The sequence below is a fragment of the Xiphophorus couchianus genome, chromosome 14 (assembly GCF_001444195.1).
Source record: "Xiphophorus couchianus chromosome 14, X_couchianus-1.0, whole genome shotgun sequence".
Taxonomy (NCBI): Eukaryota; Metazoa; Chordata; class Actinopteri; order Cyprinodontiformes; family Poeciliidae; genus Xiphophorus; species Xiphophorus couchianus.
The window spans coordinates 18,914,961-19,036,856 of NC_040241.1; the positions used below are offsets into that span (position 1 = coordinate 18,914,961).

The 121,896-nt window shown below is 41.6% G+C and overlaps 1 protein-coding gene across 1 annotated transcript; it reads right to left on the reverse strand.

Moving 5' to 3' along the window:
- Window positions 1-1,116: 1,116 nt before the first annotated feature.
- efnb3b (ephrin-B3b) lies at window positions 1,117-121,159 on the reverse strand. Its single transcript, XM_028038250.1, has 5 exons — window positions 119,716-121,159; window positions 69,477-69,766; window positions 17,324-17,416; window positions 13,818-13,880; window positions 1,117-6,940 (listed from the first exon to the last, which is right to left on the reverse strand). Exons 1-5 carry the CDS (start codon window positions 119,862-119,864, stop codon window positions 6,519-6,521), a joined length of 1,017 nt encoding a protein of 338 aa, XP_027894051.1. The 5' UTR covers window positions 119,865-121,159; the 3' UTR covers window positions 1,117-6,518.
- Window positions 121,160-121,896: the final 737 nt, after the last annotated feature.

The following is a 121,896-nucleotide window of genomic DNA, read 5'->3' on the forward strand; positions in this document are numbered from 1 at the left end:
TAAATTGGTTCTCAAGAGTGTTTTGAAGCAGATATAGTTCGATTTGAAGTTAGCTCTTTAGCATTAGCTTCTACCGTGTGCCTAGAGCTTGGGCATTAGTGAAACTAATGTTTATGATGAGTGCTCTATCTCAAATATATAAATTAAAGGATAATCTCAGTTTATAGCCTTGAAATTCTGTTTTTATTTTTTCCTAAGCTATAAGCAGACCAAAACAAACAGACCCCTTGAAGATCTCAACATGGCACTTGAAACATTTCGGTTGCCTGTTGGTCTGCTTGAGCCCGCCGCCCACAGCAGCTGATGAAAGTCGGTTTTAGCTCTGGCCCAGGAGGAAGTTTAGTTTGATTTTCTCAGTGCCAGGGGTGGAAACGGAAAACAACTGGTTTAGGAGTGGAACCAGTTTGGCAGAAAAAAAAAAAAAAGAGTGATTGGTTGTCATGGCGGAGGCAACGACGAGCATCCTCTGGGACCAACGGCAACGGTGGGGTATTCCAGAAGATTGTGTCGACACATGTGGTTGTGTTTGTGTGGGTGGGACCACCGTATGAGAGTGTGTATGTCAGCTAGTAATCTACTCTCATGCATCATAGATCAAAGGGTCAAGGCAGCTGCCTGGTCATTTTACCCTCGGCCACCCTGATGGCACGGCATGCTTCCAAAGGCACCCCAAAAAACACACACCAACATATAGCTCTACAACCGGATGGAGCGCATTTTGGAATGGACGCCAATAGTTGCCATGGAAATGTGCCACAAAGCTGAAGGGGGAAACGGAGGAAGAAAAGGGGCGTCGCGACGGCGCTCTGACAATATGTCGCCAGGCAACGCTCAACACTAACGAAGCTGGGTTTGATAACTTGTTGATAACACTGGTGGGAGAGTTTGAAAGGGCGTGTGCATGCATGTGTGTGTGTGTGTGTGTGTGTGTCTGACATGGACTTGTTATTAGCAGAGGCAGTGAAAGAGCCCCTGCTGAGACCAACCCAAAGGAGAGATAAGGGCAGAGACCTGCTATTACAGGCAGGGTTAGTGGGCCTCAGCAACCTTCTCTCTGCATCTACAGGCAGAACAAAAGAGCTGGCTTCATAATGAATCACACAGAAGAACCCAAAGTGTGGTGCTTAAACATTTTTGTTTGTTTTTTTATTCAATCGGTTTTTTTCTCTTTTTTTTTTCCAAACCAGGAATGTACTAATTTTTCCTCTCGTTAGAGGTGTGTTGGAAGGGGAAAGGGCGGGCAGAGGAGTAAAGAAAGGGAGATGGGGAAGGGGATGTGGTGATGAGTAGGGAAGGAGAGGAAGGAAGAGAGGAGAGGACAAACAGAGGAAGAAAAAAAAAACAACCCTTTTCACACAGAGATGTCCCCAAAATACAAAGTCGCAACACGTCACATAGGAGCGCCGCGTCGACCGGCGGCCTCCGCTCGCCGGCTATTGGCACAAAGAAGCTCACGCACGTTTTATGCACATACACACAGTTTTTACCAACGGGGAGGTGAGGCAGCGGTTTTCTTTTTGTCCGTCTCTCTCTCTCTGTCTCCTCTGTACCACAGAAACAGCACTTTCTTAATGTTTTTCAAAAAAAAACAAAAAAAACGTGGGCTGGGTCCGAGGTTTTTCTTCTTTTTTTTTTTCTTCTTTTCTTAGAAAACTTGAGAAACAGTGAGAGCCAGAGACACAACTTTGAAATATAACATCTTCATGAAGATAAAGGAAAAGAAGAACCGAGTACAAAAGGTGCAGCTCTGCTCAAAAGTTTACATGAAGTTGTCATTGGGGTTCAATTTAAGCAAATTGTCTACTTTTAATGATGCAGTTGAACCTTCCTTTTTTCAACTTGGAATGATTATTCAGCCTATGTTTTTTTTTTTAAACAAGGAATGGGTGCCAAAATCTGGATTTGTTGTGGTTGTTCAGGCTTTAATATATACATTCAAATCCACTAATATTTGGTTAAATCTCCCTTAGCAAATTCTACCTCAATCACAGCCTTTTGTAAGAGCCGGAAAGCATCTTGCATAATCTTTGCTGGATATTTGAGTTCCTTTTATAGAGTTAATTTAAAAGGTGTGTCCTCCAGCCACATAGTGCCATTTTATAGCATAATCAAGTGACTATTTTACCTTCAGTTTTTATAACGTTGTCAGATGTGACTTTTGGCTTCATAATAATGCCTGGAAATTGCGTTGTTAAAACCAACACCTCTAAGTTCAACTTAAATTTACAGCTGCTCATGAGGGACACACCAAAGTCCTTATTGAGAAATATTATTTGTCACAAAGGACAAAGATTGACAAGTGGATGATGTGAAGGTGAAGATTTCAAACCAGTGCATGTAAATAACCTTTGTATCAATTGTTTGAAGTTGCATGTCACATCATCATTCCAGTCCAAAGAGGAATGGTTCAAACCACTGAAATCACTGATCATCACATGAAAACCGATGAAAGATGAATGTATACTTTTGATTAGACTGCAGCTGACATTCTGCTGAGAGGAAAAAAGGAGGAAAATAGACCAGAAAGTGAACTTTTAGTTTCATTTGAGTTCAGAAATTTTAACCGTTCCCCCTTTCTTAGTCAAATTTCGGACTTCCAGAGAATAACAGACACTTCATTTGGCTTGAAGGATTTTTTTAAAGTACTTAAATAAACATTATACATTAAAAAAGGAAACACAAATTATTGGTAATTGTACAAAAAAATGAGAATTTGAGGTGCTTTTCCCCCCTCTCTCTGTCTTTTGTTTTTTCAAAATCAATTTTAATACAGTCAAAATACAATCCAAACTCCTCCGTGGTATTAAAAAAAAAGAAAAAGAAACATCGTCATGTGTGGAACAAAGTCATTTTAGACGAATGCGACACTTAGGTATGAAAGATTATATGATACCGATACAGAAACACGGCTGAGAAATGTGGAAAGGTTCAGATTCTTAACACTGGCTTCACACAGGAAACATGGCAATAACACTGGAGTCTTCGTGTGTCTGCACAAAGTTGAAAAGAAAAAAGAAAAAGCATAAGCTCTCCGCGGTTTTACACATAAGCCAAAAAACATGTCTGAGCAACACAGAAACAGCTTTATTAGTATGCACAAGGTGAACATAAAGCACCTCCCCACAGAGCGACGGGCCGCTGCTCTCTGAGGTTGAGGTGCAGGGCACTGGTGTGTGTTTATGTATGTATTTGTGTGTGTGAAGGAGGCCGGAAAACACAGCACAATCAATCTTATTTTTTTTTTTTTCCTTAAATCCCTTCCCCGTCCGTCAGGTGATTCACAGGAACACAGATCAGACGAAAGCAACATTTTTTATGTTGAGTGTGGGTGAGCATGTTTGCAGGATGTTGCTCGGCAGTCGTTAAAAAACTGTGTGAGATCTGAGAGAGGGCGTGTGTGTGTGTGTGTGGGTGTGTGTGCGCGTTTCAACACAAGATTTTGGCGGGAGAAAGAGAGGAACGCATCCGAAACTGCCGGAGTCACAGTGGATGTGTGTGTGCGTGTGGATGTTTTGCGTGCGCGTAGAGTTCAACTCCTCTGAAAATCCGTTTTTTTGCGGGATTTTTCTCTTTTTTTTTTGGCTGACAGTCCAGCACCTCAGAGGTTTCTCCTCTTCGCCAGCCACTTTTTCATGTGCTCTGTGTCCGTCCGTCCTTCCATCCTTCCTTCCTTCCTTATATCCACTGGATCCTTCATCTACTACTTCTGCTGCTCCTATTTTTTCCTGTTTCCTTCACAGTCTCGTCTTCCCTCATCTTCCTCCCGCTCGTTTTTTTCTTTTCCTTAAAGTTCTGCATTCAAACGCCGCTTTATTCCTCCTCCCGAGACAGCGCTCTTTCTCTCTTCTTTGTTCTTCTTTTTTTCATTTTGTCCTCTCTCTCTCTTTACCTTTCCCCTTCCCCATCCTCCATCGCCACCACCCCCACCCCAGCTTCTTTTACGTCTGCCTTTTAAAATGAAGGAAAAAAATAACAGAAAAACTTTCATTGATGGTTCTACCTCAACACTTCCACAAAAATGAGGTCTAGACCTCAAAACTACAGCATAGTACGATGAGCTATAAAAATATACACAGAGTTGACCTCGGGCGGGAGGAGGAGGGAGAGAATGAAAACAGAGAAACAACTTCCAAAAACAAGGGATTTAGTTAATGTACAGCATCCTGCAAACGTTTCCATACCACTTGGAACGTTTTCACATTTTGTCACAACACGACCCCAAACTTCAACACATTTTATTGGGATTTCAGTTGACCAGTACAAAGTACTGCATGCTTGTGAACCCAATCACCTTCAAAGTCAAGCTGCGTAGCTTTCTCTTTAACTCTTTTACAGAATCGACAAGACAGCTATTAGCCACGCACTCCTCAATTTGCTTTCCAGCGATATAATGCTGATCGATAACATAATCATTTTTTCCCATTAAGTTTGGCCAATAACTTGCCGGTAGTGTATTGCAGTTTTTGAGCCATCAATATAATATTTTGCCAATAAAGTTGTTACAGCCAAACACTGCTGCCCGCGAACAGCTAAAATTTCTGAAACCTCCTTCTGAAGGTGCTTATAACTGCCTATTTTAATAAGTTTATGTGTGTGAACTTCTTTGTGCACCAAATATACAGTAATGTGTGAATACTGAACAACAAACGGACAGTTGTCCTCTCTATACAGTTTATTTACATAGATTTAAGAATTGCAAACTGTAATACCTGCAGCTGGTACATGCAATGATACGCGTATAGGTGTGCCTTTCTTGGAAATTTTTTGCAGTTTTTTTGTGCAGCTGTCTGGTTTTGCAGTTTTTGTGCAGCTTGATAGTCAGAAATGGAAGTAGGCAATGGTACAGTCATATTTATTGTTTGCCTAGATATGTGAATACAATTTAATTAAATTGGTGCTTTTGGTGGATAGATCACATAATGGAACGTGCTTAAATTTAGAAAGAGAACATTGGTTATGTGACTAACGTTAGTGGCAAAAGGTTTATATTAATGGCTACAAAACTTTACTGCACTATTGATCCTTATTAAGTTACTGGTTTCTATGGAGGAGTGAAAACATAAGACATCCCATTTGCACACTGGGATGGGGATGCATTTTGTGGGAAGATGGATGGTGATGAACACGGAGCAACACTGGAGGAAAATCTGTTTGGGGCTTAAAACGGGTTGTTCTGCATTTTATTTAATATGAGTAATTGAGGCTGAATACAGACAAATGCCAGAATCTTCACATTGCTTCCTTTTCCTTCCCCTTCTCAATTATGCAGCCCTTTGTGTTTGTCTATTTTCATAAAAACATAACAAAAACGTTGAAGTCTTTGGTTGTAACGTGACAAAACGTGAAACCATTTGGGAGGTATGAATACTTTTGCAAGGCACTGTAAAATATAAAGGCAAAAGGGCAGGAAATAAGCAAAAAATAAAAAGCAAATGAAAACATTTAGAAACAGAAGTGTAGTTTAACAGAGTGGGTAAAAATAATAAACCAATAAAAAACATCTAGAAATTATTTACTGGATATTCATATATATAATCTATAAGTGTTGATAGCCATAAAAAATCTCACTTTTTTGATATTCGCTCACTATTTTGTGTTTTGGTATTTAAGACAAGTCTAAAGAACACACACACTCACGCACGCCCACACACAGAAAAGCACACACACACTCACATGTATGCAAACTTGCTGAAGCACACTAACTGCACTCTAATGTGGAGCAGCAGCAGCATCGCCATAATTATTACCCAACTGTTTTGCACGCTCGCGCACAGTCACACAAACACACGCTTTATTAAAATATACACGATTCTGAGAGTCACCGATTAGTCAGACCTCGTCCGGGGATCCGGTGTCGGCTCAGGGTGTGAGTCCGAGCCCCTCCAAGCCTGTTTTCTCGATTGAAACAAACACGAACAAACTAGGAGGCTATTGTCGAGTTAGCGGCAAGGGGCTCGTCTCTGATTGGATGATAGAGATCTAAAATGGGGGTGGGGTGGTGGGCAAGGCGGGTGTGGCTCTCTGAGAATCAGAGTTCGTTGGTGCCAAGTGGGTCCAGGAGCGTAGTCCTCTTTTCAAAGTCCTTTCAGTCTTTTTTTTTCTTTTAAAACATCCCAACACCATGTTCACACTCTTAAAAAAAAGTGTGTGGCACGTTAAAGGGTGGGGGGCTCATTTAGCTCTGAGATAACAAGACGAGGGAATTCAGAGCCTCTTGCCCAATCATGAGGGCCTTGTTAGGAAGGGTTATGTGCGGTTACAACATAACCCCTTACTCACACTTCATGGCCCAGTTGTGTGAAATAGGGTTATGGAAGGAAGGGGGGTTTATTCAGCTAGAAACACAACAGTGGCCAGGGAAAGTAGGGGGGGGGGGGGTTCCGACAGACAATACTGGTACTACTGAGGCGATCCAGTTTGGAGCTATGATGGCAGATTCTGTAGTGGCTTCATTTGGGAGATGTTGGGTGTGATTGGCTGGTCGTGGTTGAAGGAAGGCGAGTGTCCAGACGGCTGTCTCATACTTTGTAGTAAATGTTGGCCGGGCTCTGAGGCGGCATCTCCTGGACGATGTAGACGGGGTGCCCGTAGTCCCCGCTCACCTTCTCGTAGTGCGGGCAGTAGGCCGAGTCCGACGTCCGCAGGGGGATGATGATGTCGCTGGGCTCTGAGCCGTTGTTGTTGGAGCTGGTGATGCCGCCGCCACCACCGCGCTTGGGGCTGGTGAGGGACGAGAGCGACAGAGGAGGGTGGTGCGTGTCGGAGTGCTTGGCATGCCTCCGGCGGTAGCACACGACACAGATCACGGCAGTGACCAGCAGGAGGAAGGCGGAGCCTCCTGCGACACCAGCGATGAAGGCGATGTTGGTTGACTCGAGCGGTCCGTTTTCACCGTTGCCTCCATCTCCAAAGGGCCCTCGAGGCTGGGTGGAGTTTCCACCTGAAAAAAGTAAGACAACGTCATTTATTTGAGATTTTTAGCCCCTAAACAGACTTCAGCTGTATTTCTACAATAGCAGCATCATCTCTTTCATCAAGCTGCTCACAACGCAAAGAAAAGAGAATATTTTAGAGGCAGATAGGGAATCGTTTTTTACCACTCATATGCTGTAAAACTCATAGAGCTCCTCTAAGAAATTTTCCAAATGTTCTTTTATGGTTTTCAATCTCGACTAAAACAGATCAACGTGTATACTTCTACTCCACAACTAAAAATATATTCTAACCTGGCTAAAGAAAGATTGAATAAAGAAGAATAATTTGTATTTTGTGGCAATTACCATTCTGATATTGTAACAAGTTGAAATTAGCTGGATAGCTAGGCTAACTGCTAAAGCACTTGCCTTAACAGCAGCAGTTTCTAAGCAATGTAATCTTAAAAGAGAGTGATGGGAAGCAGTGCATTCATTTCGGCTTAATATTTTTCCAACTTGATCTTTCTTGTGAGCAAGGAAAATGTGTTGGAGTATCCAGCAGTGTGCAGAAACAGGGATTCAAACTCAAACTTTCTTGCTGCAAAGCAACAATGCTAACAACTGCAGCGCCATGCAAGCCACATTTCTGAATTCTTGGCAAAATTGCAAAATTCTTGAAGAGAAATGTAAAATTGATAACAGGCAGATCAAAGCTTGAAATCAAAATTGGTCACAGATGACATATGGATGAATCTCTAGTTCTAGTTTTTGTTGCACCGTCCAAAGACTCAGTAAACACCCTATCTGCCCAGCCCTTTGAAAACTTTCTGAAGGCACCACTGAAACCCAGAGAAGCTTCTCAGTGCTTCTACATTAAACCCACCAAAACAATAACACTGCATGCTTTCACAACTCCTGCTTTCATGATGCTTTGGAGAAAACATGCAGTTCTTTATGGCCTTGCACCACAATACCATGAGTAATGGTGATGGTTTAGCTCAGTAAGCGGAGACTGCGTCGGCTCCAACCCAGCGGAATGCAGCAAGTATGCAGCAGATCTCACAGAAGCTTATTTGTGGTCTCTTTATTGATGTGATGAAGTGGACAGCAGCGCATATAAAACAGCGAGGAATGTCCGCAGTGAGCGAGAGGCGCTCCACACAGTATATGCTCTTGTGGAGAGCCAGGCTCAGCCGCAGTGTATATCAAGGTAAGAAGCTGTATTTCCCTAACCCTAAAGATGGTATTTGCTTAGTATTACAGGCGGCCACATGAAGAAAGCCTCCTGGGTCTGCTCCCACCAACGGACCACACACTGGCCCGCTCGCCTTTCTTCCTGAACGTCTTTCTCTTTATCTGTCCTCACTCTGTCTTTCTGTTTTGTGAGTCTTCGTTTGCCTGAAAGTTGAGATTTTTACAGCCTCCGAGTTGGCGGCTGTCCCCGCAGGAGGTCGGGTCAGAACTCAGCAGGTGAATGATGTTCTTAGGGTGGGTTTGTGCTGTTTCTATTTGTGTGTGTGTGTGTGTACAGAGCCAGGGAGCGTGTGAGCAGGAGTTTCAAACTGGTTAAGGCTGAAATAGAGTCGCTTGGATTGGTCCATCATTATTCTTGGCACACATCCCTTTCTGCCTCGCTCCTGCGTCTCCCTCTGTTTCCTCCTCCCCTTCCTCCTCGCTCCGTGGTCCTCGCTGTCTTTGGGTTATTGTAGCCGTAATGACCTACCTTGCTCTGAGCTCAGTGCCTGGCAACAAAGACACACTGGTACACTCAGATACTGACACGCACATACACACAATCATATGTGCGGAGACACGCCGGCTCGCCTCACCGACCCCCCTCCCCTCCGCTCTCGGCGTCCCGTCGCGCTGGACCGACCGGGAGCAAAACCCTAATGCCGGACGTCGATTATGCTCCCTACTCCCGCTCTCTTCCTCCCTCCATTAACCCAACATCCCTCACTATCCGTCTCCATTATGGCCGCCGCTTTTCACCAACTCTCTTTATTATATCCTCTTCTCTTTTATCATTTTTCTCTCCCTCCCCCCCTCCATTTTCCAACTCCTTCCTGTTTTTATCACCAGAGTTTGGACTCTGAGGCTTTATTCTCCATTTACTTCCATTAACCATTTTATATCAATAATGAATTCACCTTAGAGACAAACACACAACAAGCAAGAAATAAAAAAAATAAGCAGCAGCACCAGCTGTCCATACTCTTCCACTTCACATTTACAACCGCGCCAAATTACTGGGAATGTTTCAAGAGTTTCTGAAGGTTTCCTCGGAATATTTACTTTTTAAGACTTTTATTAATTCAATTGAAAACCTAAGCTCAATAAAGTGGTAAGGAGAGTAAGCTCCTCTAAGCCTATGTTATGATTTTCAATGCTCCTGCTAGCAGAGGAGTTGAAGTATCTTTGGTGCAGGATGGAGCCAGAGACTGATGGACGGGCTGAGGCTGCGGTGGCTCAGAAAAATCTGAGCTATAAAATAAATCTCTCCATTTATCATTTAGTCTACAACAAGAGTGTCCAACTCCTGTCCTGGAGAGCTACTGTCCTGCATCCCTTCTCTAACACACCAAAATCAAATTATTCCCTCAATACCAGGCCTCTGCAGAGCTGAAAGACATGGACTCATTGGATTCAGATGTGTTGGAGAAAAGAAGTTGTAAGATAGTAGCTCTTCAGAACTCTGATCTACAATCTGACCCGCAGCCAGGATTAATCAGACATGGACCATGACAGAGCGCGATGCCGGAAACACCTTTGTCAACTCAGAAGTGTTTTTAAAGGTGTTTTTCTCAATTCTGCCATTTCACATAAGAATCTTTATACCTAGACTACTTTACTTCAACGCTTTAAAAACGTATCTCAATGCCACATTTTAGCCAGCTATTAAAATGATAGGGTATAAGACACCAAGAACGCTTACATTTGAACTGCTTAAACCGGTGGATCGTCTTGCTTCAGGTTTTAGCTGTTTCTATGCTCCAACACCTGATTCAAATTACCTCCCAAGCATGTCATTAAACACTGCAGCTTTGTTAATCATTTAAGTTTGGTGTCTGGTAGCAGGAAAACACCTAAAACCTGCAGAACAGTAGAATCTGAGAACCAGGACGGTGAACTATTGGTCAAAACGTTCAATTATCTAAAGACGTTTTTTTTTTGATTTGCAGGGAATGCTGATTGAATTCCTTATTAACAGCATTCCTACTTTAGGAAATAACTAATTATAGTTTGAGACCTGGGTGTATTTAAGACATCTTAAGAACTAAGATGTCTATGTCATAACTGCTGCAACAAGGTGAACGTTTAAAAGTGTCTGTGTTATAGCATGTAGCTAAAAGAATTACAGCTCGGCCTTATTAATGAGTCTCCAGGTCACGTTTTCACTGGTTCCACTGGTGCAACTGCTATAAAAAGGTTGCACTTAAACATTTCCCAGCTATTTCTACTTCCACAAAAGCACATTCTTAAAGGTCACATTTTTATCATTTCCCTGACAGAATGACAGCTATGCGCATTAAATGTTCACACACAGACACTAGCAAGTCTGTGCTGGTTATTAATATAAAAGAATGATAGGAAATGTAGAGAAAAAGTATTGCAGTACGAGTTGAAGTGATACTCCTTTGTGCTGCACTCTTGGCTTTAATGTGGAACTACACATAAAAGCTAAAACAACCATTTATAGCATGATCTAGTTTGTTTTATTTAAGAACAGAAAAGCAACAATTACAGCTCCTGCTGCCAAAATAATTGAACATATTGGCCATTACAGTCATAATAATGTTTAAGAACAGTTTTCAAGAGCCTATTGTGTAGATTATTATACATTTTATCACTGTGCCTTTTATAGAGTAACACCACAAATATTACAATGTAATATTATTTGGTTAATTAGAAAGGCAATCTGCTCATCAAACAGTTGGCTGCTTAATAGGCAACTTTGGTTGTAAAACTTCAATAGTTTCCACAACAAAAGTATATTTGGAAATAATTTCTAGACAGTCTAATTACTTTTTCTTGTAAAAATGCTAGGTAGTATCCATTTTTTAGGCAGCTGTCCTGCAGTGCACAGTAATAGGTGGGGAAGTGGTGTGGTGTTACGTCATACAAGCAGATTCTCCAGCCACTTTTTGTTTTAACTCGAAAACCTTGGAATATTTTGATTCTTAAACCCAGGATAGTAGAATATGAACAGACTGTGGTGATACTATTAAAGAAAATTGAGAAATAAATAGATATACGGTTTGCTTATGTCTCACTCAATGACCGTTGGAGTTGGGTACCAGCTCCCCCGCAACCCTACAAACACAAGCAGCCATAAACAGATCCCACTATTAAAACCCTAAGCCGAACATGTGAGCTCTTGCGGCACACCATGTTCAACCAAAGAAAAACACATGAGGCATTTAAGTTCAGCCTGTTTAAATTTTGCAGCGTTGGTGCATATGTGTGCGTAGGTATGGGATTTCGGATCAGTTCTTTTTTATATGAGGCAGCCTGGTTTGGTGGTAATCAAAGAGTGTGCACTGCAGCATCAGGTGCGCATAAAAGCTTTGTTGAAGGATTATTTAATTAAAGCTGATTGTGACAAAGCTATAACAATAACTCTAAAAACAAAAACAAAAAAAAACAGTTTGCATATTAAATCTAAAACAGTCCAAAGCTTTGTGGTTAACGTCCATGACTCCATCTGCATAATGAAAGGCGGCGCTGCCGTTTCAGCTCTTCCTCATACACAAGAGACAACAATCATCAGGAGCGCCTGATTCTCTGATATGAAGCAAACCCACGGATGTTCACTCTCAGTGGACTGTAAAGAGTGGGTTAGTGCCGAGTGAATAATTATCAGCGTGTTCTAATCCGGATGAGTGGAGGTTGGTATAAATTAGATGACACAGAAAGTAAATTCCTGAAATAAAAAGCAAACCCCCACGACCCTCTGTCTATTTAGATATTGCACTGGGATTCGATGGATGGAAATTATTTTAATCTGAGAATCAAAAATGATAAGGAGCTAAAAATAACTACAAAAAAATGTATGTGTGGTTAAGAGTAAATCAAATCATCCTCATTTAAGCATCCAAAAGGTGTGAGGTCTGTTGTTAAATGTGTGTGAGTCAGTGACGTGCGGTGATGTTCACAGTTGGTGAGGCACTGATTTAATCATAGTCAGATTTACAAATATGGACCCCCTGCATGTTATTGTTTACATAAGAAAATTTCGCGCATGCGGACAACGCAGGAGGGCAAAAAGACTTTTCTTTTAACATGTCATGTATAGCCGCGGTGCCGCCGGAGAATAATTCTGTTAACTCAATCAAACTTGGTCATGTAGATATTATTATTTTTTGTGCTGTGCTCCACAGCAAAGGGAAAAACCGTTAAAGTACAACTCAAAACCACTTCTTTCTCGCTCTCTGGATCAGCGCAGCAACGCTCAGATTCATTGCCAGCAACTGATAACAATGCCACAAAAAAAATTAAAAAACACTTAAATATTTCCCACACAAAGAGCAGAACATTCAGTCTGTTGCAGTAACATGGTTTTAGGCTTAATGTTTATTTTGCGATTATTGATATGTGATTGCTGTGGTACGAGGAGAAAACCATAAATATATCACTGCACTTTACTGCTCGCTGTTACTGTCTCTTACTCTGCAGTTGTGGAGTCACAATGTCTGGGATCATGAGCGCCCCCTGCCATGAGGCAGGAGAACTGCCTGCCTCACCCCGAGTCTGTTCTTTGCCGTTTCTGATCGCTCTTCAGCACATGAGACACGTTACACACACAGTTTGTGACAAAAAGCACTGTACATTATATACATAACCCAAATTATGGAAAATCAGTTTATATATTAAGTGTTTTTAGCTATTTCATTGGCGACGTACACACAGGAGGAGCATGCTCCCATAGAATGGCAGCCAGTGCAGTTAGCGAGAGGTTGCTCAATCCCAGGTGAGGCTCAGCTTCCTCCTGCCTCACCGGCTTCGCTTCCGAGCATTTGAATGGGAAAATGCAAAAATTCAGCAATTTTGAAGAAAAAATAATTAAAATTTGTTAAGCTAAACAAGAGATAAATACTTTGTTGCACGAACTACAGGGTGAAAATAGCAATATAAATTATTTTATCATTAGATATTATTTTTCCATGATGTCAGGTGAGGCTCTGCCTCCCCTGATCGCAGGTCACTGGTGTGAGTGTGTGATTAAGTCATTCATGCAGGCAGAGATACAAACTATTGTTGCTTCTTTCACGCCTCACATTTAATATTTATGCACAAGTGATGTGAGAAAGCGTGAACGCATCAATTTACACATTCTCTACGGAAAAGAAATTTACAGTCAAAAAAAAGAAAAGAAAAATGGGAGCGGACGCAGCTGAGTGTGAATCATGTCTTTTCCCCTTCAATGAATGACTTTGACTTAGAGCGAGAATCTGCTTGTTGCTGCGTTTCCCCTCTCCTCTCACTCTGTCCCATCACTCCCTCCATGCATCTTCTCCTCTCATCTTTCCATCTTTTATTTCAATCGTTTATGTCCCCCGACAGAACTACAGAATCCAGGCCACAATGACTCCTTGCCCTTTTCTTTCTTTCTCCTCCTGTTTCTTTCTGCCCTCCCTCTATTTTTCTTGTCCTTCTCCCAGGGTAGCTATTAGCCATCCCTCTCTCGCCGGCAGCACTTAGCTAGAAGGAGGAGAGGGATAGAAATATGGAATTAAACAGAGAGATCTGCAGATGTCACCACTGCACATTCTCCATCTGTCGCCTCCCTCCCTTCCTCCGATCCTCCCTCCCTCTCCCCTCTGTTGCTTTTCTTTATTTCTTTTCTCCTTCCATCTATCCATTTTGTGGACGGGTCTGCTAGTGGGATTATCTTCTGCATACCTGGGATTCTGCTGGTCGTGCGTCCCGCTGGCTGGTCCTTCTTTGGGGGCAGTCCGTACTGGCCTGCATAAAGAGAAATGAAGGGGTGGATAAGAGGTGGAATATTCTTCTAAAAAAAATTTTCATTTTCTTTTCCAAAAAATCCAAACTTTTCCAAACTGAAATTTCCAAAGTTATAAGCTTGTTTCAGACCATGACTCTAGCCTTATATTTATAAAGTAAATCGTTTATTGGTTTCTTCTTTCTGTCTTTTTAGACACATGGGTTAGTGGATGGATGGATGGATGGATGGATGGACGGACGGACGGACGGACGGATGGATGGACGGACGGACAGATGGGTCTGGAGATACAAACATTCTTCTGTCTTCGTTTATTTCTCTAATCCTTTTCATGCTGCATCCAGACTCTGTTCTCATCTATCAGAACCGACACCGGGCCCCTTCTAGCGTAGAAAACAATCTCTGTAGAGCTTTAATAAACACCTCCCTCCCTTCACCTCTTCTTATATCCGAGCACATATTGACAGAGCTCCGTGTGTTTGTTCAAATGGGAAACCAGAAAGAGGCCATTGGGTTGTTTTTGGAGCGAGTGATTTTTCACAAGACCATAACGGCTTGTAATCTGTAGACTCTAAATCAGGCCATCTGTCTAGCAAGCCCTGTGTGATGCTGGTGGCATTAAAGAGCATTTACATGTCAAACACACACACACACACACACACTTATGTTGTGTTAAGGGCTTCTTATCAAAAGCTGAATTAGATGGTAAAGAAAATACTCATTTTTGTTCCCTTTCTTAGCCATTTGGCCAACAGTAAGACGGCTGTTATTCTACACTTCTTTCACTGCATTTCATGCAATGTTTTACGTTAAAAAAAAGTTGGTTACAGGTTATAACAAGAGAGGCTGAAATCCTGATAATGATGAAGTACAAAAGCAGAGTGAATTCATCTGGCATTCAGACTTTCTTGAAGTGGTCGTACTCAACAATTGTCAAGGGTTCCTGAAAATCTTTCATGGGTTTGGTAGCTTTGAACTGTGAGGCAGCAGACGTGTTTCAGCTGGCATGGTGAAGCATGTTTATCAGTTCCAATGTGTGATACTGAGTAATGTGTTAGCAGGTATGAAAGAATAAAACAGACACTTTCAGCAGCTAAACTGATTTATAATCTATATTTTTTAGATACATAATAATGTGGCACCATGCTGGCCACCTGAAAACTAACTGCCTATTGAAGCCCCTTGAACTTTTCCATATTTTATCATGTTAACTCGAGTTGGTCCAGCATTTTGTTATGATTTAATGTGATATACTGTATATAGTTGCCCCTCACCTATTAGTGGTTCAGTAGTCACAGATTTTTCCGTGGAACATGATTCCTAATTATTTGTGGGATTTTTTTAGTAGAGAAAATATAAAATACTTTTAAAAAAATGCAGTTTGGGAGGCTGAAATACCTAGGTGCAATGTTACATGACACCCTACCTGCTGACAGCAGCCAATCCAGGAGTACCATTAACATCTCTTGGTGCTGATTGGCTAAACCAATGGAGATAAGGAATGATGTAGATATTAGCTTCTGTGTTAGAGCTAAGACAGTTTCCACTGTTCTTATTAATACATATTAATGTATATTTAGTGTTTGAAGTATTAAAATAGGTAGTTATATGCGTTTTTAGAGGAGCTGTTGTCTCTGATTATTTTCTTGCCCAACCTATCCTGACAGGTTTATGTCTACAAAACACATTAACATTTGTATTCATAGCAAAGTGTGAAAAGTTCAGGGGCTCTGCATACTTTTACAAGAAACGTTGCATTGGATCGTAAGATTCCTTGCAAATCCACAAAACACTCATCTAAAAGAAATAGGCAAAAAGTCGCCAAAGACCAAAGAAGTAAAAAAAAAAAAAAGACATTAGAAAAAGCTTTGGGAATGGTTAGCCAAGACTACTTTAAAGGTCTGGCTGCGTGGAGGTAAATTATAAAGAAACAAGGGGTGAGTTAAGGTTTCTGTGTGTGTGTTCTGTGCACAGTGGTCCAAGTATATGTACTGACATTTAGAAAAGTGTAGGCCTATTGGCCAGCGGCTCCCTTTTGACAGTAAACCAAGCAGAAGTTGGAGGCGGTGATCAATAGGAACTGCTGTGTGGTCAGCAGGGGCAAGTGGAGGATGTGGGGGCGGGGGGTGCAGGAGAAAGTGCGTGCATGTATGTGGCAGATCCAGAGAGAGAGAGAGAAAAAATGAGAGCAGACAGGTCGATGTATGTGTGTCTGTGTGTGCAGTCCGCGCTACGCATCGGAGATCAGCGCGAGGCGGCATGCGGCTTATTTAGACGACAAACAACACAGACGTGACCTTTCAGCCACATGACAGATAAGATGGAGAGACAGAGGGTGAAAAAAGTGACAACAAAAAGAGGTGTGAGGAGAGGCGGACGCCATGCAAGGCGAAACGGGAGGGTGGGGGAGAAAAAAAGGGGATCGGAGAGGGAAGAGAGCAACTTAGATGAAGAAGAAAAGGAGAGGATGAAGAAAAAGTGAGAGAAGGTTGCTTTTTCCATTGCCTATGTGAGCCAGGGGAAATAAAGTGTGTGGTATTTCTATTGAGCTGAGCTGACTGTGCTGATGTTACAGGCTGATAGAGCCATAACAGCGCCACTTGGCTCTTTGCTGAAGAGAACCTCCAATACACTGGGTCCGATAACACAGCACAGATCAAAGAAATAGAAATAGGCAGCTTGTATTTGTGTACTGGTGAGTGTGTGTATGGGCGGTCATGTGAAGGACAGGTGCCTATTATGTGCCGGAACGTGCGGGTCAGTGAAACTGCTTAAATTGGCAGTTTTTTCCACCCCCCCCCCCCCTCCACCTACTTTTCCTTTCTTTATGTGCTGCTTTCTTGAAAAACCAGCATGCGAGGGATCATTACCCGCGAATATTTTCCAAACAAATTAGAGGTGTGCACTGCCACGAGTCATTAAAAATCACTGACTGCGCGCTTTAACACCAAATGGAATCATTTTGTTATCGCGCTCTCGGCTGCGGGGGGAGACGTGTGTGTTCGGACGCCTGCCTGGACACCTCCGCGTCTGTGCGCGAGCGGGTCCAGAGTGAGTCAGTAGCAGTTAAAAGGCAGAGTGAGAAGGGAGTCAACTGGGCTCATTAGAGCTGACTGATCCTACACTTCTGCGCTGTTCCCACCACTTAACGAGGCCTAATATGCTCGGCGAGGGCACACATGTAGCACAGGGAGACAGAAAGACGGGTCGGCGCGCGCCGGGTTGTGCGTGCGGGTCACCGACACCGCAAGATTAGAGGAATGGTTTAAAAAGTAGGAGAGATGAGGTGCACTAATGAACGCTGCTCTGATCCGTGACATTGTGTGCTGATCACGCTGAGTTGTTAAGTGATTTGATTATGTGCAGTGGACAAAAAATAAATAAATAAATAAACAATGAGTATTCAGCCAGTTCATTGGACGTGATTCATGTGAGAAAGACTTACTCTGTCCCACTTTCAGGACCACCTTCATGCCTTTCGTAGCACACACGCCTCCTCTCATGCTGTCCAGGCCTTGACGCGTCCCATCCGACGTGGCTGCAGCGAGAGAAACAAAAAGTTGGACAATTAGCATGGAGGGAAAAGAAAAAAACAAAAAAAACACACACTCACACGCACACAAGCCCTTTTTTCATATAAACCCGCACTGTGGATCCACAGAAGAAGTAAACAACAGATTCCTTCTCATAGAGTCAGCACCACCAGAGTGACATTTGCACAGGAAGTGATTTAAAACTCCACCAGACGCTCTGAAAATGCCAAACTACAAGGCAGCAGCACTTTAATAAGTCCTCATTTACCAGACTGCTGGAATTAATTTGCACCCCGCCCCATACCCTCCGCACTGTATGGACTCACCAGCTTGCAATCAACTACAATTGCTGCCTGGGCTGCAGGAATGGCTGGAGCAGGGCTGAGGAGGTTTTAATCCAGAGAAGCAACGACCGGCTGATAGAGGGAGATAAAATGGAACGCTTAAGATGTAAATCACTGTTTGATTTGAGAGAAAAACCGGGCTTGATCTATTCGACTTTAGACTCTGATGGATGAGTGAAAGCAGCAATAGGTAACACCCCTTTACCTCCACTGCTCATGCTTTAATTAAGAGAATTGAAGGCTAATATTTTAAATTAAAGGTATTGTGGATTCTAAAAGACTCATTTTGTATTGAAACTTTTGGAACAAATTAAAATAAGGTTGTAGTTCATAGACAGCTTCACAAGGAGATAATGCGACAGTCCACATTATCGTCAGGATAAAAACAGAAAATCATGTTTAATACTCCATGAAGAGCAGTCCGAGAACTGATCCCTGGACGACACCTTTGGGCCTCACGCCTCAAACAAATCATGACATCCTTTTATGGTTTCTGTAGTTACTTTTTATACTCAAAAAAATAACACTAAAACGTTACTCCACCACTTTTCAATTTATATTGAAAAGACAACAAAGATAAGGAGGCGTAGTTGCAATCAAATTAGTTAAACAAAGATAATCTACCCGGCGACCATGTTGGAAAACCTTGTTTTCTTTTGGGGCTTTTTGTTCCTTTTCCATTAAGTTTGTAGCATAGTTAAAGTTTGGTTAGAAAATGGAATATACATTATTATTGGGCTTAGAATCTTAATCACAACATTTTGTGGTGATAACGATAAAGATGACAATTAAAAAAACTCTTTGTTTCTTCTTTTTTAAGTAGCAGTTCAACTGTAACTGCATGACGGTAATTATAGCCCCAAAAACACAAACACAGCTCTTGAAAAACATTCATATAAAAAACAGGACACCACTTAACCAAAGTAGTGTAATTTAAATCACTAAACTGCACACATTTAACCGCATTTAATCATATTTTCTAATTCACTCGTATTAATTGTTGCCCTCATGGAATGAACAGTGGAATAGTAAAAATAACACTGTCCAATAGTGCAGTCAGTTTTGGCAGTTTTTGAACATTGTTAACTGGAATTTATCGAGACAACGACAAATCAAAATTCCTATTGTGACAACAATTTTTTTTATGATCAACAATATGACAAATACATCCTCTCTTAGTTCTAATCAGTGGTTGCATGGATGGATTTTAATATTTAATGCTGGGGTCTGGTGTGCTGTAACTTTTAGACGAGTCTCTGTTTCAACACACCCGAGTCAAATAACAATTAACAGGATTCTGGAGAAATTAACTGCATACTGAGGACGTAGTTCAGCCATTTGCTTCAGGTGTGTTAGAACACATATTAAAAAGACATAACACATATAAGGAGCACATGTAAAACTTGCAGGACACCGGCCTGCGAGGCCTGCAGCTGAAGACCCCTGATTTAGTGTTACATACGACATGTCAGCGGGTCCATAAAAGCTCAGCGACCTTCCGGAGGGGAAAAGAGGAGACTCAGGATGGGAGGAAAGGAAGAAATGCTATTCTGAAGGACAAGTGTTCGATGACGCAGAGAAAGTGAGAGAATGCAAAAAGAGAGGAGAGTGAGAAGTAAGGAGACGAGAGGCACTTATCCCGATAATCACACCTCTTTCAGCTGACGCAGCTCTGCTTGCTTGTGCAGCTGGTTTCAATACTTGAGAAGCATCTTCTTGCTGTGCCCGGTTTTGGTTTCAATCACCAGTCCAAATTCCGGGCAGAAACTTCTGTAATTGTCTTTAAGGTCTGTGCTGACAGACACTCTAATGCGAAGCTGCAGTGGCTCATAAACCGTACGGTAATCACACCCTTTCTCCCTCCAGCGTGGGTGCACACGCCACCCTTATATCCTTGTTTTCTCTCTTAAATATAAATTAGCCTCTCTGAAGCCGAGGAGAAGGAGAGAAATGGCAAATGGAAGATGGCATTCGGGAGTGAGAGAAACGAAGGTGTGAAAAAGAGGCAGCTTTACTTCTGACACCTTTCTTCTCAATCCTTACAGGATGCAACGTGTGAAAACGAGCGAAGGAGAGAAGCGGGCGGAGGTCAAAGCAAACATCAGTCTGGTGGAAAAGCCAAAATAAAAAAAGAAACAGAAAATATATACAATAATTTGTCTTAAAAAGTTTGCACATTCTCCAACTCTTAACACTGTTTGTTGAAGCACAGAATCTGTCATGGACCTGAGAAATATCTGCCTTTACTGCAGATATTTTTGCATTTGCATTATTAATGCAAATGAAGTTCAACTGAATAAAAAGAAGTAGAGAATGAAGGTTGTTAATCAGGACTGCTGCTGAGAATTAGACACTTTTCCATGTACCTTGGCTCAGACGTCAGGTTTCCGTAGCAGCAGTAAAATCTAAAGATGATATAAAATACTGAAAGACTTCATTGAGAAAAAAGATGCAGACTCATTCTGTGGAGGTTTTACTATCGAGTTTTCTGCTACTTTGAACCTTTACACTGTCTAGTTCATTCCCCAGTTATTTACCAAAAGGATCACTCGTTATTTTTTAGTACCTCTTTTTTAAATTATTTGTTTTGTGCACAGAGACGCGAGAAGAGAGGCCCCCTGCTTTCACACACCGATTTCTGTTGGGATGTTTATTTTCAAGCTAACCAACTTGTTTGTGCTCCAATAAAATATAATTTATCCATCCCAGCATTTAATAGCCAAGGTACAGCCAGCAGTCCATCACAGCGCCAACAAACAATTCTGCACACTCACGACTAAGGGCAATTTCATGTTTCTAATTGGCCTGACATCCAATGTTTATGTGTTTTCGAGCAAGAGGAAACCCATTCGGCACATTCAGAAATGAAGCACATCAGAAGAAATAAATCTGAAGAATGAAGTTTGAATGGTTGACCCAAACTGTGCTTCTAATCAGATCCACCTTGAACCGACAATAAGCTGCCAAACTAAACATTCAGTTTATTAGGGGACAGTTTAGAAAATCAATTTGTGGGGTTAAGAAATTTTAGAAACTATCCGTTTGATTTCATCTGTTTTCCACAAAACAAAACGAGAAAGAGAAAAATCAACCCTAAGGTGAGCATGATGGCTCAGGCAAACCAACCAGGTCCAACTGTGCAGATTTGATAATAAACTCGGCAGTGGGAAATCGTAAAAAAAATAAAAAAAGGGTATTTAGTTGTGAGAAATGAAGTGAAGAAAGAAATTTAAGAAGCTAATTGTTTTGTTTTGATTTTTCATTATTTTATTTTGTGAAAAAAAAAAGCCCCAGCCCAGTTATGAGCTATTGTCTGGATGTCTGCAGGGCAAAATGTTAAACTCTGCAACCAGGAGAACATTCAGTTTATTAAGAAGTATTTTTAAAAACTGAAGACATGTTTGAAACTGTTCTCACCCCCTCAACCTTAAAAAAAAAAAGACAAAAGGACAGAACTGTGTTCATCACTGGAGATAGATGAGTCCTGGCATTAAGAACAAATATCAAACATAGAAATTAACTTAAGCAATTTTACTGTAACCACAAATACTTAAATTGCCAAACACATAAAACTACAATAGATGCTCACATGCAATAGTTGTAGGAAACTTTGTTCTTCAAAAGCCACCAATGCAGAAAAAATAAAGTCATTCTGGGTCACTAAGCAAGATAAAGTACACATTTTTTTTTTCTTTTTTCTTTTTACTGTGGGAGGAAGGTATGGACCAACGGATCCACATTGCAGCATAGACAAAAAAAAGATGAATGACAGATTTTTTTTAAAAATGGGATTAACAAAGTAAGAGCTCACTGTAAAACAAACATGTTTTATTTCTTTGTAATATTCTGATGTTTACATAATGAGTTATGAAATGGATGTTTTACTTTGACTATACACTGTCTCAGTGTAAGAAAGTTAAATTTGAGGAACCAGATTTTGTGAAGAAAAAATTTGTGGTTGTTTTGATCTTATTTACTTTTTCAGGTAAACTGATCTATGAGGTATAAAAGATAAAAAATAAGGATAAAATTTCAACATAAGGAAGCAAAAACTAAAAGAAAACTATTAACACTAAGAATAAAATACAAATATATAAATTTAAAACAGTAAAGAAAAATGCTGTAAAACTAAAACTAGAAACGGTAAAATGGAGGCTAATATGGATGAAAATGATCTCGAAAATCACACAATCAACCAGCAAAACCTCCATGAAGCTCAGACAAACAGCAGGCGGTTTAAAATACAGAAGAAGGTTTTCCAGTCATGCAAGGTAAAAATGTAAAGCAGTTCATTTTCTTTATTTTCTATTCATGAAAATTGTACTCAAAATGAAATATTTATTTTTCAAAGAAAACATTAAATGGAATTTAGGATTCAGATTTCTTCTTGAAAAAAGTATTTGAGACGTTTTTTGACATGAAATTTTTTCATATGAAATCTGATCTAAAACTGGTTTTTGATCTCCATAATTGATCCTTATTTTCCATTGTTTTCAGAGACGCTTGTCTCATATACAATCAGAAATAAACTTGGAAATAACATTAAATCTAAATCTGCCAGGCATTTGATAATTTTTGGGTTTAAATGTTAATTTTTGTGTAAATAATTACAGACAAATACTTTATTGATGCCTTTTGAAACATCTGAATGCTTAAAAAGAGAGCAGAAACTAAAACTCCACAATTGAGAATTGTAACTGAAATAACTAATTAAAAGTAGTAAATACTAAAATAAATTACATTGTAATGGATACCAGAAACTTTCTGATACTTAATTACTTCAAAATTTGAGATTTATATCACTTTATTTCCCTAACACAACAAAAAATATGATTTAAAAAGAGAAATATACTTTTCCAAATATTTAATCTACAGTCAGTGAGAATGTATTTCAAACCATCAGATTCTCAGTATCAATAATCATGTCAACAGTATTTAGATTTACAGATGTTCAAATGATGAGGTAAAGGAGATTTAAAAAATCAATCAACATATTTATCAATTAAAAAAATTAACGACTGCTAATCATATCCTTTAATTTGAAAATAGATATGGATAGAACATAAAGAGAATTTGGAAAAATACTGCTTATGCACATAATTGAACGTCGTCAGCGTAAAATGTCACTTTTGGAAACAAAGTACGTTTTTAGCACTTCTCGTGTTTTCCCTTCTTTTCATTTTCAAAACACCGAGCTCAGCCTCGTCTTTGGAAAACAGACCGAATCTGGAAACGTTCAATAAGGAGCCGTCGCGAGAGTGATTACAGGATCTCACCCTCCGGTTTAACCCAAGCATAGAGGTGCCACTGGGAGAAATAACAGGACCAAAACAAAAAACAGAGGAATAAGAGCGCTGAAGATTTCTGAGAGTAATAACCACTGACACATGAAGGAGGACAACAAGGTGACGGGAGACGAGGGAGGTGTGGGAGACAGGGGAGAAGAAAGGAGGAGGTGGAGGAGGTCGTGCAGCGAAGTGAGGCACAGAGACTGATTGCCTGCGACAAGCTGTTGGTGATATGATGGACACAGGAGACGATGTGGGACCACGGGGGGGACGGAGAGCTGGGGGAGGAGGAGGAGGACAGAGAAAAAGTTGGAAAGTTAAAAAAAGAAAGGAAGGAAAGAGTTTAAATGACATGATAGAAAATAGGGAGGTAAAATACTTTAATGTGTCCATTATGGAAAAGTGCGGTGGTAATGGATACAAAGGAGCGGGACGGAGACCAGAGAGGGAGATTGGACCAAAAGAGCCTCCACAAATTTTGCAAATGTAAGCTATTTTTTGTCTTCCAAACATCCTAATCAGGTTGAAAATATCACAAAGGTCATTTTTTTTTATTAAAAGGGTGGCACATCCTCTCAGAGCCATTAGAGGTGTCACCATTTCCGCGAATCTCAGTTTCACGGGAACAAAGCGAACACAAAGATCCCAGCTGCTTTGCCCTTGGATCAAGAGACCGCTCCTCCCAAAAATCTGAGCTGATGAGCACAAATGTTTCAAATTTTCTCCCACTCGAGGGGGTGAAGATATCGCCGAATCAAGGCAGAAATAATCACCGCACATCTGTGAAATCCTGATGAGAGGCAGGGATGGGAGGGAGGTGGAGGGATTGCTTCCAATCTTTCCCACCTTATTCTGGGAGGACGGGATAAAAAAAATGGAGTGGGGAAGGAGTGAATACAGCAATCTGGGATTAGATAAGGAGGAGGAAGACAAAAAGCGAGGGAGAGAGGCAGGAAGGGAGAGCAGGGATGAGTAATTGAGACAATGATCAGCAGTGATGGGGGAGATGAGAAGCACCGGAGGACGGGGGAGACGAAGGGCATCGCTCCGCCGCCCTCGCCCGACAAGAAGACAGGCGGGAGAGCCAGGGAAAGTGGAAAAACTTAATTAATGAAATAATACTGCAGTCAACCCCAATCAGACGCAAGCACACGAGGAATCAGCAGCCAGGCAGGCAGAGGCGCGGCTGTGTACGTATACACTTCATCCACAGCGGAGGGGAATCTCTCTCATACTCTGTTGTTATTACCAAGGTCAGTGTGGGACAAGCTTCCTCCCCACCTCCACTGTCACAGCACTAGGTTGCCAATTCTTATAAGGAAGAAAAAAAAATGGACATTTGATGTACATGTTTCACTCATGCAGGAACGTAAATCCCAAATCTGACTTGTGCTCAGTCTTTTAATGATCGGCACTTGCTGCTGAGACAGTTGACATTTTATGTCATTTGATTTAAGACGTGGGGGCTGCACAGTTGGTAGCACTGTTGCCCTGCAGCAAGAAGGTTCTGGGTTCGATTCCCAGCCTGGGGTCTTTCTGCACGGAGTTTGCATGTTCTCCCTGTGCATGTGTGGGTTCTTTCTGGGTACTCCGTGTTTGTCCTGTCTGTTTCTAGGTTGCCCTGTGACAGACTGGCGACCTGTCCAGGGTGACTCCGCCTCTCACCCACAACGTTAGCTGGAGATAGAAACCAGCACCCCTCCCGACCCCACTAGGGACAAGGGTGTTAGAAAATGGATGGATTTAAGACGTGCTTCTGAACCGAATGTTTGGCAACTCTGGCTGTTCGGCTGACCTCCTCTCTGTCTGCGTTGTATATTCTGAGTTGTACAGATGGTAAGTTGCAGTCAGACAAAACAACATTTCTTTCCATATGATTTATAGATTTGCTGATCTTATTTCTGTCATGTACTCCTGAGAAGTTTGGGGCATTTTGACTTTGCTCTGAAGTTACTTGAAGTGCTCTTTTTATTGCTTGGTCTAGCGAATTTCTTGTAGAAACAGGATTCAGCTTTGGGATATTCTCTCACTTTGTAATCTGTACTGTGATTCATATTCTAAAAAAAATTATTTAAAAGCAAAATTAACTCGGATTTAAACATAAATTTCAAAGAACCTTTGATGTTATACACTGGCCACGCCGTTGTGCTGCAACATTGTGTTTCAATGATGCATAAAGATACTGATAAAGTAGCATTCATAATCTGATCACCATTCCACAGCCTGAGCATTCCAGAATACAGATCTTTGACGCAGACTGCAGTGTCTGATTAGTGTAACATGCCCCTATAATGGTAACTGAAGTATTGCCTTGCAATGTTGAGTGTTTGATATTGTTAAAATAAGGATTTATTTGCTCCGACAAGAACTTTTCAGCCTGTTAGTTGTAATCATGTTCAGAAACCTTTAGGATGAAAGGCGAAACATCTTCATGGAACAAGAGAAAACATCCAGTTACCTTCTACTGAATGTTTGACTGAATAAGTAATCTACAACTCATTTGTTATAGATTGATAAAATTCTTCAATATTCAGTCCTCCCAGTGAATATTTCCTGAATAAATTATTTTATCCTCGCCTAGCTAAATCCCATTTTTTTGAAACTGAAAACTCACTTCTCTTCCCCCAACTCTAAACGCATCAACAGATAGCATATAAATTTGCGCACTTTGATTTGACTTCAGGAAGAATCAGATCAAGGTTGGGGGCTTCGATGCATAAATGGGGATAATATTTTGCTCCCTACATTTTACTGTTGGATTCATAACATCAAACTCTATCAAGGGACCCAAATATGTTGGTCTAGCATGTTTCTTGTAGAAACAGGATTCAGCTTTGGGATATTCTCTCACTTTGTAACCCTTACTGTGATTGATAATTCTAAAAAAAAAAAAAAAAAAAAGTATCTAAAAGCAAAATTAACTCAGATAATCTCTCACTTCGTCTTCAGGGGAAAAACTGCAACGTCAAAGAAAATCAAAACATCAGTCTCACCCAGAAAAAAATGCCTGACAGGTGCATCTCTAAGACTCTGGAACAGCATCTTTATTTTAATTCTTTTATTAAGAACCCGGGGAGAAAAAAAAGAAGGAATAAAGGATTATCGGATAGCTGAATGCTGCAATAAAGTAATGACTGTTTTATAGTACAAACCTTCCTGGCAAAGTGAAACATGAGGCTTTAAATGAAGGTAACAGTGTCAGCTCTGGTTTTAGACCTACTTACTACACTAGAAATGTGTACCTGATAAATTAATGTCATCAGCATCGCTTTTTATATTTTTATTTTTCCTAATTGGAGGCACAAAGGAGGAGCTTTATATGATAGAGTTTAATTGCCAAATGTGTTCCCAAACAGACTGCCGTTCCTCCCTTTCACTTTCCACACATGCTTTGAGTTTAAAGGTTTCAGGGTGTTTTTTTTATTCTAATGGGAGTAAGATTAAAGCGAGCAAAATTGACCCGCATCAAATAGGCAGATTACACAACAAACAGAATGAATAAATAGCCAAGCTGGAGCCAGGACACTCGTGTTGCTGCTCTGCCAGGAAGAGCGAGCGCTGTGCGTCTCTGACGAGGACGAGTGATTGGAAGAAATCTGCGTCATGTATTTGTCAGGTTAGCAGAGGAACTAAAAGGAAGAGATCAAATGTAAAGGCAGCTTTTTTTTTATGAGCTGGGGGGCCACATGACTGCATCCTGAGGTTAATTAGGCTGGCGCGTGTTTGTGCAAATCAACATAAAACCAAATGTGTAGCTTTGTCTTTAAAATCCTGATCTTTCTTGGGTTCCAGCTGTTTAGCTTTTGTGACGATTTTTCCTAAACAACAACAACATTAAGCCTCGCCATGTGGGTGGGCTGGAAAATTGGTGGGGACGTTTTTTGGGTTTTTTTTTTTTGTGGGTGTGTGTGTGTGTCTGCAGAAGGTTCTCGAAGGTGGGCTTTGCTGAATCCTTCCCGTTAAAGGCTAGATGATGAAGAGCATAAAAAACCTGATCTCCTCTCCCCTGAGGCGACGCTTAAGGATACAATCTCGCTCTCTGCTTCTCACTGTGTCCCCTTCTTACTCTATTTAGAAAAAAAAAAAAAAAAAGAGCACGAATCTTGCCGTAGAAATTTCCTTTAACTAAAAACGTCTTCATAAATCTCCTATGACACTTTTATAACCTGGCTATGACGCACTAACGAAGCTATCGCAAGCCATTACCTCGCCACAGTGGCAAGAGACATTAAGTTGTGTGCTGAAACAGAACAGGCATTATTTTAGCTCCCCCTTATAAACCAACACACAGACTCACAAGCCCAGTATATTGTTGTTGTTTTTTTAATTTGCATTCCACCTTCAATTATACACCAAACACACCATTACTTCCAATATAGCATGACGTTTTTAAGTTGTTTTTTTTTTTTTGGTTCTTTTTGCTGCGAATGGGGCAAGCGTTCCTGTTCTATTGTTGCAGACAAAGGCTCCCTGTCTGGCTGTGTTGTGGTGGTTTTGGTCCACAGATCGGACCAGCTACAAACAAGTACGTTCCTAAAACAAAGACGTCTGAGTGATTGGCGCCTCTGTTGCACGGTGAGGTAACGGTATGTGAGAGGTCTGAGAGCAGAATAAGTTTATTATGTGCATGACCTAAGAGATTTGTGCAGATAAAAAAAACTTGAACCGCAGAAATATTTGCTCAGTAACAGCCAAGGAGCCTGATATAGCACCCAGAGATATTTTGGTGGAGTTTAAGAAAATACATTTCTGGGTCAGGAGTTTATATAAACTCATCATGAACATCAAAGCCAGTTTAATTTGTAGCTTTTAAAGGTTTATTTGAGCTGCACTCTTTCCAGAGTATTAAGATATTGACCATAAAACTTTTAGAAGTCTGAGTTTACTCTTTTTTATTTTTTCAAATATGTACAGGATCAAAATGACTTGACTGGTTAAATTAGTAAAAAGCCCCTTGAACACAAATATTTTGAAGCCACCCAGAATCTTCTGGCACAACTTGGGCTGGATATTTGACTACTCCTGCTTACCGCGGTTGTTTAGTGGCACAGACCTGCTTGTAAGCAAAAACTTTAAATAAAACTAAGCTCTGAGATTTAGGAAGAACATATTAGAAAGAAAATGGATGCCTTATGTCTTCCCACTGAGGCTGGGATGATAGTTAGAAAACCTGACTTATTAACACAGTATTCCTCTTTCTTTCTTTTCTTTTAAAATTTTTAGCAAAACAAAAAAATGTATATTTCCAACTATATAATCTGTAAAACAAAAATGGAGTGGGGGAGCACTTTGGGAAATATCTTTTCTACTTAAAGAAAATACAGTCCAACATCATGATGCTGCCACCTCCGTGTCCAAACACTTGTTTCAGAATTTCTTAGGTTTGAAACTTTGGGTACATTCACACCAGCCTTGTCTAGTCCACTTTAATCAAACTAAGTTCATTTGTCTAGAAAGTTCAGATGTGAGATGTGAATGTGGAATCAAATTTTAATTTGAACCAAAACAGACCAGCTCTGATCCGAGTGTAAACCTCACCTAAGTCTTGGTTTGGTTTAAGTAAACTCTTGTGCGGTTTGAATGCAAAAGTGGATGCAAGCGGACCGGAGACCGCTCCAAAAGCAGGAAGAGAACTATAGTGCAAGGCATTCTGGGTAAATACAACCTAAACAGATGTGCAAGGCTAGCACTAGTGGGAGAAATGGTGAAAGTGATCCGCACCAGCTGAGAATGTAACAAATGTTGCAATTTTGATCTCCAATCGAACAGAATCTACCAAACTATTAAGCGAGAGAAAACACCCTTTATGTCATCCAAATATTTAAAGCTTTTTCTCCAGAGGAATGTATCCATGTGGAACTTGAAGATGTCCATTTGGAGCAAGGGTCTCATTTTTTAAAATAATTGTTGACATAGTGTTGGTTTTACTGGTGGTCCAGCAGTTTCCCATAGTTTATAATCTTCCTAATCTTTAATGAGTTTCTTGGACCTTCTCCATTGTTCCAGAGTATTTTTAAATCCAATAAGTTCTGTCAAACAAACCCTTTGTAAACTAAGACTACCAGCTGTAGCGTCGATTAAGACGTTCTTGAACTTCTTTCAAGAAATTTCAGTTGATTTTGGTATGTACTAAATGTAACTATCAGGATTAGAAACTTTAAAATCATTTTCGTGATCTGTACAGCGTGGACAAAGACCTGTTAAGGCTGAATAAGTCGCTAAAATTAAACACAACATACTGACCGGAAAAGTAAAAACACAAAACAATAGAAGTTAAAATATATTTTCTTGTCCTGATGGATTCAGTAGAGCAACATCAATTTGATGGACGTGATTTAATGTAGCTCATCATTTCCAGTTCAGTCCTTCGGTTTTAAAGCTGCGTCTCTCAACCTCCTGCACATGAACGGAGCGCCGGAGGCGACGGGACCTGACAGGGCCAATGTTGGAGTCACAGGCTAAACTCACATGATGTGTCACATGCTGACCCAGGAGATGGACACGGAACGATTCAGAGGAAAAATAAAAAAATAAAAAATCACGCAAGGCGCTGTATTTTTTTTCCTTTCCTCTGATGGAGACGTAGTTCCCTCGAACCGTGGGTGGCGGGCCCTACATGCGGCCCCTTCTACATGCTCACATGATCCCCTGCCCCACACACAGCTGGGGTAATGATCTCAATGTCTTTGCTTGCGTGCGGCTGATCTTTCCCTCTGTGCTCGATGACATTTTAATTCGCAGCCGTTATTCTCCTTCCGTCCATCCTGTTCTATTAGAATCATCCACCCACTGTCCACCTATCCAAACCCACCCCCGCTGTCTGCCCACTCCCTCCTACTGCGTCTCCTGCGAGCCTGAGGAGCGGCCGACTGCCAATCACATCGTATCAATCTTCTGCCTTCCCCTTCAAAGTAACAAACATGAATCACGGGCCTCCATATCAGTCAGTTAGGGCTACAGAAGTAAACTAAGGATTCAAAATTGCAAAACTTCCTGGGTCCTAAAGTCATTTTAATTATATGGGAAAGAAAGTGTTGGATATTCTCTGGATGCAAGGACCACAAAAAGGCTTTAACTAGGCCCATGTTTTCCATAATAGCTCTTAAATTGCATTTAGTTACATCTGAATTCTGGATGTTTGTTCATTCTTTGCTTCTTTCATCAACATTTTCAAATTATTTCGTGGCTTTGGTTTTCAGAAGGGAGCTATTTGCCTTCTTTTTATTTGGCGGCGTGTCAATCTGGCTCAGAATGTGGGCGTTATTATACTGAGACAAAACTATTAACCCTCCGGACGCAGGGCTGCAAATACCCCAATTTGGAAGGAGTTTGTCCGGGGATATTCAGCTTTACTGCATCTTATATTTTTTAGGCAATTAAAGTAAAAACATACCTGCTAAAACCAAAAAAATCAATTTTTTTCTACTCTATCTACTTTTTTTGCTTTAAAAGAGGCACTTAAAGACCTTTTAGTTACCACTTTGAGGCTGCTTTTACACTGCAGGAAGGCATTTAAATGAAAACACCTGACAAAGATATGTTATCTTGCTTAAGTTATTAATATGGTAACACAAATCGTCTGGTTAACATAGTAATTATTCTCTTTTATTTCAGTCACGGTGGTCTTGAAAAGGTCCGACTGAAACCTGCAGACACCCTGACAGAAAAAGCTGCAGGGTTCATGCCCCTGTTTTTAGATTCAAGCTTCCAGAGTTCTCTGTCCTTCGTAGCCTTTTCTTCTGAATGTATTTTTGGGATCGTTTCACATTGCTGAGGCTTTTGGGTTTGGAACCTAAAGAAAACTACAAACTATGAAGAAGAGGAAGGAAGGGAGGACAGAAAAGATGGATGGATGGAAAAACGGGTAAACAGATGGATGTGTGGATGTGTAGTCATGCGGATGGATGGATAGATGATGACTTGATTAATAGACAGATGTAGTGATGGATGGAGGAATGGGCGGATGGGTGGGTTCAAATTGTCCTGAAATAAAAACATTTTATTTCAAACTTTATTTTCTTTTTCCATACTTACCCAGACCTGGAAAAACACTTAAATCAAATGCCATATTTTTCCAGACTGAGTGGGAACACTGAATGCAGCGCTACTCCAACCTGTCGCTTTGCACTGCCGGTCAGCTGGCTGAAAAAAGGCTACTACTTTTTTCCTTTGTTTTGAAGACAAAAATATTTGGTTGTTTGAAAATATTTGATAATCCCAAACAGTCGTTGCGTGGAAACTACACAAACACCTTATTTTAGTCTTATTAAAATTTCTTAAGGTTCAAAACTACTATTGCTAAGAAGCTACCAGCAGCTTGCATAGCTGCAGTTTTGCTACTTTAGCAGACAGCCTGACTAATTAACCAGCCAAGCTATTCTATTAAGAAGATCTGTACTTGAAAACAATCAAATAATTAAAAAAAGAGATACAAAAAGAAAATAATAAATAGTAATAAAGTACTTAACAGAACATAATAAAATTATAATCATAAATATTAATAACAATTAATTAAAAATAAAGAATAAAATAAATAAATAAAAGAAAATGAGCATAATGTTTACCTCAAACAGTCAGATTTCAACATTATGACTAAAATAATTCATTTTCTGTATTTCTGTGGCAGAAGTAGAGATTTAGTTGCTTTTGTTTTTCAGAAGAAAACATCTAACTGTTCAGTAGATCCATCCATTATCTGTACCGGCTTATCCATGGAGGGTCATGGAGGGTGGAGGTGCCTATGTTCAGGGTTCAATGGGTGAGCGGGGGTGGGGAAACACCCTGGACAGGTGTAGAGTAACTACTTAACCTAACTGTCCTGTTTTTGGACTTTGGGAGGAAGCTGGAATACCTGGAGAGAATTCATACATTCACAAGGAGAACATGCAAACTCCATGCAAAAAAAAAAAAAAATCCAAGCTGGGATTCAAACCTGGGACCTTCTTGCTACAAAGCAACAGTGTTACCAACTGCGCCACTGTGATGTTCCAGGTTTTTATCTTTGTTTAGGCCCAAAGCCGTCATATAGGTCTGTGTGTGGGAAACACTCCAGATCATCACATCTGACACACTTGCACACATGATGCTGGAAACGATAGCCTGGCTGCTTGTGACTTAGTTCCGACTAGCAAAGCATGTCGTTATGCTGCAGTTTGCAGAAGTGCGCAGAACCCCGCATCTGCCATGCCGATAATCCATCTGGGAATTATCCTGCTGCATGTGTGGCTAACCTGTTCCATGCGGGCAGAGGTCAGACATGTTTACCACTGTCATAGTGTATTTGTAGGAGCAACAAATCCACTGGTTCATAATCGGGTTTACAGCAGCACTACAGCCTTATGTATGCATGATGAATGTATGCGGGCCCCTACATTTACAAACAATCTTTGCGCTGCATCTTTAAATCTGTTTACTGCCTTCAAAAGATAAATATGCATGCATGTGCATTTATATACACGGACACGCACTAAACAGAAAGTCGGAGTGAAGAAGGTGATCAGCAGGCATGAGCACAGAGGCTGATTTACTTCCGCCTATTCTTGGCTTAATGAAATGACGAGAAAACAAATCGTGGCCACATCAATGCAATAAGTCTGACTGGCCGTTTTGGGAATTTAATGCATGCCAGCTTAATGTGGCTGCCAGAGCAAAGACGTGCATAATGGAGCAAAAAGAAAAGACCAGCAGGGACAAAGGCAGCAGGGGAAAAAAAAAAGAAAAGTGCTAATGCAAAAGAAAAGAGGGAGCCGGCCGTTAAAAGGAGGCCCAGTGACTGGGTGGATAAGCCTTGTGTAACGTTGGTAAAGTGCCGGCCATGTAGGACAGTCATGACCAATGTTCCTTACAACTGGGTCAATGCTCCCGTCCCGGGGCAGCGAGGGCATTCTGTGTGTGTGTCTATGAGTGTATGTGCAGTGGCTATCTGTTAACTTCGCCCCCAAAACCTACTAGAAACTCTTAGTCAAGTGCACTTCTGTGTGGACCTGCATGCATACTGAATGAATACTTCAATGACTACTTATCAATACTTAATGAATACTTATCAGTGAATCCCAGAATGACTTCTAGAGAAGTGATTTTTTTTTTTTTTTTTAAAGGCATAGAAGTCGTTTTAGACACGGCGCACTCCCGCCGTCGCCGCCGAGGCGAAGAGTAGCCAGAGCTGAGCTGGCGGAACCCGTGGAGCGGGCCAACGAGTTCACGGTCGAGCCCGAGCGTCTCAGTGGGATGTTTTCCGGGGCTGGCGGAGGTGATGCTAGATTTGCAGCAGTCACACGGAATAAGAAGGCAGTCTTGAAGCGCTCACATGGAATCTATCTGTCCGCAGACCTTCGCAGTGCATGTCTATACGCATCTTCATCTGCTGGTGTCTGCTGGCGGCACCTATTCGTCTTCGGCTGTGGCGCACGCGGGTGCGAGCGAGTTAGCCGTTCTCCATTATATCAGGAACAACACTTAAGGCCTGGAGAAATGGGTCAGCGCCGGCGTCATAGCTTCCTTCTCGCTGTCTCTCCCTGCTCTTTGCTCGAGTTATTTTATTTTCGCCGCCTCTTTTATTCCCAGGTCGGTCCCAGAATAAAAACGAAACACCTCTGGTTGTCTGCTCCTCCTGCGGCCACCTGGATGTGGGTTAAACTCGCAAAGTCCGTCACTGCTCCTGTCTTCCCGATTTGCGGGGTTTTTTGTGTCACTATTGGTTCTCCATCTAAGTTGGTAAGGTTACGAGGGAGTGGGGCAGAAAGAGGACGGAGCGATGCGACCTTGACATGTCACCGTTGGTTACAGCACAGGCAGAAGAAGAGACGTACAGTCCAAACAACCAGCACTCACTACTGGGAAAGTTAGTCATCTATTTACTGAACATGTATGTTTTGTGCGACACCTGATGTGCCTACAGGCAACACGAGCTGCATTTCCATTGACCATATAATTATGAAAATTGGAACTACTAAGATATATTTGCTTAATGGAAATACATCCATTTCTAAAAAACCGACGCTCTTCAACAAAAAGGTTTTCCGCTAGGATGGGGTGGGTTCCTTGGCTGTATCAAAACTGGCGTATTTTTCGAAACTGCGATGGAAAGACTTTTTCCACATCACACAAGTCATGTGATCAAGAACCTGCTGTTACTACTGGCGTACAAGACAAAGAAAACAACAGGAAGTGGTGGGAGAATCTTGCCACGCAATGTTTTTAAATGACTTCTTGCCTTGTTCATGTGTGATTTTATTTGCGTTTCTTGTTTAATGGAAACAACACAATTGCAAAATAGTGTTTTTCCGACATTAGTGGAATAGCAACAAAGTTTTGCTCACATTGGCAATGGAAACACAGCTACAAGCTACCATACACCACTGACATTTGTTTATTAAATAAAGTTCTTATTGTCTGGTACAGCTAATTCTACAACTCATGAACTTTATGGGCAAAATGTAGAAAGGTCAACATTCTTGCTCATAAAATGAAAGTTTAGAGATACTTTTATGCCAAGTTCAGGATCACGCAAGCCTCAATGCTCAATAGGACCATTCAGGGTTTTTACTAAGGCTGTTGTACTTTCACATTGGCATTGCATGATTAGAGTTATTAGTGATAACCAAGGTAACATTTCCCATGGTTAGTATTATTGTTTGAAATTATCTGCACAAATATAAACTCGAAATAAGGCTTGATTTTCCAACAGGTGATGCATCACTGACCTAAGACGACGTTGTGTATTTATCAGTTTCTACCAAACCTTTCAGATAACTGCATTTTTTAACTTTGAAATTAAGTACATCACCACTAAATTGAAGTACAATGGATTTCTGTTAAAATACAAGGTTTTTGTGAAGCAAGGACTAATGTCTTGTTCAATTAAACAGACAAATAAACTTATTAGGTGAAGAAATGTACACAAAAAAGAAAAAACGTGCATCAACCTGTTGCTAAATGCATGCACCCTTAAACTGATACCTTTTGATTAAATTACAACTTCAAAACTCATTCAATTTGAGTAAATCCAAAAGCTGTACTAGTGGGATTATCTTAAGATTGTTTTAGTTCAAGCAACAGTTTGCAAAGAGTCTGTAAAATGATACAACAGTATAAAAGTATCAATCAGGGGAAGGGTACAAACAATTCCAGAGCATAAAGCCGTAGTGTGAGAAGAATCATCAGTAATTAGAGCAATTATGGGACTAGTGACATAATGGAAGCTGGAAGTTTCTTCAAAAGGAGTGAAAAGACAAGAAAACCGATCAGAGAAGCTTACAGTAAAATTCAGTCCACCATCTACAGTGATCTCTTATCGTCTCCATATGGATGGACTACAAAACTAAAGTCTTTTTTTTTTAAAGAACAAATCTGGTTCTGGCTGAAATCTTTTACAACCCTGTTGGAGAATCAGTTACAGTCTGAAAGCCAAAACAAGTTAATTTTAGGGTATTTTTAACTCAACTTTAGAAATATGTGATAATATTGATAACTAATATGCACACAAATGTGATATAAAATGTACAAACTGTTAACATCCCTGTTTTCACACACACTCAAATGTGCTGGTAGACCTGCCCAACACGAACAACAGCAAAACACAGTCCTAACTAATGGAGTAGTGCGGCATCCATCTTTGACTAATACCTTCATTAATCACCCTACTATGTTTTTTGGGCCACTGTGTCGTCCTCCAAACTAACTCTCCCTCCAAACGCCACATTCACAAATTCAGGAAAGGAAGGGAAACTTACACACCTGTGTGAGAACAAGATCACTACATAAAAACTCCACGGTCTCACATTATTCTGATTTACTGGCTCAATTTAGGCGTGAATTCAGTGCAGCGAGGAGGAAAACAAGAGACTTGCCTCCTGTCACCCCATCATCCTTTCATCACACCGTAAGAAAAGAAGAAAAAAAAACCACAATAAGGCGTGTGCTGCAGCAGTCACCTTATTCTACTGAAGCTCCTCTCCTTTCAATTACAGCCCTAATGTTTCCCACTCTTAGTGGGGGCTTCCTCACGAGCAGAACCCGACTGTGACATTGTTTGTCATTGGAGGATTACGTCGCTGGCGCCTCGCCGCAAAACATGTTTAAGACACGGAGGAGGCGACCCTCACGGCGCGCGAGTTCTCTGCAAAACCAGCCGGCGACGACAAACACAAACCATGGAACTCTGTGTGCATCTGAAGCCAAAACTTCTCTACAAGACACAGAGATTTTCTTATTGTGACTGACTTTGACTCAACTTTGCAGCAGATGTTGACGTCCACAAGCAGACTGGTGTGAAGCCGATTAAGGAATGCTGGGAATGCAACTTGACTCAGTGGTTGCTAAAGGCCAGAAAAGACCATTTAGGGTTCAGCAACTGGCAGACATTTGGTGACACTGTTTTGTGTCATGCATTTTAAAATCAAAACAAAGCACAACAGTTAGCATTCCTTTGGAGCAGCTTAGCTAACAAAGGAGCAGAAATCCCATTTACAGTTCGGGGGAACATAGCAAACAATCCAGTAAAGGTGTGCTGACCTAAATAGCACTGTTTTTGGCTCCATGCAAAACATTATGTGGAGCAGTGGCAGCAGTATCACGCTTAGCGGACAGCTGGTCAGAGCTAAAAACAGGACAGTCCTGGTAAAAGTCTTGTGGTGGATGTTCAACTTCCAACAGGAAAATGACTGTAAACAACAATGGTTTAGAGCAAAGCATTATAATTTATTAGGATGGACCAGTCAAAGTCCAGACCTTAATTCCAACCAAGAATCTGTGCCAAAACTTGAAAACTTGCTGCAGATTGCTCAAGGTCACATCTGACTGAACTGGAGAGATTTTGCTATGAAATTTGAGCAAAAATATCAGATCCCTTTGAGCAAAACTGGTAAAAAATTTACCCCAGACACTTTCTTGACTCAGGGAGAAGGAACAGAAGTTCATGCCACACTTTTCAGCTTTTTAAAATCCTGTATTAAGTTTTCCTTACAAGGTGAATCTTTTTTTCAGTCTGATAAAATGTTTAGTTGTAACATGACAAAGTCTTAATTAGTTTAAGGGGTGTAAAGACTTTTGCAATGAGTATAACATCTGAAGCAACTTTTCAAATCTCTTTATCCCAACACTGTGAGAGATTCTTAGGACTTTTCAGGTAACAGAAATATGGAAAAGAGGGCACCGGGAGGAGGACAAGAGTTACATGGTTGAAGGACAATCGTCTGGCGAAACAGGAATCTGGAAACGATGCGGAAAAGGAGGGAAGTGGGTCAGCGGTCTGAAGGGAGGAACGTGACAGCGATCTGTAACACGTAGCGGGGAGAGAAAGTGAGCCGAAGCGGACGGAAAGATGGCGGCTTAGACAAGGGACAGGTTTCTAAATTAAGAGAAAGGAAAGCAGAAGCGAGCATGTAAAAGAGGAGGAAGAGCACGACTGTGGAAAAAAAAGAAGAGAGAGAAAAATCCAAGAGAGGCAAAGGCTGTGAGCGGTGCGGGCCTCATAAATGTCACTTCTTTCCGGGTGATATTAATGGCAAATGTCAAAGACGGAACTTACGGGAGGTTAATGTTTCTAAATACACACAAAGCCTGGTATGATTTCCCAATGACTTCTGGAAGCAGGCAGCGAGGAAGTGGGCCTGCAGAGGAGCTCTACATCTTAAAGACTGTAATTACATACACCCATCAGTCTAATTAAAGCTTTTAATGAACACTGAGAGAGCTAAGACAGGACAAAAACCTGCCAGCCACTGGAACACAAGCGTGTTTGTTTGCGCGTGTGATAAATGATGCGTTCAAGGAAGAACGTGCAGCACAATCAAACACTTTAATGAGGCTAAAAGCAGCTTTGAAGTCCACCATCTAATAAACATGTGTACCTTTGAGGGTCGTCCGTTCCCCGTTGCAGGAGGCTTACATGAAAACACGCACAAGCAGAAAACTAATCATTCTGTCACTTTGCGCGGTGATAAAGTGGTCCAGTTCTGCCCACTGCAGAGGCGTGACCCGACCCGCGCTGAAGACTTTTGAGACGATTGGATTCGCCATTAAGGGAAAAGTTTATTTAAGATTTAGCTTAAATGCTCCACAACAGAGGTTTTATCTGCATAATTCATCATTAAGCTTGGCTGCTGAGACTCTTGGCTGCCTTCTCCTGCCGGCTGGGCTGGTAGTGAGAAAATGGGACGAAAAAATGTTTTGGGTCTGGATCTGAGAGGAGATATGGAGCAACAAAAAAAATTGCAAAAATCAAATGTTTACTTGTGGGTGGGCAAATGCCTGACTGGCTGAAAGCTTTGCACAGTTTTTCGAGACAGTTTAGAGTATTTCTGGTGGAACTACAAGATATGTAGCAGCTCCAATTCAACAAACTGATGCAAGCGGAGACGCACTGATCAGTTTTTTTACCGGCTCAGACAAATAACTGGTTTTCTCTGAGGTTTAACCAGTTGATAACATTTTATGAGCAAAATCTACAAAGTCTAAGCAGAGATTTTAACTGTGACTATCTTAAACTGTGTGGCTCATTATCATTGATCAGCTGGAAGGCAAACAGTTTATTTATAAAAAACAACAACTCAAAAACAGTCCTGAATCTCCCTGGTAAAGATGTGCAAAATATAATTATTATATATTATTTATTGAGGGGCTGCACAGTGGTGCAGTCGGTAGCACTGTTGCCTTGCAGCATGAAGGTCCTGGGTTCGATTCGATTCCCGGCCGGGGTCTTTCTGCAAAAATACATGCACAGGGAGGTGTTCTCCGGCTTCCTCCCACAGTCCAAAAACATGACTGTCAGGTTAATTGGTCTCTCTAAATTCTCCCTAGGTGTGTGTGTGCACGGTTGTTTGTCCTGTATGTCTCTGTGTTGCCCTGACTAGCGACCTGTCCAGGGTGTACCCCTCCTCTCGCCTGGAACGTAGCTGGAGATAGGCACCAGCAACCCTCCCGACCCCATTAGGGACAAAAGGTGAACAGAAAATGGATGGATGGATTATTTATTGAAAAAAATAATAGTAATGCATTTTCCTACATTGGAGACTCCAAAGAGTCTGAGAAGTTTTATATTTATTTGGTTACAAAAATTTGCAAAAAGTTTACAAACCAGAAATCTGTGTCTCAATTCTTATGAAATCAGAAATTAAATATGTAATATATTTATAAATCTCACAGATTAAAGTTTGGAAAATTAAACTTTTTCCAGAATCCTTTTCTTCTCCCCCCCACCACACACACACACAAACGATTAAATCAAATTCTTTACCAGACTTTTCAAGACCCTCGGCTCCGTTGTCATTAGTCGGAGATAAAAAGGGACATTTGTGAAGCGCGGCTGTTGCAGGAGGATTTTAGACGAGTGTTGGACGGTACACAGCGGATGTAAGCAGGGGAAACGAGGTTAGATGTTTATAAAATAACAGGTTTCTGAGCCAGAACACGGGTTCTGTGGTTCATGATTGATGCATTAATCCCCGGCCACCGGGTCAACTGTGGCATCGACGTGTTAAGCTACTTTCTTTTTTTCTTTATTAAAGCAATCTCGATCAAAGCTTTTTCTGGAGCACAGCATTGTTGTAGTTGTGTAACAGAGCAGTTACAACGTTTTGTGTGATTTTTTAGCGGCATTCTTGGGTCTTTGCTGCAGATTCTGATTGCTTTAGTTTTATTGTTGTCTGTGTCAGAGGCTGCAGGCTGTTTCAGGACATTAATGTGTGAAGGATCTGAAATAGGCTCAATAAATCAGAATACCATTTAAAAGTTTATTCAAATTAATTTAACAAAAAGTCAAAGTTATATGTTATACAGCTTAATTTTGACGATTGTGAGTTAAAGATAATTAAAACTTCAAATTCAGTTTCTCGAAAAATGTGAATAACTTATGTATTCTTCCATCCATTGTTCTCGCAGGGTTTCAGGCCAGTGCCTGTTTCCAGGGGTCAAAGGGCAAGAAGTGAGGTTGAATACAACATAAAACCAAAATATATATATATTGTTTTATGCAGGAATGTCTTCCTGTTTATATACATGGTCAAGTGCAGTTCAGCATATTTAATCTTAATAAAAGACAATGAATCAAAAAAACAAATGTTCATTGGGGTGAAGTTACTAGTGCACTTGTTTCACCCACAATTTTTCCTTCCCTTCAACTTTCCATTGACAAACATGAGCACAGAATCCTGAAAGCAAACCATCTTCTTTACCAATTACCTTCTATGGATTTCCCTCCTTGTTGGTGGATTTAATAATGATGGACTGCAGGTTAGTAAGCATGACTATGAAGATCGAAACTCGGCCATAATGCAACATCTGTATTGTTATTGTTGCCCTCAAATTGTCACAGAGTGCAACTGCATCCAGCCACATTAATGAAACGTTAAAGGCTGTGGCAGGAAATGGTGCATAAGCAGCAGGGGTAAGTGCAGAGTGGAGATGAAAGTGGAGCAAAGCGCATTCAACATTTCTTTTATCCTCATTTTTATTGAGTGCAGATTCTCCACAGCACACAGCAGCGTGACATTGTGCTTTACAATCTTTTTATAGTTAGTTTAGCTAGTCTCATGCAAAAAAAATCTCAAATGTTTAGAATGCCGTATGAAGGCATGTAAATGGAAAGTTAAGTGGAAGGAAACACTATGGGAGGGAAGGGTATAAAAGCCTTACGAATAACCACAGAAACAATTCCTGGGTCAACATTTCTACTTTTAAAATCCTCTTGTATTAGTTTTACGCAACCATTGAATTTTCATAAACCTTTAAAACTGTATCCCTGCCTGAAATCACTTTAAATAACACACAAGTTTTACTTTTGAATTAAAAAACAAAATAAACTTTTTCATGTCCTTCTGATTTATTGAGAAGCACTTTCAAGTGAATAAAGCAGCAGGGGGAACAAAGAGAAACGTCTCTTCTCATCCTCCCTTGAGGTTTCTTCTTTTGTTGAACGCCACTCTGTCAACCAGCTGTTATGTCATCCATCCACACACACACACACACACACACACACACACACACGCACTTTTAAATGTTTAAATATACCAGCCAAGACCAAGCTGCCGAGCACGGAGGTCCTTCTAATGGATCGCCACAGATTCAACACAACATGCCACTGTGTGTATGTGACGTGTTTTCCTTAAATGTCCTTGATCCGACGCAGTAATACCAGCAAACTGCATGTGTGTGTCCGTGCGTGTGGGCGTGCGCAGGGGTGTGTGTGTGTGTGTGTGTGTGTGTGTGTGGTGCCCTTTGTAATGTAATACAGGTTCTGAAATGTTTCACTAATCTTTACCAGCCCAGTCTCTCTTTCTCACCCTCCTCACCCACATCCCTGCTCCCCTCCGCAATATTATTCTTTCTTCCAAAAGAGGAAAGCAGAAGAAACACACACACAACGCGCACACACACACACACATATATATACACAAAACATGGGAGCCAGCCAGCCGAAATAATACATCTTGACATCTGTGCCTGCATACTGCTCGAGGGAGAGATCAGGAAGAGAGTAAGTGGAAAGAAGAGAGGCTGAGTATGAAGGGGAAGATGATGGACAGGGGAAAGCATTGGGGGCAGTTATATACCGTTGGTGCATGTGTTGGAAATGTACACTTCTTGTGTTTTCGTGTGTGTGTGTGGAGATTGATGATAGTGATGTTTGTTTAGCTCTTCTGTGATTAAAGCAGCCTGCCTAAAACTACGTGCTCCGCTGTTTGCCGATCTGTCTCTGCCTCGGTCGGGTGTGTGCAGACATGTGGGCGTGTTTGCACTCCGTACATCCTGCTCTACCTTTAGCATAAGCGTGTTTACAGTTGTGCCTTTTAATCTCATTTGCACCTCAGAAGCATATCTCGAGGTAAATGCATGGGAATAACATCTGCGTTGCAGTCTGTCTGCATCTTCTCCCTTAAATATGCGTGTGTGTGTGGGTGGGGTGTGTGTGGGGGTATGTGTGTGTGTGTGTGTTTTACTGTTTAATCGCCCTCCAGTCCCGTTTGCTTAAGTTAAATCATCCACTGATGTCTGGTTTAACGCGGGACTGGAAAAACCTGCTCTCATTAGCGTTTGTTTGCATTCCCGCCTGTTTGATGTGGAGTTTATTTCGCCTGACTGCTGAAAGATAACTGTCTCTTTGTGTCACCTCGAGTTCAGCAAACTTTATCGGCCTGATAAGATCATTCTCACGGCGCGAAAAAAACAAGAGTCGAGTCTGACGAGGTGGATGAAAAACGAGAGGCTAGGATAAACCGGTGCAGCCAGTGTAACAAATACAAAACGGTGGAGCATTATTACATGCCACAACTATGTTTAAAAGATAATAACTGATTATAAACAGTGGCTTAACTCCTTAAAGCCTGAAACAAGAGAAAATCATCAAGAAATCCTGAGCTTTACTTTCCACAGAGGTGGACTTTACAGGCATTAATCAAACAGGAAATGAGAGGGAAGGAGTGAAGGCATGCAGCAACAATCCTGAGGTCTGGAATCGAACCCGAACAGCTTCCATTATGCAGGGCGCTCCCATCAGACTCTACACTTAAAACATGTAACTACTTTAATCAAAATAATGATATTAATACTTTGCAACATTGTCAAATTCTAAAATATTTTTAAATATTTACCTTTACTAGTTCTTATTATCATTACTACTAGTTATGTATTCTGGTATTTTGCAAATAAAAATGTCAGAAAGTGAGAAAAAAACGGTTGTGCCTTTCTAGTCACTGGGTATTAACTTCAATTATATACATCATGTGGTTTCATTTTGGTCCTTAAAATAGAAACAAATATTTTTTAAAACAACTGAAGTATCTTAACTGGCAGGAAGGATGAACTTTGATCTTTTTTCAGTCTCATTGTTAAAAGTTTCTGCTGGTTTGAATATTTTAACGGCTGCTTTGATGGTAGATATGAGGAAGTCTGGCTATTTCCTTGAAGCCGTTTACTGATTTCTATCGATCGCACGTCTCCATTCCTCGATCGGCACGTTTTCCAGCGTTACGCATTTTTACAACTAGTCTAAAAGATATGGGCCCTCTGTGTCACATCATATTTATACACTAGAGAAACAGAACGCTGTGAATAGCAATTTAGAACTTCATATTAAAGTTTGAATTACAAAAATTGTTTGGGTGACTTTGCAAAAGCAAGCATAGGATATTTTTTCCCCCCCTTTTTGTTCCTCAGATCAAATGTTGAACTTTTCATAATTCTTCAGAGTGAGATTTTGCTGCTGTAAACAAATAATTAGCTAGAATTAATAATTACAACTGGACAATTTATTTTTTGAGTTTATTATCAGCTGTTCAGCTTGAAGTTTCACTAGTAAGAATGTGTAGTAATAATACTGATAAGACATTTAGATTATTTTAGATTATTTGGTAACATTATTGTGATGAAGAGGTGAAAAAGCCATTATATCATAATTTATGAAGTTCAACACGTATTTAGTATACTTTAATGTTATATTCTCTTGTTTTCCCATTTCTAATACCATTTATTTAGCTTTTTACTAAATAAATAATATTATACCATTTATGTCGTTTTTACTGAATAAATGGTATAAATAAAAAGTTACTCGAAACTTAAAAAAGCAAAGCAGAAATTAGACACTGGGAGAATTTTGCTATAATTATATCCTTTATACGCTTTTCCTCCACTGAATAAATGTACTCTAAAGGTTATACTGTATTTCTACATTTTCTTGTGTAAAAAGAAATCTGAATTGGTCAGAATGCTTTTCACTCATTGTTACCAGAAGGGCGCTGAAACATGAAAACCTTTAGAAAACTCTCATTAACTGATTTTACTCCGGGTTGCGAACCCTGCCCGGCTGAAAGCCGTCGTGTTTCCTGTTTACCTGCAGCAAAAAGAGCAGATGTGTTCTTACCTTCTCATGCTCCTTCTGACAGGCGTCGAGGAACGAAAAGAGAAGGTGAAAGAGCAACGTAAAGAGTAAGGAGAGCAGAGAGAGGGTGGCAGAGGTGGTAAAGCGAAGAAGAGCAAAGAGATTTTCCCACCGTAAAAGTCAAACTTTTAACGGGGTCAAATGAGCAATTTTGTTGTAAAAAGCCATATTCGTCAGTGACGGTGGAAATGTGATGCTTTGTAGTTCCTGTAGGATCACTAGCCAACTAGTTTTACCTCTAAGGACTTCCAGAAGCTCTTTAAAGCCTTCCTTCTTATTTTGTTGCCAAAAAACTGGCAGATGGCTGACATCTCCACTCACAAACTGACTGGGAAAATCTCACAAAACAAGATGTGCAGTGAAAAGACACCCCCGAATAAGTTAGATGTACTGTTTACTCTCACTGAGCAAACGTGAGTGCCCCCCCTGTGTGTTTTCTCCGAGGTGTACTAAAAATATCGTCTCCACAGGAGAACTCGGCGAAGAAGAGCACAAAAAAAATCCCTGAAAACCGGTCGAATCATCATGTCGCAGCTCACACAAACCCTTAAATAATCTGTGACTAAGGCGTCCCTCTGTGTCACGCTGGCGACCCCCTTTTTTTAAAAATGTCTTTCTTGGAGGCTCAGCCAAAACTTCTTCGATTACTTTTATTGGTAATCCCTTTAAACCCCGCTCGCTCCAAATACTGTAAATCTGTCCCGCTGCTCTAATCTTGGATTCATCACACATTTCCTAATCACACTCCAGAAATAACAAACCTGGAACTGCTTAAGTCTCTTCCTTCTCTGAACACACACAAAAAAAGGGAAAACACACAAGACAAGCCAAATGCAATCAAAAGGTTTTACGGTGCAAGCATGAATCACGGAGGACTCAGCAGTGTAACTGCGCTGTTTGTCTTGTTACACCGAAATACAATAAAAATATGAACATTCCAGTTTTAATTAAATCTCCTTGTGATTTAGCATGGAGATGCAGTAATGCAGAGGAGCTCTCCAGCCAAGGTCAGGAGTGTAAAAGCAGTTCTTAAATCTTCAAAAAGGACAAACCTGGATGAAAAAAAAAACTAAAAAAAAAAGGTTAAGCCAATAAAAAAAGGGGGGAGCAAGAACTCTCCATTAAACTTTCACTTTCCTCCCAGACGGCTGGCCTCCGGAGCAGAACTGTTGCTACAGATGAGGTAAGAAGCCATTTGCCACAACGGGGCCCTCTTCTTTCGCAGCGCCACCAAGAGAGCAGCGGAGCGAGCGAGCGAGGCTCCGAGGTGCCCATGAATTAGTTCACTGTTTGCGCTCATTATGCCGAAATGACTGCCTCACTTTTTTCTCTGTCTTTATTTACAACCTTTTCTTCATCTTCGACTTCTCTGGCACTGCACACACACACACACACACACACATATAGAAAGTGCCAACAAAGAGTCCGCTCATAATGAGGGCATGGCAGTGTCTGAGTGTGTGTTATTCTTTGTGTGGCTGGTGTGTGTGAGCAGAGAGGGGAAGGATTATGGCAGCTCCAACGCTGTGAATAGGGGCCAGGCTGGGCCTCGGCCCCGGCTGAATTAATTACTCTAATTAGCTTCTTAATTGCATATATTAAACCAGTGGTTAGTGGGGCTGGAGCCGTGGTTGGGACCTGGATTTAAAGCTGGAGCTGGGGGGCGCAGGCAGGGGCGGATACAGGCGGACAAAAGGCCATTACACACAAACATGAATCCGTGCTCACACACACACACACACACACGCCCACACGCCATCTTCAGATGGTTTGAAGTGGAATAAGAAGACCTGAAGCCCTGATGAGGGCGTTCAATTATCCGCCTCCTTCATCAATATATAATCAGCACATGCTGCAGCAGCAGATGTGTGGTACCAATATGGACGACGTCTCCCCTTCCACTCGAACTCCAGAGGGAGAGGAGAAGATTAATATTAAAGCTTCGCGGACGACTTGAAGTCGTCTTCATCTGAAACCCGGCACTGCATCACTCGCTAAGAGTTCTACTCCCTGCATCATTCAGGAAGCCCAGAGTCTGGTCCAGTGAAACATCACAGACCTACATGGACCCAAACAACATCCAGACCAAGAGCTCCACTAACCTGCCAAAGCTTTGAGCTTTAGAAACTACTTTACAAATATCACTAGGCATCAGTTTTGGTTAGCAATGCTAACTTCTGTATGATAGATCCAGAGTGACAAGGATATTTTTCCCGGTATTTAAAGCATATAGTACTCAACGTTGCCCCTCCCCAACTTGTTGCCACACTCTCCCAGTCAGCTGGATGAAAGGATGTTACTGCTTTGCTTCCTTATTGACAACATAGACTAATTTGAATGTTTGGAAATATTTTGTTTTGCAACAAAACACAGACACGGAGTTTAGATTGATGGCCCAAGCTTGGTCCCGAAATTCAGGCCGGATCGGGCCAGAGTTATTTGCCAGATGGTCGTTTATGGTTCGTTTAATAAGCCTGCAATACGTACAGCACAGAGAAAACCAAGCAAGAATACATGATATAAAGTTGCATAAATGTACTGATTACAGTCTAAAACGAGGAATGGACAGTTGAACCTGTTGAGGAAATGAAAAAGTAAGTGTGCTGCAGAAGTTAGTCAGACTGCTACCCTGCTCCAGCGGAGACAGCATCCTATCAATCACACGTCTCAGATGATTTACACTCGACTCACCTTGTGGTTCAACAAGCGACAAAGTGGAGCTGGAAGCCGTTAAGCAAAAGCTAAAAACGGGAGAAGTTACACTGTTTACTTAAATTACGGACTAAAAACGAAAGCAGTAAAGCTGTAATTAAATAATGTCAGGTTTACTTCGGGCTCGGGTCTATAATTAAAGTTAATTAGTCGAGTCGGATCGGGCTCGGACATATTCCTTATGGACTCAGGACAGGTCCGATCTAAGCTCTACACAGAGAGAGAGAGAGTGGACAAACGTAAGGCTTTCAAAAGTTATTCTTTTCAAACTGCTAAAAATTTCTGTCAGAAGATTCCTATAGTTTAGAGGATGAGTTTTCAAAGAAAACATCAGAGCCACTCCAGAATCTTATCCAGCTGCTGCTGCATGCTGATGGTCAGCTGGCTGAAAGCATGACATCATAAAACTTTGGCATTTCTACTTTAGGTTCTCAAGCTGTCCAGTGGTTATTGAGGAATGGCCAATAGAGGGAGTGTGAATGAAATTAAAAGGTGTGAGAGCGGGGCAAAGAATGTTTTACAAAACTGCAGAAAAAGCCTTGTTGTATTTGTGAAACGTACCTAAAGTATCTCCCGACAATGGCGATTAGTCGAGAACAAGCAAACAGCGAGGCCCACTAATGAATCACTCTTCAATAAACAAGTGGAGCACACACGCACGCACACACACAGAGCGCACACACACGAGCAAAGAGCAATAATGACGTTCTTTGTGGCGTTTTTGGGGTAATTAGGGCTGCCTAAATGATGGGTGAAACGGATTTGCAGCTGATTGTTTGTCCTTGTGTCTTTGAGCCATGGGCCCTCTTGCTCCGCTGAGTGTCAACACTGTCTCCCGACTGTCTCCTTGCAGCGAGCGAGGGAAAGAAAAAAAAAAAAAAAGAACTTTTCTTTTTCATCCCATCCAACAACCGAGCCTTCCCCCTGCCTCGGTCGTTTCTTCTCGGTGTTCTTTTTCTTGCGTGTTCAAATTATTCGAGCTTGTCAGTTTCCCCTACGGTTTACACTCTCGGCTTACTATTCTTTCTCTTGCCGGTACTCTTCCTTCCCCTGCTGCTGGCTCCAATTGTGTGGCAAGAACACCATAATCTGTCTCACACATGCCAAAGATCATGCCTGCTTCTGGGTTAAAAATAAAAAATAAAAAACTCAAAAACAGCAGAACTGTGTACCCTTTTTCCTCTTAAAGGAACAGTTCAGTTTTGAGAGACATAAATGGAGATCTTAGCTTAGCTACAGTTTGCCAGATTATGCACTACTTTAGTTTTAAATAAGGAAGATATTGGGGAATAATTTTCTGATTATCTTTAACTTTTTCATCTTTTTTTACTTGAGGTTTCTTGCAGCTTTAGCTCAGGATTAACTGTCCAGGGGATGATGGACATTTCACTTCTATTGACCAGTTGGATGTTCTGTACCAGCTTTGACAGCCACTAATTTAAGTAATTTGCCATAATCCGCTCGTAGTTTACTGTAAGGAAATGTGGTTCTATGATTCCAGTAAATAACATATACTTGTGGGAGGTTGCTTGCTTGGAGCTATTTTGGTTTGATGGGCATAATATGTCATTTCATCACAGTCAACTAAAGCACATGTGGCTCAGACCCACAATCAATTGAAAGAGTGTAGGCTAATATAAAATCCTCAGGGATTATTATGCAATCAGGTTGAAATATACATCATATGTAGGCATATTTGTTTCCATTTATCTTCACAACTCAGCAAAATACTACAAAGAATAAAAAAGGATTCCCCAATTTAAGATCAGTTGCTTTTGTGGAAGAAGAAGAAGAAGAAGAAGAAGAAGAAGAAGATTTTTTTTTTGATTTTTAACAAAACATTTATTGAACAATATGTTAACAATAAAAACAAGACATGATCAGGTCAAAGGACACTAAAAAACACAATAAATATTTACAATAGCAGCTTATTATATTTTAGGTCTCCCTGATCGGAAATGGTGCACAATACATTATGAAAACCCCACAGTTCTAAAAAACCCCTCAGATTCCTGGTGGCTCTGTAGAAACAAAACTCTAATCTCAACCTGGCCTTAATATTGACCTTCCACAGAGCCACCGCGTCGAGTTGAGGTCCAGCCTGCATTTTGTCTCGTCGAGTTATATAAATAGCCATTTTGGCTTCGGCTATTAAAAAATTTAAAAGACGAGATTTAAAACTTGTAGATCGACTGTGATGTACACCGTTAATAAATAGGGAATTGGTAAAAACCATGCCAAAAAGGCTAAAAATACTCCCTAAAAAATTTAAAAAACTAGTTAACCGTACACACTCCGTAAAAACATGAAACACACTCTCAGACAAACTGCAAAATGGACACTCGTTTAAAACCCCGGGACTGATGACCGATAAAAACGAGTTTGTGGCGATAGATTATTTAAGTCTGCCCCTGAGTCCGTAAAGTGCAGCAAGGGACCGCTGTCTTCCTCAACATCTGGGATCAGGGACACATCCGGGAACATGTCATTTGAGTCAGGCAGGCACTCCTTCGTGGCATACAGCTGCAACAGCCTCCTCTCCTCGGCCGTCATCCGCCCCTTTATCAGCTCCAGGAAGCGCTGTGTCAGTCTGGCGGACCGGACCCCAAGCAGCTGGCCGACTTCCTGGATGTTAGTGAAGTCCGGTCCAGCCACCTCCACCAGCCGCCGCACGGTCACCGTCCCGGACCTGGACAGCACCTCAGCAAGGCCCGGCACGGTGCTATCCCGGACATCCATTTTTGCTCCACAGACCAACGGTTCCTCTAAAAGCCAATGCAGAGAATTATGCGTTTTTGACCTGTGCAGTTTAAAAAAAGCACACGATTTAAAAACACTCTGATAAAACTGAGGCAACCCTTTTAACTTTAAAAGACTAAAATCAGTTAAAAACAGAGCAGCATCCAACCCCAGAGAATTCACACGTCTGAGGATGCAGCTGGCCACATCTTTCCATACAGGAGATCTTGTAAGAAACTTTTGCAGGAACTGTAAACGCACGGTAGCTGTTCTGCTAGCCAGGTGGACAAGGCCCTGGCCCCCCTCCTCTCTCGGTAAAAATAAAACGGACTGTGGCACCCAGTGTCGACCGTTCCAAAAAAAATCAACCATCTCTGACTGAATTTTCACCAGTAAGCCAGACGGTGGGTCTAAAACAGCAAGCTTGTGCCACAGCTGCGAAGCGACAAGGTTGTTTAACACCAACACTCTGCCCCGGTAGGACATTTGTGGGTGAAGCCACTTCCAGTTTGACAGTTTATGTTTTATTTTTTGCTCAAGGTCATCCCAGTTCTTGTTCACAATATGTGTACTGCCTAAAAACACACCAAGATATTTAAAACCGTCCTTCTTCCATAAAAGACCCTGAGGGAGAACTGGGAGCCCTGCAGACCACTCGCCGACGGCCAGGGCTGCACTCTTTTCCCAGTTCACCCTCGCAGCGGACAGAGTAAAAAACTGTTCAGTGATCTTGGTTAAAACAGTGACATCTTGCTGATCTTTTACAAAAACAACAACATCGTCAGCGTAGGCAGATAAAACCATATTGTCCTTAAAACCAGGTAAAACCAGACCATAAACACTCGAGCGTATTTTCCGGAGGAGGGGTTCCAGGGAGAGTGCGTAGAGCATCCCCGAGAGCGCGCAGCCCTGTCGAACGCCTCTACACACCCTAAAAGGAGCACACAGGCTACCGTTGATCTTCAGCACACTCTCAATGCCACTGTACAGAACCTGGATCTTGGCGATAAGACCCTCGCCGAACCCAAACCTCCTCATGGTTTCCCAGAGGAAGCCGTGTTCGACGCGGTCGAATGCCTTTTCTTGATCTAGTGAAATCAAGCCAATTTGCAAACCTAATGAACCGGAGACCTCCAAAACATCCCGAATTAGGTAGATGTTATCTACCATGGACCTGCTGGGGACGCAATATGTCTGATCCCGGTGGATGACCTGCTCCATAGCCTTCCCCAGCCTCGTGGCCAGGGCCTTGGAGAGGATCTTATAGTCGGTGCAGAGGAGGGACACAGGGCGCCAGTTCTGTATCTCCTGCAAGTTCCCCTTCTTGGGCAGCAGGGTGATGACCGCCCTTCGGCAGGACAAGGGGAGTGAACCAGTGTGCAGACACTCGTTGTAGACGTCAAGCAAATCTTGGGCCAGAAGATCCCAGTAGGCCTTGTAAAACTCAACAGTGAGCCCGTCAATGCCCGGGGACTTCTGGCCCTGCATGCTGAGGAGGGCTGTGTGGAGTTCTTGAAGCCCCAGGGGGCGCTCCAGGTCAGTGTTGGTCTCCTCGGAGACCTGAGGCAGTTCACTGCAGAACTCCTCGAACAGTTCCTCGTTTTCCTCATGTTCACTCTGGAACAGAGAACTGTAAAACTCCACAGCCCTCCTCCTGATCTGCACTGGTTCACTCAGTTGCTGCCCTGTGTTCGACAGCAAAGAGTGGATCTGCTTCCTCTGCCCGTGTTTCCTCTCCAAGCTGAAGAAAAAGCCAGAGGGAGCATCCATCTCTGTGATGTTCTGGATCCGGGACCTGACCAATGCGCCTTGGACTTTATTCTCCAGCAGGTTTGCTAAAACTAGCCTTTTAGATTTGAGAGCTTCAATGTGCTCTCGATTTCCTGTGGATTCACTAAGTTGTTCTAATTCCACGATGTTCATCTCCAGATCCCTGATAGATCCGGTAATGTCACGGGTGACATTAAGGGTGTGCTGCTGACTCAGCAGTTTTATCCGAACTTTGCCATGGTCCCACCACTGTCTCAGACAAGTAAAATCAGCCTTTCTCTGTCTAAAACCAGTCCAAAAATAACCTAAAATCTCCTTAAAACCCTGATCATAAGTTAAAGCTGAGTTAAAATGCCAGTAAGCGCTTCTAGGTAAAATGTTTCTAATAAAAACACCACCTAAAAGCAACGAGTGATCGGTAAAAGCCACCGGTAAAATCTGGCATGTTTTAAACACATTAAAATGGTGTTTAAAACAATAAAAACGATCAAGTCGAGCTAAAGAGATACGGTTTTCCTTAAAGTGGGACCATGTGTACTGCCTGGAGCCTGCATGCATCCTCCTCCATACGTCCACCAGGCCGTGAGACGAGACCAGCTGACGCAGAGCATGTTGGGCCGCTGGATGCGGCTCTGCATGATTACGATCTAAAAACTCGTTTTCTGTACAATTAAAATCCCCGCCTATAAAAACATAATCCTCAGACCCACAATCGCCCAACTTTTCCCCAATTTGTTCAAAAAAACGCTTTTTCTCTGCATTGGTGGTCGGAGCATAAATATTAATAAAAACCAGACTAAAAATATCAAACTTTGCTTTAACTAAAAGACACCTCCCTTGAACGACATGCTCTACTTCTGTGGAGTTCGGGGTGAAAGCCTTAGAGAACAGGAAGCCCACCCCTGCACTCTGGGAGGTGCCGTGGCTTAAAATGACCTCCCCCCTCCACTCTCTGCCCCAGTCCGTCTCAATTAAATGATCACTATGAGTTTCCTGTAAATAAATAACATCTATTTTCTTTTGGTTCAGTGTTTGGTAAATCAAAGCCCGCTTCTCAGCCTCCCTCGCCCCGTTAAGATTCAGAGTTGCAATGTTAAAAGAATCCATATTGGGTAAGAAGCTAAAACCAACACACAAAAAGACTATAAAAAATAATAATAATAAAAATACTAAAAAATCACTGTGCATCATTTTTACTCAAAAAAGTTTTCTCGCTTTTGACATTGCTTTCTTTAATCTAAATATTTCTGTCTTTTCAAAACTCGATACCTCGTTGTTCCTAATGTGATGTCTCGCAGAGGAGTAAAAGATTCTCAGATCTGGAAAATAACTTTCTATCTTTACTCCTTTCAGCCCTTTGGTTTGTTTTAAAAACGTTCTGTAAGACTCGACAGGGTATCTTGGTTCTTTACTACCTGTTTGAGTCATTGACGCCTCGCTGGTGTCAGAGAACCAGCTCTCAGCGTCGCTGCTGTCCGACACCTCCCTCCTCTCTCCAGCCAGCTTGCTTACCTGCCTGCTGGCCTGTACAGCAGCCACCACATTCCTCCTTTTGCTTCGCCTCTTTACCGGGGCAGAAGCCTCCACTTCCATCACCTCCTCTGTCTCTCCCTCCAATCCAGTTCCCAAAACCGACTCTACACTGTTCCTCCTTTCATTCTGTCCTCCTACCTCCACTTCACCTATCCCTCCCTGATCCCCACACACTAAATGCTCCTCACTATCCTTCACCTCCTCCTGTCCTTCCTGCACACCAACATTCTCTCCCTCCACACTTTCACCCTCACCACCATGCACCCCATCACTACACACCACCGTGCACCTCTCCGTTCCCACACACGCACTCATCCCACTGTCCACCACTGACACCTCAACAATACCCTCTGCTGGTTCTTCTGTAGCGGGTTCCTCCGCCGCCACCGCGGGTTCCCCCGCCGCAGCCGCGGGTTCCCCCGCCGCAGCCGCGGGTTCCCCCGCCGCACTAACCTCACGAGGTGAGGCCCCCTCCTGCTCAGCAGCAGCGGGCTGCTGCTTCGCCGAACCCGGCGGGGCCGGCCCGGCCTTGTCTGGACACATTTTTACAATGTGTCCCTCTTGTCCACAACCAAAACACTTCATGTTGGAAGAAGTGGCAAACAACATGTAATCAAAATCATCTATTTTAACATGAAACCTCAGATTCAGTTCTTCGTCCCGACGGTTCAATAACATAAACAGTTGTCTTCTGTGCGATACAACGTGTTTCAGTAAAGGTGACTTACAGCCAGATAAAACCTTCCTTATCGGCGACACCACTTTACCGTGTCGTGACAACTCTTTTATCAGAAACTCATCGCTAATAAAAGGAGGAACGTTTGATAACATTACCTTAGTTGCAGGTAAAGTTAAAGGCGAAACATGTAAAAACAAGCCGTTGACAGACACGCCCGCTTCCACCAAACGCTGAGCCTGCTCCACTGTCTCAACAAACAACACCACCGCTCCATTCATTCGTGCTGCAGACCTAATTGCCCCGTGCCCAATCACCTCACCCACAGCCAGACAAACTTCCTCCACGCTGCACGGAGAACCAGCACCCACCTTGACGCCGTTCTTCCGTGTCAGCGTGGAGAAAGACCCACCACCGACAACCACCATGGCGTCCTCAGACGCCGGCCTAACGGCCACACCCGAACCCACAAAAACCCCTTAAAACGTGATGAAACTAACACGAAAATACAAAATAAACAAGTAACACAAACACCCAGTGAAAAACAGTAAGAAAAAACAAAGATAGAAAAGATTCAATCACTCGCACACTCGCTCTTCTTCCGCTCTTCCTCAAACACCCTCCTCTCACACGAAGAAGAAGAAGAAGAAGAAGAAAGGGACAAAATGCTAATTTTTGTATAAAAAATTAGGGTGCAAATTTGCAAAGTGGAAAATTGACTCAATGCCATTGTCAAGTAAATCCACTTCAGAGAGTGTGTTCAGAGTTTCAGGTCATAAAAATGAGTAAGAATAAGCTGTTTTGCAAGGCTCAGATTCAAAATGGCGGCAGCGCAGCGAGTTGAACAAATAAATTATTTACTCATACGTCTGACAGTTTTCATCTAATTGAATAATTGCCACACAAAATGTTGGACATCATATATTTATGCTCTACAGTTTGAACTATGCTCTTTGCTAAATAAATTTTTTTATCATTCTTGGATCTGAGTTCTGCAGCATTAGATGATGTTAGCATTAGCATGATAACGCTAACATTAGCAGCTAATTGTTCTCATTTGGAAATCTTCCCAAATAAAACAACAAATCCTTAGATCTGTCAGGCTGATTCAGAGGATCTGATGGCGGTCAGGAAACTTGCTGAAACTGAACTCATAACCCTGTTGTTAAGTCTGAACACTAAACATGCTGATGATGACAGCTTTTCAAACAAATGCTCACTTCAGAAATATTTTCACACACAATACAACTCTAACAACGGCTTGCCTATGATGTTTTCAATCTTTCATCAAAGGAAAACATAAAAATACGTCATGGTGTTAAGATAATGGTGTGGGTTTTATGTTGCCACATTTTGGATCTTCTAACAGTTGAGCTTTGATAAAACTCCCCAAACTAAACAAAAGTATTGTTGCTGACTATGTCCAAAGTGTAAAATCCTTCTGCTGTATACTTTCAGAAAGATAATGTGCCATGTCAAAACGTTTAAATCAAATGTCACGCTATGTTACCTTACTATGTTTACTTTTCCTAATCAGCTGGGATGGTTTGGGTTGCTTTTCCCCTTAATTGAAATCATCATTACTTTAATAATCTACTCAGGTTTATGTTGTTTTATGTAAACATTTTTTGAGGATCTGAAAAATGTAACTATGAAAAAAGGAGTAAAGACAGAAGAAATAGGCTCAAATACTTTTCCACAGTGAGTGCTGCTGCTTTGACTACAAAGAGTCAAATGAAAAAAGGAGTTCTTGGTTGGTAGCACCCAGGGATCCAAATTTTTAAATAATTTTAATTTCAGAGAGAGCATTGCTAACTTCTGTTCCCAGTCTTTACGGTCGGCTAACTTCCCTTTACTGGAGGCATTTTCCCCCCCTCCATCTTACAAAGGCAGCACATATATTTCCCAAAATGGCGAACAGATGGGTTACCGAGAAAACTTTCATCATTAAGTTCATCAGCGTGTGAAAGCAAACACACACCTCATGTCTGCATGTCTGTGTGCAGGGTCCAAACATCTGTCTGTGTGAACATGCTCATTATGTTGATCAGGGGTCATGTTTGCATGAACCTTGAGCACTAAATCAAGGCTATATTAGCAGGGTAATGTGCTCCGCTGATGGCAGAGGTCAGCCTAAAGGTGCGTTTGGTTTAAACACCCCCTCTGCCTGATTATCGGCGCTCAGGCCGTCCTGGAGGACGGGGGCGGCCGCGGCACAATGGCGACTTTGTTTTTGTGGAGCCGTGACAGTCTAACGAGAGCGGTTTGCGTAACCGTGCCAGTGTGGACGCATAGACAGTGCAGGAAGGTTAAATGAATCATACATTGTTAACCAGGCCCAATCCAATTAGGGAGGTATTCTTCTTGTCTGACCTTTAGCAGGAGAGAAGTATTCACATTCACTCATGCAATCAACCCCAACCCTGCTGCCACCCCAGCCAACTCTCACAAACAACATCGGCACAAACACGCCGCCGCGCAAACATGACAGTCACGCAAGCAGCACACAAACACCTACAAAACGCGTCCGCACACACACGCACTCACACACAGCAAATCTCACAGACAGTAGCGGCGCTCTGATTGCTGACCTACATCGGCCAGGCGATCTGTCACTTTCTCTTACTCACACTCAGCACACATCTTTTTTTTCGTCTTTTTCCTCCCCTTTCTTTTCTTTCTTTCCTCCACAAATATCCCTCTCTTTCTCTCTCTCTTCCTGTGTCACTTCAAATCAGCTCATACCCGTCTCTCCCTCCTCTATTATTTTTACCAGAAAAAGCCTCTGCCTTATTTGTAGCACTAATAAAGGAGATATGGATACAGGCATACAGTGCTGCACGCCTACTGTTGTCTCGTACACACATTCCCATGCTTACAATGACGATACATGCAGGCAGCCTGAAGGAGGAACAAGACATAATTGTTTAACACTTGAGTTGTCTACTATTATTTTAAATTAAGCCATCCTTTCCACTATCCTTTTCCTCTTATCCACAGAGAGATGCAGATAAACTTTATCTCTAGGGGGAGAAAATTAGCTGGATCCTGTGTGCAGAAACCCCTGCTGGCCCTCCTCTATTCCATTTTCCACTTATGCACTTTATTTGAGGCTATTTTCACACATGAGAGTTTGACTGAGGCAGTTTGCCCCAAGTATTCGATGTGTTTGGTGGAGTGTGAAAAATGTGTTGCGGGCTTGAAAAAGCAGTCCTCAGGTCCACCTTTTAGAAGAGCTGCCGCTGCAGGGGCCCGGCCAGAAGCAAACTGCAGGCGCGTCCCCCCGGGGGCCGCAAACACAAACACGCTTGAAGTTGAAAAATGTATCGCAGTTTAGCACAATTTGATCCAGGGTGGTCTGAATGAGGGACTTCCTTTCATGAGTTAAAGAGTCGGGTTTCTTGCACCTTCACCAATGTCAAATTCAAACTCTTTTCAAACGTTTCTATGGAGAACTTCTGGTGGGGAGTTTTTTCAGCAACGATAAACTTTACTGTAAGTAGAGTAAAAGTACTCAAAGTGCCTTTTCACTCCTTGTCACATACAACAAAATGTTATTTTGGTTCAAAGTAAACTTGACAGGGGAGCAAAAGTTTAAAATGATTCCTGTACTAGTCCTTTTATTATTTAGGTTCTAAATAATTTAATTTATTAAAAACACATGAAAATAGAAGTTGACAAAAATATTTTAAAAAATCCGACAAGCACGGATTCAAGTTGGCTGAATGAAAGAAAAAAATGTTCTAATATATTGTTAATGATGTGAGCCAGAGCGGAGTTTAAAACAAAGAGGGGAAATACACATCGTCATATGTTACATTTTATCTAAATGTCATAAAACTATTGCATCACAATGTATTACTGTATCTTAATACACCAAAATGCATCCTAATATTTTCATTTGCATCTTATTGTTCAAATTTTATTTCTTTGTACTGTTTTATGTTTTATTGTATCATATTGTGACTCATTGTATCTTTCTGTAGCTCATTATATCCTGATGTCTCTTATTGTATTGAACTGTTTCATACTGTATTTCAACTGTCTATGAATGCAAAAATAAAGAATTGTATCCTATAATTCATTATAGAATTAGATATATGTGTATGCAATAGTATCCTATAGTACTATACTGTATTAAATTTTATTGTATCATAATGTAGTTTATTGCATTTCATTATATCTTTATGTAGTTTGTTGGATTTTATATCAATCAATGTAATATTGCATCTTTTTGAATCTTATTGCATCATTTTGTGTCGGTATGCATTCCATCTTACCTTACTGCATCATACTTCATATTTGTATTGTATTTTCATTGTATTGTGTATGTTACTGTGCTGTTTTAAGGATCATATTGTGTCGTATTTTATTGTACTGAACTGTATTGTGAGTTATTCTGTCACATTATATTGTTTTATGTCGTATTTTTAGTTGTATCAAAGAGTTTCCTGTTCATTCAGGATGCATAATAACCTGTTGAGTTATGCGGAAGCATTATTTTTTACATCTAAAATTAGCCATAAAATCAGATGGCATCTATGTTTTCAAAGTAGGTATTTTGCACTGTTTCCTAAAATAGATCTGCTGACACACTGTGAAGGCAGTAGATCAAAATGTTTAAAAAAAAAAAAAAAAAATTCTAGAAATACAAATCTGGATGTTACTATATCGGATCAAACCACATAGGATTATATTATCTCAACATTCAAAACTTTTTGTACTCGTTAAGTTTTTTAATCAATTTTAAATGTACGCATTCTGAAGGATTTGCAGCTCTTGTAAAAACTTTATAGTAAGTAAAACTACTTTAACGACTTTGGCGTTAATCTGGTGTTCATTTTATCAGAATTCTAAGACTAATATTCCTAATTGTACTTACTTTTCTGAAGACATTTGTTGTGATTTTTTTTTCTTTAAGTGGACAAGTTGGCTTGAAAAAAAAAATACCAGAATAATACCACTTTAATTTCACATGAAAACTACAGAACTTCAGGTTTTTACCCTATGAGATGCCACCGGACAGGTGAGGAAGAAACCAGACATGCTCATGTTTCCTTCCTCCTCCCCTTTCACTCCTTTCAGCAGCGTTTCCTCCGTTCTCCCTTGTGTCGTTGCTCGCTTTAGAGCCTGGCAGGAGGCTTAAATCAGAGGGCTTAAACATGATCAAATATTCAGCAGATATAGATTTCCAAGAGTGCCTCGATCCGCCGCCTCTTCCACTCAGCTGCTTTTCATCCTCTCCATCTCTTCTTTGACTCGTCCACTGCTGCTCCTCTCACTTCAGTCACAAACAAACTTGTGTGAATGTATACACACACACACACACACACACGCTTGTATGCACATGGGGAATCAGAACGCAGCTCATTTAGTCTGCAGTGCAGCGTTTCTCTTCTCTCATTGTCTCTTCTTCTCTCCCCTTATTTTGATGTTGTTGCCCATAATTTCTCTCTTCATCCATCTCCGTTCTTTCTCTCCCCTCCCACCTGAACCGTGTCATTTATTCCAGCTTATCCCTGATAAATAAACCAGTGAGTTCCTCTGCATTATTGAGCACGGTGACATTGCTGGCCGCTTGCCCCGCCATGTCCAGGAATTAGACCGCATTCACACACTCCAGTACAGGACTCCACCCTGTGCAAGTAGAATAGCAGTGTGATTTCATCACGTCACAACCACAAACTTCAAGATATTTTGCTGGGATATTACGCAACAGACAAACACAAAATAGCAAAAAACTGTGAAGTTCAAGGCAAATTACATCAAAAAAGTGTGATGTGCATTTTGCAATAAAAATAGCTAATTAGTGAGCAGAGTCCACCTGTGTGTCAGTATAAATCCATCTGTTTTGCGAAGGCTCAGACTGTTGTTATTTAATCTAAGAGAACAAGGAACGGCAGGGAGGTCACCCAGAAAGTTTTAGAGAAGCTCGACGTACAATTAGGTGATAAAACTGCATCGAAAAATTTGGGATTTACATGCAAAATGCTGCAGGGACTGAAATGAACAGTTTGCATCAAACTGAACACTCAAAGTTCCCAGGGAAACACGATGGTGGCAGCATTATGCTGCGCTTTACCCTTCTTAAACTCTGATACCGCTGCATAAATTCCACCAAAAGTCAACAGGGCAACTTTAGTTGCTGGAACAAAGCCATTACTGAACGGGTATCAATAATGATTAACCCATATTATCCTGACACTTATCTGTCTTGATCTTTACCTCTGTTTGTGAGCCACTAAAGATAACAGAGTTAGTTCATCCAATTGACCAAATATTATTCAGATGCTTGAACTTTAAGTGTCCTATTAAGTGTTAAGTCCGAGCAGGCCTCTGGAACTGAAATACTGTTGGCACTGATACTGCAACTTGATATGTTGCAGAAGTTTCATTTGTACAAGTGACATGCTAAGGATGTGGCAGAAGGAGCTTTAGTAAAATGAGGCACAACGTCACTCAAAAAGCTATTTATGGCAAAAATCTAATGTTTCATTAATGCACCTGTAAAACAAGGAGTAGGACAAGCTGGTCTGAGTTGATGGGAAGACGGATAGAGCTCTGAATCACTTATTTCAGTTAACCCAGTTAAATAAACCAGAGAAAACCTCTGCATTATTGAGCAGCAGCGCAATCCGGCAGGAAACATACCAGGAGCAAATACAGGCATGAAAACAGCGACATCACAAAGAGTAATATCCCAAACACACTTTTCCCACTAAAAGTCACAGACTTCCACTACACCGCACTCACATGCCCGAGATCTCACATTTTTAGCTCCTCGGCTTTTCTATAATTCATTTTAGTGAGGTAGGGTTGTTTATCCCCGCCGTTGTTCGTCTGCATAGACCCCAGGGGGCCACGCTCCATAAACTCACCACCGGGAGCCGTTCATGCAACACAGAAAAGCACCTTCACAAGCGCAGCCGTACAGGTTGCACCTGCTGATGGCAAAGTCGCGCAGCACACATTCACACCCCAAGAAAATACCTGCCTTTGCTCTAAATATGCACACAAACACACGTACACACCCCCACAAGCCGCCATCTGTCACAGTGTGCAACAACAACAGCACTGCAGTCCCACAACGACTGACCCGTTCTGACCAAAACTTGGTGTGCACATGAGCGTATGCGAGGCGCGCGAGCTATTTTTGGGGTGGATTTTGCGTGTTTACGGGGGTGGTTGCGCGAGTGTGTGAGTGCATACGCTGATGAGAGAGGTTCTGTGCATGGAGATGTGAGCATGCATATGTTAGCGCCAAAGAAGATTACCGACATCTGTGGGTGTGCGTGTATGTGTGTGTGTGAGAAAGAGAGAGACATCAGTCACATTTGAGGTCATATGTAAGTTGACTGTGAGGCTGCAATCATTCATTGTGTGCGCGCTCCGCTCCCCTGACAGCAGCGGCAGTGATTGAAAGTGGCCACGTTGTTTCAGTGTCACCCTGCAGATGAGATGCAGCAGAGGCAGTGCATCAACAGCAACGCGCACGACTGCATAACCCGCCTCTGTGTGTTGTCATCCCCTATTTTCCTTTTCTTTTAGCCGCTCTACACATGCGAGCCCAAAAAACGTCTGTCTGCATCTTTCCAGTACTTTGCCTCGAAGCAAATGGTTCTGGTTAGACTGCCAGCAACTCATGTGATGGTGCAGCCAGTTTTTGTCATGGTCTGTGGTTTTGTTATGCTCCCTTCTTCTTTGTTCTAGTTTCGGCCTTCCATGCCTTCGTTTTGCATTCAAACAGTTTCTCCGTTGTTCATTGTGTCGCATTTTCGCCGTCATTTGTCTTTCACCGCGGTTTCAGTTTGCCTATTACCACACCTGTTCTTCATTTGGCTTGGGACTCTGTGAATATACACCGATCAGGAGTTGTTCCACGCTTTGAAGAGTCCGCAACTTGGCTGTTTGCAAAATATATTTATGAACTGTCGAACTAAGGCCAGGAATACCATTTTTTCCCAGCTGACTGGTACACACGAAACCAAGTTGAGCAACTTGTTTTCTTTTGGGGTTGTTTTTTTTTTTTTGCTGCCCTGTTCAAAGCTGCTTAGGTAGATGCAGATATCTTTTAAGATATAAAATGAGTAAGTACTGGAGAAAATGACATATATGTGGCAAATGGCAAATTAACACCTATGTCAATGCTGTGATGCAGATTTGTCCAGAAGAACATGAAGGGAGCCGGATCAGCAGGGATGTTAACTCTGGTCCGAATCTTCTGGCTATTTCTAACCTGTTTTAAAACAATTCATTATGTTGTGATTGTCTTTCAGTTTGACCTGCTGCTGCTGCTTAGTTCTACTTCCCCACTGAGGACATTTGCAGATTTTGTCTCTTTGTCTCTTAAAGTAGCCATCTGTCATGGGTCACTTCCACTGTCAGCGGTTTAAACTAATCTACTTTAATCTTCTCATGGTTTGATATAGTATTTACCAGAACTGAATACAGTTACGCCACTCCAACAAATAAAATCCCAAAAAAAGAAAGAGATTGCTAAAGTGACTTTGGTCTGACCAGGGATCAGAACCTTTCTCTTGTTATGAGAATCAGCTGGCCTAGATTGGAACTAGAACCACCTGGGACTAAACAGGCCATTGCACAGAGCTGCTTCTTACCTTTGCAGTATATGTCGGATGATTTAAAATGTGGGTCCAGATGTGAAGAAATATGGTGGATTTTCTAAAACCTTAAGTCTTTGAAGTTTATATACGAAGCCGTCGTGTCATGTTTGAAGCCGCAGTTTACTTACATGGCCTGTATATCGGCATGAAGGGTGTAACGTTTAGTTTGTTGAACTTGCTTTCAATGTGACATCATTTCCTGTTTTTGTTCTTTTTCTATATATAACGATTATATCTTGGGCATAAAGTTAATAGTCTGAGTGTCCTCAAGTGGACACATAATTATCAGATCATGTAATCAGAACTTACAGAAGATCCAAATTTTGGGGGGCTTTTCTGATTTATCTCAATAAAATGTTTTTATTATTATTATTATTATTCTAATAAGCATGAACAGTATTTCTACCTAAATTCCATTTTATTTAGAGAAACTGACACACAGTCAAAGTAACAAAAAGTTGCCTGGATATTCCTCTTCTGAATGTTTTTTGTGGTTAATATTGATTTTATCGCCACACTCTTGCATTGCATACACAATACGGCATCTATTTTACTAATACCACCAACATCTGGTTGCACAAAACATATCTACGTAAAAAATATCTAGATAAATGTAACCTTATACCAACATAGCACCTGCATAGCTTAGCATGACATTAGGGTTGAATGTTTAAGTGCTCTCTCATCTCACCTGTTCACATTTTTTGTGTCACAATGACCCACAATGCTTTGCTGCAGATAAATGTCACACAAAAGCTTCACTCAGTCCCTGAACATAACTTTCTGATGCCTGTTTTCTTCCAGAAATAATTATAAAAAGTGTCGCTAGCGTTTCATAGATGATGCTGATGTTTTTTGGGAAAGTGTCAAGTAAATTAGCTAACCTTAAACAATTACAGGATACATGTGCATTCTTGCAGGATACTGTGTCTTCCACAAGCCCAGCTGTTCTCAAAGCATTCTTTAAATGCAGTGAAAGGCATGATTTGTGGTTTTTGTTGATGTGTGAGTGTGTTGCAGGATCTGAATGGTGAAAGACACATGGGTGGAGACGCTGAAAGGGAGCGAGAGAGAGAGCGAGAGAGGGAGGGAGAAAAATCAGACAGAGAGAGACGGGGAGTGAGAGAGTGACAGAAATAGGCTTACATAAACTCTGACCTCCTGTTAGGAATGAAAACATCAATCAATAAGTATGACAAATCAATTTCCCTCGCTCTTTCTCTCCTCTCCCCAGGATACGGAAGAAAAGAATTACATTTAATGAGATTCAAGTAATCTGATTACAAAACAGAGGCATCTGTGATGAATTAGAGGCTCTTAAAGCTGAAGAGAGTTTAGATTTACTGGAAAATCACCAAGTTCTCTTAAAAGAGGATCAATTACATTACTTGCTGATAATTTTAGAGTAGAAATCAGAACATGCAGAGTTTCATTATGACTTTATGTGTTTATTATAGTGACAAATTGCACAGGAAGCGGTTCAGCCGGTGGGCTTTAACCAAGTTACAGGTACCCTGTAATGGGTTTGACTTTGAAATTAACTTCCACCGACCCGCTTCCTCCACCGTTCAAACATTTTTCATGTGTGCCCACTCTGCAGTGTGCAAATGAAATTACGGTACGTTATATTTCTTAATTAAAATAAGATAACCCCGAGGCTTCTGCATACATCGGTGCCTTTACGTGCATGCACAAACATGCTCGCTCCCAACTAAACTCATCCACTAAACGCAGTCCACGGCGTGTTCTGTGTAATTTCCACTGACATGGCCGGTTAGCAGATACGCGGCTGTAAATTCACAGCTGGATAAACTGTAATTAATTATCTCACGAGAGACTGAATACAATTCTTCATTAGTGACACGCAATCACAGGCACGCCGCAGTCTGAAGATGTACTCAGTTATCTCCTTACCTCGCCGATCCCCTCCATTTGTAAAATTTGGAGCGTATATGAAAGTGATGGAGCGTGTGCGACCTTGTGTTGCGGCCAAAGATCGACCGGACTAGAGGCTGTCGATCGATCGGTCTGGGCTGCGTGACTGCAGATAAAGGCGTTTGTGTCTTGAGGAAACCTGATTGTCAGGTGAGAGTCCAGGAGAGTGAGACGAACACAAGAGATTGTTGGGGAGGTGTGGATTTGTACGTTATTGCTTTTATCCAACATCTGTGGGTTGAAGATAACATTTGGATTCTGAGCAGAAAATAAAGTCAGCGCCTGTAGAGCTTAAGATCTCTGACGGTGGTGTGTGGACCTGTTACACCAACCAGCTGCCAGTTACTGGTTTGACGCGTAATGTTACAGTTTTGAAAATCTGAAAACCTGCCACTATGTTTGAAAGAAGGCTTCTGCCTTGTTTATAGGAAGGGCTAAAGCAGAAAATGGCATGGCGGCTTTTACTGAGCACTGCCGGTCAGCTTGCTGTAGCATGCCCACATGTTTCCTTTGATTAGAATAGAGACAAATCCAGTTGTTTGGAAGTATTTTCAGACACAGAAAACTGAAAGATTTCCTGCCACCAATCTACAGCTGGCTAACTGTACAGATAGTCCGACTAATTGAGCACCTAACATAAGATTGTAGGTTTGTTTTGCACTATTAAAAGCATAATCGGCTAAAATATATTAACTACTACTACTGAGTGTTTACTTCTCTCTGTTTAAACCTATGTTTACAACAATAAATACATATGGAAGATAATATTCAAAGCACAGTGTAACAAATAATAGCTGCTTTTGAAATGTTTTGTACATTTTTGTTTCAGGGTGCATTTACACCAGGCCTGTTTAGTCTGCATTATTCCAACTCTTGTTTATTTCCCTATAAAGTCGGGTTCATTTGAGGAGGTGTGGATCTATAATCGAACTCAGATCTGATTTAAGGTCCCTTAAATCAGATCAAACTCTGGTCCACCTACAAGACTAGGTTTTGCCATCAGTGTGAATGCGTACTGTATGTGAATGCCAAGCAGACTGGAGACAGCTTAAAAACTCAGGGCATTCTGGGTAAATACAACCAAAACAAACCTAAAAATCTAGAAATGGTCTATAGTCTTTACAGCAAAATCCTACAACTGCTAAAATCTGATGTTACTCCATTTTTATTTACATTTGCGAAGAAGGAAGTTGCGCTCAGTGTCTCCTTCAGAAGTTTTTTTGTCATTTCCTTTAGTTGCTCTTGATGCAGCGCCACCACAGGTGAGGAGGGGAACAGACTTTTCAAAGTGTTTGGTTCGTTTGACAGAGTGCAGTGTGAAAGCGACTCAAACCAGCTGAAAATCTAACAAATGTTGCAATTTTGGTCCCCAGTCAAACTGAGTCCATCTGACTATCAGGTGTGAAAACGCCTTAAATGTTTGTGTAAAGTGGTATTTCTAATCAGGGTTATCCAGGTCCATTCCTACTTCAAACACAAAATAAGGAAAACTAGTGATCCAAACAGGCAGTGATCAAAGCAAATTTCCCCTTAAATGTCTCTGACTAGTGATCGGCAGGTCAATGGAAAAACAAGATTTTTGTTCTGTTCATTAAATGTTTCAAAAAAGAAAAACTCCACTAATATTCATAATGCAACATCAAACAGCGAGCTCTTTGACGCAGCAAAAGGTTAGTGATGTCTCCTTTGATGCATGAAAGGGAACAATCTTGTAAATCCTTCATTTTCTGATGGATTTAACTCAGACCTCTATCAAAGATCCTGCAGCACATTTCTAACATGACTGTTAAATTTAATTGGTGAATTGCTACTAACAATTTTCACAAATCTTTTTATGTGCTAAAGATAACTTTTTATGCGTTAAAGTTCTTAAAATCACCAGGTAAATGCTTTAAAGAAAACCAAAAACTGGTAAAAGCTGAGACCAGCCTTACCGGTGCATATCTAAGAAATATCTTTCCGTGTTGGAACCACTTGTATGCAGGCTTCTTTTTAAAAAGAAAATCTATATAATCTCTACATTTACCTAATTGTAAAACAACCAGATTCACTGCAGATGTTTTCTTTAAGATTAGGACAAAAGTATTACAGACAAATTAAAATCTTACTCTGGAAAATGGGTAAAACACAAAGTGTTTGTCTTTTAATAATCAGGCTTTTTGCAATCTCTTCAAATGCAGACCTTTCTGGTGACTTTTACCCAAATGCAAGTTTTGGTGCTCTTATGTCTGCTTCAAATAATAATTAAGCTTATCTAAATCCTGTTTTTAGTCCTGAGAAAAGTCTGTAATTTTTCTGTTCATCACAAAATAATTATTTTAAATTATTTATTATTCTTTTAATAAGGAAAACATGCCAAACTCGTTTTTCACCTACGGAATAATTTTAACATCCCTTTTCTGTAAACAATCCGGCTACTTTATTTAGTTTTGTTGCATTATTGAATGCTCAGTTTATTGATTTTCCATATTTATTTATTCTTTTTGGCTCAAGTACTTTTGACTCGACGATTGTGGCCCATTTGACAGACAGTTTGGCCACCACTAGATTAAACTCGGTAGTTTGCTCAGAGGACAGTTCTCTCTGCAGAATCAACGCTTCAGTGAGGATCCTTGTACTGTTTTCAGTTCCCAGATTGAGGAAGGTACGTTTTTAACATTAATACCAAAAAAAAGAGCATGGAGGTTTACTCTTTCATTACTACTCGCCAGCTGCTGCTCTGTTCATGCTTTTTACCCCCCATTTAAACTGACTCCTCTTCCATAGCTTCCATATTAGAATAAACTGCAGTGTCACAATTTTATGGCTACTAAAGACCCAGGCGTCACTTTTTAATTTACCATCCAGGCTTATTACTACTAACATTCCCTGCAGTGTTTCAACATTTATTCCATTACTAAACTCATACATAAATCAGTTGAGACGATCGAAATCTACCTTTTAGATTTCTAGACTCCAAAAAAGCATCTAAAAGGTTCCTCTGTGAATTCGGACACGTCTGTCGACGTCCGTCATGGAAAAACTCCAATAAAAGTTTGATACAAGCCATGTAGTGGAAGCTGGTTGATGGGAAGATGGATGGAGCTATAAGTACGGAAGTAAAAACTGTTAGAGGCTGCAAAAGACTTGAGAATGGCAGTGGAGGATGTTAGGATGGCCAAGTCAAAGCCAATTAGGCTAGTTTCTGCTCAAGGGGGCTGAATATAAATGCAGATTTTCATTTGTAAAATAAACTTAAAGGTAAATCACGTTTCGTTTTTCTTCCTCTCCAGATTAAGTTCCACGTTGTTTTGATGAAAAAAAAACTTAAAAAAAAACACATTGAAATTTGTTGGTGCATGGTTACAAAATGTAATCAAATTCAAAAGGTATAAATAATTCTGTAAGGCATTGAATATTTTTTATTCCCATTGCGCTTGTAGTAATTTGTTCTCTGTTGTTTTCAAGCTAATTGTGATTGGTACATTATTTCCCTTCAAGTAACAATGAAAACAGGGCAGGAGATGAAGGGAGATTTCCCATAAAGTCATTCACATCCAATCTGACAATGTAATTAGAGCAAATATTTAAATGTAAATGGGACCTGTTTGCTTTTTCTGTGCAACTGAGATGACTTTTGTTGTGAATGAACTGAATCAAGCTAAACAGAGCCATTAGTATGCTGCAGCTGAGGGAGGGTGAAAGGGAAACATGCCCAGTGCCTCACCTCTCCTCACAAAACGTGCCGGCTATGAGAACTGATAGTGAAAACCAAGAGCAAGAAAAGAAACACCGAACAAATATAGAACACAAAGAGGCAAGAGGGACTTGACTGACTTTGGAAGATTCCTTATTCTCTTTGTTTATTTCCATCTCCCTCTTTCTCTCTCTCCCTGCATGTCCCACCTTCCTTCATTTTCATTTTTTTCCCTCCCTCCTCTCCAGCAACAGCAGACAGAAAACACTGAAAAGAGCATTTGCACACCTGAGTGAAAAGAGCTCGCAGGTGCGTGGGTGGAGAGCTGTGGGAATCAAACAGGGTCTCTCTCTTTGTCTATCCTGCTCAATCTCTCGCTCCTGGGGTGTTTTTACAGGGCCTGTGTTTGTATTGGAAACTTGTGGGCGGTGGGAGTGCTTCTCGTATGCAAGCATGTGCTCTTTGTGTTTCTGGGCTGCGAGTGCTACACCCGCTTGACTCTGGGCATGTGTTTAGAAACAACCCCCAGGTTTCATATGACGCGACCTTTTCCTCCCAGATTGTTCCGTCCGATGCCGAGACGCTCGGCCGGACTCGATTCGATGACCTCATCGGGCGCAGCCTAGCTCCAAACAAACCTTTATGAGTAAACCAAAACAAATTTCAGCCTCTCCGTTCATGGTCGCTGAAAGCTGGCAGTGACGACAAACAGACGCCAACACTCGACCAGGACAAAGCAGAGAGGATCGACTGGTGTTCGCAAAATCCCACACAAAAGAAGATACAGTGACTTAAAAAGTTTTTGTTCCCCTGTAATTTCTCCCTTTGCCACATTAGAACCATCAACTTTGAGATGTCACTGAGATTTTATGCAAAAAACTAAGAGGAAGCAGAAGCATTCAGTGAACATGAAGGGTACTAGCATTTAGCAGGAGTAACATTGTTAGAAGAGAGCTCAGAGATTATGGGGTTTTTTTTGGATGGATTTAGTTACCTCTATTTCAACTTTACACACACAGTGGTCATGTGTGCAAACTGTAATCAGTCAAAATGACAGAAGGCCTTGAGATTTTTCTATTATCATTTTAAAACACCGGTCAAAAGCAGAAAATATTCAGTTAATGCGGTCAGATGAGGCAAAAATGTTACTTGTGTGTCTGCATTCAGACCACAGCATGGCTTTTGAAAGAGAGGGGAGAGAAACAAGAAGCTGCTCAGTCCTGGATGAAGTATCTGCATCAACAGACCCTAAACATGCTTGAACGGCCTTGTCAAAGTACAAAACTTAATCCAACTAACAATCTGTGACAAGACCTGCAAATTAATGTTCGGAGATGCCGCAACGGAGGACGCTGGGAATGACACAACCCAGCAGACTTCCAGACAGTAAATGGAGCAAATGAGAGTCTCACAAAGTCTGAACTCACTGGAGCTAATGGTAGAAACATTTTTCATTGCAGTCATGAGCTACTTTTGGGGTGGAACATAACTTTCCAACAAAATACAAAAAGGCTTGTGGTCATAGCACAGAAAAATGTGAACAAGGTCAAGAAATATTACTTTCTTTTGACAGAGTGAGAAGTCAAAAGAATAAGGTGGGAGAAAGTTTTTTGGGAGAAATTTTACTGCTGGAATCATTACGGTCATCTGGTAATTTCTTTTCTAAGGAGCGTCCTGTAGTTTTGTGCCCGCCTGCAGACCAGATTAAACACAGATCTCTGACATAATTACCATAAACACACCCGCCCAATCTGCGTCTTCATTATGGGGGAATAAACAAACAGACTCAGGCACAATCAGAAATCAACCATGCAATCATAACAACCCCCCACTCCCCTGCAACCGAGCACCACCCACACCCTGCAGGATGGCTCAACACACAACCGCTCCGCTCACCGATGATGTAGTAGTCGTGCAGGCTCTTGAACTCGTGGCCCCAGAGGTTCGGCGAGAACTCCTGGAACTTGATGGTGAAGCGGCGCTCCCGCGTTGGCTCGTCGCACGTCAGCACGATGTTGGGCGCGCCCATCACCTCGCAGCGGTCCGCCTGCTCCCGCGACGACACGAGGTAGAGCTTGTAGAACTCGTACTCCGGCGTGGAGCGGGCCGTGTCCAGCGGGGGGCAGATGAGGTCCAGCCGGTCCCCGATCTGAGGGTAGAGAACATAGCCCTTGTCGTCCCTGAACCTGGAGGAGGAGGAGGAGGAGGAGAGGGGAGTTAGCAGGCGGGGGCGGTTAATTAAAGTCTTTATACAGCACCTGTCTTTGCCGCTGAATGAGCAACAGATGGGTCTTTTAGCTCTCTTAGTTCCACTATGTTTTAATTTTTCTCACTTCTTGGAAAACAGGTGTCTTTAGGACGGAGGAGCTGTGCAGAAAATAGGATGAACACTGAAAATAATCACCATAGGAAACAAAAGAGGTCAAGGCATTTTCTCACTTTCATCTATGATGTATTATATATATTTTTAGATGTATTTTTAAACACTGGGAGTCATGAAACCATTAAAATTCCAGATTTAATGAGAACTTAAGAAAAGCAAAAGTCAAGAAAGAGTCTGTTGAACTATTTGGGGGGGGAGCAAACTTTTTTTTTTTTTTTATTCACTACTTAATTGGCAAATTTTATACCTTTATCCATTAGATTGTACATTTTTGTTGGATGCTTGAAACAACTTTGGTTTTTATTGCAACCAGTGTGTCAAAATAAGCGAAAGCCATAACTTTCCACCTGTGAGGGTAAATCTTCACCTCGGCAGGCAAGCAGTTCAGAGTGCTTCACTGCCAGACAGGATATGTCAAAAAAGAAACATTTTGTCTAATTTTTTAATTTTCCCAAGCTGCATTTTCTTCTAAATACTTCAGATGGGCTCTCTGGAGAAATAAGCAAGTAGGTGAATTTTTAAGAAGTAATTTTGAGTTGCGTTCAACAGAAAAATCCACTAATACTGAACAGCAAATATGCAAGCTCCCCCTGCAGATCAAATTGTGCTGAACTACCATTTGCTGCTTTATGTCTTTAATGAATTGACTCTATATATGTATTGTAGTAGAGAAACACTACCCTTATGCCCATAGCTATGCAAATATCACACATGTAGGTTGTCTTTATTCATATATTTGACTTTTAAGGTCTCAAAAAGTGTAGAGACACTTTACAATAAAGACTTCCCTTCTCCAAATATGGATGCATGCATAAAGTAAAGATCAAAACAGCAGTTCAAAGCGTTTTCTAAAAAGTTTTTTTTTCCCTTTTTGAAGAACGTCTTCTCTCTGAGCTCATTTTCATTCCCTCCCCCCCCCTCTCCCGCCATTTGTTTCTGCGGTGTTTATATTTAGAAGTGAGAACTGAGGCATGTCCGTGGAGGTAGAAACACAGGCAGACAACCATCTGAGCAGAGCTGCAGAACAAAGAACAACGCTGTCAGAGCCAGATCTCAGGTATGTACAGTTAATTAGTTTGGAAATAAGCAGTCTTGGTGTCAGTATGTCATCCACTTCAGGATGAAGTGTGTTTGCGTGGCGATCCAACACCTGTCATCCAAATCCACAAAGTGATTCTAATTCAATCATCTGGACTGGAAAACGTTCTCCCACCAATTGTTTTTGATTTTAAATCAGATTATTTTCAGCCTAATGAACCAGAAGCTCAGTTTTGAGGGAATATTTCAATACAAGAAACTGCTGGTTTCTTTTTTTTTATTTTTCTCACTTCTTGGAAAACAGGTTTCTATAGGACGGAGGAAAATAGGATAAACACCGAAAATAATCACCATGGGAAACAAAAGAGGTCAAGGCATTTTCTCACTTTCATCTATGATGTATTATATATATTTTTATATATATTTTTAAACACTGGGAGTCATGAAACCATTAAAATTCCAGATTTAACGAGAACTTAAGAAAAGCAAAAGTCAAGAAAGACTTTTCTTGGTTAGAGCGTGTGCAGCTCTAACCTGAGCTGAAAGAAAAAGGCCAAGAACTCGAGCAATGACTCAGGCTGCGTCAACCCGACTCACAGCACAAGGCCATCTTGTCCTGATAAGGCCAAATACCGAGTTATGAACAGAGCTCCCGAGGCCGACAGTAACTCTAATTCAGCAGGTTAGCAGACGTAGCAGACAGCAGAGGAACAGAAAGTAGCACAGACGCACGTGTTGTGACACTTTCTCGGTTTAACTGAATGTTACAACTGAAGGGAACAGACACAACAGTTTGCAGCAGGAAAGATTCAAATGGGAGGGGAAAGACTTCCCACTCTCACAAAATCTTAAGTGACACGGTGATGTGGAAGTGGGAGGAAGTGATTGAATGTTAAACTAGCCCATTTTACTTTGTTTTACCTCTGCAGGAGATGCTGCTTCTGTTTTCAACAAATCCACATGAACACTTGGGAATCACAGAAACATGGAAAAAATAAAAAAATAAAAAATCCCCGCTTAATTATTCTCTCTGTTCTGCTGTCAGACAACCATTTGAGTATTAAAAGTAAACAATGCAAGATCACAAAGCGCACAAAGACAAGGAAGGGATGTTGCATAACTGCTCTGTCAGAAACAGCAAATTGCGCCGGTGTCAAATAAAGCGGGAAGTGACAGTTTTATTTGTTGAATCAAAGGTAAAAAAAAAAAAAAAGCAAGCTCACCTTTTAGCCTGACCTGTCACAATTATTTAGTAATTTCAGGATTGCAGTCATTTAGTCTTGCTAAAGCCATTTAGCATAATCCGAGGCATTGTTTCCATTCACCCGTAAAACAACAAGTGGAGGCAGATAACAGAAATGATTCATTTATGCCACTACTTCCCGTCCCCCTTTATGTAATAGCTTTATGGAACCATCTGTTTATTTCAAAGACTTTAGCACTGTGTGTGAGAAGGAGAATATTGTAAACAGCAACATATAATTGCAATTGAAAATTACAACATTTAATTTGTAATTTTCTGAATCTGGATGAAGGTTAAAAGTCAAGTCATTAGGTGGATTTTTGTCAGATGTTAACCAAAAAACTGCGTAACAAAAACTGGTAAAACAAGCTAATGAAACTGGGTTATAGCCTACAAACTTTTTTTTTTTTCTTAAAGAAAACTTTCCTAACTTTCTTTGGAAGCCAAAAATAATCATAGAAGTTCACGATTAAGAACATTACGAGGCACTGAAAATGAGACAATTTGATTTTTGGTAATAGAATTAGATAGAAAAGCAAGAACTTTTTCACAGGCAGTGCCTCTCTCATTAGTTTCAGCTGTACAGACTGCAGGCATAACGCACTAATTTAATTTTGCTCCTAGATAAACTGGTCTGCTGCTGTTTTTAAGAACCGCAGCTGCAAAACGAAAAAAAAAAAAGCAAAAGAGAAAAGATGTACTCGGTTTTTAGTCCTTATAACATCCACTCTTGATAAACCTGACTATTTTCTCCTATTTTATTAATGTAATAAGTGCTGGAACATAACAATTATTAAGAAAAAGGTTTTATGTGTGTTTACAATAAACCAAAAGCATACGCATTTTACCTGTGTTAAGTATTTGTTTAACTGTTTGAAGTTATATCACTACTGCAAAATTCACCAGCATGTTCGCATGTTTTCCTAATATTATGCAGCACAAATTAGGGGGAATCAACTGGCAGAAACAGGGATCAGAGCCCCATCGAATGGGGAAAATGTTTAATGCATATTCAGTTTCATGAGAATTAAGCTTTTTTTCTTTCTTTTTTTTTTTTACTTAATTAATTTACCAAAATGCAAATAAAATGATATGCAAACGTTTAGGTCAGAGGTCTGCAAGTTTTGCAATTCAAGGAGGAATCTTTGACCTGAGTCCAGCTAAATAAAACTAGTTTAGAGTTTAGAGTTACATGACCTTTTGAAAAAGGTTAAGTTGGGAAGAAGGAACAGATTAAAATAATTTTGTTTCTATTTTTAGGTTAAAAAAAGAGAGAAACAAATTGTTTACGAAAAGAAAATACAATGGGACCCCCGTATTGTTTCTGTTCAGAGTTGATGGATTGTTTTATGAGATGTGACTCTTACATATTTAGAGAAAATTTGCAGATTTTTTTCAGATATGCAAAATATTCAAAAGAAAAAACAGTTTAGGAAGTTGAAATACTCAGCAATGCTGCTTGATACGCCATTAGCTGTCATTTGCCAATCCAGAAGCGCCATCATTTTCCTCACTTTCAATCAGCTGCACACCAAAATGGACAACTTCTTTCTGAGTGACCATTTTTCTTTAGACTTTAAGCAAATTCCACCACTTTTCAGATTTGCAGCTGGAACACCATGAAATAGTGGAGAGCATCGTTCCAAGATCCGAGGTAAACAGAAACCCCCTTTAATCTTCCGCTGCGCCCCCGTACTTTCAGTCACATCCATCAAGCTTGGCGTTACCTCCTAGTGCTAAGAGTCAACGGGCCTGCTGCTCCAAAATGAGATGCAGCCGTTATCAGCAGGTGTGTTTGGCTTGAGGCGGGCGCTCAGAGCGCGGCGCGAGGAGCGTCGGCTCGGACGGGGCCCCCGAGGCCTGCTGGGAAAACCACTGTTCCACTTCTCATTACGCAGGTCACCAGGGGTTATCAGGCCATACTTGGACTGGAGAGGCGAGGCGCTCAGCTTCACTCAACACTTATAAACACAGACATATCTCTCCTTCCTGTCGGCTTCAGACTGGCATTCGCACCATTTATAGAGTCTGAAATGTAAACATGGTGGTAGATCCTGAAGCTTCTGCAGCCATGAAGAAAAAAAATCTGTTTAACTGGTAGGCTACACACACACACACACACACACACACACACGCCTATACCCCTTGTGCTGAACACAAAAGGTTTGTCCAGGCTTATCCACCCACATTCACACACAGGTTTGGTTTTCTCCAAACATGAACAATGAAATCAACTGGCACCCACTCTTATAAAAACAAGCACCTTTATGCTTCCTGCATGACACATTGTGTAAGCTTTATCTGATGGTATCCTGAGTCACAGCCGAGCTGCGCCGCAGAATGGCAGAGCAAACACGCACTCGCATGCTCACAGGGCAAGTGTTGAGCATGTGAAGCTACTGGGCAGCTTTCAGGTGGAAGACGGAAAGGAAAACAAGCAGGAATCAGTGGAAATGTGGTGGTGGGGAGAAAAAAAATGTGGATTCTGAAGAGATTCACGGCGAAAACTCAATTTTATGATCCATGTTCAAAGTGTGGATTTACTGCGTTAACCCAGGTTAACCTAGCTGACGTGTGTTTCTGTGTGAGAGTGGGTGATAGCACCTGAGCGCACAGCAAACAGGATGAGGTTTGGAGACCTTGTCCCAATCTAATCAAGCGGTGCAGAAAAAAGGAAGACAGCGTGGATTTATCCCAGAATTCACATTCTCCGGCTCCCGGATTGCAGCGCAGCATGCGGTAGCACCAATAAAGTTTGTGTGGATGCTCTAAATCCACTTTTAAGTTCAATGGGGAAAAACGGAGGTTAGTTTGTGAGCCTCAGAGATGGCTGTAAAATTCACAAACTGTAAAAAGAAAAAGAACAAGGAGGATGAATCTCAGAGCAAAAATCGGAAAAAAAAACGTGAAGTGAGGTGAGCCTATAAACTGCTTTATAGAGTTCCTCCATGACCAGATCTAAATAAATCATCCAATTCAGAAGCAGCCCAGAGCAACACTGCATTTTCCCTTTTCTCTTTTCTTTTCAGGCACATTTCTCTCTCAGTCTTTCACCACTCGTTTTTCTTTCTTCATTATTCCCCTCACTCCCTCTCATCTCTGCCTCTGTCCACTCTGCCTCGCTCCGTGTCTCCCCTTCCCTTTTTCTCAGCCTTCAACAATAGAGCCATTCATGTGGCCACACTTTGAAACATGGCATGGGAGGCTGGAGGGGGCCAGAGGTGACACGGAGAGGTGGGGTGAGCGATGGGTGGGGAAAGGGATGGAGAGGGTGGGCTTTCAAACCTTTTCTCTTCTCGGCTCTTTCATGAGGGCAGAAACATCATTTTCTCAACCCGAGCATCGCCCTGCCGCGACCCTCGAGCGGAGCCGAGAACACTCAAGTGTCACCCCCCCCCCCACCCGCACGACCTTTTACACCTCCTGCTTGCCATCCCTCATCTATCATTCTGCACTTTCAGCTTTAAAACTTCTTAAATTTTGCACAACCTGCTTCATTTCTAATAAAATTCACCCCCATTTTGAGGTTCACCAGCTGCGCCTGCTTTCGCGTGTCTTCCTGAGTGCACACCGCTCCCTAAAAACCCTCGTTTAGTCACTTTGCAACAAAGTCACGGCAGAAACGTGGAGCATGACTGTGAAGTGGAAGGGAAGTGATTTTGCGAATACAAATCTGGAAAGTTTGCCTGCCATATTCAACCCTATTTACTCAGAGAGAAAGCTATAAACTGACTTCGGATGAACGTTTTCGCCTATAAAACCCAAGGTGTGGCAGAAAATTAACACTTTTTTATGTAGCAGCAATACTTAAATTTACCCAGAATGCACCATTCACACAGCTAAACATGGTGTTGGCAACATCAATTCTTCCACTGAGCGGTCAGTGGAAGCTGGATGAAACTAATGCTGCATTCCAGCCTTGCTGTGAACTGGGAAGTTCCAACTTCCCAGTCGGAAAACTCAACTGGAACAACCTCTGAAGTCGGATTTCCCACTGGGAAACTGGGAGCAACTCCGAGTTACAACTTATAAGGCCGACTTTGTGTTTCAATATGGCCACTCCTGACATCAACAGTAATAAGCTGTAATAAGTAATAAGGTGGAAACACGATTATTTTAATACGCACAAGCAAAAGTGAGTCTAAAATCAATGCTACATGTAGCGCCTGCAACTCCAAGCTCAACTAATTAAAAGTGCCGTTTGCTTATGGAAAGTAAAGCTTAATATGACGCTTGTCGGAGCTTTTGCAACAATGTTTATTGCCGTCACTATGTTAAAATTCCAACTTCTTAACTAGAAAGCTGTTACCTCAGGTCTGATGTCAAATCTAGTTTGGAGTTCCCACTTCCCAGGTAACTGGAACGCAGCATAAATACAAGACAGAAACCAGTTACAGGCTGCAAAACAGTCGATCCAGGAGAACAACAGTCCTCATGATACAGTCTGAACTACAATCGAGTCGTTTAGATAAAAGTATATCGATGTTCTCAAAATGGCCCAGTCAAAGTCCAGACCTAAAATTTGTTGAGATTTTTTGTCAAGGCATGCTCCATCCAGTCGGACTGAGCCTGAGTAATTCTACCAACCAGACTGAGTAAAGCTGTAAGAGAGATACCCCAGAAGGCAGAACATTTTATCATTTTTTCATGTAATTTCACAAATATGTATCACTTTCTTACATAAACCCCCATAAAAATAGATCAAAGTTAGCCCTGCACTGCTCTACTCCTGTGCATCTGTGCGTTGCCTCCCCTGCTTGCCTTTGCATATCAGGCAGCTCAAACATTTCCCAGATTCCAAAGCAGCAACCTGAGCCACGTTCGGCACCAAAGCCGGGCACACAGGTGCAGCCAGGTGGAGAGGGGCGGGAAGGCAGCAAAACGTGTCTGAGTGTGTGGGATGGGGGCAGGTGAGCTAGAGCGCCGAGAAAACCCGCGGGAACAAACAGAGAGCCACGATGGCGAAGAGAGAGAAAAGTGATAAAGCATCAAAGGGCAAAGACCAAGACGAGTGTTTGAATCTTGTGAACTTCAGCTTCCTGGTCTGTCTGTTGGGGGTTTGATGTGGAGCTTGAGTGCAGCCAGGGAGTGACAGCCGCGTCTTCGTCTATAAGAGAGCTAAGCAAACAATGACAGCGTTGCCGGGTGGGTTGGGGGGGATTTATGGCGGGGCCTCCGGTGCATAAAGCTGTCTGCTTTAATCTCATGGTATACGCAGCATAATCACACACCGAGGGTCCCAAATGACCTCGCCTTGCCTCCTCCTCGTTTGTATTGTATGGACACACGCTGTCAAACGCAAGGAAAGAGGAAGGGGAGTTATGGCGTCCATGCTCAGAGGAGCAGCAAACCGATTGGCCACGGCAGGACTCCTGCTGAGCCACAACACCTGCACGTCTTCGAAGTGGCTGGTGCTCAAGGAAAATCCTCAGGGTCTCATTTTCTAGAGAGGCGCTCCCCCGATCTACGTCCATTTTCATCACTTTGATTTCTTGAACCCTAAAGGGGACCTATTGCGCAAAATTCACTTTTTGCATGTTTTTACACTTCCATTTGGATCTCAACTGCCTCTAAAAACAGCTGGAGTGCTTAAAAGAAACCACCCAGACATTTTTGGCAATAAATGAAAGTTTTTTGGTGTCTGGAAAAAGAGCCGTTTCACTAACCTCTCAACTGTTGAGTTACGCTGTGCATTTCAGCAAGTTTGGTCAGCTGGTTTTATCGCTGTATGTGGTGTACAATGGCTGCTGGAAAAGAAAAGTGTCTTGTTCTTGACAAACTACTTGCTGCACTCTTGTTGGTTGTGCAGGAGGCTCTACTTCTGCTGTACAGTTGTATAATTGCTAATCTGCTTGCAGTCATTTTCTTGTCTGAGTGTAAATGTTGAATTTTGAGACGTGGCCAGCTCCTCACTCGGATTTAAAGTGACAAGACACCCTCAAAGAAAATGTAACATGTTTTGTATAGACCATGAACCCATTCTAACCTATTCAAGGAAGGATAATATATCACATTTAAATGTTGGACTCAAATCCACTGTTTTTTTTCTCAAATTATCTTTAATGAGAGTCCAATCGACCAAGAGAAGAAGTGACGGGTTTTCGAGTATGAACACAATGATTGAGACAATCTGCAGATGTAAAGTTATCCACTTCTCCTCGCAGGCAGCTTTAACTTTTCTTGAAGAAAAATATTGTTTCAAGCCTCAGCACTGGATTAAATCAACTTTTTAAAAAAGAAAAAATTTTCTGGGCACCCACACAGAGATAGGACTATCCATTTCCAGCCTCCTGTTGGAGCAATCAGGAGTCCTGGAAGAAACACCAACAATATATAACGTGAAACATCTGCTTGGGTGTACAGAAATCACGAACTGAACCAATTTGTCTCTTGAGAGCATACTTTGTAAAAGGGGAAAAAAACAAACCTGCTTTTCCCAGCGCTCCTGACCGGTTATGTTCTACACGGCTCGGCTGGGTCTACAATAAAAGATTCAGGAGCTTTTAAATTTTACTCATGTTGTTGCTCTTTTATCCTGACCTCATCTTTGATCAGCGCAGACGCCGTCTGAAACCCCCGTTCTGCCGGCTGAACCCAAGGACCCCCGCATCAAAAAATCATAGAAAGTGCATAGAAATGTCTTCCACATGCATGCCGGAAATCAGCTTCAACACAATCTGTTGTCTGCTTTTTAATTGTGTTATTATCCATCCATCAGGCACATCCTGCGTTTGTTTTCGAAGATCCCCTCTCGTCGGACGGGTCCTTTTGATCCCAGACTCTGAGACTTCTGCCTTCATAAGTGCACAGGGCCCGTCAGATGGTTTTAAAATATCCATAATCATTATTACTGTCTTCATTAAAGAACCATATACCCTGGAGTGGAGCTGCAGAAAGTGGTCTTTGACTGTGTGTATGCAGCTGCAGAGAGATGGAGGCCCATTTGTATGAGATGGAGGGAGACAGAGAATGGTTAGGAAAGAGACACAGAGGAGGGAACAGAGAGCTATAATGTAAATTGATGAGAGTCTCTCTCCAAAAGCAGTGGCCCAGATACCTCCCAACATTTTTATTATGGATGAGAATGGATGTGAATGGAGAGCAGGGAAGGATGGAAAGCTTTCCATCCAGGAACTTTTGTTTTTAATGACGTTTGTTCAGTTGGCGGGTGGACGTAAAGAGGAAGATTTACTTCGTTTCAATACTAACTGGCTGAGGTTACTTGATCAAAGCTCTCTCAGATGGCCTCCAGAAAGACTCCAGATACTGTGTCGGGAAGAAATCTGAATGAGGCCACTAAGAAACACAATATGGTGACTTTTCCCTATAAATCAGCATTTTGGGGCTTGGATTTGTAGCAATGAATGCAGCTTTAATCAGGTCTTTATAGAAAAGAAGGGAACGTTTCAAACGGGCATTTGGAGCGTTGCTGTTTCCGGGGGGTGCGGTAGATAATTTAAAACATTCTGATAACATTCCTGCCAGTTTATATAAAAAGTCAAAAGGAAAATACAAGGTTTGATTATTTTTGATTAAAAACTGAAGGAGTCCTCCTTGGTCTGGAAAAAAAATGGAATTAGAGTTCATAATTTGTAAGTTCTGGATACACATAGAGAAGGAAAAAGTCTGGAAAAATGTTCATTTATCAGTCCTTCCATCCATTCATTTATCCAACCACCCTTCCATGGATCTATGCACCCATCTGTCTGTCTGTCCATCTGTTAATCATTCATCCTGCAATCTGTTCATTGTTCTCCTTCACACACCTTTTCTAACAGAGGTAATAAAGGTTTTAGGTGCTGTATGTTGCTAAAATAGATTCTTGTATTCGAAGCATCTGCAATCACAACCATCTAAAATCTCTGGGTGAAGTGAGAATTATGCTTCTGGTGTCTTAATCTTTAATGAATACTCCACTGACCTTGACTTTCTGCATACTTTAAGTCTAAAAAAAAGTTTCTCAACAGTGAGGAAAAAACAAAAACTACATCTTCAAATACTGTTTTTCCAATGACAGCATTTCTGTGGCCTATTAAGAATAGGACACTGATCTAAAGTAAGGCGAAAACCACCTGGTGCAGCCACAAAAAGACAAATACACCTGTCTCCACTGACCTTGTTATTGTGAGTCTTCAAAAATCTACAAAGAAATGCTTGACGGAACCCGCTAATAGTAGGATGTCTAGAGGATAAATAGACAAGTACGTCTCTAGTTGGCGAAGCCCAAAATAAAGCTCAAATAAGGGTGAAAATCTTTCAATGCAAAAGCTAATTGTATGTAAAATCATTTCTAAAGTCCAAACATGGCCGATTACAGTGAAACAGAAGACGAAGCAGTGTCATTCAGGACAAAATCCATCCACCAAGGCAATTTACAAGCAAGATTTACAGCCTCATGCAGCAAAACAAAGGGATGGGGGGGTAAAATTGATGTTTCGGGGGAAATGGAAACAGGCAGGTGAAAGAACAACAGATAAGCCTGCTATGAGGAGCGGCATGAACAAGGAGACGGGAGCACGAGGTTGATGTAAAGTCAGTGAGCATCGAAAAAGCCCCCGGGAATGTAGGTGGTGAGAAACGACAACGGCTGTAATGGTTTCCATATGGCACGGGAGAACGAGGGATGAGAGGAAGGTAAAGCTAGAACGATAAGGCTTACAGCAGCAGGGAGATGGGAGGAGGCGGTCAGCAGGAGGGGGGATGCAAAGCCCTGTTTGAATAGTTAGTTGGCATCATGGGACTTTGAAGGTAACTGTGTCCTTGTCATTGCACACACACGCACGCACACACACAAGCTCATCCTGCTGTCCGAAGGCGGTCCAGAACGCTGCAGCGTCCATGTCACATCCAGTACATGTCACACTCCGGATAACCGTAGAGACACGGGATGGAGGCACGCTGGATGCTTTGGCATTTGAAAAGAGCACGTCCACACACACACACACACACACACGCCTGCATACAAATTGCAACACACACTGCGTTTGTCTGCGCCATGAAAAACACACCCCTCATCTGTCGTGTCGCTCTGCTCCTGCTGCGTTCACTACCTTCCATACAATACGATGCAATGCGGCGGATGAGCGTATCGCATTAAGCTGAAACTTGTAGCTGCATCATGAAGAGAAACTAGAGCTAACTGGAAAAAAGAAAAAAGAAATACTGTGCAGAGATACTTCTTTTCCTCTTTGAACAAAGCTGAACAACGCAACCATATTCAGGTCAGACAGAAACTTTTCTCAAGCAAACATCCCCCCCACTTTCTTTTCTTGTTCATCTCTTTCTCATTTGCATCCTTGTTCCTGTTTTTTTTATTTATTTTTTTATGTTTCTGCTCCTGCATCACCGGCTCAGAACTTTTTCTACGCCGGTTCTTTTGACTCCTACAAATGTTCGCTCTAGAAAGTAATCTATATACAGCCTCTTGTGTCTCAGTGAACCTCTGCCTTGCTCTTTTTCTAACATCTCTATAGCTCTATACCTTTTTTCATTACTCAAAACCTTTTTTCTCCAACAATGCATTGGTTCAGTTGCTTGAAGCATTCCTAAAATATCTCTGTAAGAAGGAAGCAAACTGAATCCCAAGAACAAGACTTATTAGATAATTATCAATCAGTTAAAGAAATTATTTTCATATGTTTACATTATTGATCTGTTTAACGCCCTAAGGTTCTCATAAGTTTTGATTGATTTTCTGATATCCATGAACTTAAATTGATGGCCACCAACACATCAATATATTGCCTCAAATTCATTTTATTTTCAGGCAGTGCTGGTCAAATCCAGCAATAAAAGGAAAATAAATATAAGTGAAAAGTAGTTTGTCTGGGTATGTCAGGATTATGGTTACATTGCTTTGGCTTTTTATCATGGCGGCTGTTAATGACCAGTTTTAAAGGAACTTTTTTTGTCGCTTAAACATATTTCACACAGACTTTTGGATTTGAAAAGAAGTCCAGCTGGCTTACGACAAGCTAATGCTAGCTAGTGCTAATGCTAACTTGCCAGCTTTTCTTGCGTCTCTGGCACCGCTGCTCAGCTACAGCCACAAACGTTTGTTGAACGTGCCAAAACTGAATGTGAAAATTGTTGCAAAAATGGACTCTGTTTTTGTATGACTTTTCTTTGGATCTATTTTTCAGAATTTAAGATTTTGCAAAGGCAATAGATTATGATGAACCAAGTCTGATCTCACTCAGGCTGACCATGTGGAACCTGGTTGCTTTTAGGGAGGCGACCATCTGGATTCTATTGGAGGAGAAAAGTAAAAACGTGTAAGCTACCACAAATCTCTTCTTTTTTTTAATACACTTTTCTGTTATACGTAATATCTCAAGCATATCTGATAAAATGAATTCAGTGTCTGCCCAATGAAAAAATAATCCTATCCAAACCCCGACCCTAAGAAAACCTTTGATTCTCAGCTTTGTGGTAATAAATCTTGAGGTCGTAATGAGTTAGTTTAAGAAGTTGGCGCCTTTTCTCGACTCATAAAGAAAAGTATAGTTTTCATCCTTAAGTATTTTTCTAACGGTGTCAGCTAAGGTTGGCAGCATTACACAGGTGTCTAAAAACAAACTCGATGACTGACCAGGAACCAAAAAACCACAGAGACGCTTTCTGTCCAAAGCCATGTTTTGATTTGTTTCTAAGTGGGGAAATCTAACCATCCCTCTGGGTGATCATATAAACCTAAATCATATTCCTGACTTCCCATCTCATATATACAGCATTCCCAATCTTTACTTAATCTTGACTCTTAAATCTGCTCTAGTGCCTCTTTAGTCTCCCCCACCCTGCCCGTTTCCAGAGTGCACTCTGGATGATTTGCAGCAGGCTGAATTGGTCCTATTAAGGTTGTCTTGCAGAGGTGTGAGGTGACAGAGCAACTGCAGACCCTGACAGCTCTGTGTGTGTTCCCGTGTGTGCACAAGTATGTAAGCATGAGAGCGAGGAAGAGAAAGAGAAGACCCCTGCTGCTTACAAACAGACATCATGTGAAACGACTCGACAGCGGATGAAAGATACCCTCCAGACCCACACAAGCTGCGTTTTCATGAGAAATCTTAGCAAAACTTTGTCGACATTGCGCTAATGTGAAAAAAACACAATTTATTAAATAAGAAACGCAATTAAAATCACACGTGAAAAGTTTGTTCATGTGATAAGGCATTAAAAAACACACAGTGCCATCATCCTCCAACCACTTCCTGTCGTCTTCTTTGTCGTTTCTTCCAGTAGTAACATTTGGATCACATAACTTGTGTGATGCAAAAGAAAATTACACAAATTTTAAATACAGATGAAAAATCAATTAGCACAAAAACTTTTGATCGAAAAACACGTTTGTTTTTTTTCTCAAAATTGCCATGTTTTCATTAAGCGAGTTTATTTTTGTAATTCCAGTTTACTTTTCCGTTGAACGTAGCTCAACGGAAACGCAGCCACATTCATGCCAGAGACCCTCTGCAGCTCCCTCTGCGCTTCTCAGTAAGTTTAACTTTACAGCTTACCATGACATAGATCATAAAAATACACATACATGCATGGATAGTATCAGCTGGTGTTTCCCCCTGATGTGAGAAAGGCCCTTCAGCCTTTAACTCATTCACTCCAACCACCTCACTAATTTAATTAGGTCACCCTGGGCTTTGGAGGAATAGAGGTTAAAATGCATGCAGCGGCTCTCGGTCCTGTTCTCCGAGCTTTACTCACACACAGAAAGAGAAACATCTAATATTCATCCCACTGGGAGGGAAGGAGTGAGGTGAGACGCTGACCCGCCCCAGTGTGGGTCACCTACATTTTCAGTGCTCCCTGCATCAGCAGTGTGTGTGTGTGTGTGCTTCGAAGGGCATCCACATGCGTTCATGCATGTAGGAGCTCTCTCGAGGGGTCTGCCCTCCCCATGTGCGACCTGAGAGGGGTGTGTGCATGCATGTGTGGAGGTTCAACTTTGCTCCACAGAGGCCACAGGGTGCAAGGAGTCTGAAACTTTAGCTAAAGGCGACTCAGCTTAAGCTCAGTCAGGCCATGGTGTCAGGAGTACAATGTAATCCATAGGAGCCCCTGGGGGCCACCAAGAATGCAGGGTTCCTGAGATTTTTCTTTTCTCTGTTACTGAGAAAGCAGGGGTATGAAATTAATCTTTGAACGCCTATTTGTGAAGAAGCACATTTTTCAGCTACTGCATACCCTAAATATGTCATGTTCTGGTGTTTGAAAACCTAAAGGAAGAGCAAATACTCTCTTTAGTGGCTATGTACAAGTAAAAACACTGAACAATGTCTCGGGTTATCCCTCCTTTCTTTATAGTTGGCTTCCCAAGCAGCCAGTTATCTTTTAGTCTTTGAAAGGTTTGTTCAGAGCTGCACAAAGTAATCATCAAGGGTTTGTAGGGTTTGTGAAAACAACACTCTTCAATGTGGAAGTTGTTACCACAGGAATAAGAGTGAAAACAAGCAGGTTTTGGCCAAAGCCATAAGAAATATTCTCGAAATCTTCACAAATTCTGAAGTAATGTCTTGGTCAAATAAGACCAAGCAGGCAAGCTTGCAAAACTAAGCTAAAACTACAACATGGTTGTGGCCGCATCATGCTGTGGGATTGATTTTTTTTGTCAGGACTGATGGGAAAATGGATGCAGCTCAAAACAGACCAACCTTGGTCAAAAATCTGTTAGTGGCAGCAAAAGGGTTTGAGACTATGGTGGAGGTTCAACTTCCAGACGGACAAAAACTTTAAACAGGGTTAGAGTCAGTCTAATACAGAATACCGCTGTAAAGCAATAGAAAACAAACTGTTTCCATGACTTTTCCATGAAGCACTAAATAACTATTCAGAGAGCATCTTTTATATAATGTGGTGCTCTTTACACCACATGTTTAAGATGACAAATTTACTCAAATACAAACATGATCTTTGAGACTTTGGTACAAAGACTGCAAATAAGTGTAAGGAAAAAGAAACACTGGTGATCAAAGACAAAATCTGGCTGCTTGGGTACAAGGTGTGGAGAAATTAAGGTTGGTTAAGGACTCTTCTCAGTGCAGAACATAAATGTAAACATAATCTGGCTGTAAAACATTAGAGAGAAAAAAAAGGAGTTTGTGCGAAGCGATTTAGATGCAAAACCCGTCCAAGGATATGTTTGGGTCTTGTGCATCTGCAGCAGCGCTTAATCCACCATTGGAAATGGGAGCCTGGCTTCCATTCGGTTTCCCCACAGGCTCCCAGCAGTGCTACCCGACTCCTCCGACTGCACTGCAACGCATCTTGAAGCTATTTGAGGTTCAAACCCTCTTCTGCTGCTTCTCTCTTCCCTACCCCCCCGCGTCTCTCTCTCTCTCTCTCACTTAGACTCCATGCCACTCGAACGTGTCCTCTTACTCTCGTCTGAGGGAAGATTTAGGGCTTTTGGGGTTACAAAGTGCTGGGGAGACATTCCCAGTGCAACTCCTGGAGGTTACAGAGCACCCTGCACCACTTCCCCCGCACCCTCGAAATAAAGTGAAGCAGTCTCTGACATGACAGAGAGTGAGGCCAGCAATTGCACACCTTCCACATCATCATGGCTGCACACAAACCCCTCGGGGTCATCAAAAAAAAAAAACTCGCTCCCGTCAGGATATTGAGGAGCGTCATGCCAATATTCCAGAGCTGATAGCTTTGCCAGATTGTGTGTGTGTGTGTATGTGTGTGTGTGTCGGTGTGTGATGGCTCTGTGTGGGCGTGTGCTTGAGCACGCCCGTGTGCACCTCGCCACTTCGCCTCCTCTTTATTTTCTAAAGAGAGGCTTTTTCAAAAGTCGCCCGGGTATATTGAAGAGAGAGAGAGTGTGAGAGAGGGAGGGGGGTGCTGTCTAATTCATGCAGGTGAAGTGTTTTAAAGTTGCATTCCTCGTTTACCTGTGGGGACTGCGCTCCCTCTTCCTTCTCCACTTTTATCCCGACTTCTATCCGTTTTGTCCTTCACTTTGTCCCTCCACACCTGCCTCCCCTTCGCTGCTCTCACTCCTTCTCCTGCTTTTCATCTCTTATTTCCACTCATCCCTCCTGCTTTCATTTTTTATTTTTTATTTTTTTACCCTCATCTGTCCCTCATCCTCGCTCTCTCCATCTCTGCCTCTCTAGCGTTTGAAGCCGAGTGTTTGTCTCCGGGGCTGGATGATTGACAGCTGAGAGAGAGCCAGGCAGCTCTCTGGTGACAGATAAGGACTTTGGCTCTATTACTCACTGGGTCCAACACACACACACACACACACACATTCACGCCAACATTTCCTCACACGTATATAGACTCTCTCATACACACTCCGGGTCCCATGTTGCTCCCACAGTTCGGCGGGGAGCAGCAGAACCTATTTGCATTAGGAAGCAGAGTGTAAAATAAATAAAGAATTGGATAAATCGAGGAATAAATAGACAGGAGGCGCTGCTGAGGGATGAGTGGGACTGATGTGTGTGTGTGCGTCCTCTCTGGGTTTTTTTTCTCCTAACCTCCTGAGTGGGGAAAGCAGCAGTGCAGCAAGAGAAACACCCTGTTGAACACACACATACACACACGCCAACACACACAGAGTCAAATAGAAATCAAAGGATTCAACAAAGCCCGAGTCATTATGGTAATCAAAAATGAAAGAGTTTAAAAATACTTTTTTTTTCTTTTCGTTTTTTTTTTTTTTATTCCAACCTTCGTTTCAGGGAACTCCAGAGAGACCGCAGGCTGCTGATGAACAAAACTACTGATAGGGAAAGGAAGAAATGTAAAGATAGTTCTGCTATTTCTATTAAAATCTCTTTGCAAACTGCAGCGTCTCAAGTTTGCAAAGAAGGAGCTACGACTGGATGCAGCTGGTTTTATTCTAAACACATTCGAAATGCGTTTATGAACCGTCTGTTTCATATTGTGATGAGTAAAACCACAAACTTTTATGTATTTTTCAGGATTTTATGTGAAGAACAAACTGAAGATAATTGTAAAGTTGAAAAAATAATACAAGGTGTTCTGCGTTCGCTCTAGTTGCTGGACAGATAGATAACTCTTCCCAATGAGGAAGCATGGATAGTTGTAATTACTGAGCCTTATTGAACACACCACTGGTCAGAGTAAAACTCCAAACGAAAAATGCACCATATCAAGATGTTGAAATGACATGTGAAAACCCTGTCCAACTTTTTAGACACCATTTTAGCAGCTAACTTCAAATCTTTTCACCAACAAAAATGAAGACGTCTGAGCCACCAAAGCATGTCACATCACAATCCCACCACTTCGGCTTCTGGCCACACATCCAGACTTCCCTGTACAAGTTTCAATCAGTTTGCCACAAAAACCCATTGCTATCAGTTCTGCTTTCTTTTTCTTAGCTTCCTTTGTCTTGTTGTCATCTCCCATTGCTGAATAACTTTAAAATCGATCTCTAACTCTGAGGCTTTTGATGGAAAAGTTACAGAAACAAATAGGTAGACACAATTTAGAGGATTTTATTTAAAGGTGTCAGATTAAAGGGGGTTGAATACAAATTCACATATGACACTTGTCATATTTTTATCTTTGCTTTGGGCTGGTCTTCCAAACCTAAAGGTTTTTTTTTCAAAGTACAAAAGGTACAAAAGTGTCAAGGTTCCTGGTAGGGAAATAAAAAGTAAAAAAAAAAAAACTGAAGATAAGGATAACCTCTTGTTGACAGGTTGATTGACAGGTGAAGATGGTGCATAAACAGGTGCAGAACCCAAGATGGAGACAGAGGAGAGGGGGAAAATAAACCAATTTAGGAAAAGAGAGAAAAGTAGGAATTAGAAAACAGCGCCCAAGTAAGTCTGCGTGGGGAAAAAACAGGTAAAAAATGTTCACCGAAATGAGGGGAGCAGAGACTGATGAGGAGACAGATGAAAGACTGCGAGGTACACGCTGAGCTACAGGTGTGAGCGGTGGGAAGGTGAGACATGAGTGAGGGGATAATTAGGCCGACCTCCAGCTGAGGACGGTGGCAGGTGAAAAGGACAAACGGAGCAAAGGAAAGAGAAATGAACAGGGAGGAGGGGGAGGAAAGATGGATGGGTGGCGCAGCAGATGAAGGGTGGGAGGCAATGACGCTGCGACATTGTCGGGGAAAGGCATAACTAAAGAGATGGCAGGCTCAGCGTGAGGGGAGAGGGGCGAGGAGGGCCGCCCGGAGGACACAAGTTTGAAAAAGTGAGAGGAGAAAGGAGGAGAGGGAGGTGACAGAGATAGACGCAGAGCGTGAAAATGGCCTTTGTCATCTCTTCTCGAGCACAGCGCCTCAAGACAAAGGGAGCCGCTTTTCGCCGGCATCTCCTAGATGACAATAGCTGTTTGTCTCATCATCAGAGAGAAGAAAGGAGGGAACACACTGTTCTTCATGTCTTTCCCTTCTTATCGCTGTCCTCATTCCGCTCTTCTAACCTCCTCATCCATCTAAAAACACCCTTTAAACATCTCCGTGCCTCAGCCCTGTCAGCTCTGAGTGGGTGCAGGGAAGCACCGCCTCCCCCAACCCCCTTATTATATGAGGTTGGAGGTTAAGGGTCACGCTTGAGTGCTGATGGTGCATCCAGCCAGACAAAGCAGATTAACACAGAGAGAGCGAGAGAGAGAGTAGTGGTATGTCGGACCTCCCCCTCTCCTCCCTCGCAGCTTGATTCGGGGTCTAACGTCTCATTGGGTGAGTTGCTATCATATGTTGCCGTTTGCGCCAATCAGAGGTCAATCCCCCCCCCTTCGATTGTGCTTGTGGTCAGCGGTCAAACCAACTCTCGCCAAGGCCACTGCTTGGTTAGCATTCAAAGTCCACAAATTGCAGATTAACAGGGAGCAGGGTGGGTGTGTGTTCGCTCGCTGACTTTGATCCTTATCACGGCGTAAAATGTTTAGTTTTCAAAATGATGTTTTCTGCGTGCTAAACACACATTTATTCAATAATCCACATTTAAAGTCACGATGAACCATTTACACAAATCTTTTTATTGACACTTTATCCGTTACTGTTGGTAATTAGGTATATCTCTGAATGTTCACACATTGATGTTACGCAATAAGTTGCAAACTATCGGTTTAATGTGATTAAAAGTACTAAAAAAGGAAAAAAAAACTGTTCATATTCAAGGCAGCCATTTTGGAGTTAGACTTAGGCTACGTTCACACAGCAGGTCTTGATGCAAAATTACAATATTTTGCTGAATTCAGACTCTTTATGTGTGGCGCTCATACTAATAAATAAATAAAACCGCAATCAGACTTCTGTGTGACCATTTTACACCAACCTGCATGCACAGAAGAAGAATACTGACATCACGCTGCAGTACATTGTCTACGGATCTAGTAATGGATGAAGCTGATCAATTTTATAGTTTAATTAGCAACGGGAGAGTATTGTCACAAAATCATAACAACACGAAAAAAGATAAGAAAAAGAAAGCACAACTAATAGCAACAAACTTCTGTGGAGAAGTCTGCATGTGTAGTCACAGCCAAGAGTGGTGCGATTGTGATGAGCAATAGTGACACAGACTTCTTTCATAATTTCATGATTATAGTTTTCAGCCTTTGTGTATGTCCAGATTTACTGCGTCTGGAATTTTATGGTGCAGAAAATGACTAATGTCTCACATCAATGACATAACAGTTATGTTATGTCATTGATGACCATCCAGACTGCAGACCTTGGAAAAACATTGGGATACGAATTTTTATCACACGTGGACGTGACAGATCAGATTTTTTCGGAGGGTAAAAAGATTGGAGTTCAATTGTTCAGACTGTTGTGAAAAAGTCAGATATAGGTAGCAAATGGGCAAAAAAAGCAAATTTGTGTCTCATTCGCCTGCTGTCTGAACGCAGCTTTAATAAGAATTCAAACTTCGTAGGTCTTTCCTCGTTTCTACAGTTTGGGAGTCGATTTAAGCTTCAAGCGGAGGAGATCAAGTATCTTCAAGATGTGATAGATGAACCAAAACAAAGAGGAAAGCAGATTAAATGAGTTTAGGACAAGGCCAGGGATGAGGTGAGGAGATCCGTCATCTGGGATGAGTTGCTGCTCCTGTTCATATGAAATAGTTCAGTTTTTTGAGATATTCTTGACATGTTTCTCTAGCAGAAAACCCCAGGGTACACAGGAAACCTGCTGGAGGGACTATAATTCCCTTCTGGTCTGGGAACATTTTCAGATCCACCAGAATGAGGCGAGTGTCACTGAGGAAAGGATTCTCTGTGGTTGAGGTGAATTTTCTTGACTCATTTGCTGTTATTTTTTGTAATTGAAGAGCAAAAATTAAAAATAAGCCAAAATAACAGCCCTAATCTATTAGACGGTGATACATTCACTTTGAAATACAAAAGAAAGTATTTCTAAGAATTGTTCATCAAGCCTTAAAGTTTTCATTGCTTCATCATAATTTCTGCTCAATAATTAAACGTTCAGTAGTTTTCACACAACTGTTGTTTTACTGGCTTAACATTTCATAATTTAACTACGGATTTTCCTTTTTTCCAAAAAGTGCTGTATGTATAAAAATAATAGCAGAAAAGGTTGTTTTTTTGCTTTGTTTTTACAATATTCATTTTGTAGTGGCCTGGCATAAGACGAATTTAAATACTTTGTTGCTTCTGTATGTATAAGAACCATAAAGCTCTTTGCTGCTAGACAAGCTTGTTTACCTTCAAAACCTGATTCTGCAGCAATTTGTACTGGTAATTGGTGAATTCTGGACGGTGGCATTGTTATGTGTTCGTTTCTTGTTATCCGAGCAATTTTTTAATCATTTTAATCCAGCCATGTAATCTGATTCCTTCATGCTTGGAGAAATCTGCCCTCCATCTACGATTGTTGCTATTTGGGGAGGGAATCGATAGTTTTGTTTTGTAAGTAATATATTTCTGTAACTGCAGAAACAGATTTGTTGAACGCAGTTCTCTTTCCACTTGATTTAAAGGGGAATTTGATGATATTAAACTGATCTTTCATGAAAATACAGCTGGGTTTGCTTTGGACCACCTCTGACTTTGGGCCTTCGTAGCTCCATAAACTGAACTGACTGAACTTGCAGATGTGCAAATATCTATTTCTGGTTTTTCTAAGATGGTTTCTATTATTTGTTCCTGCTTTATTGTTTCAGAATGATGATGAATAAAGAAAAACTTTGTTTACAACCAACATTTAAAGAGGGAGAAAAAAAGAGTTTCTAACTACATTAGGGAGCCACAAATGCCACACCAGTGGAAACCAAGTCAAACTGTTCCCAATAACAAGATTTCCATGATGTGGTCAATAGACTGCTGCTCCGACGAGCCAAGAAAAATGACTTGACTCGGAGAATTAATTGAAACAAGTTAATTAATATCGGAAACAGCTTGAAATGCCCTTGCTGAGCCGGTGGATTTCTACAAAACACAGCACCGACCGAGAGAAATATGTTTACGAAACACTCAGCCCAGGGAAGAATGCAAAACAACAGCAGATCAATCCCAATGTCCTTTATTTGAGCCGTGGATCTGAGTGTGAGGTCCTGCCTCTGATCTGGCGTCAGTGGGCAGCTCTGCCAGTGTGTTTAGAAGTGTTAAATGCCCCCCTGACCCACTGCAGTCTGTTATTAGACCCTCCAGACTGCCAGCACCGCTAGCTCACGCTGGCACCGGTGCCCACGCCTGGCAACAGCCACAAATCACTCAAGAACGCAACCGCACACGTGCGAAACACTTCCACGCACGCACACAGGCCCGGCGGGCGATCATCGGAGGGTGACTAGCCGGTGATCTTCCTCCTCCTTCCGCCTTATCAGTGAGCCGCGTTCCGCCTTAGCCGCGCATACTGTACAGTCATTAATCATGATTCTCATTAATTATCTATGCGCCCGGCTGACTAATTAACACATCAGCTCAAGCAGAACTAATGCTGCATGCTAGTTCACCTCCCACTCACACCCAGCTTTACCCAACCCACACACACACACACACACACACACTTACTCACACCCTGAAACTTTACTTTCCGTCAGCTGTGAGGGTGAGACTGACTTGTGAGAAGAAACATTTCTGGCACCAGACGGAAATGGGCCAGCCTGGAGCAGAGGGCCCCAGCGACGCCCTGACCCAGCCGGGTTTCTCACTCCGTACATGCTTGATGTCTTCAGTTGGGATTTGCATCGTCCTCGAGCTGCGTTTACTGGTGTTGTCGTGTTGTTTTAGCGCCTTGCTAACGTCCATTTCCCCCGGTTTATTTGACAAGCCCCAACAGGCAGAGAGGAGCTGCGTTCACCAGCAGGCCAAGCGCAGATTTCGGCCTGTACAAACTAAACTAAAAGGCCCAAGGTGTCTTCAAACTGACAAGGGTTATTTTGCATGAACAGTGTTTTGTTTTTTAAATGACTCTGCTGTTGAGCAATGTTCTTTGAAGAGGATATTTAGCATTACAACACTCATTTACATGCTTCCAATAGCTGTTTTTTTTTTTGTTTTTTTTTACTCCCCCCACCCAAACAAAAAAAACACAGGAATGCAAATGAGGCAGATTTCCATTAGCTGGTTTGGAGCAAACAAACAAGGCTGCACTGTGGCATCTAGAAGGCGGTGTTACAGACTGGGTTTAGAGGTCAGAACAAACAAAACAAACCGGCTTGGCTCGAGTGAAAGGGGATCTGGACCAATGGTTCGTCTCCAGAAGCAGAACAGTAACAGTGGATCGTCTTCAAGGCACTCAGGGAAGAGCCAATTATTTTAGAAATATTTAATTAACTGGTTTAATTGATTTATGTTGAAACATTAACCCTCCTGTTATGTTTGTTTCTGAGGTACAGCAATAATGTTCGTGGGTCAATTTGACCCGGGGAGTGTTCAATCATGCAATAGTGTCAAGAACCAAAAGATTCCTCCAAAACATATTTGTATCTAATTATTAACTCCAATACTAACCATTTCAATCAATATTTGTGCAATGATGTTTTTTTTATTTCTCTGAAATTAAGGATCAATGACGACAACCTACTCATTTACTCATTTGGACATAAAAAATGGAATTTACATTTTTTATGTCAACTAAAAAAAACCTACAAACAAAAAAACTATAATTTCCTTGAAATTGATCTTTGGTATAAAAAAAAAGAAAAGAAATTATATTACACTTTTTTTTTTTCAATGGGTGATCTTTATAATTTAACTTGAGACCCACATATTGTTCAGGGTCAAATTGACTCGCTGATTAAAATCAAGACAAATTTAGCCATAAGTTCACAATTTTAAAGTTCAGCTGTGACTCTGTGGCACCTTAAAGGGCTGTTTCACAGTTTAGATCAGCTTTGTTCATAGCTAGCATCTGTGCTAACAGTTTCCATGTTGGGAAATGGAAACAGGCTGAAATAAAAGACGTGGTTGCACTGGTGAGACTGATCCTGTCTCCTTGGACAAAAGAAATTCTTTGAGACTTTTATATGTTTAATCAGAGCTACACACAACCCACACACACAACACAGGATGTTGTCTCAGGGCTGTGGTCTGCAACCTGCGGCTTCGGAGTCAACTGTGCCTCTTTATCCTCTTCTTTGCCTGAGACTGTGACAAAAATCCTCATTGAATCAAAAATCTTTATATTTTCAAACCAAATAGTAGTTTCTCTGCTGTTTATTCCTCATAATGATGCTAATACAAAAGGAGCAGCATGAAGGCTGGGCTGCTGATCTTTACTCAGCCATGTAAAACACATTATTAACAGAGTTATGAACTGATGCGACCATTTCCACGGTTTTAGCAGCCGCTCGCCCTTCATCAGAATGTTTTTGAAGCTAAATCTTTCATTATGAATGTCACAATTATTATAAATTGCTGGTAGAACAGTGGTGTGATCTAAAATACAGGAGAAAACAAAATTTCTAAACAGAAATGAGTCAAACTGGTGAGCAAATATTACAAAAAAAAAATAATTAACACACAGTAGAGTTTCTCATGTGTTTTGGCAATTACTTGATTTTTAGTCAACAGACTGGAGAAAAATAAATCACGGGCATAACAACAAGAACAGGAATGTGTTGTTTACAATATACCATTCTGTAAGAAAACATGGAATCTCATAATTAGAACAGGCTTTTCATTCGGATTTCTTTTTTCTTTCTTTTTTTTTTACAAGTGGAAAAAGCCCACTGCAGTGGCTCTCCACCCAGGGAGCAAATCAATCATGGGGTGGCAAGAACACAACAAAAACTGACAGTAGGGATGTCAACTGTACTCCAACATGAAGCGTTTTTATAGACAACATTTCATGTCAGGCACACAATTAAAGGGCTATTTCACTCTTTTTAAAGAAATTGTGATTTACTCTACATTCGATCATCTGTACTTCAGAGTCTAATATAATAAAACTTTTCGAAAGTATTAGAAAATACTACCTTCACAAATATTTTTTGATAAACAGGTTGAGACGTATAAAGAAATGGGGGCAGATGGGTTTTTAGCTAGTAGTTAGTCCTTCCACGTTCTGGTTAATTTATTAAAAAAAGATCTACAAAAGAGTATTTTTTGGTTTCTTCATACAGTTTATGCTTTTCTTCAGCTCCACCTTTAAAAGCACAAAAAAAATGCATTTAATATAATTCTGTCTCAGCAAAATTACTTTGACTGATATGTTTAAGTCAGAGAAGCCTGCACTGATATGTTAGGGTATACTTGTATCTCTACTTGCACATTATAGGCAGCCACATGTAGAAAACATTTGTGGATATGTAAATCATTTTTCAAGCATCAAACATAATCTACACAAAATTTGCACATTTCAACTGTAGAGCAAAACAATCTTCCAACTTCTATCATCCTTAAACTTTTACAAAATGTAGCAACATTTTAAAGTCAGGAAACTGAAGAACTTCATGTGTTACAGTGAGCAGAAGCTGCAGGAAGTTCACGGTTTAACTAACCTCACGCTGATTAGCATCTAATCTTAATTTATCTTAATTTCGGAGTACTTTTGGTTTTATTTCGAGCATTAAGCACCAATGAGAGCAGATCAGATAAAAAGAAGACATACGTAACGCTGGGAAATGTGGCCGCTGCATGTGGTTTTATATGCGGGTCTGGCCCCCGCACTATTTACCCCCCTTTAATCTCCCATGAGGCCTTGGGCTGGAGTGGGATATGGGCCTGGGGGTAAAATGGAGGGTAATTCACACTGAGACATAGAATTATAATGTTTCCATGCATGAAGGCTTTGAATAATTCACAGCTTTGAATGGCTTAACATTACTCATCCTGCACACACACACACACACAGGCAGGTCTGCAGTTGGTCGGGGTGCAGATTTTGTCATTGCCCTCGCCTCACCAGCCTCTCACTGGTGCATCACTAAACACAGTCCCCTCATCTCACTCTTCCTGACAGGCGGTGCAGCATGTAATTACGTCCCCTCTGAAACCAGAGCGGTAATCTTGGACACTTATTGGACTCTTTTTTTGCCTCTCCCCGCCTTCGACCTCTCTGGCGCACAACCCGCCCTTTTGGCTGAGCTCTGATTTCTTTATCTTCTCTTCTTCATATCTCTGTCCCTTTTCTATGGGCCAGGAGTCTGAATGAGAGGAAGGACGAGCAAGAGAAAGAGGCGCCCTGACATTAACGAGATTGCTCGTTAAGAAAAGGGAGACATGGGGAGAACGAGAGGAGAGGGAGAGGAGGAGGGCAAGGTGGAAAATGGAGTGGCTGTAATTGGGAGGTTTTTTGAAAAGGAGAAAAAGAAAGAACAGAATTAGGTTTCCATCCAGGGTCTGTCTGAAGGTGTGTGTGTGCATGAAGGAACAGGAGGGACTAAATATAAGGTGAGAAAATGACTTTCTGGATTTCTCAAGTGGTGCTAAAGGTCAGACACATCTATCAATCAGGTTCGTACAAAGAACCCGAGTCTGCTGCCCCCTACGCCTCACTCCCGCTGCCGACATCTTTTCTGCCGAGACAAAGAAACGCTTTACAGAACCGGGCTCCTGGAGAATATTTCTGCAGCGCTGTCAGCAGGCCCATTACTGAAATGCATTCCTTTGGCATTTCGCGTCTTGTATAGCAGAGAGACCTGAAAGCTGCATCAAACCGCACGACTTCTGCAGAGACGTTAGTTTAAAGGAACATAGAGGAGAGACAAGTTCGCTCTGTACGGAGGAACAAATACATGTTGGCTTTAATAGATAAAAGTTGAGCTACAAAACTGACTTCATCCAAACTCTTTTGGGGACATTGGGAAGAGCCTGAGGGGTGGAACCATCTGCTTCTTCAAATTAACTTTTTCCAGGGCAACATTTTGGTTTCTTTCTTTTCTGTCATGATCAACGTCAGCAACTCAGGGACTAAAACCTGCAACAGGTGAATCAAAGCCAATGAGAATCTGTCCAAATATATTACTGGATTACAAGTTATTAATGCATGAGACGTGAAACGTCTGACCCTACCAAATACGGCATTCTAGCAGCTTTTGCAATTGAAACATTACACATACTGATGCTGTCATGGCAACTGTGGTTCAATTATCTTATTAAAATACTCATGGTTGCATTTAGCTAATAAAGAATTGTGTTTTCGCTTAAAAAGATATAACAGAACTGCTGTGAGGTTTTGCTAAATGCATGGTGCCATTTAACTTCTTGTGTTGTGGCCGATCTTCTAAAACAAGCAAATAACGAAAGAAATAAAAAAGCAACAGCCTGATGCATTCAGTCAAATGCAATCCAGTCTATTGTAGTCAAATTCAGTCCAGACCAATCTAATCTAATCCAGTCTAACCTAAACTGATTCATTCCAATTAATCCAGCCCCAAACCAGTCCATTTCAATCCAATATAATCCAGTCATACCAAATCAATTAAGTGTAATGTATTTCAATCCAGTCTCCATCTAATCCATTTAATTTAATTTACTTCAGTTCAGCTCAGTTGAGTTTATTCACATGGTGTCAACTGATGACAAGAAAAGACATTTGGAGGAAATTTACGAGACAAAAGATCCAGTTAACATCCATCCAAACAGAATCTAATTTGGTCCAAATTTAATTCAAACTAATCCAAAAAAATCCTAATGATACCAATAACTTATTCATATCCAACTATTTTGAACAAAAACAATTATAAACCAAACATGAAATGTAATTAAAAGGTTTTCGATCAGAGGAAGTCCAGTCAATTGCACCAAGCTTTCATTTTTGCAGCAATGCCTAATCCTGAATAAGAAGTTTGTGAGAGTTTGTATATTTTAGCCTCCTGATGTAGAATCTATTTAAGTCAAACGACCTGGTGGCGTCCATTAAAGTTGCATCGGTTTCCTAACACAGTGTCAACGTTTTAGCCTAAAGTCTTCGTCGGTAGCCCTTCCCTTTGTGGCGTTTCGCAGCCCTCAGACCAGATTGTTGCGCTTCTACCTGCAAATAAATTAGCAAGAAACTGATTTTCTCAACAAGAGAGCCAGTGTGTGGCTTTGTATTTCTCAATATGCAGAATATGTGCCAAAAATTGAGTCTCTGCGTGTGTCCGCGTGCGCGTGTCGGCGCGTGTTGGTGTGTGTTTGTGTCTAAGTCAGAGTAATCCTTCGCTACAGGATGCTCTCCCTTTTTCCTGTGCCAGATGAGGAGATATCCTGCCAACTTCAATGGGCAAGCGGGGCTGCCAACTGCGAACATACACTCTCAACCACACACCCAAATCATACGCTGGCATGTCACACGCGCACACAGGGACACAAAGAGCTGCTGGCGTGTGTGTGTGTGTGTGTGTTGAAGGTTTATTCTTGTCCGTAGGTCTGGAAGAAATGTTGGGAGGATTAGGGAGGGAGCCCACAAAGAGGTAGATGGAGATAGGTGGAGGAAGAAGGAGGAGAAAAAGATTGGAGTTGGACTGAAAATTGGATGCAGAGGCCTGCTGCTGCCGTGAAAGAGTTAAACCCACGGTTCATACAGCAGGATGGATTATCTCTACCTTTGTCCCCCCTCATCTTCTATACTCCAATCGCAATCTCTCCATTGTGCGCTCCTATAGAGCTCTATGGAAGCAGCGGTGGGGGGGATTCAACGAAATTCCCTCTTTTTCTCCTGCTAAATTAATAATATGAAGCTCTCTATCCCTCTCAGGCTGCTTTATCCCTCTATTTGCCCTCCCGCATCTCCGCTTTATCTCAAACTATTCCTTTATTTTATTATTCCCTCGGCCGTGCGTTTGAGTCGCACACCGGTGAGCGTCAGAGACACCGGTTTAGTCGAGAAGTTTTCTCTTTCTTCTTCTTCTGCTGCTCGCTGGTGGTGGTGGTGACAGACTGAGAATGAGATAGAGTGAGAAATGGTGGGAGAAAAAGGGGCGGAGGGGAGGAAGCAACGCGCGTAGACGAAGGTGTGAGATGAGAGCAAATAGATCAGAGTCACAGTTTCTAATAAGAGCCATGACACGTTCTCATCTATCACCGTTCCCACCGTTTTCTCCTGCTCATTTCTCCCCTTCTGCTGGAAAACAGGAGAGAAGAAACGCACCGACTCCGAGTTTCGGCTTCGCATGCACAAGACGTTAGACGGAACTAATCACGCAGAGAATTAATAATTGAATTTAAGAGTGTTTATCAATAATACAAAATATGAAAGCTGCCTCGTGCGCACAAATTATCCACCGGCCTCGGCGCGGAAAGCTTTATGGATTTTGGAGCAATTAAAGGAAATCTAAGTCTCCATCCTTTCATTTTTAAGCTGCTACACATTTTATGTCAAAAGTTTACTCAGAGTTGGCATGGATGTCATATTTTGTTAATGTGTATTTTTCCATAGTGGAATTTAATGCATGAATTGTATCATAAATCCCAACAAATGATTGGATAAAAGTGCTTTACTAACACTGCACCTCAACTAGAGGAGGTTTGTAGCCATCAACAAGAACCAGTTAATTTGGCTGAACATTTGACCACTCTTTGCTAAACTTGTTGGGTTGTTTTCTGCCAAAATTCTGATTTTTAAGCATTGCCCACAAACTCTCAACAAGTTTGAAGCCAAAGCTTTGGGGAGACCTTTCCAAAAACTCCAAATAAATCTTCCTTTAATGAGTTTAGAGAGTGTTTTGGATTGTTATCCCACTGGAACCTCCAATTGTTTCAAACTTTCAACCATCTGACGACAACTATCACCACTGGATGAAGTAAGACGGGTATTTATGAAACAGCATTAAAAACACGCTGATCAAAAATGTGAAAACGCTGAAACATCAAAGACAATCGACTGATTCAAGATTTCACCTAATCATGGCTGCCATTTGTACAGCAGCCAATCTAGGAGCACCATTTATTTTCCATAGCGCCGATTGGCTGTACCTCCGAGAGTGGAAATAAGACTGTAGATGTTAGCTTCTGTGGTAGCTCTGAGACGGTTTCTGCTCTGTGTGCTAATGCATATTAAGGTGTATTTGGGGATTGAGCAATTTAAATAAGCAGTTTAAATTGAAATCTAAAGTATTTGCAGATTTTAGCTAGTTGGGAGCAAGTGTGCTTCCAAAACCTTGTGAACACCAGAATTCTGCTGTATTTAGAGATAATTTGAAGAAATATGTTTGGGGTAATGGTGAGGCTTTGCGAATGTAAAGCATGGTGGTGGATGCATCATGTTGCAGGGTTATTTTCTGACAGTGGTGCTGGTGTGTTGTTAAAATGGAAGAATAATAGAAAAAAGACGAGGACTTTAAATCTAAAATGTTTAGATTTAATTTAATGTGTCTCTGCAGGTGGATGGTTGAAGCTTTGACACACTTTGGTGTTGAAAGTGTGTCAAGCTAACATTATAGTACTTGCCATGAGTCAAACCCCTATCTGTAATTAAAAGCCAGGTTTGTGCGTAAGCCAAAAAGAGATGTCAAATAAGGAATGCCAGGCCAGATATTAGAAAGTGTGTGTATATTTTAGCCCATAGATGTACGTAAACTTTTTACCAGAACTGTGGGTGAGAACAGTCGTACCGCAGGTTGTTTCTAATAATAATAATAATAATAAACTTTAATATTAACTTCTCCCTTATATAATCTAGCCTGTTCAGCTGCGTCTACTTGAAAAGTTTCCCAACAAATACGTGTTGAGCTTCTTCCGTTCACTCATTCTTTCAGATCAGCCTTAAATTATATGTGTTCTGATTTCTCTTCACCGATATCAGAGCGGCTTTGTGCTGCCGCTGAGGCAGACCGACCCACCGCGGCTCGCAGATCGGCTTTTACCTACAGCGAACCAGCATGAGGAAACAGGCAGGGTGCTGCTACTTTGCATTTATACAAGGTCACAGTTAGAACTTCTTCAGACTGAAATCAGGCCAAGAGCCGCTTTGATTGGTGTTCTGTTTATTAATGCTTGGCTTGGATCCGAAACAAGTTTGAGGGCCAGATCAGAGTTTAAAGGTTTAGAAGACTCGTGCATCACAAAGGAAATAGTTTTATCTTCTGAATGCCGATGTTCATGAGGTAACCTACGGAGATAACGCCTTTTGAAGTCATGAGTATTACACCGGGAATGTATGATTTTTATCTGGTCAGAGTGGAGATTGGTTCAAACAGGTTGATGATCCTATTTTTTTAATTATTCTGTTACATACCTCACTGTTGAACAAATGTCTGGTAATTTTTTTTAACTATTTGCTTTCAGGATTTTCACATAATCTTTTCAAGTTTTCTTCAGATACCTTTTAACTTATTTTCAGTCCGTTACGTGTCCATAATCACAGCAATACGAAAAAAACCCCAAAATCTTATCAAGTACTTTTGGTCTAGTTTCCACAGCAAACATCTCAGTACGTAAGAAATAAGACAAAACTAGCTTAAAAGTTATTTTCAGCTGGATTTAGGAGCCTGTTTCAGGTAAATAATTTCTTAGTAGTGAACTAGAAAAGTACTAGTTCCACTTGCAGATTAGTTATAAAGACTTTTTTCCCATAAAACAGTAACAGACCCAGTTAATGTCCTGCTGATCACTCAGTTCAGCAGCTAAGATCTAATTGCTTGGGGGTAATTTTAATTTCAGCAGGGACAGAGACTAAATTTGTTTAACTTTTGTCAGTTTAATTTAACAAAAATACCAAACATCACTCAGTTCAGAAACAGAAAACAAGGTGATTCCCGAAAGACTGTCAGATGAAAACCTGGCACAAAGTCAGTAACTAAAGGCTGGTGCATTTCTGAGCTTCTGCGCAAACTTTCTGTCTTTTAGATACCATTCAATAAGTCAAACTGCAATCATTATCGCAAGTGAATAGGTCTGATACTATAATTACAAAGGTTTGTTTGAATGCGTTGGTTGTACTTTATGTTCAAACCTGAGATAAATCTTAGTGACCAAGGAGGTAGTGGAGATATTTGAATGACGGAAAAGAGTCATTATTATCAATATTCAATCAAAACCTAAAAAATTTGTGTTTTCCCAATAACTTGCAGCCTTTCTCTTCTGTCTTTCCCTTTCCTCAGTTGTAAACCCACATTGGTGAGTAAGACGTCGTGGTCTGGAACAAGCACTAAAGTGAAATGAGTAGAGAAAGCAGCCAAAGGCCAAAGAAAATGTTGGAAACACTTTTAGAAAACCCAAATAAATACTGGGGAAGATAATCTTAAAAGAAAACTAAAGTCACAAAATGTATTGGATGTTTGATTAGCGCCTTAAATGTGAAGAGTGCCGCAACTCACTAGCAGATAACTGTTTTGCAGTCTGAGTAGCAAATTAAAGAGTGTTTTTGCACTGCCATGATGTGATGTGGAAACATGCAACTAGATTAAAAATGAACAGTATTGACTAATAAGTCATTATCCTTTGTGCCAGTCTTCTGGATCAGCTCCTCGGCCTCCTTTCCTGCACTTCCTCTCCTTTCTTTGTCTCCCCCGCTTTGTTTCGGCATCTCTCTGCCAGAGGATGTCTTTAATCAGGGCGTCAATCAGAGAACAACACATGTAAGAGAATGAAGTTAAATCCAATACAAGATGCACAAGATAACACAGCTGTTAAAAGCGTCAGCTGCCTGCTTGATAACAACCCTGTCACCCACATTAAGTCTCTCCCTTTTGCTCCCCGCGTTTTTTATTCTCTCTCCTCGCACGTCTTTGCTCTTCGCCGCTGTCTAATCTCGCTCGCTTAATGGCGAAATGAATGGTTGTTAAATCTTTCCATCTCTTCATCGGTTTTTTTGTTAAATTGAAGGCGCTTTGCATCATAGTCTCCTTGGGGGTGATTATTGTTAACAAGAAGTCTGAATCTGGCCATTTCAATTGGATGAATTGAAATGAGATTTAAGATTATGGCACAATGAATCAGAAGCTCCAAAAAATGTCAAAACTCCAGTATTAGGATTGCAAAGACAGGAAGTATTTAAGTTTTTTATTTTCCCCCTCGGAGATACAATTTTAAAGTTTAAGAGGCTTGAATTAAAACAAGTCGCCTTTAATTAAACACCGCTGTGACACTGTACAAGCCTTGACCTTTCAATCTCCTTTTCACAGCTAGGACAAACAAACCGTCGCCTCTCCTATACGGCCCATTCTTGGATTAAATCGACGGGATTGAGGCAGATTAACCGGTTAATAGTCCCCCAGCAAACTGGACCGATTAGGTATGGAAAAACCGAAAAGCGGGAGGTACTGGGAGATCGAGCAGCCGGAATAGAAAGTCAATTTTAAAGAACACAAGCAGACAGACAGCAGGTGATAAAACAGGACTAAAAGGTGGGCCTACCGGTTAAAGGGGACGAAGACTGAAAGCTCGATCGAGCGCTGACAGAGGCTTAAACCAAACAGACATTTAACAGACACATCGATGGAGAGATAGTCAGTGTGGAGGAGCTGTGAATTAATCGAGGGTGACTGCGGGAGGAGAGGCTTCTGTCACCACCTGCAGGAGCCCGGGGAGCCAGTGCTCGGCTTTTAAACAGTACGGTTAAAGACAGCGCGATAAGATAGGACTGCGAGCTATTCATCACATTTATAGGGAAGGTGACATTTAGCCAGGCGACAGGTTGACATGTCTGCTCTGTAACGGTGCAAAGGCCACCGAAAGAATAAAAAGCTTGTGCAAGTGTGAATGATGTATGATTTAGGTTATATTTTTGCATCGGTGTAAACGTTGAGTATTTTACATAACTTTAACCTGAGTGTCATTTGTTGCTCTCTTTGTACTATTGGTACAGCGATAGGTCCAAATAAACCAAAACAATGAGGTAAAACTTCTGGCCCAGTTTTCAATCTTGAACTAGACATCAATCTGATAAAAACGAACCACTTCCAAAGAATGAAAAAGGGAATGGCAATATGAATTTACTTGCTCGCTTCCACTAGCTGCTTAGCAAGTGAAAACAAATGACTCGAGTAAATAAACATGGCTTCTTGTGTATACATAAGTTATTAACAAAGCACAGTTTGGTAAATATCTTTACTATCTGTGTTGATAATGAGATGTTTACATTATTATACAGCATCATATTCATTTCTTATTTAATATTGTAGAAGATATTCAGATCCAGGTACCCAGTGTTTAGTTAAAACTATCTAATTTCTGTCCCAACAGCATAAATCCTACATTCTGATTTAAGAAATAGGCCAGAAGTTGCTTTTTTTGTTAGTTTTTGTGCATAGACAACAAGTTTGCACACTTGAACATAACAGCTAATACTATCTAGCTGGGGCTAGAACTAGCTGGTGCTTGCTAGTTCCTACTAGGTGAACAAGTTGTTGTGAGATTTTGCCTTGTAAATCCTGTCTTTTTAGGTCACAATGACACTTTGTTCAAACAATAAAAATAATGAATGCAATCATTTAGAAGAAATATGCTGTGCCATCGTTGTCACTTTATCACAATTTGGAGATTCCACCAAACCCTGCTGGGTTACGTTAACCCAGGAATGGATTGGTCCAGATTTGAACCAGGAGCAGGTGGGCAAAGTAACCTAAATGTAGTCATTTTATCCCTGCAGTTTTTAATGTGTAGTTATGTTCAAGCACATTTATGACGATTTACATCTGAAAATATGCCAATTATTTCGATTGTCTGTGCTTGAAAGTGGTGTTGCAAGCCCACATTCTACAGTCACACCCATGTGACAGCTGTCACCTGCTAAACAAACACCTGTCACTTGTCAAGGTGAGAAATAATGCCCAGGTGGGAGGAAGAGATAAAGAAAGAGCAGGTAAGGCTTTAGAAAGCGCGGACACAGAGGGGACGAATGGAAAGCCCGAGATAAACCGAGGAAGAAAAATCAGTGCCAGACACAGTTCCTCCAGAGAGGACAGTGGACGAGGGCGGACAAGTTTAAAGGCAGAAAACAGGGGCAGGACATGAGCTGTGGTAATGGGAGAGGGAGGGGGAAAAAGATGGGTGAGGAAGAGGAGGGAGCGTCCGCGGGGTTCATAATCCCCTTACAGACAGCTTTGTTGAGTGATTGATGGCCGAGTGCGCCACGTTAGAGCCAGGGCACATGGGGACGGGGCCAGTGGGGGGGGAGCCACCATGACTGGAAGGATTATCTCTCCCGCAGTTTACACCCCCCACCCACCACCACCACCCAATCATCACCACCTCATCACCTCCCTCTCAGCAGGGTCAAGTGGTACAACAGAGCAGTTTTTTTGTTGTTTCCACTCTCCCTTTAAAAAAAGAAAAAAAAACTGTCTTTGTCCTGCATGATTGTGTTGTTTCAATGTGGCGATGCTGAGGGGGGTAGGTAAGCAGCAGGGGAGGGGTGTACACAATCCTACGCAGGGCATGTACACAAGCGCACGCGCCCACGCATGACGCATGCCTGACATCCACACAGCAGCTCACAAGCAGGCACATTAAGCTCCATCTATTCACCACAAGGCTGCACAGGCACTTAAACAAGTCCTTGAGTGTATTCTTTTGTTCTATAAGTAAAGTCGTAATGGGGTCACACTCAAAATATAAGATTAAATTTAAGTTAAAACATAAAGAGAAAGCTAAAGTGTCGATTAAAAGGAGATGGCATTAAAAACGCAGTTGAATTGCAGCACTTACAGACGATAGCAGCCGTTGCTTTTTTTTTTTTTTTGGCTGCTATACAGCAGCTGCATTAAAGCTTCGAAAAATCAGATAATGTGCCAGAACACACCTCGGAGACTGGACGCGCTGCAGCGTTCAGCTGTGTACACAAACTGGGAGCGCGTGCATACATGCAACGACCACCCAGCCACTCGGCCTCCAGATGGGCCGGGCCTAACTGGGACCAGTGGCTTTACAGAAGCATGCAAAGCGGGCATAGCAAACACAAACAAACACACACACACCCTGACACACACACCAGAGCAGCGACTGAGACAGGCGAAGGGTTATTTTCGGTGCTGAGCAGCGGAGATAAGCATCTCAAACATACGAGGATGCAAACGTAAAGTGTGGCTCCAGTGTACACAGCCCTGATAAGATGGCTTTTGTGATGTAAACAAATGATGCCCACAGGTAATTACAATACTTTTTCCAGCAATAATATATTTATGCTGCACTATTCAACTGAAAATCAAAACCTTTAGGGGAAAAATACACATGAGCAAGTAAGAAACATCACACATCATTATTTATCTGTGGTAGATTGCAAAACCTTTCAGTTTATTTAGACATATGCTGATATAATAAAAGTGAAGTCCTGCTTCATATTCTACTTTTCTAGCAGACGCATGACGGGTTTAAAGACAAACTGCTAATCAAACTGTTCATATTTTGTTCTGCCTTGACAAATAGCTCAAAAGGTTCCTTTAAGAAAAATAATCCCACAGCACGATACCGTGACTTTTTTTTCCCCAAACTGATTTGCTTATTTTTTGCAGTTCACTTGTAAAAACACGTCCAAACAAATGCAAATATTTATTACCGTTTCAACTTTGATGTCACAAAAACCTGTTTTTAACAGCCACAGATGCTCAACACAAAACTTTAGTCCCAAGTACAAACTTTTTTTTTTTTAACATCAACACTTCTCTGCATTATCTTTCTTTGTGTGGTGGGGAAAGAACAACAGGAAGAAAAGAGTGCGCTCCATCTGTTTTCTCCTCCCTCCTGCGGTTAGGAACCTGCAATACAGCTGCACCATAAAAGAGAGCAAAAGTGATGCAGAGGAGGAAAACTTTCAAGGAAGGGAGGTCAGCTAATGAGAGAAGAGGCTTCCTGGTTTGCAGAATATTCGAAAGAAAGGGTGGAAATGCTGTGCTTGCGTGTGTGCCGACAGTCACTCCCAAATTACTTTGACACCGCAGTGATAGGCAATCACGATCATTCATTCCGCCTTCTCTCCTGAGGTCCCATTTACTGCCGGACAGTGATGAGCAAATGAGGAGAAACAGAGACTCCAGATCAAGAACCACCCACAAAGAAGAAGCGTAACAAAAGAAGCTGTTGGGTGGAGAAAAAAGGGAAACAGAAGAGGAGGAGGAGATGAGAACAATTTATTTAAAAAAAAAAAAAAAGAGAGAGAAGGAATAAATTTTACTGTCTGCCAACCAGCTGTAACATGATAATGGCTTGGATATGTGGAGAAGGAAACTTACACTGGCAAGTGAGTCAGGCAACGAGAGAGAGAGAGAGACAGAGAGAGCGGCAAACGAAAAGACAAAGGAATTGAAAGGGAGATTAGCGCAGAGAAGTGGACTGGGTTTTGCAGACGACGAGAGGAATAAGAGTGCGTGTGGGAGAGTGTGAAGCCAGAGAGTCGAGTGTGTGTGAGGGCTTTCAGTGGAAGCTCGAGGAAGGGAGCTCTTTTGTTCACGGGGAGCAACAGAGAGAGAGGGAGAGAGCGGAGATGGAGGAGAGGAAGAAGGGATTGAGGGGTATGCTGCTGATGAAAAGAGAGAGAAGGAGGAGGAGTGTACCTCAGAGGAAATTCAAACCCTCTACTTGGACTTTCTCCAGCACTGGAAGCAATAACATTTTTCATCTGTGCATGCATGAGAATGTGTGTGTGAATATTCAGGGCCCTCCACTGGGTGCGCACGCATTGCCTGCGAGTGTAAGTCAGCTCATATATGAATGCTGGTGTGTGTTAACATTCGCTGGGAGACTTGAGGACAAAAGGCGAAAGAGAGACAGAGTGGAGGAGACCAGAACCGCTTGAAAAGCTGCTCTGTCATTTCAAGAGTTGCATGTTGTAGCCAGAGCCAGGGTATCAGATGATGGGACGTGGAAACATCAACAACAATCCATTTCACCGTGGCTCTCTGTACAAGATGGATCATATTAGAGTTACTTGTTCCCAACAACAAAGCACAAAAGTGGAGGCCTTACATTGGAAAACGGTGCCATTTGGAGGTATTTGGGTAGTTTACTTTAGTACGGTTCTTAAATCATTCTTTCAGCTGGAGACACTCATATATAGCTGGAAAATGTCTGCTGTTCAGGCAGTGGGAAGTTGTTTTAGCTCGACAACCATTTTGTTTTAGTTGTTTTAGTGTGACAACTGCGCATTCTTGAGATTATCCATAGCGAGTCTGCAGCCCATGACTGAACATAACTTTCTCAGTCTAAGAAAACAACAAGGCTCTCAGGACTGTTTAACTTTAAGGAAAACAAAGGAATGTTTCTTTTTTTCCATCGCACAAACCCAAAAGCTGAATAAACAATCCAGTATACAAGGGGATTCAGTTGCTATCTTATTTAACCAGAAAAGAAGTTGATCAATTTCCTCTGCTTCTCACTTGACTGCTTTACTTAGCATTTAGCCAGACCAACAAACCACGACTAGAAAAAGAAAAACACCTTAAATCTCCTTTAACCAGTGTTGATTTCCCTTATATCACTTTATGTGCTCTAATTTAGCATTTGCTAAATATTGTTTTGCTTCTTCCTGGAATCTAAGACAGCACTTTTATAATAAAAAAACTCATTCATATGTTTACGTGTCATAAAATGTTCAAGTTGAAGGTACTGATTTCAGTATCTTGTATCTCAACTCTGACTAAACTAACTTTTCAGCTAACCCTGTTTAGCCACAGCATTTGTTCATAATTTCTTATCTTTGATTCAGCAATTTAGCGTTAAACACGCCGATATTTGAAGGCCCGTGCTTTGATATGTTTAAACCAGCAGCATTTGCAAATTCATACTGATTTTATCAGTAAATTATTACATTTGGGAATGATTATAGTCTGGAGCTATCTTGCATTAATCATAGCAAATCCTAAATAGTAACAAACTAAACCTTTCTTGCTATTTGCTATTTTTTGTTTGGAATCTGGGCCAGGTTTAGCCAAGTTTCATTTGGTCAAGTTTCTATATTTGATGCTAATCTAAAGTTATAAGCTACTTGGAGCAGCAAGACATAAAGCCATCAATGTCAATGCATAAAACCATAACTGTGAGCAAAGCCTGAGCTTTTTTTTAAGTTATAAAAAAAACATTTAAAAAAAAATGTGTACATGTTATTAAAAACCGACAGGAGAAAAACATTACACAGAAAATGTGTACCTTTTTAAATGTAGTTGGAAAACTACTGCAATTAACCAATCAAGCTGGATTTTCCACTTCTTTGTTAAAGCTTAATTTAAAATCAGGATATTGACTAAAAGAGTCCACTTATGACTGGCATTAGCTTGCACAGCCACAATGAGGATCGCCATGGTCCTTAACTTTCACCACATTTTTAAATATTTTCTTCTCAGTAACTTTGACAAATGCTATTAGTTATTTTCAGATGAACATGTGGCGTGATGAAGCTGGCCCAAATCTCAGTGTAGAATTTCTTCAAGCTTAAGAGATATAAACAAAAGTCCTTAAAACGAAGGGCAAAATCTCTATCTAAAACAAGAGTTAACCCAATCTTAAACTTGCATCACAAACTTGCATTTTTATGTCAGAACCACTTAAATTAGGCCCTACACAGAAACCAGTAAACGAGGCATAAATTTTCCCCCTTAAAGCATGCCAAGGTCAGCCTCTCCAAAGACTATAACAACGATGGGCTAATGCCGAAGCCAGATGCTTTATGCTCACTCTACGGTCTTTTAACTCCTAATTAGAACTACGCATACATGTGCACAATCAAGCAGCTAAGGAAAAGAAAGTGTGAAGCCTGGAAAAATAATCAGACTGCTGAGGGAACGGCATGGAGAATATTGCAAAAGATCTGAGGTAGAGACCTAAACTTTTGCATATAGGGGCTAATAAATGTGTTCCTTTATTAGAAAGCCAAGTTTCAATAGGACTGGTTGTTATTAACGTAGGGAACACCAGACCAAGACAGCATTTCCCACCAAAGCCTCTTAGCACGAGGATCATCTCTGACCTATTGTGAGTCAATGGTAAAGATTATGTTAAAGCTAAGATGCTCGGGAGTCCTGGGAGTAATAGGTCTCTCACAAGAGACCAGACAGCTACTATACAGCCAAAGAACCCCATGAAAACACACACACACACACACCAGCAGACATGCAATCTGAGTAGTGTTTTGTAGCCAAGCAGTGAGAAGTTGTTCTTCTTTTTTAACACACTGCTTGCAGGCAGGGTGATTCATGTATGCTTACTTTTTGTGGCTCTTTGTGTTTCTGCAAATCTCAGGATAACAGCTTCTCATGCCAAAAATATAAATTCAAATCAGGTTATTTAAAGCTGGGCCCACCTGTAACCACTTCATCACGTCCAAACGCAACTATCTGCTTGTGTTTGTTTGACTTTGTGTTTTTGCCATCCCTGGAAGGACTTTGTAAGACTGTGTTCCATTCGAGCTATGAAAAACGGGGAAATATTCTCGTAAACTCGCAGTGTCAGAACAGAGAATACCAAAGCGCTTTAAGACTCTACAACAATCTAACCAGGGCGGGCTAGAACATTGGAACTGCTTTCTTGTTTTGGTCTTTCTGTAATCCTTGCAGTGCATCTGCCTGTAAACTGAAGAAAAACAGGATGGAATGCAAATTACAAGCCTTCATCCTGAACTGAAGTGAACTCCGAAAATTGATTATAGAGGGGAAGAGCAGCTTTCCGGTGAAAGGGATTGATTTGGCTTTAGGCTAATGAAGTCTATCAACACATTGTTCCGCTAGGAGGCAACTGCCATCATTTCGGCCACTCTAAGTTATACAAACTGTCTCCTGACTGTTCTAAAAGCCCAGTATGTGTTTGCAGTGTATCATCATATCATATGAATTCAATAAAATATAGATCGGGGGGGAAAGGCTAACCACTCAATTGCTCTTTGATAAGTTGATCAAAGAGCTCTTTCTGCCCTAAATGTCAATGAAGTTCTTAAAAGCTTACTAGATTTCATGCTGGGCCTTCCAGAAGCTAAATATTATATGAGGAATGAGGGGTAAGCTCGTTTTTTTTTAAGCAGGAAGCAGCTAGTCATGGTGGTGACCTACTGATCATCAGTCACTCTCCCTGTCTGAACCGTGTCCCCTCAGTCAGTCACTTTGTCAAACCCGGATGGCCTCCCAAACCATCAATCTCTCTCCTCAGTCAACCCTCTCTTGCACTTCAGTCCTGCTTTTCTGTGCCTGTCAGCTGTCTTGCTATCTTCTATCGTTGCCTCATCCCATCCTGACAACCCCCCGCTCCTTCCATTTTTGCCCTTCTGCTCATATTGGTCTAAGATGTTTGCCAAAACTTCAACTGTGACACGGCACAGCTGTCCACAAGTAAACCGACTCATTTGTCTCTCTTGTGTAGACACACACACATGCTCCCTCCTTAACATTCAGCTAGGAGAACCATTTCGGGCCCGTGTCCAATCGCCGCTCTGCGTTGACGTCCATTGGCAGACGGAGAGAAGGGACTGATGGAGTTCTGCAGCTGATGAAAGTGACGGGATGTAAAGACCGACAATAGGGATGAGTTCTGGCAGGAACAATGAACCAACTGCTAGATAAGAGCACAAAACGTTAGAGTCTTGCTTTGCATTTTACATTTTACACATACACGGGCCATGCAAATCAGGATTCAAGAGCTGTATTGCCTGAGGGGAAAACAGGTGCACAACCACTTTTAAAGGTATTCTTTTAATGAGCCAATTCAGAGATTACAATGGTGCACAATGTTATTACCATAGGAGTACCTCAACTTGTTGTCAACATATTTTTCAATAATTTACCAGTAGGTGTTGAATGCGTGGAGGTTACTGCATAAAGTAGTGTGCAAAACATTTCAACTGCACCATCGGTCAGTCTTCTGTATCCACTTCATCCAGAGTGGTGGTGGGATAGAGGACTGGTGCCTCTGCCCAGTGGCCAATGGACATTTGCATTGGGGTTTTTAAATGAGGCTCCATTTAGACTGATCTGATGTCTAAATGTGGAAGAGCAGCTTCTTTTTCTGACAATGCTTCTCACAGTTGAGTCCAGCCACCTTAAGGAGGCAGATCATTTCAGTCTTTTGTCCCTTCCTTTTGGCCAAGTTTAAAATCTTAAAACCAAATATGAAGGTTGGAATGGATACAGACCTAACAATCAAGAGCCCGACTTTTCACCGCAACCAAAACTCTGAGATACTTGGACTCTTCTGCTTCAGCCTCCAGGTGGAAACCATGGGCTGAGACTTGCAGAATCCAGGCACAAAAAAGCAAAAACTAGAGGTTTTATGCCTCTCTTGGCATAAAACCCAAGAGAGGCATCGTCCTTTACTTGATCATCTAGTAGATCCCAAGCTTTCAATAAATGGCTCTTTAGAATCACTTTATTGTCACTTTCTGTGCGTCAAAAGGAGGTGTCTGTTTTTTGTTTTTTTTTAAATAGGTCAAACTCAAGCAGAAGGAACAAATTGTTCCAGCACCTAAAGATCCAGATTGAAATTAGTTTTTTGCTGAGTTTGCTGTTATGAGCATAAAACGGAGCGACACAAGACCTTTGCCATGTCTGTTGTTAAGACACTTCTGGAAACGAGCTGAATGCAGGTTGAACTGATCTTCCTACGCAATCAAAACAAGACTCCAGCACTTAATAACAGCGTAAACTACCAGATAAGAAGATTTGTGTGTGTCGCACTTGAAACATCTTGCAGCTTGTAAAATCTTAACACCCGGGTTAGTGTTTCTCGTGCAAACACGCACCTGCCGGCACATGAGAATCCAGAAGCACTAATTAACAATAAACGTCCTTCCGCCGAGATGCTGTTTATCTGGAGTGATGCCAGAGTCACTGCTGCAACACGAGCCAGATTCAGCACAGGGGAAGATATGCAAAGGAACAAACTGAGAGGAGGTTCAAATAAGGAGGGAGTACATGGATGGAGGTAGAGGTTAAAGCGATTATGAGAGGAGGAGGAGGAAATGAACAATGTGACGGAAGCTGGTTGGCCCCCTGTCCTGTACATATAGTCGGATTCTTTGTGTCCCCCGGAGGGGACGAGGATTGACCTGGCCCAGTCCGAACACTGCCAGGAGGATTGGATGATCCTGCTTAGGCAGAGCGTGCTGTGAAGCAAGCTAATGAGAGGCCTGTGTGTACGAGGGGCTCCAAGTTCAGACACACAGGGCAATCTGCCCAGTGATGCTGGGACACATGTGACCCCGTCAGACCTATGGCCTGGATTACTGTTACCACCACCACCCTGTGAAGAGCCTGCGCGTTTCTGAGCCACGTTTCCAGGAGTAAGGGGGGGAAAAAGAGGAAAAAAACAAGTTGCTTGTCCCTGTACGGGGTTCAACATTTTGAACGAGCTCAGCCAGCCGTGCACTTTTAATCTGCTTCATCCTAAACATCAGCACTTTTAACAATTACAAAAATCCCAAAGTCATTTCTGAAGCTAACGGAGGGTGAGGGAGGCAAGGGAGTAAATTAGTTCTTGAGCTAACCCCAGCATATTTACAAGAGCGCTTTATAGCTGTTATGATGTTGATGAATGTGCGCCGCCTCGGCCAAATAAACTTATAATCGAGCGATAAAATAATGAATGAATTCCTCCTGGAACAACAATCCGTGACGGGTGCCAATAACCTCACCTCTCCTCTGGGTGTGTGTGTGGGGGGGTGTGTGTGTTGACATCTGCCGTACCTTGTTTAGCATCTTTCCCAAGTGCCTTTAGTGCACACTTGTGCATGCAACTAAGAAGACCACACACTTTCTACATGTGTCCAACAGAGACTGGAGCAGAGTTTGAGCCTCTCAAAGAGATTAGTGTATTTTATGGAGCTTTTATGTGAAAGACAAACACAAAGTGATACATAATTAGGAAGTGGGAGAACTAGAATATGTGTGGAGTGCATATTTATTTCTAGCCCTCAATCTGACAACCCAAAATAAAATTTTGTGCAGTCAACTTCCTGACTTTTCTCGGAAGATTAAAGTCAGAATTCTGACAAGAAAAGAATAATCTGACCTTACTTTACTGTTTGGCAACAAGAATCAATTGGAAATTTATTTTTTAGATCCTCAAGGCTGCATTTGTTGTGAATTGGCACTATAAATAAATGAACTCAATTGAATTGAATTCTAAAAATAGAAGCATATTGTGTGTCGGGTGGCCCAGTCAAAGTCCAGACATAAATCAAATTAAGAATCAGTGGTGAGATCTGAAAAGCGATGTCCACAGATCATTTCCCTTCAGTTTGAATGAGCTTTAACTGTTTTGCAAAGACGAATGCAACATTTTCCACTTTTTATTAGTCTCTCACATAAAAGCCAAATAAAACACATTAAAGTTTGTAGCTTTAATGCAACAAAATGTCCCCCTCATGGCGTACTTTTGCAAGACATGTGAAACCAAAACACATCTATGTCTTTCACATGTATTTTCACCTGACAAAAAGCATACCTGTCCGTCCCGCCTGCCCCGCAACACCCAAAGAAAAGAAGAAACAACGGGGGGAAAAAGGGATTTCAGCCTCTGGCTGGACTTGGCTGCTCTCCTTTTCCTCCTTCTTCCCCTGGCCTTTCTATCCTGCCACATCAGCTGAAACTTCTTTTCACAGCTCCTGTTGCTCTCAGCTCGTAAACTCATGCACACTCCTCTTTTTCACCAAAAGGGGGGGAAAAAAAGGTAGGGGGAGACGGAGTCTGGGTTAACAGGCAGCTTGTGCAATGTGGTTCTTATTATTTTAGCCCCTTTCTTTCTCCGACTCTCACACTTGAAGAAAAAAAACAACAACAACAACTAGCTAGTAGATGTCTAATTAAATCCCCTAAGGAGATTAGCTGCAGGCACTTCTTCTTAGTTACAGTGTGGATGAATACTGTATGAATAATTCAGAGATGGGTGGATTCCATGCGGGTGAGACCGGGCGTGGAGTTTCGGGTGTTAGAAAGACGCACCACAGACATGACATCCTGTTTGACCCACTAATACGTCCTTCACTGGCAGCATTCTCTCCCAAAATGCCCTCACCACCAAGATATTTCCTGTTTCCTTTCATCTCCTTATTATATTTCTCTTTTTAGTTGGAACACTTAGCCTAGTTAAAGCTGGCCTTTTATACGGCGCCAATTAGTTGCTGATTAATGAATTATTAAGAAGCAAGTGAGTGGATGGGGGGGGGGGGGATTAAAATTTAATGTGGATCTTAAGGGGAATAGTTGTATTACAAGCCACCGCAAGCACGGAGCGAGGAGACGCCCACCCTCAGCAAGCGTTTACAATAATCCACAGCCGTTTACTAAAGTATGGAAAGAGAGAGAAGAAAAAAAAACGAAAGAGAAAGCAGATGCTGAAATTAAACTGGAAAAAAGGCCAAAGAAACGTCAGAACTCCATATGCCGTGATCAGAGAAAGCCAAAATCCTCTTGGATTTTCTTCGCATTCTCCGTGCGCAGCTCTGGGTTTGTGGGGGGGTCACCTTCCACCCCGGCGACCGCTCCGTCATTACACCACCACTACACCCTGCCCAAACTCCCGAGCTGTAATGTAAGATTCGATCTTTCATTAGGGCGGCCGTGTAAGACCAATAATGGGAGATGCTGAGATAAGGATAATGTATGTCCGAGCTCCGGGTGTTGGAGAGCTGGGGGTCTTCCCAAGGTGATCGTTCCGGTTCAGTTCCCTCTTCCTCCAGCAGAAACTGTATTGGCACGTGAGACTTAACTGCTATTGATTTACTTAGGGTTAGGACTATCTCTGCCTCCTCTGTGCTCCCTCTTCTGTTTTCCCTTTTCTCTGTTTATGGTTCTCCCTGAACACCTCTGTCTCTTTCCCTTTCAGTCAGGCTGCAGTAATTTCAGTGGGGGTCAATAAAAGGGTGGATGCAGCACTCTATGACCCTAATCTAAAGTTTACAGCTGACGCTATCGACCTGGCGGATGATGTCGTGCGCTAAATCTGATGTCACGGTATCCATTGCATTCCCTTCTTTATCATGGATGTCCAAGAACATCTTTCTGTTTTATGACTATTTCCAGTCATTGTCTCATCTATTTTAAAAAAATGATGATATTTAGACATTTCTAGCAGATATTTATTTAAGCTAAACAAAGACAATGAAAGTCAAACTTGGTTAGACCATGTTTAGAAATCAACAGATGCCTTTACGTCGTTGGCTTTGCACTTTTCCAAAACATTTTATTGTTTTTATGTCTTTTCAACTAAGTTTTAGTGCAAGGCATCGAGTGATTGTGAAATAATCTCAATTTTCTATACTTGGGTAGTAAGCCGGAAATACTGAGATGTCAAGCAGTTTTTGAATGTATTTTTACAATAGGCTACGTTTATCGAAAATGTTGCTAAAACTTCATATTTCCCCTATATAACTTGTTACCAATAATGTGGTAATAATATATTAAACGAGAATAGGTTCTTTTGTACGAGTACGTGAAATCCAAAATGTGCTTTTTTGTCAAAATGTCATGAAGAACGCAAACAAACATATAAAATTATAATGACTTTGATTTTCCTTCGTCTTGTAAACAGCAACTGCATCACCAAAGGAGTTGTTTTTGCAAAAGTTAACTAAAAATTCAAAAACTGCTTCAAACTAAATCAGGCAATACAAGTTGCCTTTTTTAGAAACAATCTGCTTTTCTCCTCATGCCTTATGGTCTCATTACTGCTGTGTAGAATATCATTATTTTTCAATAGTGACTCCTACAGTTGAGGAGTAGAGTTACTCAAAGAGTAGAGTGCAATGACATCATATTTCTTTCAAGATGTGACAAATGCACCAGAATATTCCTACTGTGGTTAATTTTTGACTATTTTTTTAATTTTTTTGTCTCTAAAACCTATAAAAATATCTAAGCAAAAATAGAAATAAACATATAGGCAGTGGTTAAGTGTAAAGGTATTAAATGGAAGTAGGTTGAGAAGAAATGGCAACGTGACCCAGAGCTGTTTTAATTCCTAACATGAGGATTTATTTATCATACATTGCAGTGTGAGGGTATTGCAGCCACAGATGGCTCTCTTTCCTGCGTCACCTCTCTCGTCCCCAACACATTTTTTGTTTGCATCATTGACTGCTGCAGCGCCGTAATTAGTAGCTGGATGTGACACATGTTTCCAATTTGCTACGTCTGGTCATTGCACCGAAGGGAGGGAATGACAGAGCGAAGAAAGGACAGAGACAGACGGAAACCGACAGAAGGAGAGAGAACACAGAGATGGGGAAGCGTGAAGAGAGCACAGGAGGATGAGTGAGGTGGTAAAAAAAAAGAAAAAAAAAAAGATGGAAGATAAGGTGGAGGCAGGCTGCAGGTGGACGGTCCGCACTTCAAAGCTGCGTATTGAGAAAAGGTCCGGAGGTTAACAATGTGACAGTCCATTTGCTTCTCAAGGCAACATGTGACCCAAAAGGGAACTCGCTCCGCCACCTGATTGATACAGGCTACTGCTCCTGCTTGCTCTTTGCCTCATTTCAGGGCTAAAAAAAACACAGATGTGTGTGTGGGCTCCGGGAGCTTATCGCTGGAAGATGCATACTATTTAAACAAGCAGTGGCTCTCAACATATTTCAGCCCTGAGCAAAAAGCTATTTCGCCCCGGGGTTAGCCGAAACTAAAGTACAGTTCTTGTCAAGTAGGCAGCAAGGAAGAAACAAGCACATGAAAGTATGTAAAAGCACCAAGAAAATAAACTCACAGAATGACTAAGCTGATTAACTATGAATAGTAAGCTCCATGAATAAGCCCCATAGTATACAATAGGCTTTGTACTTTGAATATATGAGTGAGTAAATCTGCAGGAATGACTGCGGAGTCAGGCGTCTAATTGCCAGCCGGGCTCGTCCGCTGAGCCCTGACATCCACCCAACGCTAAACTCCATTTGGAGACAATGGCGTGGAATCACCTGTGAGGCCTCAAAAAGCCAAAGCTCTTTGCTTCCTCAGTGGAAATTACCCTCCCGTGTCCAGCTCTTACACTCCCCTGTTGGGCGAATCCACCCACTGCTGACAAAAATCCCTCATTAAGGGCTCCGTGCCTCACTCCACAGCGGGGGCCCACGCACGGCCGCCTCTGTGAGGAGAGGAGGTGGTGGAGCTCGGGGCAGGCCGTGGCCTACAGCATGTGAAAACCTGTTAGTCCCCCTGAAACAAAAAAAAAAAAAAAACAGAAAGCGCCTCTGGCATGGGTGTGAGCTGAGGATGGTTTTGGGGGATTGCCATCGCTGTCTTTCCACAATGAGGTGTGTAATGTAGGCACATTCACCAGGAACATGAGCTATTCAAGACCAGCGTTCCATGCTGGCAGTTTTTCATCAAGCTGGAAAATATCTGTACTCTAATTTATTCCCAATTTCACCTCCACACAAGCAGCCACCACCACAGCCTCCTCCTCTCCTCCTCCACCTCCTTCCAGGCCCAGCCACCACTCAGACAAATTGGCAGAGCTGCGAGGTAAAGTGGTGTCGGCCGTTAAGGCTGGACAGAGGAGAGGTGTTTAAAATGGCATTTCCTCAGTCTATAATGCCTAACACCTCCACCAGAGGACATGGAGGGGGGACACAAATGAGGGACGCAAACACGAGTGGCCAAGTGGGCAACGTATGGTGATTTAGAGCCGCACCAGCGATCAACCTGAGCTCTAATCAAGGTCAGCCAGCAGCAGCAATTACAGCGTTATACAAGAGTCTTTATAGCTGCAGTTCCCAGGGATTTTTCCAACACTGGTGCCACCAACTAAGAGGGAGAGAACCCAACCCTCCAAATATCAAGCACTTTTATGTGCATATGTGTTTTGGGATACATTTTTTCACTCCTCTCCCCTTTTTGTGGAGAATGTTGTTGCTTATTTTTGCTTTAATTACCATAAAGGTCATGAAGATATATTTTTTTTGTCATTAAGGCATTCTTCAGGTTTAAAATCCAGAAAGAGTCAGAGTGACCAGACTCTCCTTCAGGCACATAGAGCAAAAAAAATACAATAAAATAAAATGCAACCCTCCCCCACCTGTTGCTACAGGTCAGATGACTGAAACTAAAACTTTTCCTTTTTCAAAAACAGACAAATTTGGCTGTTCAGAAAAGTTTACACCAGTAAAAATTACGGCAACACTTTGTGCAAAACTACTCAACTTACTACAAGCAGAGTGTCTGTAAAGCAGTGGACTGCAGGCTAGCCGTCGGAGCAGATAGCTTGTCTAATTAACAAGCTAATCTCAAGTTGTTCTCGTTTCCCTCTATAGTCATGTGCTTGTCTTGGAAGTGACACCCAGTTTGATTGGATTTTAGCTGCAAATAATTACACCAGTGTGATTTACTAGTAGCAGCGCAACCTGATAACAATATTTCTCTCCGTCTGACAAACTCAAACACTTTGTAAGTGTAGTAGAGCTTGCATGGTCCTATGTGTGACACAGGTTAAATATAAACCATTCAAAGTGCTCATGAACTACTTACACCTACAACTTTCACTACACTTCATGTGCATGATAGTCATACTGAGTATTGAACTCGGAGGGGATCAACATTTCCAGTCATAATTACAACTTGAAGGATAGTTATTAGCATATTTTCATCCAGGAAATTGGAAAGTCTGACTTCAGATTACAGAGAACACATCATAAAGAGCATAATGGTAAAAATGTGTTAAATATTAAATATTCTGCAAAAAAAAAAATGAAAAAGAAAAACATCCACATACCTACTTAATCTAATGGGAGTTTGATCTATTTTTTTTCTTTTGCTTTACCCTTTGAAATGTTATAACATTATAAGAAATAAATAGTTTATGAATATCTGATCATTTTCTGTTTGAAATCAGATTGTTTGGTTGTGCCACCCAACGGCTGTCAGTGTCCACCCCGCTGACAACTTCCTAGAGCCGCCTCTGCTTCCCAGGAGAAAGAACCTGCATCAGATTCCCAGTGATGGCCGTTTAGAGCAGACTGGTGTCTGAAGCTTATAACAAAACACAAACCGCTTTTAAAGGTTTATTTGATAACGAGGTGACTGTTCAGGTTAACACGGAGCTGAGCTTGAGGAAGGCCTGCTCTCTAACTTTATCGTGCATGTCATGTTGCATTACTAAGCTCCTCAGGAGTTTGTGAAATCCGCCTCGCAGCCAGAGTTCCATAAATTCAAGCATGCTTTTTGAAGGAATTAACTTTTTTTAAAATTAAAACTTTGAGCTCAGATCGGCTGTTTAGTCGGCGGCAGTCTTACCTTTCGTTCATGGAATTCCAGTAGATGGGCTCCATGTTGCTGGCGGTGGTTCCCAGTAAATCCAGTAGGAATACCAGCAGGACCCACAATCCATTCCCGCTCCTTCGACACGCCATCTCAACCCTGACACCCAGCATGTGCGGCCCCATCGAAAAGAAAGCAACAATAATCGCCGGAGAGGCTCGCAGAGCTGCTTTTTTTTTTTTTTTTTAATTTGTCTTCCTTTTTTTGCAGCTAGACGCTTTAAAACAATGGATCAACCGATCAGGATTAAAGGCATAAAGAGTTAAAGTGGGATTAAAAAGCCAGCCACGCAAAACCACATGGATCCGAAATGCTGAATGCTGGAGGAGAAACTTGTTCAATCCGTGCGTCCTGGTCTCCAAATCGACAGGTTCTTCTGCGCACTATTTCAGAGCCATTCCCATGACTTCCCCATTAATTTCTCACCAGAAACAGTTTCTTTTTTTTAAAAAAAAAACCCCACACACTAGGGCTCAAGCAGATCTCCACTGAATTGGATATTTTAATAGATTATCGCCTCCAGAAAGCAGATTCTGAAGCCTTTTCTGTGCGCCCTAATTGTCTGTTTTCCTCGCTGAACAACGTTCCCTTGTTCTCTTTGGCTCTCTCTGTCTGATTTCTCTCCCATTACCTTGTTCTCTCACGTCCGAGCATATCTGGCTCCGCTGAATTTAAATATGGTCACTTTGTTTAGGAGACGAAGACAAACGAGTAATAAAAACAGCTGGGAATGTGTTTAAAATGAGAAAGATGCCACTTGTATCCACAGCTCCATCCTCATACCAAAAAAAAAAAAAAGACGTGTTGATGCTCAGGGAGTCAAGTACAATCCTTTCTCTCTTTTTTGCCAGAAAATGCAGAGGCAGTAAATCCACAAAATATGTTCGTTTCTAGAGAAAGAAAAAAAAAACAAAGGAAACCAAGATCCAGCTCGAAAATTAATCCGAGAGCAAATTCAGAGGACAAAAAAACTGACACGAACAAGCCAAAGAGCTAGAAAAGCGAGTCCTTCCTAACGATGCCACACACAGGCCGGCGTGAAACTTGTGAAGTGGTGAAGAAAAATAAAGATGCGACTCAGTGGACATCGGTCCCGCCTGGAAACGGACGTCTTTCCGATGGAGCGCAGAAACGAAACGGCCCGAGGAGCGCGCTCCGTGCACTTATCTCATCCGTCTGTGCGCCTCAAAATCCCACCGGTTTGACTCGCCCTAATGCTCGCAGCGCACTGACAGAGCGACTGGCTTGTTTGAGAGGAGGCGGAGGATGAGGAGGGGAAAAGGGGACGTGGATGAATGGAAAAAAATCCCCATCCTCCGACTGGCAAGGCAGGGCGCACGGACGGAGCGCAATTCTTCCAGGCTCTCCGTGGAGAGGGGAGGAGAGCGGACCTCCTATTCTCCTCCTCCTTTTTAGTTTCAGGAGTGGAGGGGTGGGGGGGGGGTAGTCTCGGACCTCTGGACTCCCAGGCGCTGTATTCTGCCTTCTTTCAGACACTAAAGAACTCCCCCCCGTAGTACGCACAAGCACACACAGACACACACATCGCTTTTCGAGGCTCACCAATCTGCTGAGCAACCTGACTGAAGAGTAAGAGCGCCCTCAGTGCACTCGCAGGGCATCACATGGAGGGTTTCACTGGGAAAGATGAGCCCAGATGCAGGTTCAGAAGGACACCATGCCAGCTTGACATCCTATATGAGCTCTAAATGTGTTTCAGAGAACAGGATCCCAAGTGGACCAGTTACTGGAGAGTCATTTTGATTGGGTTTCAATTAATTTCAGGAGAAAAAAAATTCCATCATGATGGAAAGATCTAGGTGTAGCCCGGTCTAAACAGGGAGAACCTGCATGTTTCAGGATGCAGAGGAGCCTCTCCATCCTGCAGCAGCAGCAGCAAGGTGATGAGCTGGGTGACAGGATCTGCCGAGGACCACACACACACACACACACACTCCCACACACACACCTCTGTTTACTCTGAGCCCCCCTGTCTCACCGCTAATACCATTTCACACACTAACACACAGGAGACACGGGAGGACTCTCAAAGCTGTGGCTGCACTGCCCCCATGTGGTAGTTAGTGTGCATGAACACAGATGTTTCATTTGATGCATGCTTCACGCGTCTGAATGATTTCAGCATTTTTGTTTAAA

Excerpts from the sequence above, each read along its gene's own strand:
- efnb3b (XM_028038250.1), bottom strand. The coding sequence starts at position 119,864 with ATGGGGCCGCACATGCTGGGTGTCAGGGTTGAGATGGCGTGTCGAAGG. Across the intron at positions 13,881-17,323 it reads GGTCCTGAAAGTGGGACAGA|GCCAGTACGGACTGCCCCCA; the intron begins GTAAGTCTTTCT and ends CTCTTTATGCAG. Across the intron at positions 6,941-13,817 it reads CACGACCAGCAGAATCCCAG|GTGGAAACTCCACCCAGCCT; the intron begins GTATGCAGAAGA and ends TACTTTTTTCAG.